The following is a 144,179-nucleotide window of genomic DNA, read 5'->3' as shown; positions in this document are numbered from 1 at the left end:
AACATTCACAGTGCAGGTGGAAAAAGTTGGATTTAATAACTGGTTGAGCCTCCTTTGGCAGCAATAACTTCAACCAAACGTTTCCTGTAGTTGCAGATCAGACGTGCATAACGGTCAGGAGTAATTCTTGACCATTCCTCTTTACAGAACTGTTTCAGTTCAGCAATATTCTTGGGATGTCTGGAGTGAATCGCTTTCTTGAGGTCATGCCACAGCATCTCAATTGGGTTGAGGTCAGGACTGGGCCACTCCAGAAGGCGTATTTTCTTCTGTTTAAGCCATTCTGTTGTTGATTTACTTCTATGCTTTGGGTCGTTGTCCTGTTGCAACACCAATCTTCTGTTGAGCTTCAGCTGGTGGACAGATGGCCTTAAGTTCTCCTGCAAAATGTCTTGATAAACTTGGGAATTCATTTTTCCTTTTATGATTGCAATCCGTCCAGGCCCTGACGCAGCAAAGCAGCCCCAAACCATGATGCCCCCACCACCACACTTCACAGTTGGGATGAGGTTTTGATCTTGGTGTGCTGTGCCTCTTTTTCTCCACACATAGTGTTGTGTGTTTCTTCCAAACAACTCCACTTTGGTTTCATCTGTCCACAAAATATTTTGCCAGTACTGCTGTGGAACATCCAAGTGCTCTTGTGCAAACTGTAAACGTGCAGCAATGTTTTTTTGGACAGCAGTGGCTTCCTCTGTGGTATCCTCCCATGAAATCCATTCTTGTTTAGTGTTTTACGTATCGTAGATTCGCTAACAGGGATGTTAGCATATGCCAGAGACTTTTGTAAGTCTTTAGCTGACACTCTAGGATTCTTCTTCACCTCATTGAGCAGTCTGCGCTGTGCTCTTGCAGTCATCTTTACAGGACGGCCACTCCTAGGAAGAGTAGCAGCAGTGCTGAACTTTCTCCATTTATAGAGAATTTGTCTTACCGTGGACTGATGAACAGCAAGGCTTTTGGAGATACTTTTATAACCCTTTCCAGCTTTATGCAAGTCAACAATTCCTAATGGTAGGTCTTCTGAGAGCTCTTTTGTGCGAGGCATCATTCACATCAGGCAATGCTTCCTGTGAAAAGCAAACCCAGAACTGGTGTGTGTTTTTTATAGGGCAGGGCAGCTGTAACCAACACCTCCAATCTCATCTCATTGATTGGACTCCAGTTGGCTGACACCTCACTCCAATTAGCTCTTGGAGATGTCATTAGTCTAGGGGTTCACATACCTTTTCCACCTGCACTGTGAATGTTTACATAGTGTGTTCAATAAAAACATGGTAACATTTAATTCTTTGTGTGTTATTAGTTTAAGCAGACTGTGATTGTCTATTGTTGTGACTTAGATGAAGATCAGATCACATTTTATGAACAATTTGTGCAGAAATCCATATCATTCCAAAGGGTTCACATACTTTTTCTTGCAACTGTAGGACATGTTCTATCTTTTTGCGGAACGGGCATTTGTATGCGGAAAGCACATGGATCATCCGTGTGCTTTGCAAATCCGTATGTCTATTCCGCAAAAAAGAAAAACTATGCCTGCAAAATGTAAACCTATTTAATGTAAAGTAAAATGCGGACAGCACATGGACCGGATCCGTATTTTGTGGATCCGTGATTTGCGTACAGCAAAACAGATATGTTCCTGTGCATGGGGCCTTACGAAGAGCTAAAAATCCTGCTGCATCTGCATCCAATATGCTTTTTATCACTCTCTTCATGATCATTCGCAATAATTTTTCCAACTGCTGTAGTCCGAAATTGCCCATTTCAGCCAAATCTAATCTCATGTTTGTGGTCGGCTTACATCCAGGCTCGGACTGGCCCACAGGGGTACAGGTGAATCCCCCGTTCATATAAAAAACTTGATAGATTATTAAAGAAACTCCCCAGTTTATTATTATAGATACGATCCGAGCTCAGATGACTTCTAAGTATAGAGGAAAGCTACCAGTGTCCTCTTCTCCCCAGGACCTACCTTCTCAAAGCTGCTTTAGGGACCCCCATATTCAATCATCTGGAAGCATCTTGCTGCTGTGTGAGCAGGTAATATTTGAATGTATCTGTATGTTGGCCCCAAAATAAATTTTACTGGTGGGCCCAAGACATCTGTCCTCCAGCAATTGCTCAAACATGGACACTTGCTTGCAGTGTGATACACAAATTAAAGTAATCAAACCTGCCAGACACTGAACTTTTAATGTCCTCTCAATAACACTTTCCCCAAGTTAAAGCAACTATGCACCCCACACCTACTTCGGCTGCAACCAATGTCACCACAACAAGCAATTTCTACCTTTACAACTAGCACACACAACTTCTGAAGCTCACATATGTGCCTACTAGGGATTTTGTTGCTTATTTTTAACAAATTTCAACTTTCTACACCGCCCCCAAAAAAAAACAAAAAAAAAAAAAACACAATGGATGGAAAGCACTATGTAATACTTACATAATATTTACTTCCCCCCCATGTTATGTTACAGTTGTGTTCAAAATAATAGCAGTCAGACATCACTAACCTGATCAATCACTTTTTTTGGTAGAAATGATATTTCTACATGGCAAATAATTTACTAGCAGGTGTAGTAGAGTAATAGAAATCCAACAGACACAACAGTCATGACATGCATGCTGCTGATTCTCTGTAATTCCATCATTTATTGAAAGGGGCATGTTCAAAATAATAGCAGTGTGGAGTTCAATGAGTGAGGTTATTCATTCTTTGAAAAACAGGTGGCAATTATTGCCCTTATTTAAGGAAGGAAGGCAGCAAATGTTGTACATGCTGGTTACAGTGCCTTTCGCTCTGGAATTCTGAGGAAAATGGTTTGTTCCAGACATTGTTCAGAAGAACAGTGTACCTTGATTAAAAAGTTGATTGGAGAGGGGAAAACATATAAAGAAGTGTAGAAAATTATGGGCTGCTCAGCTAAAATGATCGCAAATGCATTAAAATGGCAACCAAAACCTGAAAGACGTGGAAGAAAGCAAAAAACTACCATTCGAATGGATAGAAGAATAGCCAAAATGGCAAGGACTCAGCCAACAATCAGCTCCAGGAAGATCAAAGAAGGTCTAAAGTTACCTGTGGGAACTGTTACAATTAGAAGACGCCTATGTGAAGCCAAGCTATCTGCAAGAAGCCCCGCAAAGTCCCACTGTTGAAAAAAAGACGCGCTGAAGAGGTTACAATTTGCCACAGAGCACATTGACTGGACTAAAGAGACATTTTGTGGACTGATGAAAGTAAGATTGTTCTTTTTGGGTCTAGTGGCCGGAGACAGTTTGTCAGACGACCCCCAAACACTGAATTCAAGCCACAGTACACTGTGAAGCCAGTGAAGCATGGTGGACAAGCATCATGATATGGGGATGTTTCTCATACTACGGTGTTGGGCCTATTTATCGCATACCAGGGATCATGGATCAGTTTGAATACATCAGAATACTTGAAGAGGTCATGCTGCCTTATGCTGAAGAGGAAATGCCCTTGAAATGGGTGTTTCCACAAGACACCGACCCCAAACACACCAGTAAACGTGAAACATCTTGGTTCCAGACCAACAAGATTGACGTTATGGAGTGGCCAGCCCAATCCCCGGATCTTAATCCAATAGAAAACTTGTGGGTGACATCAAAAATGCAGTTTCTGAGGCAAAACCAAGAAATAGAGAACTGTGGAATGTAGTCCAATCATCCTGGGCTGGAATACCTGTTCACAGGGGCCAGAAGTTGGTTGACTCCATGCAACAGAGATGTACAGCAGTTCACAGATACAGCGGTTATACAACTAAATATTAGTTAAGTGATTCAAAGGAAAGCTAAATCTTCAAACATTTTTCAGTTTATATAGTGAATAGTGTTGAGCGAACTTCTGTTTTAAGTTCTGCGTCTAAAGTTCGGCTTCCGGTTAGCGGAGAATCCCGATATGGATTCCGAATTCCGTTGTGGTCCGTGGTAGCGGAATCAATAATGGCCGATTATTGATTCCACTACCACGGACCACAACGGAATTCGGAATCCATATCGGGATTCTCCGCTAACCGGAAGCCGAACTTTAGACGCCGAACTTAAAACAGAAGTTCGCTCAACACTAATAGTGAATGTTTGAGTTTGTAAAGAAGAATACAAACACTGCTATTCTTTTGAACGGTCTAATATTCACTTTTCTTCAATTTTTTTAGAGGAACAACACAAATTTGATATATTTTTCTTCATGTTTTGATTTGGAATAGAATGTGGTGTTCCCAATGCATTTGTGTGTATGGAAATAAAAGCTATCAGAGGGATTTTGAGCTTTATTCACTTTTTTAAACACACTGCTATTAATTTGAACACAACTGTACCTACATGTCTTCGTGATTGATAAAGTCCAGCAGCAGGGTCCTCTCAGATTTAAGATGTGAGAATGGGCCAAAGTTAGGTAAAACAAGTAGGCACCAGGACCAGATGACTTAGGCCTCATGCACACGACCGTTGTGTGCACCCGTGGCCGTTGTGCCGTTTTCCGTTTTTTTTCGCGGACCCATTGACTTTCAATGGGTCCGTGGAAAAATCGGAAAATGCACCGTTTTGCAGCCGCATCCATGATCCGTGTTTCCTGGCCGTGAAAAAAATATGACCTGTCCTATTTTTTTCACGGCCAACGGTTCACGGACCCATTCAAGTCAATGGGTCCGTGAAAGAACACGGATGCACACAAGATTGGCATCCGTGTCCGTGATCCGTGGCCGTAGGTTAGTTTTTATACAGACGGATCCGAAGATCCGTCTGCATAAAGCTTTTTCAAAGCTGAGTTTTCACTTCGTGAAAACTCAGAACCGACAGTATATTCTAACACAGAAGCGTTCCCATGGTGATGGGGACGCTTCTAGTTAGAATACACTACAAACTGTGTACAAGACTGCCCCCTGCTGCCTGGCAGCACCCGATCTCTTACAGGGGGCCGTGATCAGCACAATTAACCCTTTCAGGTGCCGCACCTGAAGGGGTTAATTGTGCTGATCACGGCCCCCTGTAAGAGATCAGGGCTGCCAGGCAGGGGGCAGACCCTCCCCCCCCTCCCCAGTTTGAATATCATTGGTGGCCAGTGCGGCCCCTCCCCCTCTATTGTAATAATAGGTTGGTGGCCAGTGCGGCCCCCCCTCCCTCTATTGTAATAATTCGTTGGTGGCACAGTGTGCCCCCCCCCTCCCTCCCTCTATTGTAATAATTCGTTGGTGGCACAGTGTGCGCCCCCCATCGGCCCCCCCCTCCCTCTATAGCATTAACAACATTGGTGGCCAGTGTGCGGCCTCCCATCTCCCCCCCCCCATCATTGGTGGCAGCGGAGTTCCGATCGGAGTCCCAGTTTAATCGCTGGGGCTCCGATCGTCCGACAGGTCTGTGCGGCGCATTGCTAAATGATCTGTCACTTACCAGTAGGAGGAGCTCCCGGCCGGACACGAACATCGCAGCTCCCAGGTAAGTATGAATCTTTTACTATTGTACTATTGCTAGTAACCCGCTGCCACTAATGATCGGGGGGGGGGGAGATGGGAGGAAGCACACTGGCCACCAATGTTGTTAATGCTATAGAGGGAGGGGGGGCCGATGGGGGGCGCACACTGTGCCACCAACGATTTATTACAATAGAGGGAGGAAGGGGGGGGGGCGCACACTGTGCCACCAACGATTTATTACAATAGAGGGAGGAAGGGGGGGGGGGCGCACACTGTGCCACCAACGAATTATTACAATAGAGGGAGGAAGGGGGGGCGGGGGGGCGCACACTGTGCCACCAACGAATTATTACAATAGAGGGAGAAAGGGGGGGGGGCCGCACTGGCCACCAATGATATTCAAACTGGGGGGGGGGGGGGTCTGCCCCCTGCTGCCTGGCAGCCCTGATCTCTTACAGGGGGATATGATAGTACAATTAACCCCTTCAGGTGCGGCACCTGAGGGGTTAATTGTGCTGATCACGGCCCCCTGTAAGAGATCGGATGCTGCTAGGCAGCAGGGGGCAGTCATGTACACAGTTTGTAGTATATTCTAACTAGAAGCGTCCCCATCACCATGGGAACGCCTCTGTGTTAGAATATACTGTCGGAAATGAGGTTTCACGATCTAACTCATATCCGACAGTATATTCTAACATAGAGGCGTTCCCATGGTGATGGGGACGCTTCAAGTTAAAATATACCATCGGATTGGAGAAAACTCCGATCTGATGGTATAAAAGGGACTCCAGACTTTACATTGAAAGTCAATGGGGACCGATCCGTTTGAAATGGCACCATATTGTGTCAACGTCAAACGGATCCGTCCCCATTGACTTGCATTGTAATTCAGGACGGATCCGTTTGGCTCCGCACGGCCAGGCGGACACCAAAACGACTTTTTTTTCATGTCCGTGGATCCTCCAAAAATCAAGGAAGACCCACGGACGAAAAAACGGTCACGGATCACGGACCTACGGACCCCGTTTTTGCGGACCGTGAAAAAAAACGTTCGTGTGCATGAGGCCTTAGGCTGAGTTCACATCTGCTATTCTATTTTTCTGTTCCAGTACAGGAATAGTAAAACAGGAACAAAAAGAAAAAGGCAAATGATTATATTGTGGTCTGTCAGTTTCTATTTCAGTTTTCCTCATTCTCCCGAGTATGCACCAGTATTTTTTCCTGATTTTTGCAAAAATTTGAGATGGAGGCACCAACTGGAACCTCCGACACAGATGTGAACTTAGGCTAACACCTCAAGTCCTCAAGGAGCTGTTCAGTTATTTCTGTAACCCTATTTACTTTCTACACTCTCTAAAAGCTAGCATAATCCAAGCACCATTCTAAAGATTTATACATTTTTATATTTGATATAAATTATGAGGCGTTAAAACAAAGTGAAGACCTACTCTTCAAAATGAGTAGAAGTAAACAAGTCCCTAGCTTTGCAATTCTCAGTCTTTCTGTATTGCACTTAGCATCCATCTTGGAACTGCAGGATATAGCCAGCTCCATTCTTTTCCAGAGATTGTTTTGGCTCACGCTTATGTTTTAGATAGCCCCGCAAATGGCTTTTAGCATCCATGACCTTACTCTTCTCCCTAAGTTGGCATCAGATGGAACCACAAGCTGATCCACAGGCACATTCTTTTACGGAGCATAGTATACTGTAACTTTTTTACCTTGGTTTTTAAGCTAAATAGTAAGTCTCCTTGAAGAGGACGTTTGTACAGTCTTTTTAAAGCATTGCACACTGTTGGATAGTCTTACACAATGTAGAAGTGCATTCCAAAAAAGAGGTGAAGCATAGGAGAAGGCTTGGACAGAGATAGGGCAGCATTATTAAGAGCCTATCAGAATGTGCCCAGATGTATTTTTGTATTTTGGTTGCAAAGGTTGTATTTCTACCTTATCACTCTTAGAGAAAGGCAGCTATAAATCCTACAAGATTATAAAACTCTGCTCTTATTTTTTTCTCTTAGAATAAAGGATTTTGCAGCTGATTGCTCATTCACGTAACCTGACAAACCCTGCTGAATTGGTACACTTAGAATTCTCGTTAGGGCACTTAGTTGATAAGTGTCTGATTGACAGGGGTCCGACAGCTGGGCTTGTGTTCCCACTATTTGAATGGAGCAGTGGACATGCGTGCATGCTGCTGCTCCATTCAGCTTTATAGCCAAGCATTTGTAATTGACTATCTTCAGCAGTCCTATAGATTTGAATGGAGCTGCAGACATGTATGTGGGTCTAAAACCTAAACAGGCCTTATCCTTACAAATCAGGGTATGTATATTAACCAGAACATATACAGTGGATATAAAAAGTCTACACACCCCTGTTAAAATGTCAGGTTTCTGTGCTGTAAAAAAAATGAGACAAAAATAAATCATTTCAGAACTTCTTCCACCTTTAATGTGACCTATAAACTGTACAACTCAATTGAAAAACAAACTGAAATCTTTTAGGTAGAGGAAAGAAAAAAAATCAAAAAATCAAATAATATGGTTGCATAAGTGTGCACACCCTTAAACTAATACTTTGTTGAAGCACCTTTTGATTTTATTACAGCACCCAGTCTTTTTGGGTATGAGTCTATCAGCATGGCACATTTTGACTTGACAAGATTTGCCCACTCTTCTTTGCAAAAACACTCCAAATCTGTCAGATTGCGAGGGCATCTCCTGTGCACAGCCCTCTTCAGATCACCCCACAGATTTTTCATCGGATTCAGGTCTGGGCTCTCGCTGGGGCATTCCAAAACTTTAATCTTCTCCTGGTGAAGCCATTCTTTTGTTGATTTGGATGTATGCTTTGGGTCGTTGTCATGCTGAAAGATGAAGTTCCTCTTCATGTTCAGCTTTCTAGCAGAAGCCTGAAGGTTTTGTGCCAATATTGACTGGTATTTGAAACTGTTCATAATTCCCTCTAGCTTAACTAAGGCCCCAGTTCCAGCTGAAGAAAAACAGCCCCTTGGCATGATGCTGCCACCACCATGCTTCACTGTGGGGATGGTGTTCTTTTGGTGATGTGCAGTGTTGTTTTTGCACCAAACATATCTTTTGGAATTATGGCCAAAAAGTTAAACCTTGGTTTCATCAAACCATAACATCTTTTCCCACATGCTTTTGGGAAACTTCAGATGTGTTTTTGCAACATGTAGCCTGGCTTGGATGTTTTTCTTCGTAAGAAAAGGCTTTCATCTTGCCATTCTACCCCATAGCCCAGACATATGAAGAATACGGGAGATTGTTGTCACATGTACCACACAGCCAGTACTTGGCAGATATTCCTGCAGCTCCTTTAATGTCGCTGTAGGCCTCTTGGTAGCCTCCCAGACCAGTTTTCTTCTCGTCTTTTCATCAATTTTGGAGGGATGTCCAGTTCTTGTTAATGTCACTGTTGTGCCATATTTTCTTCACTTGATGATAACTGTCTTCACTGTGTTCCATGTTCTTTTGTACCCTTCTCCTGACTGATACCTTTTAACAATAATATCCCTCTGATGCTTTGGAAGCTCTCTGTGGACCATGGCTTTTGCTGTGGGATGCGACTAAGAAAATTTCAGGAAAGACCAACTAGAGCAGCTGAACTTTATTTGGGGTTAATCAGAGGCACTGTAAATGATGGCAGATGTATGCTGACTCCTATTTAACATGATTTTGAATGTGATTGCTTAATTCTGAACACAGCTACATCCCCAGTTATAAGAGGGTGTGCACACTTATGCAACCACATTATTTTAGTTTTTTTTTGTTTTCTTCCCTCCACCTAAAAGATTTCAGTTTGTTTTTCAATTTGAGTGGTACAATTTATAGGTCACATTAAAGGTGGTCTTTGTCTAATTTTTTTGCAGCACAGAAACCTGACATTTTAACAGGGGTGTGTAGACTTTTTATATCCACTGTACCTATAGTGTTGCTCACTCACAAACAACAAAAACATACCCAATATAGTCAAAAATATATACACTTTATTGCCTAAAAATTCATGCATACAATATATAACAATATAATGGTAATGATAAAAGAAAAACAACAGATAAGGGTGCCAGAATCACCTGACCTATGCTGCTACTACTCCCAAAAAGATCTTCCACATATCAAGTGTCACCGGGTCCAAAGAATATACACTATAACACATAAATATAACACAAAACAGCCTACCTGTTGCTACATGCATGGGTATGTCCCTGACGAAGCAGAGGGGAAACGCGCATCAAGGTATTTTTCACTGACCTGCGCTGCTCTGTTTACTCCCAATCATGTCTTGTGGTATGTATCGCTCAAAATATTATGGCAATTGGTGGCATATTTTGGACACATTGTTATTGGCTTTCCTGACCAGGCTGTGGGTGGTGTTTTTTTGGGGGGTCTTCCTTTCTTTTTTTCTTCCTACATGTCTTTTTCCCCTTTTTTCTGTTTTTCTGCTTTTTCATTTTTCTCTTTTTTTGCTCTTCATATTGTTTTCCTCCATTTTCTCTGTCCCATTGCTTATTTCTGGGCTCATGCTGTACCATTGTTTTGGGCAATATTTATTAAGGAGTGTTATTATACGCGTCCTAAATGTGAACTTGATATAGAGATCTACCCGTACTGAGGGATATACCCATGCATGTAGTAACAGGTAGGCCGTTTTGTGATATTCATGTTTTATAGTGTATATTCTTTGGACATGGTGACACTTTATGTGGAAGATCTTTTTGGGGGTAGTAGCAGCATAGGTCAGGTGATTCTGGCACCCTTATCTGTCGTTTTCCTTTTATCATTACCATTATATTGTTATATATTGTGTACATGAATTTTTATGCAATAAAGTGGATATATTTTTGACTATATTGGGTATGTTTTTGTTGTTTGTGAGTGAGCAACACTATAGGTATATGTATGTGGGTCTGGTGCTCCATTCAAATTGGAGTAAACGGGCCCCAGACACTTATCTCATATTGCATAGATAGAGGATAAGTTATTGTAATGGGAAAACCCTTTCAAGCTTAACATCCATTGTGGGAAAGATGTTTGAGGGCCTTCTACGGGACTACATACAGGATTATGTAATTGTCAATAATATAATAAGTAATAGCCAACATGGTTTTACTAAGACAAACTAACCTGATTTGTTTTTATGAGGAGGTGAGTAGAAGCCTGGACAGAGGGAAAGCTGTCGATATTGTGTTTTTGGACTTTGCAAAGGCGTTTGATACTGTCCCACACAGATGACTAATGGGTAAATTGTGGTCTACTGGTTTAGAAAATATAATTTGTAATTGGATTGAACATTGGCTTCATGATCGTATCCAGAGAGTTGTGGTCAATGATTCCTACTCTGAATGGTCCCCAGTTATAAGTGGTGTACCCCAAGGTTCGGTGCTGGGTCCACTATTATTTAACCTATTCATTAATGACATAGAGGATGGAATTAATTATGCTCTTTCTATTTTTGCAAATGACACTAAACTTTGTGATATGGTAAAGTCTTACAGTTTGGGCCTTCACATGGCAAATAAGGTTCAATATAGATAGATGTAAAGTTATGCACCTAGGAGCTAATAATCTGCATGCAGAATATGTCCTAGGGAAAGTAAAACTGGGAGAGTCACTGGTTGAGAAGCATTTAGGTGTATTAGTAGATAATAGACTAAATAATAGCAAGCAATGCCAGTCAGCTGCCTCTATGGCCAACAAACTTTTGTATTGTATTAAAAGAGGTATGGATTCACAGGACAGGGGTGTAATATTGCCACTATACAAAGCTTCCATAAAAAGGATGCCCTGGAGTTAGAAAAAGTGCAAAGGAGAGCGACTAAACTCATAAAGGGCCTGGAAGATCTCAGCTATGAGCAAAGATTAAAAGAACTGAATTTGTTTAGCCTTGAAAAAGGGGTGGACATGATTAACCTGTACAAATATATAAATGGACCATACAAAAAATATCAAGGGAAGCTATTCTTTGTTAAACCCCCTAAAAAAAACAAAGGGCCACACCTTATGCCTGGAGGAAAAAGGATTCAGTCAAAAGAGGCGACAAGCATTCCTTATAGTAAGGGCTGTGAATCTCTGGAATAGCCTGCCGCAGGAGCTGGTTACAGCAAATACAGGAGATGGCTTCAAAAAGGGTTTAGATGACTTTTTAATTCAAAATAACATTGAGGCTTATGACAATGTATAGAAATCATGTTCTGCACACCCTTTCACTTTGGCCCAACCCCTGTTTAAAAAGAAGATGGACATTGATCCGGGGATTTGTTCCGTGGATCAATATAGCAGGATTACAGGTTGAACTTGATGGACTTTTGTCTTTTTCCAACCTTAACAACTATGTCACTATGTAAGGAGAGTCACCAGACAAATCACCTCCATGTGATGTCTCCTCCATTCAAATACATTGCACCTGCCATCTGCACTTCACTGCTGGGAGTTTAGAGCAGGTGTGATGTGTTTAAATGGAGGAGACTGAGTGAAGTGGCAGGTCACATGACTATCCATCAGCGGCCATCTTATGGACAGGACCTCTATGTGAACAGCACAGATTTGTCTAACAAGGGATCAAGGCTTATGAAAAATAGCAAACACCACAGAATATCAACAAGGTGTATATTGTTAAGTGCCATATAGTCATCTTACATACACAGCAGTCATAAGTAGCCAGAAAGTGGCCAACCCCTTTAATATTATAGTTTCGCTATATGTTTGATGACACTATACATTGCCACAATTTTTACTGTAACTGAATATGTTGGTTAAAGAGAGTCTGTCACATCCAAAAATCAGTTTCAACGTAAGCATACTGCCATGTAGGGTAGATGCACCAAAACATAACCATATCTTTCTTGGAAAAATCTGGTCCTCTAATCCTGAGAACATATTCTTTAGATTTTTATGCAAAGTTTTTGGTGCACTGTGGGTGGGGCCTCATTGTTGCATCGGTTTTCCCAGCACCATGACTATTAGGGCTCATGCACACGACCGTATGCTTGGTTCAAATCTAATCCACATTTTTATGGACCCATTCATTACAAAAAGATTTTGTCTTGTCCATTTTGCAGACATTTTTCTTCAGATCCGTGCGAACATTTCTTGCGGATCTGTGATTTGCGGACTGCAAAACACTTAAAGCCGTGTGCATGTGCTCTTAGCTCTGAAATTTCAAGGACTTTCAATCTGACGATAGGGGGAGTTTTGGTTAAGTTACTGACGAAGCTGCCCCACCAATAGTGCACTGAAAATCTTGCTTGCATGAAAATTCAGAGACATTTGTCAGGATTAAAGGATAAGATTTTCACAAGAAAGGTATGAGTATGTTTCAGGGCACCTAACCTACATGGCAGTATGCTAACTTTGAAAACGATATGGAGGTGACAGACTCCCTTTAAGAAAAATTTTTTTTATACTTGTTATATTTTTCATTTTCTGTTGAGTGGCAAGCGTTCTACAATATTTATGTTTACTTTCTCTTTCTTTCTACCTAGTTTTTTTCTACTTTTTTCCAGCTGGTAGAAACCATGCTCCTGAAAGAAACAAAAATAATAAGGAAGGCTTCATGGTCTTTTTCATGGTCCATATATCAGTGTTTTTACGTGGTTTCTTCGCAAAGATTACTGAAATCTAATGATCCTCTGATCATCTCAAGATAAAAGATGATAAACAACACTTTATTAATACCTAACTAAAGATAGTTTTAATGATATCCAAGACTGCTGAGAGCAGTTATCATATCACTTATTTTCTTGGGTTTATCCATAACTCATCATATTTTTATAGTTGGCTTCAAAGGTGCCTTCTTGTAAGAGATCTGGATTGTGAAATGCTGATAATCAGGGTATGACTGTAATAATGATGATAATCAGTAGTTCCATCAGTACATGGCGTAATACAATATAGTTTATTTTCCAAATGATAAAAATATCCAGGCTCAGGCATTATACTTAGACCCTACCACACTCAATGCCTTCTACTGGTGGATGGAGATCCTACTAACATGGCCACAGAGTTGAGTAAAGTCTTTTCACCACCCTCTTCTCTGGACTCTCTTGTTTGTTAATGTGTCCAAATATTATCCGAACCTGCTGATTTCAGCACAACTGTCCATCCATCCAGCAGTTATTGTGGTGTCCCAACTTTGGATGGCAGATATCAGATGAAAGAAGATCCGAGCAGTGGATTTCAACATACTTGATCCTTATGTTCTCAAGGAAGATTAGCCACCGTCAGATGTGATTGGTCTGGACTACTCCAATCTTCATATCGAGAACACATGAGTGTGTTCATGTGTTTAAGGAATGGAGTTTGGGATGAACACAGTATTCACTACAAGCAAAACCCAAAATACCAAAATATCACATTAGATCTAGAGATGAACAAATCAATTCTAACAGATTTTTGCAAGAGTGTGGGACTGTTCCCACAGGTGAAGAAGTGCCCATCTGCCTGTTGATTGACAGGGCTGGATATGTGGTCGGCCCTGACAATCTGGTGCCTGCACTCTTACTCCAAGTAGTGGTGCAGCGACTCTTTTTCTGTTACTGGAGCAGTGCATGAACAGTTGCTGCTCCCGAAGCTGAAGCAATACCCGGAGCATCTGCGCAGTTGCCAGATTGTCAGGGATGGGCGAGATGTCTAGTCCTGTCAGTCAACAGTCAGGTAGGTGCTTCCTTACCTGTGGGGACAGTCCCTCACAGGTGAAGAACTCTTGCTAATGAGACAATTCGATTCGTTAGAATTGATTTCCGCATCCCTTATATGATCATATTTGGATCTCGTACATTCAATTTTTATGTTGTCTGTGTATCAAATGATCAACTCTGTTCAACAGGGCAACATGGTGACTCCATAGTTAGCATTGTTGTTTTGCGGCGGTGGGGTTCTGGGATCAAATCCAATCAAGGGCATCATGTTGGGTTTACTCTGGTTTTCTCCAACAGCCCAAAGCATACTAATATATGGAATTAAGGGTTCTTTCACACTAGCATTAGATGAATCCAGCAGGCAGTTCCGTTGCCAGAACTGCCTGCCGTATCCGGAAATCCGTATCAGTTAGACTTGTTCATTGAAATACCGGATCCGTCTTTCCGGTATCATCCGGAATAACGGATCCGGTATAAAAAATTTTCAAAGCTAGAAAGAACTGTGCATGTGCAGACTGGAAAGCTGGATCCGGCGAAGCGGCAATTGCCGGAACACTTGGTACCGGATACGGCATTAATACATTTCAATGGAAATTAATGCCGAATCCGGCAAGTGTTACGGGATTTTGGCAGGAAAAAATATCGTACAAGGATACTGATTGCTTTCCATTCAGAATGCATTGGGACAAAATGGAACCCCTTACCGGATTTCAATACCGGAAAAAAATAATGCTAGTGTGAAAGCACCCTTAGACAGGTACTGCTGTGCAGCACTGTGGAAAATGTCAGTGCTATATAAAATAATTATAACTTGTGTACTATATCAATAATTTATACACGTTTTCATAAGCAATAAAGAGGTATTCCCATCTTGTTCATCATGTTTCATTCAATTCTATACCCCCTATTGAGCCTTTCACAAAATATAATGCCTTTTTAAAATCCTATTGTTTTCTTCTAAAATAGAAAAATCACATTCTATTGTTTATATTCGCTGCCCATGGATACAGCCACCGATCGCCGCAGAGCTCACCCATGCTGTTCCTTTCAGGGAGCACGCACGTCGGGCGGCTGTGCATGCGCTGATCAATCTTCCTTCGTGCCGCGGCTCCAACGCAGCACAAAGGAAGATAGTTTAGCGCATGCATGGCCGCCCGAACAGTTCGTGGGAGGACGACACATCCGGACAGCGTTGGAGAGCCAGCGGAGGACGGGACACAACTTCAGAAGGGGTGAGTATTTTGTTTACATGCACCACCAATTCCACCAACGATTGGAGGCTGATGGAGGCACTTGGGGGGGCTGATGGAGGAACTTTGGGGGGCTGATGGAGGCACAATGGGGGCTGATGGAGGCACAATGGGGGCTGATGGGGGCTGATGGAGGCACAATGGGGCTGATTGAGGCACAATGGGGCTGATGGAGGCACAATGGGGGCTGATGGAGGCACAATGGGGGCTGATGGAGGCACAATGGGGCTGATGGAGGCACAATGGGGCTGATGGAGGCACAATGGGGGCAGATGGAGGCACTATGAGGGCTGTTTGAGGCATATGGGGGCTGTTTGAGGCATATGGGGGCTTATGGAGGCATATGGAGCTTATGGAGGCATATGGGGGCTGTTTGAGGCATATGGGGGGGGGGGCGGATGGAGGCATATGGGGGGGCTGATGAATGTAGCAGAGCTGAATATGCTGCTGTTCAGCCATAGTTCTAGTGGGGAAGGGAATAGACAGATGTAGCAGAGCTGTATATGTGGCGGGTCAGCATCAATGCTGGTGGAAGAGAGAAACTGATGTAGCAGAGCTGTATGTGTGGTGGGTCAGCATCAATGCTGGTGGAAGAGAGAAACTGATCTAGCAGAGCTGAATACGCTGCTGTTCAAACACAGTTCTAACCGGGAAAGGAATAGACAGATGTAGCAGAGCTGTATATGTGGCGGGTCAGTATCAATGCTGGTGGAAGAGAGAAACTGATGTAGCAGAGCTGAATATGCTGCTGTTCAGACACATTTCTAATGGGGAAGGGAATAGACAGATGTAGCAGAGCTGTATATTTGGCGGGTCAGCATCAATGCTGTGGCAGAGAGAAACAGATGTAGCAGAGCTGAATATGCGACTGTTCTGACACAGTGCTGGTTGAAGAGATAAACAGACAGATGTAGCAGAGCTGTATATGAAGCTTTTCAGACACAGTGCTAGTGGGAGAGGAATAAAGATGTAGCAGGGCTGTATAGGAAGCCATCCAGCCAAAATGATGTTAGGGGACTGGAGAAGACACATGTAGCTGAGCTGTATATGCATCTATAAAGATACATAGTGTAAGGTTTATACATAACTGGAGTACAGCTGTAATGGAAACAAATCTGCATCAGTGCTGGTGGGTGGGGGTTGGTCAAGCTTTTGAGCTAATGTATAATATGGAATTATAGTTTTTGATGCACAGAATGGGTTTGTAAAAGTAAAACTGCAGAACAGCCACATGTTACTGTACACTGAGCTCACTTCACATGGCTCTCTGATGATTCCCCAGCAGGGGGGAGGGGCCTCACAGACACTGCAGGCTGCCAGACTGATGAGTCATACTCTTCACATGAACTACCACGCAAGGACTGAGTTCTCAGTGTGATGTCAGAAAGAGGTGTGGCCGGCCTTCACTCCAGCTGCCTAAGCCTGCCCAGCCTTAGCAGCAGAAAACCAGGAAGTGAACAGCATAGCTGGCAGCAATTAAGGATGAAGTAGCAAGATGGGAATACCCCTTTAATGTCATTTACTTTTAAGAATTCATCTAAACCTTTTTTGAAACTGTCCACTGTTCCTGCTGTGACCACGTCCTGAGGAGGTCTATTCCACAGATTCACAGTTCTTACAGTAAAGGCTTGACGCTTCTGGAGACTGAACTTTTTCTTCTCCAGTCGGAGGCAGTGCCCCCTTGTCTTTTGAGGGCATTTTACATGGAACAGTTTTTCACCGTATTTTTTGTATGGCCCATTTATATATTTGTATAGGTTAATCATGTACCCCCTTAGACGTCTCTTCTCAAGACTAAATACATTTAATTATTTTATTATTTCTTCATAACTAAGACCCTCCATGCCCCTTATCAGTTTAGTCGCTCTCCTCTGTACTTTTTCCAGCTGCAGTGCGTCCTTTCTATGGACTGGTGCCCAGAACTGAACTGCATATTCCAGATGAGGCCGCACCAACACTTTGTAAAGTGGTAGTATTACATCCCTGCCCCGCGAGTCCATGTCTCGTTTAATGCATGACAATATCCTGGTGGCCTTAGAAGCAGCTGATTGACATTGTATGCTGTTATTTAATCTATGAGCTACAAGGACACCCACATTCTTGCTGATAATCGTGTAGTATTAGTCAATAAAGTTGACGGTAGTTGGCCTCATAGACCTCCAGCACTTTTTTGTTCCTGTTCAGATCACATTTTTACATCATACCCGATGAGGGCTGTGACCCTGTAACCAGGGACATAACTATAGTCATAGCAGCCATAGCATTTGCTATGGGCCCCAGAGGTTGCGGGAAGGGGGGAAGATGAGCACTCAAGTGCAAGAACATTGTACCTTTTTTATGAGAAATAATGATATGGTGGCTTTTTACTATAATAGAGGTTTTCTAATATATGGTGCTATTATACTTTCTTTTAATTATTGTCCTTATACCCTTATGCTGTTTTAATCTTCTTACACTAAGCGGAGCAGGCCTCATCTTATTTTGCTATGGGTCCCTATGAATTATATTTACTCCCCTGCTTGTTATGTACCACACTGTATAGGTATACAATGGGATGCATGGCTCATAAGTCCAAAGGGCACAGCAGCAAGCCTGGGATATGAGGACATGCCAACGTGGGCTGCAGGGAAGTGAGTGTATGCTACACTGCTTCACAGGAGACCTTTGTCCTATTTAGACTGGAGCTGTTCTCTTCCTTGTTCCCCTGAGCCTTCCAAGTGTTTCACTGAAGCAGTTTGATGAAATCATAGTGTGGAAGCAGCTGTTTCCCCTACACAACACCTTATAAATAGCAAAGCTCAGTTATGAAGCATCAAGGTTGAACTCACCAATCCAAGTCTACAGCTGTGAGGACACAGTGGAGAGTATCTGGATGGGAGAATTATAAGAGCCCATTCTTGGATTGTATCTCAGCATAGCACAGAGAAAGCAGGAATACTGTATACTGCCATCTGTATACCCAACTGGTCCTGGCGGTGGAGATAAGCACCAAGTAAGCTGAAATCCCAGCAATCCAGATGTGTTACCAGAACCTAAGGCCTCTACATTTTTGCCCAGTGGTTCAATATCCTCCTCACAGACCCCTTTCAATGATAATTATTTAAAGTGGTTTTCCAAATGTTTTTTACTGATGACCTGTTCTCTGGATAGGTCATTAGTATCTGTTTGGTGGTGACGGACCCCCACTTATCAGATACTGATTGGTGGGGGTCCACCACCCAGGACCCCCACTGATCAGCTGTTTGAGAAGGCAGCATCATTCACACTAGCGCCGTGGCCTTCTCCAGCTTTTCATAGGCTATGTGATGTCACATTTATCGGTCTCATGGCCTAGGTGTAGCTCAGCCCCATTGAATTGAATGGGGCTGAGCTGCGATACCAATCACAGCCACTATACAGTTCGGCATTGTGCTTCGTGAGCAGAGAGAAGACCGTGGAACTACTGCAAGCACTGCTGTCTTTTCAAACAGCTGATCAGCCGGGTCCCAGGTGTCGGACCCCCACCGATCAGATACTGATGACCTATGCAGAGGATGGTGGGCAATTTCTCAGAATGACCATCCTGCTTCTCTCAGTCCAATGATGCATCCCCTCTCAATGTCTTTTAACTGGGAAAAATGTCTTCAAGTGTGTCATAGAGGCATGTCTAGCATTCAACGATCTCTCACCTGTTATGAATCAATAAGTGTGGACCTACTGTGCTAACTAACTGGTTTGGCTTTGGGCTAAACCATAAAGGCATTAAACTGGTGCTTCCCTGATATTCACAATTTAACCTCTGTACAGGTATATGGACTTCGCTGCAGGGGAGCAACCAAACTGCTACCTCTTGGGATATCCCCAGCATAGTTGGAAACTGACCGACTAGGTTCAGAAAATGCACCAAAATCGCAGGTACAGACTGAACAGTCACTTACGGTAAACTGATTATGTGGGTTTTGGCAGAACTTGACTGTAGGAAACATCACTGGAAGACAGAGATGCAGGGAAACTGCACCACGATTGCAGAGGTAGTCAGAACGGTCTCTGGCAGTTTTTTTTATACTTTTGTACAAAATGTTTTTAGAGCATTTACAATAAAGGATTGATTTTTTAAGGAGTGCTGGATAAATAGTTTTTTTCTACATTGGAATCCGACATTAGTGCCTGTCTCTGGTTCCAGAACTCTCCGTGCACCGAGGTCTGGATGTTGAAGTGAATGACAAGAGTGGTGAGTGAATAACCTTTTATTCTGTTATTATTTTATAATAAACTCTAAAACTGGAACTACAGATATTTTCAACACTAAACAGAAGGGACGGGGTACTGACGGATGCAGGAAGAAGGCAGGCAGGAACTAAGACTGAAACAAAGAGAGGGCATACAGACTGGGAGGACTTAAACACGGACTTGAACTGAAAGCTGAACTGTAAACTCAGGAATACACAGGCAGGATGAGAACAACGAAGGAAGATGCAGGTAAATCATAAGAGAAACCCTGAAGCACTAAGTCTTCCAAACACCTTTGCTGGGCACAGGCAACCTTAAAGGGGTTATCCAATTCTAAGAACCCCCCCCCATATGCCGGGCCCCCCCACACTAAGTATACTTACTCCTGGTCCCCCGCACCGCCGCTGCAGCCAATGGCAGACGGGGATGAGCCTCTCTAGCGTCACTCGCGATGCTAGGGAGGCTCGTCCTGCCAATGGATTCCGCCCCCCCCCCCCACGACACCGGATGTCTTCATCTGGGCACGGGGACCAGGATCGGCGCAGGGAGCAGGGACCCGGGTAAGTATACTCAGCATGTGGGGCCTGGCATATGTTTTTTTTTTTTAGGATTGGATAACCCTTTGTAGGAGGGCCCAAGGGTCCGTCATTGACGGAAGGTACGTGTCGCTGAGATTCCTGGTCTCGGTGAGATAAGAACCAGTAATTTCATGTGTCAGCAGCAGCTAGTGCTGGCTGACACTGTTGTTTTACTTAGTGTGGCTGTAAAGCCGATCTGGGCCGGTTCTTATTAGGAGCAGCCAAAGAGCAGGGTGGGTGGAATTGATCCTCCATCTGACAGTGGAGCTCTGTCAGGCTCTGCTTTGGGACCTAAACGTTTGGTACCGTGCTGGAGAACCACAGGCTGGGAATCAGGCGCCCTAAAGCCTGCTGTGGACGGCTGTGGACTGCCGTGGATAAATCAGCCTGCCAGGTGACATCTTTGTTCTGTGGACTTTGTGCTGTGTGAATTAACACCAGGACTCTGCAAAGTGTTTGTTTTATTTTTTCCTTTTGTGTGAATAAACACTGAACTTTTGCTTTACTACCTCTGTTCTTGCCTCTGTACTGCATCCGCTTACCCTGCCTACCAGAGCAAATCCCTACACCCTTTAAAACTCAGGCATCCTCTGCCTAGAAAGGGTGCATTAAATAGCCATTGGCTGGGAAAGGTTTAGTGAGTGCATGTATTAGCACTTTAAAAGGCCAAAAGGGAATATATGCGCAGCCTAAGAGTCCATTCACACGTCCGCAACTGTTACCGCACGGATACCGGCCATGTGCATTCCGCATTTTGCGGATAACACATGGCCGGCACCATGATAGAAATGCCTTTACTTGTCTGTAGCTGCGGACAAGAATTGGACATGTTCGATTTTTTTTTTGCGGGGCCGTGGAACGGTAGTGCAGATGTGGACAGCACACGGTGTGCTGTCCGCTTCTTTTGCGGCCCCATTGAAAATTAATGGGTCCGCACCCGTTCCGCGAAATTGCGGAACGGATGCGGACCCATTTTGCAGATGTGTGAATGGACCCTAAGGGCATACTAATCAAGATGATAAAGAAAGCTGTTGCCGGCAACCAGGACACCAGATGGCATGGTGAGTGGCGCTATGTGCACTTCCACAAGAGACTGCAGGAGGGCGATCTGCACAAACTGCAGACCTAACATCACCAAGAAGTACACTACCCAAAAGTAGCCTATAAGAGCCTTTTATAGGGCAGTGGGGGAAGCAATTTTGTGGCAAAACCCCATTTCTAATCAGACCACACCTGTAAGCATTTACATATCTGCCTCAGACATAACAGCGTGCTGAGTTTTGTAGCAAACTGACATTTCTATCCAGGTGTTTTTTTTTGTTTTGTTTTTTTGTCATTTCGTGTATTAAAAACAAAAAAAAAAGCTAAAGTGTACAAAAAAGCATATTTTTTCATCTTATAAGCCTAAACTTTCTATAGAACAATAATGATACATTTTATATAAAAATACCTATATTATTTATTCCTGAAAAAAAAACACAATATCATGTCGCCCAAAAAATAACAAAAAGTTACAGCTGTTAAACTAATGCGTGTGAAAAGCAGCTAAATTGTGCCTGGTTTTGAATTGGTCAGGTTCCCTAAAATGCTTCATTTTCATCTTTTTCTTTCAGTTTCACTTGTTCTTGAAAACTCTTTTCTCATATGAAATCTGTTGAGAACTAATGTATCGTGAGTTTGAAATGTACTTTAAGAGCATGTTCCTCGTTTCCTGTATTTTGCTGCATTCATTTTATCTCTGTAATCCTTCATCTTTACAACACTTTCACAAAACTGCATACTTTATACAAGAGATGGTCAAAGTGCAATTTTATTTTCATCTCAAAATCTTAAAGGGATTTTCTGGAACTAAAATATATTAATGAGGGAGGCGGAGCTAGCCGATGGCTGAGTGAGATGTGGCTTATGTGAGCTCCCGAAAGACTCCAGCAACTACCCTTCCAGCAGGACTTTATTAACTCTCGGGACCCTATGGGAGGCCGTAGGAGAGGGGCCCCATCGACTCCTGCTCCTGCCCTGAGATCCGCGAGAGCAATCACCCGCTTTTTCACCACTCCTAGCCAGTCGAGTGCTCACGGCGGGAAAAAAGAGGGGCCTAAGATGGCGCAGGCAACGAGACAGGCGGCCCCATGGGAGGCCGTAGGAGAGGGGCCCCATCGACTCCTGCTCCTGCCCTGAGATCCGCGAGAGCAATCACCCGCTTTTTCACCACTCCTAGCCAGTCGAGTGCTCACGGCGGGAAAAAAGAGGGGCCTAAGATGGCGCAGGCAACGAGACAGGCGGCCGCTTCTTCCAGCAGTGCGCTGAACAACCCCGAACAGGACACTATATCTGGTAACGGGAACCCTCCGAGTAGTCACTCACCTACTTCATACGCAGCGGCGGTGAGTCCGCCCTCAGCTCTCTCGTCCTCTCCTGCCCTCTTCAAGATGGTGGACGCATCCCTGAGCTCCTCACCACAGGTCCGCAGCTCGCCAGAATCTTCACCCAGGTCAGTGACCCCACGTGGCCTGCAAAATGATGGGGATGAATGGGACTGGAAAACTCATCTCAAGTCCCTTCCCACTAAACATGAGATGGACGGGCTTTTCATGAGACTTGAGGCGTCTCACAAACAAGACATGGCGGCAATACAGCAAGACATACAACATGTCGGCAACCGGGTGGAGGAAATAGAGTCTGCCCAAGAGCAATTTCAGGAGACCATAGAATCGCACAGGCTGGTCTTGCAAGATCATACTGACCAGATTCAAGATATCCTCTCCCATCTTGAGGACATTGAAAATCGTAACCGGAGGAATAATCTCCGGATTCGGGGCCTCTCTGAGAAAATACTCGCTCAAGACCTGGAAGCCTGGGCCCTGTCCTTCTTCGGATCAATCCTACAAAAAAATCCAGATCAACATACTGAATTGGACAGGATCCACAGGGCGTTGGGCCCCAAGCCAAGTGACCTAACGCGTCCTTGAGACGTTTTATGCAGGGTGCACTTTTACAGGGATAAGGAGGCAATCCTGAAGGCCTACAGGAATATGGAACATGTCCGGTCTGAGGATAAAGAGATCCTTATCTTGCCAGATTTGGCCAGACGTACTTTGCTCCTGAGAAAGGCCCTAAAACCCCTTCTTTCTGAGCTACAGAAGCGTTCCATACCGTATAGGTGGGGTTATCCTTTTCAACTAATCGCCAACAAGGATCGGAAGACGGGGTCATTCAAATCTATATCGGACTTTCCTAAGTTTCTGGAGACCTTCGATCTACCTCATCTGGACTTGCCAGAGTGGCCTAGACCTCGAGAGATCCCAGGGGCCCCACGTCGCGAGCAATGGCAGAGTGTGGCAGCTAAACCAAAGAGACCACCCAGAGGTCCTCCAGCGATTGCCGATTAGTCTTTGTTATTTCACTTAGTACAGAAGCTGCACCATTGTCGCGATTGTACTACTCACCTAGTGTTTCTTTTCCTGTCAATTATACGGGTCTCATTGTGTATTTGATATGTCCTGCACTGTTATAAGTTCACTTTCTTATGTTGCTGGAGTCTAAGGTGGAGTCCACTTAGTTCTGGGCTTCTCCTTCTCCCACCTAGGGGTCTGCGGTACATAGTACTGCCTGTGACCGTAGTCACGACCTAAGTTCTTTCTTTTTGTTTTTCTAGTCCACTTTCCTGCTCCCCCCCCCCCCCCCCTTGAGTTTGTGTCTTGTCTAGTCCTATATTCAAAAAATAGTGGTAGGTTGTGGTGGCTCACTAGCAAGTAGTTAAGGTATGGTGCTGCAAGCTCATATAGAGGGAATCACCCCGCCCTCTCTTAAAGGCAAATGTAGTAATAGAGTAATGAGCGAGCACTCATACACTTGGCAGCCAAATTGACATGTGCAGAAAATATTTATTAAATCCCCATAAAATACAAGTAATAAAATGTATAAGAACAATGTAGCAATAATCTACAACATTACAGTCACATATATTGTGGTAGATATGATCAACACTATATTCATATGACTCAATAGTGTCGATAAATTCAATAATATATATCACACCAAAAAACTTCAAGTATATGCTGTTATTTGGGAAAGAGGGGGTATTATCTTCTAGCGCTCTATCCCAGTTTGGGAAACTGAATGTCACTGAAGATGTTATAGGTGTATTCACTGGGAGCGCAATATGTTCATAAAGTGTCCACAGGAATCCTGATAATGTGAAAAGTCTCTTATAGCATATCCTTTTAAGGTCGATATGAGCTTTGGATTGAAGAAAACTTTAAATCGATATTTGGCTTACCGTCTAGCGTCTGCTGTCTCCCTATTGCTTCAATGGAGCTTTAAATATTTGCCGGCTTATTCAGTCGCTCCATACAGCAAGCTGGTTTAAATTTCGCGGGAGTTCCAAAGATCGCAGGAGTTGCCACTCTGTTCCGCAATTTCCTTTGGTGCAGCTTTCGACGATAAGAATAGTTAATCCTTTACTGTAGAGATTTTCTTCTGTATGGCCATACAGTATTATCGGAGGCTTTTCAATGCAGGTACATCACTTGTTTCACCATACGCGTTACGGGTAGATTCACTCTCCCTTCCTCATTGACCACTGAGGAAGGGAGAGTGAATCTACCCGTAACGCGTATGGTGAAACAAGTGATGTACCTGCATTGAAAAGCCTCCGATAATACTGTATGGCCATACAGAAGAAAATCTCTACAGTAAAGGATTAACTATTCTTATCGTCGAAAGCTGCACCAAAGGAAATTGCGGAACAGAGTGGCAACTCCTGCGATCTTTGGAACTCCCGCGAAATTTAAACCAGCTTGCTTTATGGAGCGACTGAATAAGCCGGCAAATATTTAAAGCTCCATTGAAGCAATAGGGAGACAGCAGACGCTAGACGGTAAGCCAAATATCGATTTAAAGTTTTCTTCAATCCAAAGCTCATATCGACCTTAAAAGGATATGCTATAAGAGACTTTTCACATTATCAGGATTCCTGTGGACACTTTATGAACATATTGCACTCCCAGTGAATACACCTACAACATCTTCAGTGACATTCAGTTTCCCAAACTGGGATAGAGCGCTAGAAGATAATACCCCCTCTTTCCCAAATAACAGCATATACTTGAAGTTTTTTGGTGTGATATATATTATTGAATTTATCGACACTATTGAGTCATATGAATATAGTGTTGATCATATCTACCACAATATATGTGACTGTAATGTTGTAGATTATTGCTACATTGTTCTTATACATTTTATTACTTGTATTTTATGGGGATTTAATAAATATTTTCTGCACATGTCAATTTGGTTGCCAAGTGTATGAGTGCTCGCTCATTACTCTATTACTACATTAGTCCTATATTCAGTGTATTAGTCCCTAGTCCCATTTGTCACATCCCCCTCCTAGTGTTCCTCCCTATCCCTCTTCCCATACAGGTTTCTCTAGAGCTCCAGAGAGATGGCACCTCTTTCTTTCTGTACCTACAATGTTAGGGGTTTCAATGTACCACAAAAAAGGAGTCAGGTCCTGTATAGATTACATAGGAAAAGGGTATTGATTGCTATGTTCCAAGAAACGCACTTTAAAGCTAATGCTATCCCGAAATGTGAATCTAAATATTACCCAACCTGGTTTCATGCTCCCAATCCTGAGAGAAAAGCGGCCGGGGTGTCTATTGCTTTGCATGGACACCTCCGCCACTCAGTATTATCCTCTGAGGTGGATCCTAGGGGCAGATATCTCTTTCTAAAGATCTCGGTTGACCAATCTGTTATTTCAATTGCTAATGTTTATTTCCCCAACCAGGGTCAATCCGCATTCGGGACCAAGGTCTTGAGGAAAGTGGCTAAATTCGCGGATGGTTCCCCGATCATCGTAGGTGGCGACTTTAACTTAGTGATGGACCCGACCCTTGACTCATCCACTGGAAAGTCCTCAGTCTCCTCGGTGTCGGTACATCAGTTCCAAAAGGACTTAGGTGTCCTTGGTCTGGTGGATATGTGGCGGGTCCTGCACCCAGGCATCAGAGATTACACCCATTTTTCCCATAGCCATAATAGCTACGGCAGGCTGGACCATCTTTTCATATCACAGAAACTTCTTGACCTTGATCCCAAATGCTCCATAGACACTATTGTGTGGTCCGACCATGCCCCTGTATATGGTCTTCTGAAGGGTTCCACGCTAGGAAATAGGGCGTCCTCATGGCGGCTAAACGACAATCTGCTGAACGATGGGGTGTGTATGGCTGACGTCAGGAAAGCCGTAGCGGATTTTTCTGTAAACCACGAATCCGACACTACTGCTCAACCGATAAAATGGGAAACCCTCAAATGTGTGTTACGAGGCCTCTTTATCTCACACGGGACGAGGTTGAAAAAAGAGCGTACCTTGAAACTGTCCAATCTTTTCTCTGAGCTTTCTCTGAGTGAGGAGCGGAATAAGCAGTCTCCTGCGGATTCCCTGAGGGCGGACATTTCTTCCCTTCGTCAGCAGATCTTAAAGATATTAGATCAGAAATCCTTATGCGCCAGAGATAGAGTTAGACATGGTTTTTATGAATATGGGGATAAAAGCGGCCGATGGTTAGCACGAGCCCTCCATCCCAAACCCCTAACGACACACGTGCCTGCTATTAATACAAACACAAATGGCTTGGTCCATGCCCCTTCAGCGATCTCCACGAAATTAAAAAATTATTACTCCGCCCTTTACGACTTGCAGGCCTCCCGAGATATATCTTCGGCACTTCCGCCGGAGGACATACGTCATTACATTACCTCCCACGGTCCCAAGCCCTTTGATACGGTGACATCTTCTGACCTGGAGAGCGATTTTTCCATATCAGAAATTAAAGCAGCAATCCAGGACCTGAAAATAGGGAAATGCCCGGGTCCTGATGGGTTCACCCCCCGTTTTTACAAAGTCCTGACAGAGGACTTAGCTCCAGTTCTAACTGTGACCTTTAATTCTATTTCTGCTGTATGCCCCTTTCCATATCAGGCCCTACAGGCACACGTAGTAGTCATCCCTAAACCGGGTAGAGATCCTACGGTTTGTGGAAACTACAGGCCCATTTCGATTCTCAATGTCGACCTGAAAATGTATGCTAAGATTTTAGCCATACGATTGCGCCCACACATCCCTGGCAGTGTTCATAAGGAATAGGTGGGATTTGTCCCCGGCCGAGAGGCCCGTGATAATACTCTGAAGTCCCTGGGGCTCATAGCCAGAGCTAGACAATATAAATCACCTTTATGTCTTCTATCGATTGATGCCGAGAAGGCATTTGACCGGGTGGACTGGAGGTTTCTATCTGAAACCCTAGTCCACCTAGGCCTAGGAGTCAAGATGCTCCAGCGTATCATGGCTCTTTATTCTACACCATCAGCATGTGTGCGGGTCAATGGCACTCTATCCTCACCGTTTCAGATTAGAAACGGTACACGCCAAGGTTGTCCCTTGTCCCCGTTTTATATATACTGACTATGGAGTCCCTGGCCAACGCCCTTAGGGCAAACACAGCAATCAAAGGCTTTCGAATCGGACAAACCGAATATAAGTTATCGTTGTTTGCAGACGACTTGCTTTTATACATTACGTCCCCCAGAATAGGCCTTCCGTCCGTTCTCAAGGAATTTGGTATATTTGGACGCGTCAGTAACTTCAAAGTTAATGTACACAAGTCCGAAATTCTGAATATTAACCTTCCTCATAGGGAAGTGCAATCCCTTGGAGAATCCTTCTCCTTTAAATGGGCAGAAGATTCTATCAAATATTTGGGAGTTCACATACCTGCCAATCCCTCCCACCTATTTAAACTGAATTATACTCCTCTCCTCAAATCCATTACAGAGAGCCTTCAAAAATGGTTGCCCCTACGAATCTCTTGGTTTGGTAAAATTAATACCCTTAAAATGGACATATTACCGCGCCTGCTTTATTTATTTCAAACTATTCCATGTAAAATCCCCCTGATCTACTTTACTCGCCTCCGGCGCTTGGCTTCTTAATTCGTGTGGAATCAATCCAGAGCTCGGCTTGGCCATAGTCTTTTGACTCGCCCTAAATTAAAGGGGGGGACAGGTTTACCTAACTTATTGACTTATTACAGGGCTGCAGTCTTGAACTACGTCTTAGATCTTTTTCACAATAAGAATACTAAGATGTGGGTAGAAATTGAGCATGTTACGAATCCCCACCTTGCAACAGGCATATTTTGGCTGCCCCCTAACTCCCTATGCAACCTCCCGCATGCCCAATCTGATATGCTCCTCCCTACTTTAGCAACCTCATGGATAAAGTTTGCACCTAAACTAAATTTGGCTAAGATCCCAGGTCCCCTCTCAATGCTCACTGACCATCCAGATTTACCTATGGGACTGAGACAGGTGCCCGCCTTCCTAACTAACCACACATCTACTGTCAGACTGAGAGACATCTGTTCTTCTACTGGGATACGCCCTCTCGAGGACCTATCGCACATACTCCCATCATCTCCTGGAAGATGGTTCCTCTATTTTCAACTCAGGGGATTTGTTGGTTCTCTGATGCCTGGTTTGCGGTCCCACACATCTCTAACGGATTTTGAAAAGCTATGTGTTGCTCAGGCGGCCCCTGGCCATGCTATTTCCTTACTTTACATCATGCTGAACACCGAGGTGACTGAGGGCAGCCAAGCTGGAGATTCCTGCCCCAAACTCAAGTTTATGCTTGATTGGGAGACGGAATTGGGTGATACTTTTACTGGGGATCAATGGAAACGTTCTTTGCTTTTTACGCATAAGATCTCTATATCGTGTAATTTACAAGAACTCAATTATAAAATACTTACCAGATGGTATCGGACACCGGAGAAACTGCATCGGTTCTACCGTGGACACTTTATGAACATATTGCACTCCCAGTGAATACACCTACAACATCTTCAGTGACATTCAGTTTCCCAAACTGGGATAGAGCGCTAGAAGATAATACCCCCTCTTTCCCAAATAACAGCATATACTTGAAGTTTTTTGGTGTGATATATATTATTGAATTTATCGACACTATTGAGTCATATGAATATAGTGTTGATCATATCTACCACAATATATGTGACTGTAATGTTGTAGATTATTGCTACATTGTTCTTATACATTTTATTACTTGTATTTTATGGGGATTTAATAAATATTTTCTGCACATGTCAATTTGGTTGCCAAGTGTATGAGTGCTCGCTCATTACTCTATTACTACATTAGTCCTATATTCAGTGTATTAGTCCCTAGTCCCATTTGTCACATCCCCCTCCTAGTGTTCCTCCCTATCCCTCTTCCCATACAGGTTTCTCTAGAGCTCCAGAGAGATGGCACCTCTTTCTTTCTGTACCTACAATGTTAGGGGTTTCAATGTACCACAAAAAAGGAGTCAGGTCCTGTATAGATTACATAGGAAAAGGGTATTGATTGCTATGTTCCAAGAAACGCACTTTAAAGCTAATGCTATCCCGAAATGTGAATCTAAATATTACCCAACCTGGTTTCATGCTCCCAATCCTGAGAGAAAAGCGGCCGGGGTGTCTATTGCTTTGCATGGACACCTCCGCCACTCAGTATTATCCTCTGAGGTGGATCCTAGGGGCAGATATCTCTTTCTAAAGATCTCGGTTGACCAATCTGTTATTTCAATTGCTAATGTTTATTTCCCCAACCAGGGTCAATCCGCATTCGGGACCAAGGTCTTGAGGAAAGTGGCTAAATTCGCGGATGGTTCCCCGATCATCGTAGGTGGCGACTTTAACTTAGTGATGGACCCGACCCTTGACTCATCCACTGGAAAGTCCTCAGTCTCCTCGGTGTCGGTACATCAGTTCCAAAAGGACTTAGGTGTCCTTGGTCTGGTGGATATGTGGCGGGTCCTGCACCCAGGCATCAGAGATTACACCCATTTTTCCCATAGCCATAATAGCTACGGCAGGCTGGACCATCTTTTCATATCACAGAAACTTCTTGACCTTGATCCCAAATGCTCCATAGACACTATTGTGTGGTCCGACCATGCCCCTGTATATGGTCTTCTGAAGGGTTCCACGCTAGGAAATAGGGCGTCCTCATGGCGGCTAAACGACAATCTGCTGAACGATGGGGTGTGTATGGCTGACGTCAGGAAAGCCGTAGCGGATTTTTCTGTAAACCACGAATCCGACACTACTGCTCAACCGATAAAATGGGAAACCCTCAAATGTGTGTTACGAGGCCTCTTTATCTCACACGGGACGAGGTTGAAAAAAGAGCGTACCTTGAAACTGTCCAATCTTTTCTCTGAGCTTTCTCTGAGTGAGGAGCGGAATAAGCAGTCTCCTGCGGATTCCCTGAGGGCGGACATTTCTTCCCTTCGTCAGCAGATCTTAAAGATATTAGATCAGAAATCCTTATGCGCCAGAGATAGAGTTAGACATGGTTTTTATGAATATGGGGATAAAAGCGGCCGATGGTTAGCACGAGCCCTCCATCCCAAACCCCTAACGACACACGTGCCTGCTATTAATACAAACACAAATGGCTTGGTCCATGCCCCTTCAGCGATCTCCACGAAATTAAAAAATTATTACTCCGCCCTTTACGACTTGCAGGCCTCCCGAGATATATCTTCGGCACTTCCGCCGGAGGACATACGTCATTACATTACCTCCCACGGTCCCAAGCCCTTTGATACGGTGACATCTTCTGACCTGGAGAGCGATTTTTCCATATCAGAAATTAAAGCAGCAATCCAGGACCTGAAAATAGGGAAATGCCCGGGTCCTGATGGGTTCACCCCCCGTTTTTACAAAGTCCTGACAGAGGACTTAGCTCCAGTTCTAACTGTGACCTTTAATTCTATTTCTGCTGTATGCCCCTTTCCATATCAGGCCCTACAGGCACACGTAGTAGTCATCCCTAAACCGGGTAGAGATCCTACGGTTTGTGGAAACTACAGGCCCATTTCGATTCTCAATGTCGACCTGAAAATGTATGCTAAGATTTTAGCCATACGATTGCGCCCACACATCCCTGGCAGTGTTCATAAGGAATAGGTGGGATTTGTCCCCGGCCGAGAGGCCCGTGATAATACTCTGAAGTCCCTGGGGCTCATAGCCAGAGCTAGACAATATAAATCACCTTTATGTCTTCTATCGATTGATGCCGAGAAGGCATTTGACCGGGTGGACTGGAGGTTTCTATCTGAAACCCTAGTCCACCTAGGCCTAGGAGTCAAGATGCTCCAGCGTATCATGGCTCTTTATTCTACACCATCAGCATGTGTGCGGGTCAATGGCACTCTATCCTCACCGTTTCAGATTAGAAACGGTACACGCCAAGGTTGTCCCTTGTCCCCGTTTTATATATACTGACTATGGAGTCCCTGGCCAACGCCCTTAGGGCAAACACAGCAATCAAAGGCTTTCGAATCGGACAAACCGAATATAAGTTATCGTTGTTTGCAGACGACTTGCTTTTATACATTACGTCCCCCAGAATAGGCCTTCCGTCCGTTCTCAAGGAATTTGGTATATTTGGACGCGTCAGTAACTTCAAAGTTAATGTACACAAGTCCGAAATTCTGAATATTAACCTTCCTCATAGGGAAGTGCAATCCCTTGGAGAATCCTTCTCCTTTAAATGGGCAGAAGATTCTATCAAATATTTGGGAGTTCACATACCTGCCAATCCCTCCCACCTATTTAAACTGAATTATACTCCTCTCCTCAAATCCATTACAGAGAGCCTTCAAAAATGGTTGCCCCTACGAATCTCTTGGTTTGGTAAAATTAATACCCTTAAAATGGACATATTACCGCGCCTGCTTTATTTATTTCAAACTATTCCATGTAAAATCCCCCTGATCTACTTTACTCGCCTCCGGCGCTTGGCTTCTTAATTCGTGTGGAATCAATCCAGAGCTCGGCTTGGCCATAGTCTTTTGACTCGCCCTAAATTAAAGGGGGGGACAGGTTTACCTAACTTATTGACTTATTACAGGGCTGCAGTCTTGAACTACGTCTTAGATCTTTTTCACAATAAGAATACTAAGATGTGGGTAGAAATTGAGCATGTTACGAATCCCCACCTTGCAACAGGCATATTTTGGCTGCCCCCTAACTCCCTATGCAACCTCCCGCATGCCCAATCTGATATGCTCCTCCCTACTTTAGCAACCTCATGGATAAAGTTTGCACCTAAACTAAATTTGGCTAAGATCCCAGGTCCCCTCTCAATGCTCACTGACCATCCAGATTTACCTATGGGACTGAGACAGGTGCCCGCCTTCCTAACTAACCACACATCTACTGTCAGACTGAGAGACATCTGTTCTTCTACTGGGATACGCCCTCTCGAGGACCTATCGCACATACTCCCATCATCTCCTGGAAGATGGTTCCTCTATTTTCAACTCAGGGGATTTGTTGGTTCTCTGATGCCTGGTTTGCGGTCCCACACATCTCTAACGGATTTTGAAAAGCTATGTGTTGCTCAGGCGGCCCCTGGCCATGCTATTTCCTTACTTTACATCATGCTGAACACCGAGGTGACTGAGGGCAGCCAAGCTGGAGATTCCTGCCCCAAACTCAAGTTTATGCTTGATTGGGAGACGGAATTGGGTGATACTTTTACTGGGGATCAATGGAAACGTTCTTTGCTTTTTACGCATAAGATCTCTATATCGTGTAATTTACAAGAACTCAATTATAAAATACTTACCAGATGGTATCGGACACCGGAGAAACTGCATCGGTTCTACCCCTCGGTTTCTGAACTATGTTGGCGATGCCATGGTGCTAGGGGGACTATGACCCATATATGGTGGGATTGTCCGAGGCTTAACCCATTATGGATAGATGTCTTCAAGCTTTATAATTTTCTATTCCGGGCGTCCATAGCATTTTCCCCTTCCATCGCTCTGCTATCTATTTTCCCGGGGCGGATCTCACATGTTAAGAAAGGTTCATTGCGGCTCTTTATGCTGGCCATGAGGCAAATTATCCCACGCAATTGGAAGTCAACCGAGAGTTTGAAAAGGATCACTTGGGCCTCTGCACTGGATGAGCTGATACACAGGGAAGAGATGTATGCCTCTGATCACAACAAGATTCCTTAAGAGTTGGGAGCCATGGTCCAGGTTTAGATCATCTACGTCATTTTCGGTTTGGTTGGCATCTGGGGTACTCCCTGATTCTCCTCCTTAATAGTACCTAGCTATTCTCTAGTTATGACCTATGATTTCTCCTCCCCCCCTCCCCTCCTCTTGTGTGTCATCCTGTCTTCCCCCCTTTTATGTCAAGTTTGTCTAGAATTATTGGCCTATACATCATTTGTTTGAGGCCTTATTAAGCCCTTTAGGGCCTTTGTTTCCGCTGACTTTTTGTCAGCTGACTGTTTGTTATACAGATACAGATACATGCTTATACCTTGTCCTTTATGCTGTACTGCTGTTCATGATTGCATGTCGCAATGTATCTTTGTATGCGGTATGTATACTGCAATTTGTGATGTTCTCTTATGATTGTAATTGATAATAAGAATAAAATCTTATTGAACCATAAAATATATTAATGACCTTTCCTTAGGATGGGTCATCAAAATCTGATCACTGAGGGTCAACACCACTGATCTGCTGTAAGAAGGGACCCCCACCGATCAAATATTGAGATGTCATATTATATTGCTTCTTTCTAATGAAGCTCTGGATAGTGAAGCACCTGGACAAAAGTTTATGCAACTTTTAACCCAAGTTACAGCTAGAAACTGTAAATATGTAGTTTACTTAATAGCAGAATGCCCTGTGTTTTTTTTATTGAAAATAAGTTTACTGACTTAACGCTCAAGCAGTGTACTGGGATGACAGACAATAAATTCGGCAAAGTGATGTGGATTTAGGAATGTGAAGAAGGGGATGAGAGTGCTGACTGCCAAAAACAGCATAAAAGCTAATAACAAACCAAAGTTAATGGCCACACATAAGCCCCATCTCAACTCTCTATCCTGAGGATAGGTCATCAATATGGGAAACTGGACAACCTCTTCAAATTCCCTCCAGGATGTCAGTCTTCTTGGAGCAGACTAGCTGTCTCCATCTGGTCCACAGTTCACCTGCTCCTTGCTGGATACTGCTAGTGAATCAGACATGGATGGCCCCATGACAATGGAGATACTGCACTCTGCCACTAAATCCTTCGTGTCTGGCAGGATGATGAGACAATCTCTCAGAAGAGCGCCATGGAACCTCATTGGCCTGGATCTATTGGATCTACACTCACCTAAAGAATTATTAGGAACACCTGTTCTATTTCTCATTAATGCAATTATCTAGTCAACCAATCACATGGCAGTTGCTTCAATGCATTTAGGGGGGTGGTCCCGGTCAAGACAATCTCTTGAACTCCAAACTGAATGTCAGAATGGGAAAGAAAGGTGATTTAAGCAATTTTGAGCGTGGCATGGTTGTTGGTGCCAGACGGGCCGGTCTGAGTATTTCACAATCTGCTCAGTTACTGGGATTTTCACGCACAACCATTTCTAGGGTTTACAAAGAATGGTGTGAAAAGGGAAAAACATCCAGTATGCGGGAGTCCTGTGGGCAAAAATGCCTTGTGGATGCTAGAGGTCAGAGGAGAATGGGCCGACTGATTCAAGCTGATAGAAGAGCAACGTTGACTGAAATAACCACTCGTTACAACCGAGGTATGCAGCAAAGCATTTGTGAAGCCACAACACGCACAACCTTGAGGCGGATGGGCTACAACAGCAGAAGACCCCACCGGGTACCACTCATCTCCACTACAAATAGAAAAAAGAGGCTACAATTTGCACGAGCTCACCAAAATTGGACTGTTGAAGACTGGAAAAATGTTGCCTGGTCTGATGAGTCTCGATTTCTGTTGAGACATTCAAATGGTAGAGTCCGAATTTGGCGTAAACAAAATGAGAACATGTATCCATCCTCTGATGGCTACTTCCAGCAGGATAATGCACCATGTCACAAAGCTCGAATCATTTCAAATTGGTTTCTTGAACATGACAATGAGTTCACTGTACTAAAATGGCCCCCACAGTCACCAGATCTCAACCCAATAGAGCATCTTTGGCATGTGGTGGAACGGGAGCTTCGTGCCCTGGATGTGCATCCCTCAAATCTCCATCAACTGCAAGATGCTATCCTATCAATATGGGCCAACATTTCTAAAGAATGCTATCAGCACTCAGTTGAATCAATGCCACGTAGAATTAAGGTAGTTCTGAAGGCAAAAGGGGGTCCAACACCGTATTAGTATGGTGTTCCGAATAATTCTTTAGGTGAGTGTATACAGGAGATGGTGGTGAAAACAGAATGCCTCTATTAAGGGAGGGAAACATCACAAATGACCTTTCTCTTAAACATGAACTAGAAACCTTGCCAAGGTATCTACTTGCCAATTATCTATAGGGTGTTACTGCACAGATCATCCACCCGGACCAGACCTGTGACATTCCTGGTCTTACCCTCATCAGGAACCTTGTGTAATACATAAGACTGCTGGAGAAGCAAAAAGCTGCCATGGATTTAGTCTGCAGATTAAAGGGCCCTTTACACAGGCCAAGAATTGCATAGATTATCGCTAATGAGCATTTATAGTAGCTCTCGTTAGAGATCATCTGGCAGTATAAACACACTGCCGATTACCCGATGAACAAGCTAAACACTCTTTCATCGGGTAATTGGTTTCTTCTTCTTTGAAGAAAAGGATCTTTGGTGATGTTACTGCACTCATCACATGGTCAATCACATGATCAATCACCATGGTGATAGATCATGTGATGAGCGCAGTGACATCACCACAGGTCCTTTTCCTCAAAGATAAAGACAGAAGAGAAGCCGGGCTGTGCGAACAAGTGGATTAAGGTGAGTTAAATTTTATTTTATTTTTTTAACCCCCCAACCCTATTTTACTAAGCATTCTGTAATGAGAATGCTATTATTTTCCCTTATAACCATGTTATAAGGGAAAATAAAAAAGATCGGGTCCCCATCCTGATTGTCTCCTAGCAACCATGCATGAAAATCGCACCGCATCCGCACTTGCTTGTGGATGCTTGCGATTTTCACGCAGCCCCATTCACTTCTATGGGGCCTGCGTTGCGTGAAAAACGCACAATATAGAGCATGCTACGATTTTCACGCAACGCACAAGTGATGCGTGAAAATTAACGCTCATGTGCACAGCCCCATCTAAATGAATAGGTCCAGATTCAGTGCGGGTGCAATGCGTTCACCTCACGCATCGCACCTGCACGGAAATCTCGCCCTTGTGAAAGACGCCTTAGGGTTGTTGTCTTTCTGCATGACCCACATTCTCTTGAGAATCAGCTCATGAACAGATGTCCTGACATTTTCGTTTAGAATTTGCTGGTGTCATTCAGAATTAATTGTTCCATCAATGATGACAAGCTGTCCTGACCCAGATGCAGCAAGACAGGCCCAAACCAAGATACTTCCACCTTGTTTCATCGATGAGGTTTTTATGCTGGAATACAGTGTTTTCCTTTAATTCATTTTATTCTTCCTTGTATCAAAGCAATGCATAATTTTCACCAAATAGTTACGAATAAAAATACTGTACAAATAAACAAAACCAATATAATTGCATAATGTAGCAGAAGAAATATAGAAAAAGAAAGAGGAACCAAAAAGTGATCTTTAGCAAACTGCAGACAGACAGGCTTTCTCCTTGCAATCCTGCAATGCACTCCATTGTTGTTCAGTGTCTTCCTAATAGTGTACTCTACTGATGTGAGAAAGGCCTTTAGTTGCTTAAAGTACCTTTACATGAGGCTTTTATCGTGTAAATTATCATTAAATCGAGCCAAACTGCAAGATTATTGAGCAGTGTAAAAGAAATGAGCGATAGAGCGACAACCAACAATTGGTAGATTTCTTGTTTGTTTGATTGTTCACTAACCACTTGAGAAATACCAAGACTCTAGCAGAATGAACTAAAATCATTTTCTAACCCTGCTGGGCAGAACATGGGAAATTTGAATTTGTTGCTAAAACCAACATGTCAGGAGAGGTGACAGATCGTATTTAACCCCTTCCCAACCAGCGCCGTAATAGTACGGTGCAGCGGCACGTGACTTGCCGCCCAGCACCGTACTATTATGGCCCGCCTGATCAGCTGCAGGTGACCGGCTGTTCCTGTTAGCCGGCCCCCTGCTGTATGCGCCGGCATCGGTGAAAACACTGATGCCGGGGCATTAACCCCTTCTATGCCGCGGTCAGCGCTGACCGCGACATAGAAGGGGTTTGCTGCAGGTGAGGGAGCCCATCGGGTCCCTGCGCTGCTGTGGCAGGGACCCGATGGGTGAGAAGGCAGCCCGATGCCATGCAGAGGCTGCCCAATGCCTTGCATGGCATCGGGGCCTGCCTTCTACGGGTGCCCAGGAGATCCAGCCTCAGGCGGGGTCTTCTAGGCAACCTGTTAGTGTATTACTCTGTGTAATACTAACAGTCAATGCATCACAATACAGATGTTATTGTAATGCATTGCAGAGGGGATCAGACCCCCAAAAATTAGTCAGAAATAAAGTAAAAAAAAGTAAATTAAAGTTTCAAGTACAAAAAAGAAAAAACGCCCACTTCCCCTGATTTTATAATAAAAAATTGAAAAAAAAGAAAAAACACACATATTAGGTATCGCCCCATCCGTAATGACGAGCTCTATAAATATATCACATGATTCACCCCGTCCAATAAACACCATAAAAAAATATATAGAAACTGTGTAAAAAAAAAGCCATTTTTGTCACCTTACATCACAAAAAGTGCAACACCAAGCGATCAAAAAGGCGTACACCCCTCAAAATGGTACCAATCAAACCGTCACCTCATCCCGCAAAAAAGGATACCCTACCTAAGACAATCAGTCAAAAAATAAAAAAGCTATGGCTCTCAGACTATAGATACACTAAAACATAATTTTTTTGGTTTCAAAAATGCTATTATTGTGTAAAACTTAAATAAATAAAACAAAATATACATATTAGGTATTTCCACGTCTGTAACGATCTGCTCTATAAAAATATCAGATGACCTAACCCCTCAGGTGAACGCTGTAAAAATAAATAAATAAAAACTGTGCCAAAATTACAAATTTTTTGGTCAATTTGCCCCATAAAGAGTAATAATGAATGATCAAAAAATCATATGTACCCAAAAATAGTACCAATAAAAACATCAACTCTTCCTGCAAAAAATGAGCCCCTGCACAAGACAAACGGCAGAAAAATAAAAAAAATACGGCGTTCAGAAAATGGAGACACAAAAACATAATTTTTTTTTCAAAAATGCTTTATTATGTAAAACTGAAACAAACAAAGAAAGTATACATATTTGATATCATTGCGTCCGTAACAACCTGCTCTATAAAAATAGCACATAATCTACCCTGTCAGATGAATGTTGTAAAAAATAAAAACGGTGCCAAAATAGCCATTTTTTTCGTTACCTTGCCTCACAAAACACATAATATAGAGCAGTTTAAAATCATATGTACCCCAAAATATTACCAATAAAACTGGCACCTTATCCCCTAGTTTCCAAAATAGGGTAACTTTTTGGGAGTTTCTACTGTAAGGGTGCATCAGGGGGGCTTAAAATGGGACATGGCATCTAAAAATAAGTCCAGCAAAAATCTACCTTCCAAAAACCATATGGCGCTCTTTTTCTTCTGCGCCCTGCCGTGTGCCCTTATATCAGTTTACGACCACATGTGGGGTGTTTCTATAAACCGCAGAATAAGGGTAATAAATATTGAGTTTTCTTCGGCTGTTAACCCTCGATGTGTTAAATAAAAAAATGGATTAAAATGGAAAATCTGCCAAAAATGTCAAATTTTGTAAATTTCATCTCTATTTTTTCCTAAAGGGTTAACAAAGTTTGTAAAATTACTTTTGAGTAGCTTGAGGGGTGTAGTTTCAACAATGGGGTCATTTATGGGGGTTTCCACTATGTAAACCCCACAAAGTGACTTCAGACCTGAACTGTTCCTTAAAAAGTGGGGTTTGGAAATTTTCTTTAAAATTTTAAGAATTACTTCTAAAATTCTAAGCCTTCTAATGTCCCAAAAAAATAAAATGACATTTACAAAATGATGCCAACATAAAGTAGACATATGAGGAATGTTAATAAATATTTTATGAGGTATCACTTTATGAGCAGAGAAATTGCGAATTTCTCAAACTTTTTGGTAAATGTGTGATTTTTTTCATAAATAAAGGTGAAATACGGTATATTAACTCAAATTTATGACTATCATGAAGTACAATGTTTCACGAGAAAACAATATCAGAATGGCTTGGATAAATAAAAGTGTTCCAAAGTTATTACCACATAAAGTGACACATGTCGGATTTGCAAAAAATGGCCTGGGCAGGAAGGTGAAAACTGGCCCGGGGTAGAAAGGGTTAAGGCTGAAGAATGGGGAGATTTGATTGACCTTACACCCAAGTCCAGCCAGCCAAACTGTGGCTTAAAAATTCACTCCTCTGGTGAGAAACAAAATGATCATCATGAAAAATTTAATATAAAGTATAAAAGTAATAAACATTAATTAAAATGAAAAAAGACTAAAAGAAGCAGTTTCATAGCATATATACATATTCATTTCAAGTTTAATGGGCATGTCAGTATTACATTTTAATTGTGTAAAATTGAATATAACTAAAAGCATTAAAACTTATGAAATAATATCAGTGTGTGAACATAAACAAATAATGACACAAAGCACAAAAGCAGTTTTACCATATGCCACTAGCACTCCACCTATAGACTCCAACCTACAGTGTTAGATACATAGCATGCAAATGTAAAATACTTTTTGGGGACAGAAGTAGTTTTTGGGGTGAGAAGGGGACATAAACTTGTGCATTGGAAGTAAAGAATTACATCATTGCATGTTTTTATGCTTTCATCAAAATAATTCCCTCATCGGACAAAAGTGCTTAATGAGTATTAACTATCACAAGTTCAGTACCTGCCATGGATACTACACAGTGGCATACCTCCAATAGAGGCAGACCACGCAGCTGCTATGGGGCCCCTAGGGGAAGGGGGCCCGCAGTGGAGAATGGCCCCGCCCACTAATTACACTTATATAGATACTACCTGGGTACCTGTTAAAAGAGAATGTAAGAATTGAAGAAGGACCTTTGGTGATGTCATCAACGATGTGACCAGTGCAGGAAGCCAAGAAGTCTGAAGGACCTTTGGTGATGTCATTAACCATGTGACCAGTGCAGAGGACTGGTGAAAGACCTGTTGGATGTCGCTTTGAGGGGGCGGAACTTCTGTGTTGTGCCAGGAGGAGAGTTTAGTGATGTCCTGGGATGACCCATATAACATCCTATAAAAGCTGGGAGTTGTAGTTCTGTCCTATTATATCCCTCTCCATGTAATTTCAATGTATGTCCTAGTACAGTCTGTTAATGCTGGGAGTTGTAGTTCTCTCCTCTTATACCCCATCTCTGTAATGCATACTGATGCCATACTGGAAGTTATAGTTATTTCCTTTTAAAGCTCTCACCTAGTACAACTAGATGATGCCCTATAATAATCTGAACATGCTGGGAGTTGTAGTTCTCTCATCTTAGGCTGGGTTCACATCACTGTTTAGTTTTCCGTTTTGCATACAGGACTTTTTTCCGTCTAAAACAGTGGTACTCAACTCCAGTCCTCAGGACCCACCTACCCGTCATGTTTTTAGGATTTCCTTAGTATTGAGCAGGTGATATAATTAGTGTCAGTGCATCAGGACTTACCACAGGTATTCATTCTGTGGGATATTCTCAAATCATGACCGGTAGGTGGGTCCTGAGGACCGGAGTTGAGAACCAATGGTTTAAAATAACGGATCTCAGACTCAAACGGATGCAGAATGTGTAGAACTGATGCTTGAAATACAGGATCAGTTTTTTTCTTTATTTTTCTGTTCTTCTGATGGATCAGAAATACAGAAAACTAAACGGTGATGTGAACCCGGCCTTATACTCTGTGTGTAATATCCACTTGTATCCAATAATAACAGCCTGGTCATGCTGGGAGTTTTAGGTCTCTCCACGTTTACCTCTCCCTTTGTTGCCTCCTAATTTCCAATAACAACAGGCTGGTGATGATGAGACTTGTAGTTCCCTTGTCACTATTATAATTTTCCGCAGCAGCTGAGGTGTGTATTAGGCTTTGTTTACATCTGTGCTGGTGACGTTCGCTGTTCTGCCTGGTCATAGGAGCACAACAATGTAAATCACAGCATTTACGGATCTGGAGCTTCATGTACAACAACACCTGACGGATCCTGCTGACCATGATGAGTTCTGACGGGTTTCCATCTGCCAGGCTATAAAATTGTGTCCAGCATTCATGATCTGCGAATGAGGCCCCAACACAGATGTGATTAAAGCCTTATATGTTCTCTATTAGGAAGTTCTGCAGCAGCTGAGGTGTGTATTATGAGGTTTTGCAGCAGCTGAGGTGTGTATTATGAGGATCTGCAACAGCTGAGGTGTGTATTAGGAGGTTCTGCAGCAGCTGAGCTGTGTATTATAAGGTTCTGCAGCAGCTGAGGTGTGTATTAGGAGGTCCTGCAGCAGCTGAGGTATTATGAGGTTCTGCAGCAGCTGAGGTATTATGAGGTTTCGCAACAGATGAGATGTGTGTTATGATGTTCTGCAGCAGCTTAGGTGTGTATTAGGAGGTTCCGCGGCAGCTGAGGTGTGTATTATGAGCTTCTGCAGGAGCTCATAATACACACCTCAGCTGTGTGTATTAGGAGGTTCTGCAGCAGTCAGAGAAACATCAGTTGTGACTGGATTAAATACTTTAGTTTTCAGTGTCTGGACTTTGTAAAATGTCCCTGTCCTGCTCCTCTGCCAGCACGCGTCGCACTGTGACCTGACTGACCAGTCCGAACCTGACCTGATCCAGCAGTGTCACCAGTCCAGGATCCAGTCTATCTCCTTGAGGGTCTGCCCCAGGACCTGACTGCGCTCTGCCAGCAGCACAAATAGTAAGTCAGCATCGGGGAGGAGGTGAAGCAGGAGCAGGCACAGTCCATGGGGGAGGATGATACACTATATAAAAAGTAGCAGCAGCGGGCACAGTTTATCCGGTAATCCTAGATAATCACCTGTGATTAGATTTTGGTATTCTGTTCCAGCATAGCAGAATACCAGAATCGCCAGATCCAGCATATGCCAAACACTGCTGGCACCTGCTGGATGCCATTCACAATAATGGAGTCATTCAAGATCCCGCATGCAGCATTATTTGCCCTTTGTTTTTGCCAGAATCTGCAACGGAGGCTTCTGCCGGAACCTCTGCGGCAGATGTGCACGTACCCTAAGGGGTCATTCACAAGGGGGCCCAATTCAGATTCTTGCCATAGGGCCTAGTGATTTCTATGTACGCCCCTGATACTACATGATGAACATACTGTGATTATGAGGGTAACCATCTTGCTGCACATTAGTTGCAAAGATTTGCTTTAAAGCGGGCACCTTGACTAAAGAAAAGACTTCACTGGGAGAAAGAAAGAGCATGCTCTGTGACCTAGAGAGAGCATGCTCTGTGACCTAGAGAGAGCATGCTCTGTGACCTAGAGTGAGCATGCTCTGTGACCTAGAGTGAGCATGCTCTGTGACCTAGAGAGAGCATGCTCTGTGACCTAGAGAGAGCATGCTCTGTGACCTAGAGTGAGCATGCTCTGTGACCTAGAGTGAGCATGCTCTGTGACCTAGAGTGAGCATGCTCTGTGACCTAGAGAGAGCATGCTCTGTGACCTAGAGAGAGCATGCTCTGTGACCTAGAGAGAGCATGCTCTGTGACCTAGAGAGAGCATGCTCTGTGACCTAGAGAGAGCATGCTCTGTGACCTAGAGTGAGCATGCTCTGTGACCTAGAGAGAGCATGCTCTGTGACCTAGAGAGAGCATGCTCTGTGACCTAGAGTGAGCATGCTCTGTGACCTAGAGTGAGCATGCTCTGTGACCTAGAGTGAGCATGCTCTGTGACCTAGAGAGAGCATGCTCTGTGACCTAGAGAGAGCATGCTCTGTGACCTAGAGAGAGCATGCTCTGTGACCTAGAGTGAGCATGCTCTGTGACCTAGAGTGAGCATGCTCTGTGACCTAGAGTGAGCATGCTCTGTGACCTAGAGAGAGCATGCTCTGTGACCTAGAGAGAGCATGCTCTGTGACCTAGAGAGAGCATGCTCTGTGACCTAGAGAGAGCATGCTCTGTGACCTAGAGACAGCATGCTCTGTGACCTAGAGACAGCATGCTCTGTGACCTAGAGTGAGCATGCTCTGTGACCTAGAGTGAGCATGCTCTGTGACCTAGAGTGAGCATGCTCTGTGACCTAGAGTGAGCATGCTCTGTGACCTAGAGTGAGCATGCTCTGTGACCTAGAGTGAGCATGCTCTGTGACCTAGAGAGAGCATGCTCTGTGACCTAGAGTGAGCATGCTCTGTGACCTAGAGAGAGCATGCTCTGTGACCTAGAGAGAGCATGCTCTGTGACCTAGAGAGAGCATGCTCTGTGACCTAGAGAGAGCATGCTCTGTGACCTAGAGAGAGCATGCTCTGTGACAGAGAGAGCATGCTCTGTGACCTAGAGAGAGCATGCTCTGTGACCTAGAGAGAGCATGCTCTGTGACATAGATTGTTAGGGCTCATGTTCACAATCATATTATGGCTCTAAGTATCAACCGTATTTTTGTAGTTAAAGGGGTATTCTCATCCGAACATTTACGGCAAATTCACAAGATATGCCATAAATGTCAGGTAGGTGCGGGTTCTAGCTCTGCAAGCAGCACTTATTGAGACAATGGGGTCCTATCTCACCACCGTAAATTTGATGTCATAGAGACACATCAAAGGATGTGATATGGGGGGATCTGAGTGCTGAGACTCCCACAGATCGTTAGAACAAGAAGAGATAAGCTCTTGCATATCATGCGTTCCATACTACTGAATAGGAGGCAGTATTGTAGTAGTTATATTCTTGTACATAGGAGCAGTATTATAGTAGTTATATTCTTGTACATAGGAGCAGTATTATAGTAGTTATATTCTTGTACAAAGGAGCAGTATTATAGTAGTTTTTTTCTTACACATACAGTAGGAGCAGTATTATACAGTAGCAGTTATATTATTGTACATAGGAGCAGTATTATAGTAGTAATATTCTTTTACATAGGAGCAGTATTATATTAGCTATATTCTTGTACATAGGGGCAGTACTATAGTAGTTATATTCTTGTATATAGGAGCAGTGTTATAGTAGTTACAGTATATTCTTGTACATAAGGGCAGTACTCTAGTAGTTATATTCTTGTATATAGGGGCAGTACCATAGTAGTTATATTCTTGTACACAGGGCAGTACTATAGTAGTTATATTCTTGTACATAGGAGCAGTATTATAGTAGTTATATTCTTGTATATAGGGGCAGTACTATAGTAGTTATATTCTTGTACATAGGAGCAGTATTATAGTAGTTATATTCTTGTACATAGGGGCAGTATTATACAGTAGTAGTTATATTCTTGTACATAGGAGCAGTATTATACAGTAGTAGTTATATTCTTGTATATAGGAGGCAGTATTATAGTAGTTATATTCTTGTATATAGGAGGCAGTATTATAGGGGACAGAATTGAGACAAGCCCGTAGGCTTTCGGTTGAGTCCACCTCTTGCAGTGAGGAGAGAGAACATGATATGTAACCACTTTTCTATCCATGTTCTAGCGATCATGGGGGTCCCAGCACCTTTGATATGTCTCTCTAATATATCAAAAATGTTATGAAAACTCAGTGACCCTTTAAGGTAAACTGTGCTATGCATTTTTTTTATGACAGTACAAAATAAAACTGAAATTGTAGTTGTCCTCCACAATCAGCTTATTTATTCAGCTCGGTAAAATAAACACATGGATATTAGGATAATTGTCAGTCTAGATTGAATATAAGTCTTAAAATAGCAGTAGCCAATTTGCAATGAAAGTACAGGGTGAGGCAAAATCTGGACACACCCTTTTAACTGGTGTAATACTGTATGTGTAAAATGAACTTCCACCGTGTGAAAGTATTAATTTGGAGGCAGGCTGCATTATTTAGTTTTCGCCCACCATTTTAAAATCTTCCATGTTGAATTCAGGTTTTTCCATACATCAGTCTTGGCTAGAATTTACTCAGAAACACACAAAGTGACCTATTTTTACCTGTTTAGGAGTTAAACGACATGTTCTATGTGTCCACCATTTTGCTGGATGCACATGGTTAAAAATGGCATCCAATCTTCATGAACACTCTTCACAGCACTGTAGGATGCGCCATTTCAGATGAGCCATACGCTCACCTGAAAAACCTGATCTGAATTCAATATGCCGGATTTCAAAATGGCAACCGAAAACATTTCCTATCATCACATAATGCAGCCTCCCTCCTAATTAAAATCCAGACTTTTGCTACACCCTGTAGATCCAGCACCAAGAAGTTGTTCCATAGCTGCAGACACCTCTTCAAGCTTAAGACCATTTGATTTCAAACTTTTTTCCAATTGGTAGAGCAAGCTTCTCAATATTCAGAAGCTGAAAATAGACAAGCAAAGATAACATTTTACATGAATACATAATATTAGCACTGGATTAACACTTTACAGACAGACATTTGACATCTAATTTAACATACAGATGTAGCAATTCTAAACTTAAATGTAATTTCACGTCATGTGGAGATATCATGTAACAAAAACCAATGAAACAAGCCCTTTGAAAAAGTCATTAAAAATATCTTGCCATTGTTTTGCTTAACTCGTCAAAATTCCTGATGACGATTGCTATATGGGATGGTTCACCAGATGTACACACTGGCTTTAAAAGTGTTTTCCAGCTTTTACCCAGTGTTAATGGGGGTTCTGCAGTTTTTTCTTTCTGATGATCTATCCTCTGGATAGATCATCAGTATCTGATCAGCGGGGGTCCAACACTCGGGAACCTCGCAAATCAGCCGTTTGAGAAGGCAGCAGCGCTCCAGCCTTCTCGCTGTTTACCGTAGGCCTGGTGCCCTCACGACTAGTATCACTGGCCTGGGCATGGGTAAGCCCTGTTTACCGGGTGTCGAATCCCCACCGAGGTGGATGATCCAGAGGAGAGATCATCAGAAAGTAAAACTGAAGAACCCCTTTAAATGTAGCCAGGACTGTGCTATACCTTAAGAAAAAAAACACGCACCTGCTTCCTACTGCTCTGTTCCAGCGTTGAGTGTCCCTAGTCCCCAGCGTGTAAACCTCCATATGGGGTCACGTGCACCACTGCAGCTAGTCACAGGTCTTAGTGGTAATGTGTCCCCAAGCGGTATGTCACTGCTGGGTCATGTGCTTCTTGGGGACACATCTCCTATGGAGGACAGTGATTGGCTGCAGTGACACACTTGACCCTGTTCAGAAGTTGACAGAACCAGAAGGTGCCAGACTCTTGGTAACAGAACGGTGAGGAGCACGTGTGTGTATTTTTCTTTAGGTACAGCACAATCCAAGCTATATTAAACATTGTGGTAAAAGCTGAAAACCCCCCTTAAGGGTATATACACACGATTGTATTATGGTATAACCTCCAAGTTGTTTAGAGTACAGAGTTGTAATATGGCACCCATAGCCTTATATCCAGGGCCGCATTAACTATCAGAAGCATTATTACTGTTCAGATGCAGTGGGGGGGGGGGCACTATTACTTTCTGCAGGGCACTAAGGGGGTACTTTTCTGTGTGAGGGCACTAGTAAGCACTACAACTGTAATGCGAGCACTATACTGTGCGTGGACTCCTGTGGGAAGCCACAGGATTGTACTGTAAAAAAGGTGGAAGGTTGGGAAGCTTGTGTAGGATAGAAAATAGAAGGAGATGTACTGGAAAAGCTAGAAGGCAAAGACATCTGTATGGCAAACTCTGCAAAGATGAGTCGAGGCTGGAAGATGTCTTCATGGTGGTCTGGGTCAAACAGAGGAGAAAATGGAAAGCAAATGTCTCCACTCAAATGTCACCTGTATGTCAAAACCTTTCCCATTAATGTGTCTAAAACACTGCTCTTAAATAATGTTTGACTTTGGATATATCTTAAGATAATGAACAACAGTGTTCTCAGGAGGTGGGGTTTGGACTAGGCCAGCGAATGTGTTAAAATGGCCCTGCTTAAGTGCTTATATGGGACACTACTGTACCGTTATAAGCCTATGATTTCAAATGGAGACATGTGGAATTTTTTGGTTCCATTCTGTATGAATTTCTGAAAAAAACATTGTGGCATCCATCAAACATCATGTTTCTGAGCTATTCTCACCTAGAACCAACTCATCTAGGGGAGAATATGGCGTCATACAAAGCACCATACAGTAGCATGTTGAGCTTCTATAGCTGCAACATATGCATGAAGCTTTCTTGTAATGGACAAAAGCAGAATCAATGAAAAGTTATAAAAATGAAAGTGGTTCTCCGGGTTTTCTAGATATTGAGCAGAGGTCGTCAACATAAGATGAGTGGAGGATCCAACATTAAGCATTTCCACCAATCAGCTGTTTTTGGCAGATGTTGTAGAGGACATAGCCAGAAGCAGAATGGTCCATCCTCTGTGTAGTGGGAGCTGAGCTGCAGTACAGTGGATGCAGCCTTCTGTTTCCAGCTTTGTTTTTTTCTGTCTGATCGTAGGGGTGCTGGGTGTTGGACCTCCACCAATCTTAAATTGATGACCTATGCTGAGGAGCAGTGATGGTCAGTTCGCAGTGTTCGCCAGCGAACACATGGGGGCTGCCATCTTTAGTAAGGTAGACTCACCCGTCCGGCGATGCACAGGTAAGCCCTTACCTGTGCCTGTGCCGCGAGCCGGTCAGAAATCAAATGCGGTCACCGGAAGCAGGTAGTTCCGAGAACAGCCCGATGAAGGCCCCCGGCGGCTGTTCTCGGAACTGCCTGCTCCCGGTGACCACATTTGATTTCAGACCGGCTCGCGGCACAGGCACAGGTAAGGGCTTACCTGTGCATCGCCAGACGGGTGAGTCTACCTTACTAAAGATTGCAGCCCGCATGTGTTCGCTGGCGAACACTGCGAACAGACCATCACTGCTGAGGAGAGCAAATGATGAACCCTTTCATTTCCTAAGATACACAGGATACCTGACTACCTGCATGGAACTTGCTTCTTTAGCAATTATATGTTTTTTTTATCAAATAAATACCTTGGTTTCTGGCAAGTACTTGAAATTCTCACTGACAACACCGTTAACCAGAACTTTTGAAGGGGTAGCCTTTACACCAAACACTTGTACAAAATCTAGCTTCAGATTTGCAGCTTCAGGTTTTATTTGCATCACCTCATTCTGAAGAACATTCTGAGAAATAGAAAAGATTAACAAAAAAAATAAGTTGACATTTGAAAGTCTGAAGTACCAATTTAGTCATTATGACAATAGATGACTTACATTATGTGCCTTGAAGAGAATCATGCTATAATCTCCCTTCTGATATGTGTCTAAACTGTCTCCGTCATCCCAGTATAGGTCCCCTTTGGAAAATCCACTTGCTGTAAGTGCTACTAGGAGGTATAGACTGTTCTTTCGTGATTCTTTTGTGGTCATTCCAGGCTCCTGTGGATCAGATGCATACAACAAGAAAAATTATTTTGGGACAATCATTTTGGGACTAAAGGGAATGTGTCACCAGATAGTGATGGGCAATCTGATTCCAGCACTGCTTCTTATGTCTACAGTAGAACATGGTTTTCAAGGACATTAAAAATGTTTTTCTAGCTCTTTTTACTGATGACTTATCCTCTAGATAGCTCATCAGTATCTGTTAGATAAGGGTCTGACACCCGGGACCCCGGCCAATCAGCGGTTTGAAAAGGGATCGGAGCTCTCAGTAGCACAGTGGCTTGCTCCCTGTTCACCAAGCACATCACCATACACTGTACAGTGGCTGTGCTTGGTATCACTTCAATGGAGCTGAGCTACACCTAGGCCGTGTGACCAATGAATGTGACATCACTTTACCTAGGCAAAGCTGCAAGATGGAGGCATCGCTACTGTGAGCACCAGTGTCTTCTCAAACAGCTGATCGGGAGGGGGGGGGGGGGGGCCTGGGTAAAAAGATCTCTAAAAACCCCTTTAATCACGACTTTTCTCCAAGAAAAATTGGTGGAAAACTTTTTGAGACGCAAGGGGAGATTTATCAACCCCCATACACTAGAAAACTGGTGTAAAAAGATAAAAAACAGCAGGTCTATTTACTCAAAAATCTTTGGTGTGACTGTGGAGTGGGTAGGGCAATCGGCTTCGGCAGATTTATCACGGTTTATGCCAGTTTTATGACATAAACCATTACTGAAATCTACACCAACTACAAGCTGGAGTGGATATTATTCTTGGGTCACAGACTGCCGGACGATGCGCTTATATTAATGACTAGGCATGCACCACATCGTAAATTAAGCACATCTTCTGCTGGCGCAGGGGATATGAAGATCAATGTAGGCAACGCTGGTCTTGATTTAATTCTCCCCAACAGAGTGGATCTTGAAAAATCACTTCCCCATTTTTGGGTAAAAATAAATAGGTCATAAATTGGGGGATGACTTATGCCTCTGAGTAAGAATAAGGTTTTAAAGTATCGGTGTATAATGAAACGAAAAATTTATCAGATTACAACCATTTCAAGAATTCTTTCAACCAGGAATAAGACGAATACAAAGTTTTTACTACTACTAGTGCATTTGGATGCGTATGTCCACATGCACCTACAGGCATCAAGTTTTCTCCTTAAATGGGAAGATAAGTAAATAAAAACTCTGTTCTCTACCATTAAACCCCTGAAATCCCATGGTTAGACCTGTGGTTTCCTCAGTGACTGAACAGTAGGCAGCAGCCTAGGGCAACACTGAGAGGGAGGACACAATCTCTGCCTAAAAAAAAAATAATCTAAATACATATTTAAATATTCATTTAAATAAATATATCTTTGTTCATTTAAATGGAGTGGATGAAGATCCCGTAAGTGAGAATATGTCACATGTTATCGAGCTGTGGTAAGATGGCCCAATTTTGCTAAAAAATATGTGCAAAAGGGCGGAGCGTGTTTTGTGTGAGCCTATACTTCTTACCTGTGCCGGTATAATGTAGCCACCTCTAATGTGCAAATTTATAGTGTCTAGAGGTGCTGGAAGAGTAAACCATTCTCCTTTACTTTCAAATCCAGCACCCTGTCAAAGGAAGAGAAATAATAAGTTCATTGACAGTGGGAAAAAATATCATATTATTGAACTTAACAGGGTTGCCCAGTATTTTGTTTTTTAATTTACCTCCCTCCGCCAGCAATATCTGTGAAGAGATCTATACTTATTTGATTCCCGTCACTCCGTTTTGGGTCCATGGTTCCCTGGCTGTCTTTACTGCACTTCTGGTCCCCTTCTGTCTACTTCCACAGAAAATGAGGTTCACTGAATGTAGACATGAGCTTTAAAGGGGTATTCCAGCTTCTACTCCTATGTTAACTGTACCTAAAACAAAATACACACTTGCCTGCTCCCTGCCTCTCCGTTCCAGTGCCGAGGGGCTGGTCACTGGCTTGCAACCCTCCAGGCGGGGTCACGTACACCACTGCAGCCAACGACTGGCCTCAGCAGCACGTCACTGCTGAAGCAGGTTATTAGATGCAGCAGCGGACGTGAACCAATTTGTCTAGAAATTAACAGGTGGGGAACTGGAAGGCCGGTGAAGACCGCCCCAGAGACGGGAAGTATAGATCTCTTCACAGGAAATGTTAAAAATCCTTTGAGTTCAAAAATATTGAAAATCATGTCAATAATTATGTAAATCTAATAGAATTTCTGTATTTTTTTTTGACAATTCCTTAGACAAGTCCCATCTGGATGACAGAGACCGCCTCACCTTGCAAAACAGGGGCAAGAGATATCCATTCTTCATACGGCGGAGGTCCCAGCACTTTGCAATGTCACCAATGCTATTTTATCAATTCTTTCACATATTATATTAGAGAGGAAATACACCACACACTTTTCTTTTTAAGGGTGGGTTCACACTAGCGTTAGGGATTCTGTTATGGCTTTCCGTTATAACGGAAAATAACGGAATCCATAAGACGGAAGGACGGATCCGTTCTTCTGCCCATAGACTTGTATTATGGAAGAATGCAAAATGGAAGCCTTTAAAAGGTATTCTGTTTTGATCCGTCTTAATAGAAGTCTATGGGAATTATAACGGATCCGTCTGGTTTCCGCTATGCAGAACGGAGAAAAAAGTCCTGTGGACAGGACTTTGTTTGCCGTCTTGCATAACGGGACCCAGACGGATCCGTCATAATTCCCATAGACTTCTATTAAGACGGATCAAAACGGAATGCCTTTTAAAGGCTTCCGTTTTGCATTCCGTCATAATACAAGTCTATGGGCAGAAGAACGGATCCGTCCTTCCGTCTTATGGATTCCGTTATTTTCCACTATAACCATGTCATAACGGAATCCAGAACGCAGATGTGAACGCACCATCATTTAGAACCCTAGATTTATATTAGTATTGAAATAAGCATTCTTTTTCTATCATTTCTATTTATGACGTTTTATCCAATGTATAAAATGTAAGTTACATAATGAAACATACCGAAACCAGATCATACCACACCCCAGCAGGAAAATATCCGTTTACTTCAGTTTTCCCCTCTTCCAAGACAGGAGTGATATATAAAGCTTCTCCCCAAAGAAATTGGCGATCAATTGTCCAGGTATTTCTGTCAGATGGAAACCTATCGAAGGAAATGTGGACCTTTAATATTTAATACTCGTCAATAATATGGAAAAAGGAGTTCCAATCTGATAAATTTAAAGGGCATCTGTCAACAGATTTGTACCTATGACACTGGCTGACCTGTTACATGTGCGCTGGGCAGCTGAAGGCATCTGTGTTGGTCCCATGTTCATATGTGTCCGCATTGCTGAGAAAAATTGTGTTTTTATATATGCAAATGAGCCTCTAGGAGCAATGGGGGCGTTGCCATTACTCCTAGAGGCTCACTTTTACGAATAAGACTTTTCGAAACGCGTCAAAAACAGCTTGTACCAAGAGAGATCTTGAGCCCTGTATTATCCGTGTGTAAACTTGAATAAATGGAGAACTTGATACTTCGAAAAAAAGTGAGTGCTGGAGTCTAATTTTACTCATTTTCTATGTACCTGAACAAGGAGGTTGAAAAACCAGGACACCGAGCACGCGGATACATTCCTACCGCAGATATAGTGAGCTGGTATCCCACAGTATACAGTCATAGGGACAAATCTGCTGACAGATGGCATTTAAAGAAGTAGTCCAGAATTAGACACATATAGGCTTTCTTTTCTGTCTAAGGGTTTGTCTGGTATGGCAGCTCGACTTCACTGAAGTGAATGGGAATGAGCTGCAATACCAAACATAACCTGTGGACAGGTGTGGCACTGTTTTTGGAAGAAACCAGCCATGTTATTCTAACCGTGTAAGCCCCCTGTAAATGTACTTACTCTACAAAAAGTGCTCTTGCCACAGTATCTCCTGAAATGTGAGCCTTGTGGAACAAAGTGTACAGATAGGGAAGCATCATGTAACGCTTTAACACAGCCGCTCTGATGGCGTTTACAGATTCTTTACAAAAGGCAAATGGCTCGTGTGCCTGAAAATGCACAAACAAGGTGACGGTTACTGTACGTATGATGGCAATGCACACATGTAGCAAGAACTATAAACGTGCACATCAAATGCACTGCACATTCATGGTCTCATTTATGGTTGGAGATATGCATACAATTCTGCAGACACAGAGTTGAATAGATTGCAGCCCATGTACAGATTTGCAGCCCCTTAGAAGCACGTTTGCACATTGTCTTTTTACTACAGCTCATGTGCAGACATATGTGTCTCTATAATAATAGACTACAAACAAACCCCCATGTAGTCTGATCCTACAGCCATACTGGTTTTCATCTGCTCCCTCTTGTGCACATAGCTTAAAGAGGCAGGCCATCTTTAGGGGTAGGTTTGGCAAACACCCCTTCTGGCCAGACCTGCAAAACAAAAGGATACTTACCTGCTCGCTGCCGCTGGGTCCCAGCACCTGCATTCCATGGGCTCAGCTGACTTGCTCAGATTGTCTGCCATCAACATCTTTGATGCCTCTGTAGCCAATGACTGATCTTAGTGATGACCTGCTCCCCTTTAGTCATATCACTTGGTCAAGTGATGAAAGGGAGGCATCCTCCCACATAAAAACAACAGGGTCATGTCTGTTCCTCAGTTCTCTGGAGGTAACACTTTGCACTCCTAGCTTTTGTGGATGCAGGTGCTCCAACTTCCCATGTTCCTTCCAAGAGTCCTCTTCCCAGTTCCCATCCGCATGTCTCATACTGCCACAAAATGACCATGTTCACTGTGTGTAAGTGCACTCATCTTATGTTCTAGAGGTCCGATGTGGATAACTACAGTATCCAATGTAGCACAGCTGATTGTGCCTATGAGACATTGGCAGCTCATTAAGGAATGCTCAGAACTTTTGAAGAGGTGACCCGATTTGTTGCCAGATTGTGTGTGGATAACCACTTTTTCACCCTTATTCCACACCACCTTTTTGTTGGTGGCCTACTAGGAGATTAGGAAAAGAGAGTGACAATCATATGTTGGTTGACCACAAGGAAAAAGGGGGCAAAACCCCTGATGCAGTGTCTGGCACTGCTTGTGGAGATACTAGCTAGGATTCGGAGGAGGAAGATGACTAAGAATATGGAGGCACACAAAGAAGCTACTGTCACTCAGCATTTTGTCAATATTGACCAGTTGTCTGCTTGCCAAGCTATAAAAGGTCATGAGAGACGTAGATAGACATATCTGGACTCTAAAGACAAAATAGTATAATTGTCTTCTTGGTTTCCAGGTCAGGCTTGCTAATTTTTAGCCAGCTCTCTGCTCCACAGTAGCAGATGCATTAATGACCAGAGAGGGCATCTGAACAACAGAAGGATTAATCTAAGGATGATTTCCCCTTACATTGGTACACAAGACCAACCATGGCAGTTGCAGTAGCACCAGTACCATCATCAACCACTGTAGCATTATTGACATAAGGAATACATCCCATTTTTGGGGGATCTGACCATCAGTGGCAAAACTTAACCATGATGACAGGCTGGAAGAAACTAAGATCCTACAAAGACTGCTCCCTGTCATCAGAAGACCTACAAAGTCTGGTTATCATGGACTTTTGGAACCAGGGCATATATTTTAGGTTTGTTTTGTCCATACGTATTAAGGTGTACGGTATCTTTTTATTCCTTTATTTTGAGAGGGTTGTATGCAGCCTTGTTTCATTTGTTTACTAACACTATACTATACTATCCTGCTGTGCTGACTTTATTTTTTATAAAGATTTGTATGAGTTTTCTTTCCTATGAACTAGTATGGCATTTCAATTAAGACACATAAAGATATGGATACACCACATTTCAGAAATACATTGAGTGAGAGCTGATCTGAAGGTCTTCTGCGTTCGTCCAGTCAGCAAGCTCAAAACAAGATCAAAAGGGCCTCTTTGCCCATGATGACCAATGATTCCCAAAACACTGACATACCATAACAGTTGATTTGCATAAAACAAGTAATTCTAATACAGAAATAGGCATATGTCCTTATTAAATGTATGGTATCATAAAAAGCATGAGGGAACACATTTTCTTACCGTTGCATAAAGTGTGTTGTGGTTCCTCATAAATGGATAAAATGCACCGACCTGACTCCAGCGCACACAAAGTTCTTCTGTTACATTACCCACAAATCCACAAAGATCTGCTCCAACTAAAGGAACCCCATACATATTAAACAGTAGTATAGCTGCAAAGGAAGGAAAGAAGCCTTATTAGAATTGTTATTTGGTTAAAAGGATAGTACAACCATACTCTCTAGCCCAAACTCACATCGGGCAGCCACTCAATGCCAAGCATCATGGACAGGTCCTATTCTGAATAGTAGGATCTACAGCAATGCCTAATAGACCCTAATAGACCCAACAGCAAAATCCTAGAAGGCAATGATATTGTGTCTAAAGTATAACTTTTATTTGGTTATCTTAGAAACTCATAGGTAGCAAGCAATAAATGTAAAAGTAACTCGCGAATGAAGGAGTAATAATTTTGGGATTAGGACTCTATCAAGCCCTATGATAATGTGTCTGGGTGTTAATGCACTGTATTCTTGTAAATTTAAGTTTATTTAAAAGAATTTTTTCCAAAAAAGAACAATGTTTTTATAACATAATAATGGAAAAGCATGACATTCAAAATAAATGTTTACAACATAGTTTTCAATGTGTTATTCATTACTACTATTAAACTGCATAGCAGATTATAAAGCAAAATAATCATTTAGCATATCATTAAGGTATTTGAGATTTGGGAGCTTATACTTAAATCTTCATATTTCCTTCTTTTCCTATTGCAAGAAAGTGTGTTGTATGCTAATCCAAGGTAAGAAGGGAGAGGGAGGGAGAGGAAAGGGGAGGGGAAGATCAAAATAACAAACAAAAAACACAAACAGAAAACGTAAAAACCAAAAGGTAATGTCACATGTCACGTAAATTCTGAAATCAGGATTTCTTTATTAGTAAAAACCTATCAATCCAGAAATATATTGATTTTCTCCGAGGAGATGAAGCTATTCCACTTCGACCAGATTTCTAAGTATTTTTTATAGTTCCCTAGAGATGACCACTTAATTCTTTCGAAGCTATTTATCAGATTGATCTCTGAAAGCCACTCTTTTATTGTCGGTATGTCTGTACTCATCCAATATTTCGGGATAAGGGCTTTAAAAGAGGTGATTAGGAAGGGGAAGAGTCTATCCCTCATTATGCGGTTATCTTGTTTAACTAAGCCTAGTAAAATCAATTCTCTGTCTAGTTTAACTGGATAGCTGTAGTATTCAGACAAGATGAGGTTAAATTTCTCCCATAATGGTGCAATTTTGTCACAGTGAACCCAGATATGGGATAGGGAGCCCTCCTGGTCCTCACATCTCCAGCATTTTGATGGTATGTTGCTATTGATCCTGTTTAAGAGTACCGGTGTTCTGTACCATCTAGATAGCAACTTGTAGTGTGATTCTTGTAACCCCACTGAGGTAACCTTAGGAATGCATGAAGTTAAAATCAGATCCTTTTCCCTTTCGTTTAGGGGTTTGCCTAATTCTTTTACCCAGCTATCAATATATGGTGGTGTGGGACTTCCTTCAATGAGTATTGAATAAATGATGGAAATAGAGTGGGGGCAAGGACTTTTTGTCAATATCATCTTGGTTATACCTTTGAAGTGGGAAAGTTGGTTGACTTTGGTATTTAATGTTGAAATATGTTTATATAGTTTAGAGTGTTCTTTTTCTGTTAGTTTAGGAATTATATTTGAGTTTTTGCATAAATCCCAGCTCATAAGATTTTCCCCGTTTAGTACTTCTTTCAAAGTGGTATCACGCCCTGGCTTCCAATTGAGCAGTTTATTTATAATGGATCTAAGTTTTTTAGGTATTAGTGTGAGGAGTGGGAGATTACCGGGGTCGGGGGTAATAATTTTGGTCTTTTTTTGTTTTCTCTGCCAGATTTTTATTGTATTGTTCGTGTAGGGAGACCTTTTGGTTTCTCTGTATAGGTCGCTATTATAAGCTGTTTTCCATGTAACCTGGTTGAGCGGGCACCACACACAACTCTCCTCCAGGTCTACCCATGGTTTCCTAATTGGTCTAGTATTCCATTCTAGTATTCTAGATATGGTAATGCACTGTATTCTATGCCATCACATTATTGAGAAACTCTTGGGGTAATTTGCTCACAGGCCATGCAGCTTTCCACGGTGAAATGTTCCTAGTGGTCTCCTACCGAGACACGTCTGAATTCGATGGTGTGGTAAAATGACTCTTCAGAGATTAGCCCATCTGAATTAAATCCAGGCCTGTGTATGTATATAATAGATGATACTCTCATCAGAGTGTAACGATATCTGTAATGCATCGCTGTAATGCAATGCTGGTAGATGCGTTATGTAGGTGTCCATGGTAAATGAACACTTTATCCACAGGAGACAGGACAGGACCAGTTCAATCACATATAATGACAGTAGGGGTATGAAAAACCTATTTACTGTGATTGGCTGTTGAGGACGTCGACAACTTGCTACTGACGTTTTTTGTTCTTGACCCCATGCTCCCTTTTACTCCCTGATGAGCCAGGTGATAACACTTGAGAAATGCATAGGAGAATAGGGTCGAGCATGTACGCAGGTTAGGGATTAGGTTCTAGTTCCGGTCTGGGGTTGCACTTTTCAGGGTGGGGTTCTCCACTTTGCCGATGTGAGGGTATACAATAGAGTGGATTCCCACCCAGCCAGATTATCATAGGGCTTGATAAAGACCCCAGTAATCTGGTGTGAGCACAGTAACTAATCCCAAAAGTATTACTCCAACGAGCATACACTCATGAGCATGCTGAAAGATCTAGACTGCCCAATGAATGAGCTTGTTTATCGGGCAATCAATGCCAGTCTGCCAGATGATTCCTAATGAGCGTTCATAGGAATGCTCGTTAGCGATTATCGGGCACAGAATCTGGCAGTCTAATATACCCTTTACTTTTGTATATATTAGTTGCTACCGATAAGTTTTTAAGAAAACCAAATAAAAGTTCAATACCACTCCCTTTTTGTCAATGGGATCTATGCACAATAAACTGGATATTGACGGCTGCTCAGTGTGCAGTTGAATCTCTCCATGTCCGATGTAAGATCAGGCAGGAGACTATGCCTGGATCATCTCTTTAAAGGAACACTGGAGATAAAATGAAACACCTCTTACCAGGTATAGAGTAATACAGCTGTTCCCAGGTGCTCTCTACATCCCCTGTCCAATGACCTGCATATCGACCATGACTGGCGAACGTGGATCGAGAAATCACAAAGGGACGTTTTCCTCTAATTCTTATCAGAGCACTGACAAAATAGATGAAAAATGAAAAAATCTATGAATTAAACATCGTGTGGGTTTTGCTGCAGATCTGCAGGCTACTTCTGGCATTTTTTTCGACTGTCATGACGTTTCTGCTGACTGCCAGAAGGAGGCAGCAACCAGTGACTGATGTCTTCCCACAGTTTGTCTTGGTATATGTCTTGGGCTTATCAGTATCTTTTTCAGCAAAAGGAGATAAAAGTGTCTGCCTCAAAGGTCTATCATACATCGCCTTTTCAGAGGCAGACAAAGACACCAATAAAGACGTGCTGCAATAGTTCCTGCAGAGTGCAGCACTTATCATGGATGACCTCCCTCACAGGTTTCTAGGAAATAATTCACAAGTTTACCAGCCTTAGGCATCATGCACGTGACCGTTGTTTTATTCCGTGTCCGTTGCTGCATTTTTCGTGATTTTCTGCGTTGAAAACTCGGCTAATGCACCGTTTGCCATCCGCGTCCGTGATCCGTGGTTCCAGTCCGTCAAAAAAATATAACCTATTTTCGCAGAAAACGGTTCGCGGACCCATTCAAGTCAATGGGACCGCTAAAAAACGCGGAGGCACCCAAGATTGTCATCCGCGCGTCCGCGTCTGTTTTTTTCCAATCATTTGCATGGCAAAGCTCTCTTAGACTTTTTTTTTTACTTTCCTTTATGTTTGGTGGTCCTCCAAAAATAAAGGAAGACACACGGAAACAAAAACGGAAACGGATCACGGAACAACGGAACCCCATTTTGCGGAACGGAACACAACAACAGTCGTGTGCATGAGGCCTTACAGTAATTGTAAGCCATATGAAACTTTAGTGTTCAGCATAGTCTCTTCCATCACTGAGCAAGGGTTATTTATCAAAAATATAACCTTTATTAATGATGCTCTAAAGTTGAGAAACCCCAGCAGATAGGAGTAGGACAACTCCCTCAATGGTAATAATGTGTCCCTGCCACAATTGCTCCCTTTTAGGCTAGGGCTACACAACGACAGTCGCGCGACACATAGGGCACAACTACACTGCAGCATGTGTCGCGCGACATTGATGTCACACCAATGTTGCGCGACAATTTTTATAATGATAGTCTATGGTGTCGCACTGCGACATGTGACTGCCACGCGACAGTCACAGGAAAATCCATCTTGGATGGATTTTTTGCTACTGTCGTGTCGCAGTCGCAGCATGTTGTCGAGCAACATTGGTGCAACACATGTCGTCGCCTTATCAACCAACCTTGACCCAGTCCTACCAGCAGAGCACATTATGAAGATTTTCCAGGAAAACTGCACTGATGACAGCTACTGAAGTAACCATATTAATGATATAACCTATGCAAAATCCTTAAAACGCAACCTTCTAGGGTTTCTGACTGCATTCAGAAACAAAACTCTGAGTTCGACTTTCTTATTTTCCCCAAATGGTGTAAATATAGCTGATTCCAAGATATTGGCTTGATGTCATTGGAATGGAACATTCACATTTACGTTTAAAGATGTAAAATGGCTGTGATCATGTCAAACCACCATGTGAGCATATAAAATTACCCAAAAAAGCCTCCATGTCAAACGAAAACTATCAAAAGTAATGAGCTCACCATCTAGTTTCACGTCAATGGGAACAGAGCTGCAGTAACCAACCCCATTCACTACATAATGGATTGAGCTGTGTAATTCCATCACAAATTTCTTGGACAGGGGCTACTCTGGAACAGCTGATAAGCAGAGGTTTCAGATAGGCAATCAATATAAAAAATACTGGACAACAGCTCTAACACGTTAGTGAGCGCTAGTTGCCTTTTTTTAGGCTTGGTTAACATAAAAAGGCAGCGGTCTAGCCTAAGGCCCATAAGTGACCCTTGCCTTTTTAAGGTGACCAAGCCTAAGCACTGCATGGGTCTCCTGTGCAGTGCAGAGCAGAATTGTGGCTCTCACATAAAAGCTGGGCTCCTGCTTTAACAGCCCGTACTGGCAGAAGTGCCGATCAGGGGAGTTTAACCTCTTAGATGCAGCATCCGCTAGCGCCCGTGGCATCTAAGCGTTTTAGAGGGAGTGAGCTTCCTCTGTCAAGCATCATCATCTCTCTTTCTTATGCCTTATTTGGTCAGTGATTTCCATCAGTAATTGTGAGCCAAAACAGGATTGGAGCCTCCACAGACATAAGGGAAACATACAGACATATAAGGGAAATATATACACCTGTTTTGTGTAGGCTCCAGTCCTGGTTTTGGCTCAAAATCAGTGATGGAAATCACTGACTGAACACTGACTGACTATGTGAATAAAGCCTTAGCATGGCAACTGCAGGCCTAATGAAGGCCTAGGGCTGCCTGCAGTGTATGGCTATCAGGCTGTGCCAGACAGGTGCCTGTATGGATAAGGGTCCATTCACACGTCCGTAGAATGGGTCCGCCTCCGTTCCGCAATTATCCCATTCATTCTCTATGGGGCAGGAATGGATGCGGACAGCACACAGTGTTCTGTCCGCATCCGCATTTCCAGAGCGCAGCCCCGAACTTCCGGTCCGCGGATCCGAAAAAAAATAGAACATGTCCTATTCTTGTCCGCAATTGCGGATAAGAATAGGCAGTTATATGGGGGTGCAGGCCGGGTGTATTGCGGATCCGCAATTTGTGGATCTGCAATACACTACGGACATGTGAATGGATCCTAACACTGATAGTGTATTATAGAAGCGATCAACTGATTGCCTGCTAAAGTTCCATTGTGGGACTCGTAAATGGTTAAAAAAAAGTTAAAGTTTTATTAAAATAAAAAGAATCTCCAAGTTAAAAAATACACATTTTTCATTGAAAAAATTATTTGAATTAAACACATTTTTTAATACTAATTGTTTAAATACTAATTCTAATTGAACCAGGAAATTTATTGGACGATTCATGGATCAAACACCTGTTGTGAATTTTGCCATTAAGCTCCTTGTTAGAGAACAGCAAGTTGTGCAAAAAGTATGTAAACATTGAACAGTTGGACATGTGCATTCAAAAGTTTAGAGAAGGTCACATTAAGTTCAACTGTAAAGGTTAGAGTGCATTTGGGTTTATCATAAAATTTCACCCACAAGCCAAATATCCCTAACTTTTTGTGAGTAGTGTATTTGGTATTGCCGCATCCTTAACGACCTGCACTACAATTATCTCAAACTTTATCCCCCAAGGTGAGCACTGTAAAAATACTGAAAAATTCCAGCTACATCGACGGACAAATAAAAAAGTCACAGCTCTTGGAACATGACAATGAAAAAAATAAAAACATTGCTTGGTCACTAAGGCCCAAAACAGAAACTTGTGTACAGTCGTGGCCAAAAGTTTTGAGAATTACATAAATATTGGAAATTGGAAAAGTTGCTGCTTAAGTTTTTATAATAGCAATTTGCATATACTCCAGAATGTTATGAAGAGTGATCAGATGAATTGCATAGTCCTTCTTTGCCATGGAAATTAACTTAATCCCCAAAAAAACTGAGATCATTTCAGTAATCGTTTTGTTAACTCAGGTGAGAATGTTGATGAGCACAAGGCTGGTGATCATTATGTCAGGCTGATTGGGTTAAAATGGCAGACTTGACATGTTAAAAGGAGGGTGATGCTTGAAATCATTGTTCTTCCATTGTTAACCATGGTGACCTGCAAAGAAACGCGTGCAGCCATCATTGCGTTGCATAAAAATGGCTTCACAGGCAAGGATATTGTGGCTACTAAGATTGCACCTCAATCAACAATTTATAGGATCATCAAGAACTTCAAGGAAAAAGGTTCAATTCTTGTTAAGAAGGCTTCAGGGCATCCAAGAAAGTCCAGCAAGCGCCAGGATCGTCTTCTAAAGAGGATTCAGCTGCGGGATCGGAGTGCCACCAGTGCAGAGCTTGCTCAGGAATGGCAGCAGGCAGGTGTGAGCGCATCTGAGCGCACAGTGAGGCGAAGACTTTTGGAAGATGGCCTGGTGTCAAGAAGGGCAGCAAAGAAGCCACTTCTCTCCAAAAAAAACATCAGGGACAGATTGATCTTCTGCAGAAAGTATGGTGAATGGACTGCTAAGGACTGGGGCAAAGTCATGTTCTCCGATGAAGCCTATTTCCGATTTTTTGTGGCATCTGGAAAAAGGCTTGTCCACAGAAGAAAAGGTGAGCGCTACCATCAGTCCTATGTCATGCCAACAGCAAAGCATCCTGAGACCATTCATGTGTGGGGTTGCTTCTCATCTAAGGGAGTGGGCTCACTCACAATTTTGCCCAAAAACACAGCCATGAATAAAGAATGGTACCAAAACACCCTCCAACAGCAACTTCTTCCAACAATCCAACAACAGTTTGGTGAAGAACAATGCATTTTCCAGCACGATGGAGCACCGTGCCATAAGGCAAAAGTGATAACTAAGTGGCTCGGCGACCAAAACGTTGACATTTTGGGTCCATGGCCTGGAAACTCCCTAGATCTTAATCCCATTGAGAACTTGTGGTCAATCCTCAAGAGGCGGGTGGATAAACAAAAACCCACTAATTCTGACAAACTCCAAGAAGTGATTATGAAAGAATGGGTTGCTATCAGTCAGGAATTGGCCCAGAAGTTGATTGAGAGCATGCCCAGTCGAATTGCAGAGGTCCTGAAAAAGAAGGGCCAACACTGCAAATACTGAATCTTTGCATAAATGTCATGTAATTGTCAATAAAAGCCTTTGAAACGTATGAAGTGCGTGTAATTATATTTCACTACATCACAGAAACAACTGAAACAAAGATCTAAAAGCAGTTTAGCAGCAAACTTTGTGAAAACTAATATTTGTGTCATTCTCAAAACTTTTGGCCATGACTGTAAGTGCATTTCTCATAGCATAATTCTGGAGAATCATTTTTTATAGCTCGGTGTTGTGCCATTCCTATATTATTCCTCCCATAATTTTAGAAATATCACCATTTCCAAATATTTTATGTTTTATGTTTAAACAAGATCATAACCCACTATGCATTTTCATTGAAGGAATTGAAAATGTGAAAACCTGCAGGCAAATGACACATGGTATTGTTATAGCCATCATTTCTGTGTAGTGGAGCTTCTCCTCAAACCAATTTCACTTACTCATGAGATGCTATGGCTTCAAAGAACCCATACATATTATGAAGGTTGTAGTGTGATGAGAGATGTTGATGGCTGGAGGCACAGATTGTAGTATCTCGAAGTACACCTCCTACCACCTCTGTAAGTAAAGCAAAAAGAGAAAATCAGTTTAATAAAAGCTGGGTAAAACATTTTAAAAATCTATATTTTTTTTATTCTTTATGTGTGGTTTGTATCAGAGCAAAAGGCAAACAAAACATTTTAATAAAAACATTTTAATATTTCAATTTATTTTATATGTAATAAATTCTGATAGGCTTTTCTCCAAAGTATTTTAGTTTCCCTAAGTGGTTTCCCCATCAGAATTAGAAACTAGACTGTTGTTTTTTTTTTTTGTTTGTTTTTTAACGTCGCTTAACTTAAATGGTCATGGGTGATACAGAAAATTCTTGGGCCTTAAGTGTATGATTTCTATTTTCAGATTTCCAAGCAGTTCTGTACTGTTGGGGTGGATATTTGAATCAATTTAATGGTATATGTTTTATGCCAGAGATATGCATGCTCGGCTCAGCCAAGCATGTGTATGTAGTGAGAGGGGAGAGGGAAGAAAGTTATTGCCAGACACCTCCCTGAGAACAAAAGTGGACAGTTGAAATCCAATATGCCATTAAGGGGAAGTCAGGAGGACACCATATATGTTAGATGCTCAGATGGACCCTAATGTGTATGACCTATAGGCCATCCAGCTGTTGTATCCTCAGCATTTATCTTTATTAAAAATTTTATAAAAGTTTTAAGATTACACAAAAAGGAGTTTGATTGACACAGGATCATGTGGTATCATATACAGTAAACACGTAAAATGGGAAATACAATAAAACAAACAAAAGGAAAAACTAATTATTTTGCAGGATCCAGTTAGTTTACACATTACCCTAAGTATAATGAAACAAGTTATGCATACAAATAGGCCATGAAGTATCGCCTATAGGGTAGAACAGCATATTGGTATAGGCGCACAGATTCCCAAATGAAAAGATAGGACATCCCCTTAAACAAATGCCTAGCTCTATTCTTATTATATCGTACCCACAATTCACAGTTCTGCGAGAAACTCATCGAAGTGTGAGTATGAATAGCAAAGAAATGTTTCCATATCATAAGAAACCTGGACAGCATTAAGGAGTTCCTTAATAGTCAGAGGGGTACTAGATTTTTAGAATTTGGCTATCATTAATTTAGCAGCCAAAATAATATGCCCCACTATCGTACTGAAGCATTTAGGGAGGTCAGGCAATCCCAGAAAACATAGCACTAAAGCAGGGGAAAAGATACATTAAGACCCATCAGCCTGCAGAGGAGATTGAACACCACTTTCCAAAATATGAAAACAAGAGGACAATCCCACCAGGCATGCATATACTGTATGGCCCAAAATTTTGAACCACTGTCTTTGTGCTGCCTTGAGTAGTACAGGGAAACGGGGAAAGGAGTTTCTCTAGTAGCAGGATCTCGAATTTCTCTCATTATAGCTCGATTGGTTTCTTACTGATAAGAATGTGGCTTAAATGATTGTTTATGACCTTTTAATACTTTAGAGGTTTATTAGATGACCGCCACAAAGTGAAAGTAAAAAAGTAGCATTCACACAGCTAGACAAACAGTTAACCCTTTGTGACAGAATGGCTGAATATTTTAATAAAGACCAACAAAAAAAAGCCCAAAATCAGTACAATGCAATCATAAAAAAATTGCTCCCAATGGTGTACACAGCCTTTATATTAATCTTAGTGATGTGGGCAGGAGTGAGTTACCAGCATATGTAACGCCCTAAAGTGGCATTACCACTCCTACGCGCTTCTATCTGTGTATGCTGGTTTGGTGTCATCATGTGTATTTATTGCCAGGTCCTGCATAATGTGAATCTGTATTTCTGATTTTGTAACTGTTTAACATTTTGCCTAGAGTGGAATGTGCTTTCCATTCTAGCCCCCTCTCTAGAGAGGGAGGAGTTCAGCTAGTTAGAGGTTAGTTTTAGAGTACCCCCTACAAGGGGATGGGTGTGTGCAAGCCAGCATAGGACTCCTTCGGCTCTTCTGGGCCTAGCAGCTCAAGCTGCAATCCTTACAAGCCAGGACTAAAGTTCCCTAGATAAAGATAAAGACAGACCAGACTACAGCAAAGTTCAGCAGAAAGGAAAAGTTTCTATTTAATCCAGTTAGCACAGCAAAGCTAAATAGGTTCAGATGTAAAGAGTCGAATGTGTTTGCCTGCCAAAACTTATGCCAAAGCTGAAAGATTGATCTCTGATGCAAGTCTGGACTTAATCATTTCTACAAATCTCTCCACTATTCCCCCCTGTTTGCACTGCTTGGAACGACATTGCCTGGGGTTCCAGGATATCCATGTAGGAGCATTGTGACATGTGCACAGCCACACCTAAAGGGACATTATAGGCTACTCTTGCCCCACTCTGACATTCCTACACCTGGGTACCACCAACACCATCTACTTAGGGGGACTCCGTCCCTCATTGCTGAAATGCAACTGGCGTCACGGCAAAACTCTCATAACACCTTAAAGGGACCCCTGGTAATACCCCGTCCATTGCACCTAGCAGTATTTTAAAGGAAGTTTCCCAGTGGCTAGCTCCTTTAGATATCTGTTTCACCACCACAAAGCCTTATACCAATAGCTGAGATGAAAGAGTATCTTTCATCATGATCAACCCAGGCATACTCCCAGGTAGGGATGATCATGGTGAATAAAATGCTGCAAACAGATGTACTGTAATATCATAATTATTATATTTTTATACAAATAAGGTGATCTGACAGAGCACCAATGGGGTGGTTTAGCCCCTCAGAGTACCTCCTCCTCTCTTCTGTCACCACTCACCCTCATAATCTGATTGACAGGGACTGGCATCCTCACTATTTGAATGCCCGGCCCTAAAACCTCATGCTTGTGCTAGTGAGACTTCATCGGGACATGTACATTAGATCTCATGAAGCTGTCTCTGCTGAGACCCGCACTGCGCAAGCACCAATGACGTCAGTTCCAGTAAACAGTGAGGTTACCTGACCATGTCAATCAGGCATTGAGTGGGAGGTGAAGTGGTACTCAGAGGGGCTAGTGAGAATTGACTAGATGGATCCTCAAAAGAAGAGAGTTGAGAGTATTTAAACATTTTGTAATCTTTCGAATACCAGTAGTTTCCCAAGTCCCATGATTTAGATCAGGTATTAAAATATCTGGATAATAGAGGTAGAGGTTGTCAAGCTCCACAAGGTTTAAATATAGAGGTATGTTTAGAGAACAACTGCCATGTTTTAATAGAAGCTACAATGCTAAAAAGAGCCGTAGATTTGTGGCGGTAATGGATACAGGAAATCTTCAGTGAAGATATAACAGGTTTCCCAAATAATGTACCTTCAATTTCAGACCACTTCCTTCTATGACCTATGCTCCATCAGCCTTTAATTTGATCCAAATTGAGGACATATAATATTTTTTAAAGGGGATATCCAACCACCAAATTCAACTAAATGAATAGACCTGTTGTTCCCATCCGAATCTTGGCTAACCATTGCAAACCCTACCTGATCTTGGTTGCTTCGTTGTAGGAGAATGTTTAGGAGACGAAAGGAGAGAACTTTTGCATACAGTTCATCTTGCAAGATAAAAAGCTGAACTGGATGGAGAGATGTCTTTTTTTCAGCCTTACAAACTATGTTACTGTATTACTATCTGTGTTAAGGAAAGAAATGGTCAGAAAATTTTGCTTGGGAAGTATTGCTCTTACTAGGTTTCGAAAAGCAACTATATTGGTTCTTGACATCTCAGGAGGGAAACTACCCTCTCGCGCCACCTTGTTGAAAATGTCTAAAACTGAGAAGTGTTTATAGTAGAAGTTTGTAAAGTCATAAGGGTCCAGAGCTTTATGAGGCTTAGGCCTCCTGCACACGACCGTTGTGTGCACCCGTGGCCATTGTGCCGTTTTCTGGAAAATGCACCGTTTTGCAGCCGCATCCGTGATCCGTGTTTCCTGTCCATCAAAAAAATATGACCTGTCCTATTTTTTTGACGGACAACGGTTCACGGACCCATTCAAGTCAATGGGTCCGTGAAAGAACATGGATGCACACAAGATTGGCATCCGCGTCCGTGATCCGTGGCGGTAGGTTACTTTCATACAGACAGATCCGAAGATCCGTCTGGATAAAAGCTTTTTCAGAGCTGAGTTTTCACTTCGTGAAAACTCAGAACCGACAGTATATTCTAACACAGAGGCGTTCCCATAGTGATGGGGACGCTTCTAGTTAGAATATACTACGAACTGTGTACATGACTGCCCCCTGTTGCCTTGCAGCACCCGATCTCTTACAGGGGGCTGTGATCCGCACAATTAACCCCTCAGGTGCTGCACCTGAGGGGTTAATTGTGCATATCATGGCCCCCTATAAGAGATCAGGGGGTGCCAGGCAGGAGGGGGCAGACCCCCCTCCCTCCCTCCCCAGTTTTGATTTCATTGGTGGCCAGTGCGGCCCCCCTCCCTCCCTCTATTGTATTATTTTCATTGCTGGCACAGTGTGCGGCCCCCCCCAGCCCCCCCTCCCTCCCTCTATTGTATTATTTTCATTGGTGGCCAGTGTGCGGCCCCCCCGGCCCCCCTTTCCTCCCTCTATTGTAATATCATTGGTGGCACAGTGTGCAGCCTCCCCTCCCTCCCTCTATTGTATTATCATTGGTGGCCAGTGTGCGCCCCCCCCCTCTATTGTATTAATATCATTGGTGGCCAGTGAGCAGCCTCCCCTCCCCCCCCCCGATCATTGGTGGCAGCGGAGAGTTCCGATCGGAGTCCCAGTTTAATCGCTGGGGCTCCGATCGGTAACCATGGCAACCAGGACCCTACTGCAGGCCTGGTTTCCATGGTTACTTAGCAATATTACAATATTAGAAGCATCATACTTACCTGCTGCGCTGTCTGTGACCGGCCGGGAGCTCCTCCTACTGGTAAGTGACAGATCATTAAGCAATGCGCCGCACAGACCTGTCGTGTGCAGGAGGCCTTAAAAGAAGTAAAAGCCTTCCACAATTCGGAAGCAGTTATGGGTGGAGACAGGGTCTGTAGTTGCAAAGGGTAAAACTAGGGAGATGGACAGCCTGCAAGAATAAATGTATTTCTTCTTGCGAGGGGCAAGGATTCGAAGGATTGTCTTTTGAATTATAAAGGGAGATGAAGTATTGTTTAAATTGGTCACCTATGAGTCTTCGATCTATTATTTTGCTCCTGTTTCAGTGTAATAAAAATACAATGCAGGCAGAGGCCAAAGACTCATGTCGTTCAACAAACAAGGACTGCAATTTTAATCTAAGAACACGTAAGGTGGCTAAGCATGAGACAAAGACAGAGGCCTCTAATAGAAGCCTCTAATAGAGGCCATAACTTTCTGAATCTCTTTGTTATGTTTTTCCTTCAACTAAACTCAAGATTGAATGAGAATCCCATCCAAGTCAGTGGTCGCCGGATCCAGTTTTTATTTGTTAGTGAAAAAGCACCTGACTTACATTGATTTTGATGCCAGATCAGGTTTGTTCGATTCCGCAGACCGTACACAAAACTGCAGCTTGAAAATGGTGAAAAATCTGGAGTGAGACTAATTATCACAGCTAACCACCCCTATTCCCCTACCCACAAACTGGAGTGCATTGGGTAAAAATGGAAACAAATTTGCAACATTTTTGCGTGAATAACCCCAAAAAGTCACAGAAGCCCTATTTTTTCAACTTTTTGAAGCCAGAAGTGTGGGGCGTCATAAATTCTCTCATAGAGTGTAAAATGGTTCTCTATGTGTGTACAATATTAATTGATAAATGAATGCATTATTTGTGTCGTTCCGCAGTATGCAGGATATTGAAATCAATGTTTTCCTGAATCTCACTTGTAGAAACTTACTAGGGACATATGGAGGATTTTCTAGTGTATCATCCGGACAGCCATCTACAGATCCATGTACATTGTTCGCTGGTTCGTTCATATCCTGTGACAAAAAAAGTGCAAGTTTGATGCAATTAAGAAATCAGATCCTGTGATAATTAAAGTCTTTATAGTGTTTTATGGTGTTCTTTATTTTTAACACATTTTGATCTCGGATGCCAGCGATGCTCCTTGTGGAAATCTTCTACTGGAGGTGAAAACATGGTCAGGATTCTACCTTCTAAAGCAGTGGTTCTCAACTCCAGTCCTCAGGACCCACCTGCCGGTCATGTTTTCAGGATTTCCTTAGTATTGAGCAGGTGATATGATTGGTGTCAGTGCATCAGGACTTACCACAGGTGTTCAATCTGTGGGATATTCTCAAATCATGACCGGTAGGTGGGTCCTGAGGACTGGAGTTGAGAACCACTGTTCTAAAGGAACAACTTTTAGCAAATGAGGCAGTGGAAAAATGGCCCAAAGGTCATTGAAAAGGATTTAGGCAGAAACCCTTCTGTCCTGTGTGATCCTTGATCCTTGCTATGGGGCCCTTACTTCTCTATGTATGACACTGGCTGGTAGTAAAGTTTTAGGACAATATTTCCTCAGAAAATAAATATGCAAAATAGAACTCTCCTCCGGATGAGCTTCCTGCCAGCTTGATCTCTGGAAGAAGAATCAGTCTCTTCTAGGAGACATACTGTACATATGGCAACTCACACATCCAACCAGAAGCCTACTCCACATTAATAAGGAACAATACCTCCAAAACAGCCCTTTGTAGAGATCCATGTCTCTGGTTTGGCTGATGATATGTTATAAGGCTTCATAAATGTGTTGTCTATAAAGGGGAGCCACCAAAAGGTACTACCAGAGAGACAGCTAGAATTTTTTGGCAGTATTCAAGGCTACTTCTTTAGCAATAATTTTATGGTTGTCATGTGCCTGTCTCGTTAAGATTTCCCTTGGGACATGTGTACCCTTATGGAGAGGCCAGCAGTTGTGGTAAGACAAGGAGAGGGATATTATATCTGTAGATACAACAACCTGCATCCAATTATATAGGTCAGGAAGACTCTGATCATATTGCATCTGGTGTATATGACCGGAAAAAAAAACAGCACATACATCAGAGCTCATCTGACAGCTCGGCCTCCCTCCTCTCCTGAACAATAATCTAAACGGATTTATGACCAAATCAAAGCTGCAAATCAGCCAATCTGATGATCTGACAAATGCTCATCTATTTTGCTCTTCCAAGCCAGGAAATTTAACTAATATTTTTCCCTCCTGTCTAGCTGAAGCTCTATAGCGCTTGGTCCAAACTAAGAGATAAAGGGGGAAATGTATTATTTCCCCTATGCCTAATTCTGGCATAGAAAACTTTCAATACCATTGCAACTTTTCTACTCACAATTGGAATTTTATGCCACCTTCCTCAATTTTCCAAAACGGAGCTTGGCGAGGGCATAGTTTAGACGGGGCCATTGGCCCAGCTCTTTCATCATTATTTATACCAGAAACTGGCGTAAATAATGACTGAAATCTATGGACTGCCAGACGAGCCAGATAATTTATGAAGAGGCCTGTGCCTAATCATAAATTACATGGCTCCTCAGGTAGTGTAGGCCCCATAAAGACTGGTGTAGCAGACACTGGTATTGATGAGTCAGGGCCAGTGTTTTTTTTTTAATTTCAGGGCTTAATAAGTCAACCTCCCATTGGAAAGTTTAATACAAAAACGAAATGCATTACTACTTGCAGTGACCCAATGATTACTGCAAAGGGGTTAACATGTGCATTTGTGCAGCATAATGTGTATTTCCAACTAAAGGCTCCACATGTGGAGAAATAGGGTTATAGTGATAGTTGCAAGGTTGGGCTGTTCCACCCTGAGCCAGAGAGTTAGTTAATTGGCCTAAGAGAAGCAAACAGACAGCAAGCAGTATTGGGTTAGCAGGAGCAGTCAGCACAAGGGACAAGAGGAGACAGTGTCAAACACCAGCCTTTGAGACAAAAAAAATATGAAGATAAGATGAAAGATGAAATTAAGGCACTTTGAAGACTTTTTGGCTTCACAAGATTTTTCTCTGCTAGAGGCTTTCAGCTCTCAGGCGTACCCTAGAGACAGACTGCTGGTCTGTTAAAGGACTATACCCCGCAGCTTGGTATTGTAGAACCTCATATTAAGAGAAAGAGAGAGAGCTGCGCACCTTGGCTGGATTAGAGAGAAAGCACAGATATTCTGGAAGTGGCTCAGAGAGTGAGGAACTGTGAAAAACTGTTGGAGCAATGTTTAGTCTCGTGCCTAATTCTAATAGTACATGCATTTGCACTTTTTCTCCTACCCTCACTAAATAACTGTTTATTTGTTACCATAAAACCGTTTTCATCCTTGAAGCCACCTTTCTATTATGTTTCTCAAGGTATCCCTGCCTTGCACACCACAACACCACCAACACCAAGGGCACCCCCACCACCATCAGGCAGAAGACCCACAAACCAGGGTGTGCCTCAAGGGAAAGAAAGGGTACACCCCTCCATTGTATGCCCGGCCCAGGGAGTGCTGGAGCAGGATCGCCACTCCTACCCTTCTCCACCTTGCGCCTCCCCTGTGGGACTTTGTATACTTACAATCCACATTCCATCAAACGGCACCTTATCATGAAACTCCTTCAGCATATCATACCACCATTTATGTGCTTCTGGGTTTGTGAAGTCAACAAACACTGTTGGTCCCGGCCAAACCTACAAAGAATAAATGAATAATAAAAACATTTTTTGTCACACATTATTAAAAAAAATTGTTGTTTTTTTCTTATTCAGCACCGTATCACTGCAAATGAATGATAAATAACATGTTTAGGTCAACATTTTAGCCTTAGCATTCAATGGGTTTTCTGGTGCTTAGATATTAATGACTTATTCTCAGGATAGATCTTCAGTATCAGATCTATGGAAGTCCATCGACAAAAAAACTGCAAATCAACCATAATTATTTTTTTCTGTTACGTGATTCACCGTACAGTATAAATACATTTATAGTTTAATATTCCGGGCATCTGGAACATGGCAATGTTGATGATATGTATTTTTTGTTAATTTTTAAAATGGGGGTTAATTTGAATTTTTATATCTTTTAAATTTGTTATATTTTAAAAACTCTTTTTACTTTTTTATACACTTATTTTAAGTTCCCTCCGGGAACTTTAACATGCTGTCGTCTGGTTGCTTCTCCCATAGACTGCAATGATTTACTATTATAGCCTATGCTAGAATCACTATATTAGGAACTTCAGAAAGCCCAAGGCTGACATAGGAACCGAACAGCTCCAGCCTCCCGTGATCTCAGTGTGGGGGGGACTTTCAGTCTTCAGTAGACCCATCACTCACAGGAAAAGCCATTTAGATGCTGTGGTCAGGCTACTCTGTTTGGTGCACAATCACTCCACTATTACACCGTTCAGTGCTTCCACCCCTTGCTTGATTGAAAGTCAATTAAAGTTAATTAAAGCAAACATTTTATATTTTTCATAGTGATTTTTTCAGTAAATGAAATATCATGTCAAACAGTGCTTACCCAGTAACATAATATCAGATATGAAGCTGTAAAACATAAATTATATTATACCTTGCCTACAAGTGGCTTGCCATCTGCATTAGTGACATAAACTCCTCTCTTCAGTCCATCTTCATAAGGTTGATAACTTCCTTTGGGGCTAGTAAGGCCAATAGCTGGTTCCTAATACAAATAAATATATATAAAGGTGTTCACAAAGGAAAAATCATATAATAAACATAAGGATATTTCCCTATAGTTATCTTTAATCCAAAGCCCCACGCCCTCTGCATTTTTTAAATAAATCTTATATCACTCCCCCTTTTCCCCCTGAAAGCCACCAGAAAGTTATCTCATCCAGTACCCTGCTCAGTACTAACAAGGGGCAAAACTGCTGTCTACAGATGGACAGCTCTTCCTTTTGGTGGAGATTCTGCTTTGGCCGATATCCCAAGTCATGTTTCAAGACTCTTTAAAGGAGTTGTCTCATCTGAGACATTGGTGGCATATCACTAAGATATGCTATCAATGTCAGATAGGTGCGAGTCCCACCTCTCTACAGAATGGGACCCCTGAAGTGAGTGGGGAGCTGTACATGCCCTCTCTTTTACTTTTTGGTGCCGGTTCTGGAGATAGGTGCAGGTCCCACATTATAGCAAAAAGACACTATATGGTTATTCCCCTCAAAAAAGTATGATGTTCTTGCACCTGGTTGGGTTTGCCCCACCTCTGGGCCCCATAGCAAGTGCTATGGCTGCTATAGGTATAGTTCTGTCCATAATATCTACCATTGGTTGATGACATTAGAGATACGGTTTCTTCCTTCTACAGAAGAACTAATTTTTGTATACCTTTTCCCAGGGAGCATTGCCTCTCACACCAAGTGGCGTCTCCACAAGGAGAAAGCCCCCAAGAGTTTCATGGTACAGTACCCTGCTTAGACAGCTCTTCTTAGGAAACTCTGGGCAATTTCTTACCTGCAAGACTCAGCGTCCACCTCTCTGAGACAGTGTCCCCATAAAGAACCTTCTGAGTGGGCGAATTTACAGTAAAACCTAAGATTTTATTTTATTTTTATTTCTCATAGCATGCTGTCCTTACCACAATTAAGATGTACTTCATTCCATCTTGATGGAACTCATTCACCATTTCTGGCATATCTCCAAAGCGGTCTGGGTCATAAGTGAAATCTAGGTATGCGTGCATATAATCAATGTCATTCCATTGCACCTCCTAGGAAATATTGAACAGATACCTGCATATTAAGTACAGAACAGACCTGATTGCAGAATGATGATATACTGGTTCACTAGTAAAAACAATATCCTACATTCCTCCTGCTCTTTGTAGCAGAAGGATTACCATATTTACCTTCATCTGAACAGACCCCATAGCTAATGTTGGGATTCGCTCTGGTAGTTAGGATAAGCAGGCACAGTACAGAGGCAAAATACAAGTTCGTAATTCAAACTTCAGTGTTTATTCACACATGATGCCAAAAACAAAACATCACTTTTGCAGTGTTGGTGTTACAACACACCCAATGGCAAGTTAACATAACAAAAGTCACCTTGGTGGCAGTTCTGCCTCAGTGCCTCAGAAAGTTCAAACACAGGCTTTAGACGGCCTGTTCCCCTGACCCACGGGTCTCTGCTCACCAGCCCAGCACAGGCCTCAGATCCCAGCACACAGACCTCCTGAGCTCCACTGTCAGATGGAGGTAATCCTCTCCACCTGGCAGTGCTGGCTGGTTTTATACCTGTCAAAACCCGGCCTGGAACATGGGGAGTAGTCACCCACCCAGTACTTTGACTACTCCCAGTAGGAGCCATTCCAGGTCAGCTATTACAGCCATGGTGACCAAGGTGTCAAACAGCAACTGCTGCTGACACATAAAAAACATCTCTAACTCCACCAAGGCCAGGAACCTTGGTGACACGTACCTATCATCAACGATGATTCCTTGTACCTTCTTACACTAAGTACAGATCCCCCTTGAATTAGATTCCTGTCTCAGCATGATCCTTGATCTAAAGCATGGGTCATGGTTACTGGTCCTGTAATTAGTTTCTGATATAGTTACGTTCAAGTCCTAATGATCCCTAGTTTTGACTTTGCATGTGTTTCCTTCTTGAACAAATTTTTTATATGGTGCTCATCTTGTCACCTTCTTGTTACTGAACATCTGGATCCTGCTCACAGGATCCCTAACTCTATGCCTTCAATATCATGGGCAACATGGGCTGCACAGGAACAAGGCTCCTACCATTTGTAGCGTTAAAAATCTAGGGCCATCCTCAGAAAACTCCTACTAACATTCTATAGTGCTACGTAGAAAGGTGATCGGTATTAAAGGGAACCTGAAAGTATCAGCATGTCCTTATGTATCTGGGGTTTGGCTTTCCAAAAATGCTACAACCGTCAGTTTCGGCATTATGCAATAAAATAACTTATCTACTGTTACCCAAGATGAGCTTGGCTATCGGGCTCGTGCATATTGCCCAGATAATGCCAAGGACTGGCCAGGTTTGTAAGATGTGGGATACGTGTGTAATATGGAGTTGCTATTAAAAAACAGAATGTTCTATTTTGTTACCAGAGGAATTTTAGCTTCCTTCATTTTTTTTACGGCTTCTCGGGTCATGTCGGAAGTGGCGTACCCCCAGCGGCAGAGGTGAAATCCAAGGCCCCAAAATGGAGGCATAAATGGAAGCCCTAAAATAAAAATAAAAAAAATAAAAAATAGAACATAGATTATTTTATTTATTCCCCACTATATATAATGCATATTTTGCAGCACTGTTTAGCCTATGTACTACTACTGCCTCTAGCATGTGGAGCTCAGTAACCTTTCTGGAATTTGTGAAGAAACCCATGGAGAGTAGAAGTCCTCTCTCAACACAATAGGTTCCTCTATTTAGCAAAGTGCCAACTACTCACTGTGCTTCAGTAGTCTGAGACTTTTCCCTCAGCCTCTGCCGTGGATGATCATCTAAGACTATGGAAGCACACTATGCATTTTAGGTGAAAGCAGATGGGAGCAAGGAATAGGAAGCACTGGCTCTTTAACCTTGCACTCCCCATTTATATCCTCCAGAACCAGAGGGTCACTTTAAGTTGTGGAATGCCTTACCCAAGAGGTAGTAATTTTAGGTGAGGCAACCCTGACAACAGTTCTAAATGCCAGGCAGGACACAGAGATTGGTTATTAACATGGTGCTGGGTTTCAAAGTAGGGGCCTTTGGGTACGCCCAACGGTCAGATTTGTGCATGCAAATTTGGAAGCCAAAATCAGAAGTGGATCATAAAAGGAGATCAAGTAAAAAGGACAGATACAACTTCTCTTTTTAGAATTTTCTCCTGGTTTTGACTTCCAAAACGGCAACAAAAAAACCTGACCATGTGGCTGTACACCTTGAGTAAAAAGAGTGTAGGCTAAAAATTGCAGAATTAAAACAGATACCACAACTTTTAATTTCATTTACAGTATACATGTTCTTACCAACCACCTCCTGGTATTGCTTGAGAACTGTTTGAGGCTCAGGACCCAAAAAGACATAAAAATCCAAAATCCCTCCTGTAGTTCTCCATGTCAAGGCAGGAGCAGGCTGCAGTATGATATCTAGAGGTATATTAATAAGTATTATTTTACGTATCATATACCGAATTTTAAAAAGTGAATATACTGTATATATAGAATTTCATTAGAATAGTTGATCATCAAATATTTTTCTTCACACATTACACACTTACCCATGGCATTGCTGTTGAGCAGAAACACACCATGAGCTAACCCATCATTTTCCATTGCAACATAGAAAGGATGAGTGCCATAGAGGTTCGCATCTTTCTAGAAGGGTGAGAACCGGAGACATTGTCAATCATATACAAAAATGTTAAATATAAATACAACTAAGACTGAGTTCACATTTCAGTTATTTGACTAGTTATTTCCATCAGTTATTGTGAACCAAAACCAGTAGTAAAGCCTGCTCAGAAATAAGGTATAATGGAAAGATCTGCACCTGTTCTATGTTTTTGACCAGCACCTGGTTTTGGCTCACAGTAACTGATGGAAATAACAAACCAAATAACTGAATTGTGAACTCAGCCTAAGGGCTCATGCACACCGCCGTTAATCGGCCGTTCCGTGCTTTGAGGACCATAATTTGCAGAGCCCAATGCACGGGCAACATCCATGCGAATTCCGTAGACGGATCCAGACCGATTCAATTTGAATGGGCCCGTGATCCGTCCACACCGCAAAAAAAAAATATAGAAATTTTTTTTTGCAGTGAGGAGCCATGGAGAGAAACCCCATGGAAGCACTCCGTAGTGCTTCCGCGGGGTTCCGTACCTCAGCTTCTGGATTGAGGATCAGTCAAGTGAATGGGTCCGGGCAATGGCCGCGTGCATAAGCCCTAAGTCCAACACCTCTATTTTAGGAGACACATGGCCTGTGACCTCACAAGCTTCCACATAGCCATGGTTTCCATATGTGACACCGATGATGGCTTCTTATTGTAAGGGATCGCTCTCTCAAGCAGGGCGGCGATGACAGATTCTTTCTCAGACAACGGGGTTCAAGTCCAAATGGTGCTTTATTCTGGCACTTCAGCACCAGCACAAACATAAGCCAAAATAAACACCTGCCCGTCTGAGCTCTACCTAATACATGTGTCGTCGATATCTCACCTATAAAGCACAGTTCACAAACAGGGTATCAGGTTCTGACACAGTCCCACACAGGGGGAGAGATCCGGCTTCACACAGCCTCCTGGCTGAGACCACACAGAGCCTCTGCAGGCTTCTCCCTCTCTAGGGTCATCTCCTCTTCCCTGGACTCCTACACTGAGGGTTGGCTTATCCCTCAGTGATTACAGCCAGCTGGCCTCAGCTGTGGTGGAATAGGGGTGTGGACTTAAATATCCACCCCCTCTACACCTCTATCATGTACAGTATGAGGCTTGTAACTGCCTCACAGTATGAACCAGAATGTTGAAAGTTTCTTATAAGGCTCTATTTGTGTTATAAACCAACATTTGTGGCTGCAAAGGATTGGGGTACTAGAGTTTAGGCTGTGTTGCTGTGACACCAGATACATATTTTTTTTTATCTTGTACTATTTTTGTATAGCTTTGTGAAATTAGATCAAAAGTATTCATGGCAAAAAATCTCAGAGGGAATGTATCTCAGAGGGAAGGAGAAAACTTTCACTTTTTATTGTATGCAAACAACTTTGCATAAATCAGTAATACAAGTGAATATAAGAAACTTTATCATATATCTGACTTCTGTGATAACTTGTCTTTTTAAAACAAAGACCGGCTGCCAGCTCACTAGAGGATCAGATAGAACCATATGGAGGAGGGGACAGTAGTCTGAGAAAGAGACCAACTGATACAGACATGATTCAGCAGTAGTGATGAGGGGCAATCACCCCGATGCTGGCTTGAGGGGGTTGTCCCATGAAAAATATTCTTCCTTTTTTTAAACCAGCACCTGGATCTGAATACTTTTCAGTTAATTATAAATTTAGCATAGCCACTGAGTTATTCAATAAAATGTCTCTATAGCGCAACCTGCGGTTTGTTTTCTTTCTTATTTATTTGTCCTGCTCACTGAGATGGCCGCACATGCTCAGTTTCAACCTTAAACTGCCTCCTGAGCTGTGATAGGGAGAGCTGAGATACGCCCTCTTAGCAGTAACAGAATGGATACTCCCCTTGATATAAATGTAGCAGAGCAATAAATGGGGAGATCTCTGGATCTATGTGAGGTACAGGGCTGGTCCTAGCTTTGTTAGAAAGTAGATCTTTGAAAAGTAGAGCTCTAACTGCTACTAAAGGTGTTGTTCACCCTTTTGTTTTTTACAGATGGCTAGACTTTCACAGATGGCCGAGTTCAGGCTCCATCGCTGCCCCACTGATCCCAGGTCTTCCTGTGTTATCAAACGTTATGACACGGGTAATGTGACTGCTGCAGCCAATCACTGTCTACAGTAGTGACATGTCATCTGTGCGGCATGCCACTTGATCACGTGCCACACAGGTGACATGTCCCTCTCGACATGGACATGTGATGCTGTAGCTAATCACTGACCATAGTGGCACACCGCTGTGGCTAGCGATTGACTAAGCCCCAGTGCCGGATTACAATAGGGACGTTCGGGTCGGCATCCCCGGGCCCAGCACCGCTGGGGGGCCCAACGCCGACCCGAACGCCCACATACTGCGTCGGGGCACGGAAGCGCATAGCTACCTGTCCCGTCGCCTATCACCGCCATAGGCTTAAGGCCTAGTAGGCCTGAGGCCTATGCGGTAGTGAAATCCCGGCACAGGCGACTAGGGACTACTATGTGGGGGCAAATTACTATGTGGGGCAAATTATTATGGGAGGGACTACTATGTGGGGGCAAATTACTATATGGGACAGTGTGGGGGCAAATTACTGTATGGGGCAGTGTGGGGGCAAATTATTATGGGAGGGACTACTATGTGGGGGCAAATTACTATATGGAGCTGTGTGGGGCCAAATTATTATGGGAGGGACTGCTATGTGGGGGAAAATTACTATATGGGGGCAGTGTGGTGGAAACTATTGTGTGGGAGCAGTGTGGGGTAATTGCTATGTGCGGACAGTGTGGGGTTATTTCTATGTGGGTAAATTGCTATGTTGGGACAAATTACTATGTGGGGGAAACTATTGTGTGGGGGCAGTGTCGGGAAATTGCTATGTGGGGGCAGTGTGGTGGAAATTACTAGGTGGGGGCAGTGTGGGGGCAAATTACTATGTGGGGGCAAATTACTATGTGGGGCAAATTACTATGTGGGGCAAATTGCTATGTGGGGCAGTGTGGAGTAATTTCTATGTGGGGACAGTGTGGGGGTAATTTCTATGTGGTGGAAATTACTATGTGGGGGCAGTGTGGGGGAAATTACTATGTAGAGGCAGTGTGGGGCAAATTACTATGTAGGGGCAGTGTGGGGAAAATTACAATGTAGGGGCAGTGTGGGGAAATTACTATGTGGGGGCAGTGTTGGGGAAATTACTATGTGGGGGCAGTGTTGGGGAAATTACTATGTGGGGGCAGTGTGGGGGAAATTACTATGTAGGGGCAGTGTGGGGCAAATTACTATGTAGGGGAAATTACTGTGTGGGGGCAAACTACTATATGGGGGCAGTTTGGGGGAAATTACTGTGTGGTGGCAAATTACTATGGGGGGGATTACTATGTGGGGGCAGTGTGGTGGAAATTACTATATGGGGGTGTTGCTATTAGGGAGGCACTGTAGGGGTAATTCTATTATTTTTGGGGACACTATACAGGGATTATTGCCTGGAGCACAATAGAGGGTGGTATTATTACTCGGGGCACTCTAGGGGACATTATAGCTGCTGTGGACACTATAGGAACATTTGGGGTAATTTATCAAACTGGTGTAAAGTAGAACTGGTTTAGTTGCCCATTATTGCCCAAGTTGGTTAGACAGCCCCGGGTGTCACGGGTGTATGTGAGCAACAATAGTAATACACAGTACAGAGCTACTGACTGGACCCAGAACTAGGGAGGATAAAGGGTGACCCCTGTCCGACCCTCAACGCTCTCCCTATTCTGCTAAAGCACATGCCCGGATCCAAATGGCGGAACGAGGCATGCCCACGTGCCTAAGACTAATGACCCCTGTAACCCCTACAATAGTGGAAGGGGCACGGCCACCAGTGCCCTACTCAGTATATGGAGGGAACCGTGGCCACCTCAGATCCAGTCAGAAAATAAATAGGAACACAACAATGTCTGCACACTTAGCTGAAGATGTTGCAGCCGCAGAGAAGACGGATCCAAGGACAGGCTGGCAATATCCGGAGTGCTAGCTGCAGCAGAACACAGGTCCAGTGAACTGATAGCTACAAGTGAAGAAACTAAAGCCAGAGCTACAACTGAAGTGAGAACTATAATCCACATCCTATCATAGGAGGAGGGGTGATATAAAGAGAGGGAAATCAAACACATGAAGGACAGCTGTGGTGAAAGAAACCAAAAGTAAACAGAGTAGTGAGAACTCCTCCCAGCTCTAGTAGTGACATCATCACAGGGGTGGAGAAACAGAGCTGTGAGAACGTCCCAAAGCTCTGGTAGTGACAGTACCCCCCCCTCTACGGGTGGTCTCCGGACACCCAGGACCCACCTTCTCAGGATGAGCCCTATGAAATGCCCTGATGAGGCGAGTGGCTTTAATTTCCGAGACCGGAACCCACATCCTCTCCTCAGGACCATAACCCTTCCAATGAACGAGGTACTGAAGAGAACCGCGGACCATGCGAGAGTCCACAATTCTGGAAACCTCAAACTCCAGATTGCCATCAACCAAAATCGGAGGAGGAGGCAAAGAGGAGGGCACCGTGGGCTGGACATATGGTTTTAAGAGAGATCTGTGAAATACATTATGTATCTTCCAAACCCGTGGAAGATCAAGACGGAAGGCAACAGGATTGATGACTGACAAGATTTTATAAGGCCCAATAAACTTGGGACCCAATTTCCAGGAGGGAACCTTCAACTTAATGTTTCTAGTAGACAACCACACCAGATCACCCACATTCAGGTCCGGACCAGGCACACGTCTCTTATCAGCCACACGCTTATACCTCTCACTCATCTTTTTAAGATTACTCTGAATCTTTTGCCAAATGGTAGACAAAGACGAGGAAAATCTCTCCTCCTCAGGTAAACCAGAAAGAGCCCCTCCCGAGAATGTCCCAAACTGCGGATGGAACCCATATGCACTAAAGAATGGTGACTTATCAGAAGATTCCTGACGACGGTTGTTCAGAGCAAACTCAGCAAGAGGGAGAAATGAACACCAATCCTCCTGGTTCTCTGCCACAAAACAGCGCAAATATGTCTCCAGATTCTGATTGAGGCGCTCAGTCTGACCATTCGACTGCGGATGAAAAGCAGAAGAGAAGGACAGCCGAACCCCCAGGCGAGAACAGAAAGCCTTCCAGAACCTGGACACAAACTGCGTGCCTCTATCGGAAACAATATCAGAGGGAATGCCGTGCAATTTAACAATATGGTCGACAAAAGCTTGCGCCAACGTTTTAGCATTGGGTAAACCAGGGAAAGGTACGAAATGAGCCATCTTGCTAAAACGGTCCACCACCACCAGGATCACCGACTTCCCCGAGGAACGAGGAAGATCCGTGATAAAGTCCATGGACAGGTGTGTCCAAGGACGGGAAGGAATGGGTAACGGGAGAAGGGAACCTGAAGGCCGTGAACGAGGGACCTTAGTGCGAGCGCACGTCTCACAAGCAGCCACAAAACCCTCCACCGACTTACGAAGAGCCGGCCACCAAAATCTCCGAGCAATGAGATCCACCGTGGCTCTACTCCCGGGGTGACCAGCAAGAACCGTATCATGATGCTCCTTAAAGAGTTTGTGACGTAGCTCAGGAGGCACGAACAACTTCCCAGAAGGACAACGGGCAGGTGTCTCAGTCTGGGCAGCCTGGACCTCGGCCTCCAAATCGGAATATAGAGCAGAAACAACTACCCCCTCCGCCAAAATGGGACCCGGGTCCTCGGAGTTTCCTCCTCCCGGAAAACAGCGAGAGAGAGCATCAGCCTTCACATTTTTTATCCCAGGTCGGAATGTAACAACAAAATTGAATCTGGAGAAGAACAGAGACCATCTGGCCTGTCTCGGATTCATACGCCTGGCCGACTCCAAATATGCCAGATTCTTATGGTCGGTAAAAACAGTGATAGGGTGCCTGGCCCCCTCCAACCAATGGCGCCATTCCTCGAAAGCCAACTTGATGGCCAACAACTCCCTATCTCCCACATCATAGTTTCTCTCTGCCGGGGAGAGTTTTTTAGAGAAAAAGGCACAGGGTCGCCACTTGGCAGGGGAAGGGCCCTGGGACAAAACCGCACCCACACCCACCTCGGAAGCATCCACCTCAACAATAAAGGGTAAGGAAACATCGGGATGCACCAAGACGGGAGCAGACGCAAAATTCTCTTTAATCTTAGAAAAGGCTGCAAGCGCCTCCTCCGACCAAGAGGAAAAATCCGCCCCCTTTTTTGTCATGTCAGTGAGGGGTTTGACAACAGAGGAATAATTCAAAATGAACTTTCTGTAATAGTTCGCAAAACCCAGAAAGCGCATCAATGCCTTCTGATTCTCAGGAAGCTCCCACTCAAGTACAGCACGGACCTTCTCGGGATCCATGCGAAAACCAGAAGCAGAGAGGAGAAAACCCAGAAATTGAATCTCCGATACCATAAAAAGACATTTCTCCAGCTTGGCGTACAATTTATTTTCCCGCAGAATCTGCAGAACCTGAAAAAGATGATCCTGATGGGTCTGAACATCAGGGGAAAAAATCAAAATATCATCAAGATACACCAATACAAATTTCCCCATTAAATGATAGAAAATACTATTAACAAAATGCTGAAAGACGGCCGGAGCATTCATCAGGCCGAAAGGCATAACGAGATTCTCGAAATGCCCGTCAGGGGTATTAAAGGCCGTTTTCCATTCATCCCCCTCTCTGACCCTGACCAGGTTGTACGCGCCTCTCAAATCCAATTTGGAAAACACCTTGGCCCCAACAATTTGATTGAAGAGGTCCGGGATCAGAGGAAGGGGATAGGGATCGCGAATCGTGATACGGTTCAGCTCCCTAAAATCTACGCAAGGTCTCAGAGAGCCATCTTTCTTTTTAACAAAAAAAAAACCCGCGGCCACAGGTGACTTTGAGGGACGAATATGCCCCTTTTCGAGACTCTCGGAGATGTAAGTTCGCATAGCGATTCTTTCCGGTTGTGAGAGATGGCACCGTTTTAGTAGACACCTCTGCAAAAGTCGCTGTGAGACAATTCTCTCTACAAAAATCACTCCACTCATTTATTTGCCTTCCTTGCCAATCAATAGTGGGGTTATGTCTAGTGAGCCAGGGTAACCCCAAAACTAGAGGAGACGGCAATCCGTTAAGGACAAAACAAGATATATCCTCCACATGAGTGTCCCCTACAGCTAGCCGGATATTGTGAACAATGCCCTTCAGAGATCTCTGTGAGAGTGGAGCAGAGTCAATAGCAAAAACAGGTATATCTTTATCTAATGTGCAAACCTGAAAACCATGCATGGCTACAAATTGAGTGTCAATAAGATTGACGGCCGCTCCACTATCGACAAAAATCTCACAAGAAATGACTTTGCTCTCTAGCGCCACCCTGGCAGACAGGAGAAAACGGGAACTGCAGGTCAGAGGAAAAGCATCAAATCCTACATCAACTTTGCCCAAAGTAGCAGATGAAGCAGAACTTGATGATTTACCTTTTGAGATTTTTCTCTTATTATCGCTCTTAGTACGGTTCAAGAATCTCCTAGACGGACAAACATTTGCCAAATGACCTATGCCCCCACAACAAAAACAGACCATACTCTGAGGACTAAATCCTCTTTTATCAGGGGCAAGTCGAGCTAGCTGCATGGGCTCCTCCTCAGAGGGGAGCGAGACAGGATGAGGCCCCTGCACACTGAATGAGTCCGCACCACTGCCCCTAGACTGACAATGGCTGGACAGAGAGGTCTCGTTTCTTTCTCTTAGACGCCTGTCAAGGCGTACCGCCAATGACATGGCAGACTCTAAGGACGTTGGTCTCTCATGGAAAGCAAACGCATCTTTTAATCTCTCCGAGAGACCATGACAGAACTGACTCCGGAGTGCAGCATCATTCCAACCCGAATCAGCTGCCCATCTCCGAAATTCAGAACAATAAAGCTCCGCAGACCGTTTGTTCTGGCATAAAACACGTAGGTTAGATTCGGCCAGAGCAACACGATCCGGGTCATCATAAATCTGCCCCAGGGCCACAAAAAATCCCTCCACGGATCGAAGGGAGGGATCCCCTGATGGCAGCGAAAAAGCCCAAGTCTGAGCATTACCCCTGAGCAGGGAGATGACAATCCTCACCCTCTGCTCTTGATTACCAGAAGAGTGAGGACACAAGCAAAAATGGAGTTTGCATGCCTCTCTGAAACAAACAAAATTCTCACTGCCCCTGGAGAACGTCTCCGGAAGTGAGACCTTGGGCTCGCAACAGACTCCATGAGCCGGAGCAGGGCCCAATGCTTGAAGCTGGGTCATAGATTGACGGAGATCCGCTACTTCCAAAGAAAGACCCTGCATGCGGTCAACCAGGTCAGAAAGCGGATCCATGTCAAAAAAGGACGGTTTTGGTGGATTATAATGTCACGGGTGTATGTGAGCAACAATAGTAATACACAGTACAGAGCTACTGACTGGACCCAGAACTAGGGAGGATAAAGGGTGACCCCTGTCCGACCCTCAACGCTCTCCCTATTCTGCTAAAGCACATGCCCGGATCCAAATGGCGGAACGAGGCATGCCCACGTGCCTAAGACTAATGACCCCTGTAACCCCTACAATAGTGGAAGGGGTACGGCCACCAGTGCCCTACTCAGTATATGGAGGGAACCGTGGCCACCTCAGATCCAGTCAGAAAATAAATAGGAACACAACAATGTCTGCACACTTAGCTGAAGATGTTGCAGCCGCAGAGAAGACGGATCCAAGGACAGGCTGGCAATATCCGGAGTGCTAGCTGCAGCAGAACACAGGTCCAGTGAACTGATAGCTACAAGTGAAGAAACTAAAGCCAGAGCTACAACTGAAGTGAGAACTATAATCCACATCCTATCATAGGAGGAGGGGTGATATAAAGAGAGGGAAATCAAACACATGAAGGACAGCTGTGGTGAAAGAAACCAAAAGTAAACAGAGTAGTGAGAACTCCTCCCAGCTCTAGTAGTGACATCATCACAGGGGTGGAGAAACAGAGCTGTGAGAACGTCCCAAAGCTCTGGTAGTGACACCGGGCCTATCATGCACTTAATCCGCCCCTGCTAAGCCCTCACATTTACATGTACAGTCGTGGCCAAAAGTTTTGAGAATTACATAAATATTGGAAATTGGAAAAGTTGCTGCTTAAGTTTTTATAATAGCAATTTGCATATACTCCAGAATGTTATGAAGAGTGATCAGATGAATTGCATAGTCCTTCTTTGCCATGAAAATTAACTTAATCCCCAAAAAACCTTTCCACTGCATTTCATTGCTGTCATTAAAGGACCTGCTGAGATCATTTCAGTAATCGTCTTGTTAACTCAGGTGAGAATGTTGACGAGCACAAGGCTGGAGATCATTATGTCAGGCTGATTGGGTTAAAATGGCAGACTTGACATGTTAAAAGGAGGGTGATGCTTGAAATCATTGTTCTTCCATTGTTAACCATGGTGACCTGCAAAGAAACGCGTGCAGCCATCATTGCGTTGCATAAAAATGGCTTCACAGGCAAGGATATTGTGGCTACTAAGATTGCACCTCAATCAACAATTTATAGGATCATCAAGAACTTCAAGAAAAGAGGTTCAATTCTTGTTAAGAAGGCTTCAGGGCGTCCAAGAAAGTCCAGCAAGAGCCAGGATCGTCTCCTAAAGAGGATTCAGCTGCGGGATCGGAGTGCCACCAGTGCAGAGCTTGCTCAGGAATGGCAGCAGGCAGGTGTGAGCGCATCTGCACGCACAGTGAGGCGAAGACTTTTGGAAGATGGCCTGGTGTCAAGAAGGGCAGCAAAGAAGCCACTTCTCTCCAAAAAAAACATCAGGGACAGATTGATCTTGTGCAGAAAGTATGGTGAATGGACTGCTGAGGACTGGGGCAAAGTCGTATTCTCCGATGAAGCCTCTTTCCGATTGTTTGGGGCATCTGGAAAGAGGCTTGTCCGGAGAAGAAAAGGTGAGCGCTACCATCAGTCCTGTGTCATGCCAACAGTAAAGCATTCTGAGATCATTCATGTGTGGGGTTGCTTCTCATCCAAGGGAGTGGGCTCACTCACAATTTTGCCCAAAAACACAGCCATGAATAAAGAATGGTACCAAAACACCCTCCAACAGCAACTTCTTCCAACAATCCAACAACAGTTTGGTGAAGAACAATGCATTTTCCAGCACGATGGAGCACGGTGCCATAAGGCAAAAGTGATAACTAAGTGGCTCGGGGACCAAAACGTTGACATTTTGGGTCCATGGCCTGGAAACTCCCCAGATCTTAATCCCATTGAGAACTTGTGGTCAATCCTCAAGAGGCGGGTGGACAAACAAAAACCAACTAATTCTGACAAACTCCAAGAAGTGATTATGAAAGAATGGGTTGCTATCAGTCAGGAATTGGCCCAGAAGTTGATTGAGAGCATGCCCAGTCGAATTGCAGAGGTCCTGAAAAAGAAGGGCCAACACTGCAAATACTGACTCTTTGCATAAATGTCATGTAATTGTCGATAAAAGCCTTTGAAACGTATAAAGTGTGTGTAATTATATTTCACTACATCACAGAAACAACTGAAACAAAGATCTAAAAGCAGTTTAGCAGCCAATTTTGTGAAAACTAATATTTGTGTCATTCTCAAAACTTTTGGCCACGACTGTACTGTATATGTCAAGATGAACCAAGAAGTAGAGACCAGCGGGTAACCCAGTAGGCACTGTAATGGAAGTGGTGTGAGATCTGTCCTTATATTCTGTTGAGGAAGGGTTGAGACATATGCATATATATATATATATATATATGCATGCAAACACGTGCATGCATGCATAATATATACGCATACATAGATAGGCACATTATAGGATGATGTGCGCAGATGTGCCCAACATCTGCGCACATCTGTCCTTAAGATTCCACAGGGGCTCATTGTGGCACCTGTGGGGAATACTTGTGCCCCCTTATACTTGTGCCCCCTTATACATGTGCCCCCTTATACATCCACCCCCTTATACATGTGCCCCCTTATAAATTAGAGTCCCCTTATAGTCCATAGGCCCCATGTGATATCCCCTGATTCACCTGAAACCAGAGGTATCAGTGTGAATGTGCCCCAAGCATTCACACTGATGCCATCTGGTTAATTGCATCAGAATGACCGGAAAAGAGTCCGGTCATCCTGCATGCTTCAAAGAACTCCGATTCAATAGAATCGGAGTCCTTTGTAGTAATTATCTCCAGCGCTGCCCCTCCTTCTATTATGTGCATTCCGGCAGCGCGATTACTATCGCACTGCCCGGAATGCAAAGTGTTACAGGCGGGAGATCAAAGGCTTCTCCCGCCTGTCAGGAAGTGGCGCGGCCCTGAAGCGCTCGTGCAGGGACACGTGGGCTGGCGCAGTGATGTCATCTCACTGCGCCGGCCCACGTGTCCCTGATGGTGGCGCGCTCCCGCACTGGGGGAAGAGAGATCCCTGACACCTGAACCCCTGCTCGGTCCTACCATTAACCCCTATTATCCCTCTGCTATATACTCCTATCCACTGCTACTGTTGTATTTAACCCTTCATTGTCCTTTAGGGATAGTTTTTAGTCCAGGTTGGGTGGGCTGCTAATGTGTGTGTGTAAGTGTATGGTATAGATAGTTTGGTGGGTGGAACCTGGGATTGAATAGTGTATTTAGTGCTGTATTTATGGTACTGTATTGTGTGTATTGTGTACTGTAGGTTGATAATAAATATCTTGTATTATTTGTATTATACCTACTGTGTAACGTGCTGTTATTAGCCGTAGCTAGCTCAGTTAGGCGCTTGCAGCTAGTTTAGCGGGTAGTGTGAAGCAAAGGAATAGTGTGTTATTATTATATAAGTATAAATAGGCCTAGTCATCGGTAGACGACTCCTCCTATTTATAAATATTAATTATTGATATTTGCATAAATATTGGTAATCAATTCCTATAAAACATATTCCTTTTTTTCTTTAAAGCATTCTTAGCTCTTTAAAAAATGTTTTACTGGCTGGACAATCATTTCCTTATAGAAAATGATACAGGTGGAGTAGCACAGTACCTGGGAACCTCACAGGTAGGTAGCTGTAAATTGTTCCAGGAGCTTCAAGGTACCCAAACGTTCAAAAATACTGGAGCCATTTTAAAGCTCCATTTTTCAAGGTTCAAAATGGCTCCATGGTGGAGCTGAAATATTAGCCCGATGACGTGGCTGAATAAGTCTGAGATGCCCCTTCTTCCCTCATATTTATGCATTTATTGTATACATATTATAGCACACATGAACTATATAAACCATTATTTGGGCATAATATATGTAACCACAACCTGTTAAAAATATAAAAACATTTTTCACTGAAATACATATTAGGCTCATTTTTCTATATATCATGGCACATTAAACAGTTACACAAGAAGTTATCTTGACTTTTAGTGTCTTTTGTTGTGTTAAATGATTGATGGCCTAGGTATAGAACCACCCTCCTTACCCGAGGTATCAAGTCTCTGTTCCAATATGTTAAGGTTTTCCAGTTAAGATCCAGGTTGATTGATGTAAGATGTTCACCCAGTCCATATATATATTTTGAAGAAAGATGGGTGGACATCTGAATAAACTGGTCTGCAAACAGTAATGGAGCCACAGTAGTATCTAACCTAAAGTTAGGAAATTAAATGAATTTGTTATATTAAAATTTTGTTAGAGAATACATACTCAAGTGTGACTAATCAATTCTTAGGCCATGAATATAAGGCAAATACACCATGGCCGTGAATTTATGCTGCAAACTGACCAGAACATCTGCATGCTTATAATCCTCACTGCAATTTCATGGAACTTATCCATGGCGTTTCCATTTTTTCATTATTCTATGTGATTGTTTTCTGGAGCATGGGACGGGGGTATAAAATATGCACAATAAATGAAGCAGTGGACTGACATGCATACTACCTCTCCACTCAAAGAGAACACTCAAGGATCCCTCTTTTTCAGGATCACTGACGTCCATTTGTTCAGACCCCTTCCAATACAATACTTATCACCATTGAGGTGAGGATTGCGAGCTTGTATGTTTTGGCAAAATCTGCATTAACACATGTATGCTTTGCCTTTGATTTGCAGCCAGATGTGCAGCAATTATTAACATAGTGTATCTTTAGGCAACCAGATGGAGTTCGGGTTGGCCAGCTATAGTAGCGTAAGGACGTGCATCCCTGATCTGCGGACATTCTACTCACCCAAAATGAAGAAAACAAGTAAAAAATGCTAAGACCCCCGCACTTCCTGCATCACCCCAAGGAGAAATTGACTGCTTTTTCGCCCATCAGTCACTCTCTCTGGATGCAGCCTTGTATGCTGGCATGGCAAGGTCCTAAGTTAGGCACCTGGCTTCCCCTCCATCAGCACTATCATTGAGACCGCCAATGGTTCCTATGCCCCATGCACATAGACAAAGGAACAGTCTATGTGCAATTGCCACCTGCTTCAGTACTAGAGCTGGTGGCTGAATCCTTCCACAAGTCCTCATCCCCTCCCGTGGGTCCCCTGCTGACGGATAAGGTAGGTCCAGTGATGAGATCACTCCCCTGCTTTGGCTCCATGTGTTGCGCTGTGTAAAGAGGCACCAACCACATCATCTCAGCAGCAGCTCTCCCTGCTTCTTGCTGTGGGAAATTGGTTCCTTCGAGATGCCTCCTTACTGAACTGCCCGGTTCCTGCTTCAGGCACATGCTCTCAGATTTCCCCACAAGAAGACCCACAGCTACCTCACAACATATTGTTGCAACAGAGGGCTCACATAATACAGTTGTGCTCTACCCGTGATGATGGGTCTTGCTTGCTTTGCCCAAAATATTTTGAAGGACTGGAGTAAAGTTATCTTCACTTACAGGCAGGGTAGATGGCTTGGAGCAAGCTCGGAATGCCACCGCAGAAAATATTGCCACCGTACAAGATACTGTACAACACATTCTGCTCAGGTATTCCCTGTTCATCTAAATCTGGGTGATATTGAGAATTAAAATTGGCACAACAATCTCCATGTACAAGGACAGCCAGAATCAATGGCTCCTTCCTCAATGGCTCAAAGTTATATCCCATTAATTTCTATCACGTATTATTCACAGGATCACTGAAATCTCTATCCTATGTACTTCCTGACCAAATTCTCATTGTTCATAATCACTTTGAGTACACCCAATTCCAAAATTTCCAGACTTCTAGTAAATGATAGACTGATTTGATGGGCTTATTGACATCCTTTAAAAAAAGGTGTCATCTCCTCCATTATTCCACATGGTGTGTCTGCAATATATAAACTTTTGACCGGCCCCACACTTTTGTTAGGCTTGGGGGTCTGAATTGGGAAATTATATTCCTCACCCCAATGGCTCAAGCGCTTTTATCATTCTCATAAAGTTTTAATAGCAACGAAGGCCCAAGAAATGAGCCGTAAGATGCTATCCCATTGGTATCACGTTCTGACTCTCCTCCGCAAATGGTACCTTTCCATATCTTATATGTGCTGGCAATGAGGCACCTTATCCCACATATGGTGGAGTTGCTCCTCTCCAATTATTTTAGTCCTTAAAGGGTTATTCCGGTTACAGAAAGTTATCCCCTATCCACAGGATATCCCCTATCCATATATTGGTGGGGGTTCTACCACTGGGACCCTCCCAATCATGAGAACGGGGCCCTGTATCCCATGGAGCCACCCTGAAATGGATGGAGAGGCCGGTTGTAAAAGTGCGCCACCGCTCCATTCATTTCTATGGTAGCGCCAGAGATAGCCGTGTACAGTGCTGCCATAGAAATGAATGGAGCGGCAGTGCACTTTTCTGACCATCTGCCCTGTCCATTTCAGGTGGGGCACACAGGGTACGGGGCTCCCATTCTCGTGACAGGGGTCCTAGCAGTAGGACCCCCATCGATCTGATAGTTATCCTCTATCTTTCTATAACCAGAATACCACTTTAAATGCTATGGACACATTCGGGGCAATTTGTTTATGATTGCATTTTGCTCATTTTGTGCTAAAAATCTTTTTTCAAGTGGTCTTTTTAAAATATGTTCAGGCGTTTTGGAGATACAGGGGTTACAAATCAGTTTGTTTGCAGAGTATCAATTCTTAGTCCCATCAGCTGACGGCTCATGTGAAGCCTTATCGATGATCTCCTGACCTTATAAACACTCATTTCGGCCATATTCTTATCCGTTTGGTAAGAGTTTATCTATAATCAGTGCTTATGTGGTCAGGAGATAAGGCTGATGAGACTGAGAAGTTAAAATCTGCAAACAGACTGATTTTAACCCCTGTATCTCAAAAGCTGGGTGACAATACTATTCAGCTGCATTGGTAACAGCAAATTATATTGCCAGGAAATATTGTGTGTATTTTATATAACCAATATTCCCCCATCACTGCCCCACAGAGGTTGTTACCCAGCTTTTCCAGACTGCAGAATGCCAGATCAGCCTGTTTATGAATTGGTAAAAATCCCCAGTATTGTAGAGTACCTAGCTGGATTTGCTAGCCAGCAGTCTGGAAATCCTGAGTAAGAATCCCAGTGACAAATTATCCATACTGTAGCATAGCTAGACAGATTTGACATTCAGGGTCTTGGGAAAACTGGGTGACAAATTAATGATGATAATGGCTGTAAAGTGTTGTGGAATATGTTGCCGCTATTCAAGTAAAATAAATAAATTATAGGGACCTATAGTTAGGACTGCTAAATAATAAGTCTACCTAAATGAATGCTTCTCTTTAATCCCAAATAATGCCATAGCTAGGCAGATTTAGCCTTTCAGGTTCTAGGGAAGGCTGTAATAGAGTCTGCAGAATATGTAATCTCTCAAGATAAATCCACCTCCAAACTCCTCAATAATGCCATAGCTAGGCAGATTTGCCTTTCAGGGTCCTGGGAGAGCCAGGTTGTCACCATGTGCAGCTGTAATAGACTGCAGAATACAAAATCTAGCAAGATAAACCTCCATCCTCACTCCTAAATAGTGCCATAGCTGGGCAGATTTGCCTTTCAGGGTCTTAGGAAAGCTGGGTTGTCACCATGTGGGTCTGTAATAGACTGCAGAATACAAAATCTAGTAAGATAAAGCCCTGTCCTCACTCCTAAATAGTGCCACAGCGGGGAAGATTTACCTTTCAGGTTCCTGGAAAAGCTGGGTTGTCACCATGTGGGGCTGTAATAGACTGCAGAATACTAAATCTAGCAAGATAAAGCCCTGTCCTCACTCCTAAATAGTGCCATAGCTGGGCAGATTTACCTTTCAGGGTCCTGGGAAAGCCGGGTTGTCACCATGTGCGGTTGCAATTGACTGCAGAATACTAAATCTAGCAAGATAAAGCCACGTCCCCATTCCTAATTAGTGCCATAGCTGGGCAGATTTGCCTTTCAGGGTCTTAGGAAAGCTGGGTTGTCACCATGTGGGTCTGTAATAGACTGCAGAATACAAAATCTAGTAAGATAAAGCCCTGTCCTCACTCCTAAATAGTGCCATAGCTGGGCAGATTTGCCTTTCAGGGTCCTAGGAAAGATGGGTTGTCACCATGTGGGGCTGTAATAGACTGCAGAATAGTAAAGCTAGTAAGATAAAGCCCTGTCCTCAGTCCTAAATAGTGCCATAGCTGGGCAGATTAACCTGGACTTCACATAAGGATAGTGTATATGCAACCCATATGACTAGTATCTAGAACATTTTGAGCAGAGAAGATTAGAAGAACTGGCCTGCCTCATGAAGGTCCTCTAGGTGGTCTTCAAGGTGGTGGAGACCAAGAGGCACATGCCTTGTATCTGGCCCAAGCTAAAAGCTGTTATGAGAATCATAGACACTTATTTTAATTATACATAATGAAAGCCAGTTAGTCAGACATAATTTGAACCACAGATGCCTGAGTCAGCATGCAGTCCACCATGGCTGTAGCAGAGTTCTCTGGTCCTTGAGGATAATATAATTATAATCTAATTATAATCAACAAATGCGTACTTTTTAATTATTACTTCCTAGTTAATTGCATCTGCCCAATAATTAACTTCTGCATAAGTTTTGCATACCTAAGTAAAGAAGACAATTAATATGGTTTAGATGCTCCACCCAGACGACCTAATCTCTTTATGCACTTTAGACTAATGATAGTTTTGATCATTTTTATCCTTCATTTTATAGCATCAACATATTTTGTAGTAGTGTGCATCATATAAAATGGATAGAAACTACAAACATACATTCAGTGCACATGCTGGCCTAGCTGGAAGGAGTGTATTAGGTCTGTGATATATCACGTATGGTATGAAAAGTTGGATCCCCGCTGATCTGATATTGATTACCTATCCTGCAGATAGGTCATCAATATAATATAAATAAAGCGGACAACCCCTTTAAATTATCAGACCCCGGACCCCTCAATTATCTGATCCCTAAGTTATCAGACCCCCTAAATTATAACTCCAAACCACTTTATTATTAGATCACAAACTTAAATTATCAGACCCTTGACTCCTACATTATCACACCCCCAACCAGACTTCTAAATTATTAGAGCCCACACCCCTTAAAGGGCTTCTGTCAGCCCACTAAACCGTTTTTTTTTTTTTGTTTAATAATAACCCCTACACTGCGATCTCTGCATACATAAGTAAAATAATAATTTTCGTTCAGTAGAATTTGATAAAACGCTATTTTTATAATATGTAAATTACCTTGCTACCAGCAAGTAGGGCGGCTACTTGCTGGTAGCAGCCGCATCCTCCGACCCTAATGACGCCCCCTCCGTATTGTGATTGACAGGGCCAGGGAACGGAATCGTTCTCTGCTGGCCCTGCCTGTTTTCATTCAATATCTGGCGCCTGCTCCGCGGCCGTACGTATCTTCAATCTGCGCAGGCGCACTGAGAGGCGGCCACTCACTCAACCGCTCCATCCTCAATGCGACTGCGCCGATGACGTCACATCTACACCCGGCGCAGGCGCATTGAGGAGCAAGCGGCCGAGTGAGTGGCCGCCTCTCAGTACGCCTGCGCAGATTGAAGATACGTACGGCCGCGGAGCAGGCGCCAGATATTGAATGAAAACAGGCAGGGCCAGCAGAGAACGATTCCGTTCCCTGGCCCTGTCAATCACAATGCGGAGGGGGTATCATTAGGATCGGAGGATGCGGCTGCTACCAGCAAGTAGCCGCTCTACTTGCTGGTAGCAAGGTAATTTACATATTATAAAAATAGCGTTTTATCAAATTCTACTGAACGAAAATTATTATTTTACTTATGTATGCAGAGATCGCAGTGTAGGGATTATTATTAAACAAAAAAACGGTTTAGTTCGCTGACAGAAGCCCTTTAACTATCAGAACCGAGAACAACCCCTAAATTATTGACCCCCCAACCCCTTAATTATCAGATCCCATACCAGATCCATGAATTATCAGACCACAGACCAGGCCCTTAACACGTAGACCAATCAAGACCTTCCTGGGGTTAACTAGTGTAGATGTCTTGTCATTTCTGTATAGATTGTTTTGCTGAAGTTGTAGACTATGGGTATAATGTGCATATTTATATATGTTGTAGGACCAGTGGCTTTACACATGATGGTCATATACGCGGTGAAATCCACATGAAATTATGTCATGTGAACACAGCCTTACACTAGGTCCACCTAGATATCAGTACTAATTATTAATACTAAAGTAGAATGCTTACTCACTGCCATACATTTAAGGGGTTGTGCCAAGTTTTGAAATTATTCCCTATAGGAGATAGCTAAATGATTGGTGAAGGGTCCGACCGCTGGGATCCTCCACAATCCTGAGAACTGTATTGTACTCAACTATCTTCAGCTGAGAATGAGAATAGAGAATTAATTGAGCAGCAGGGCACATGCTGGACCTGATCACATTGGGGGGGACAAGACCCCCATTCTCAGGATCAGTGGGGGTCCAAGCGGTCAAACCCCCTCCGATCTGTTATCCCCTATTCCGTGGATAAGGGATAAATTCAAAACTTGCCACAACCCCTTTAAAATATAAATTTTAACATGTTGCTATCTGTAGTTAATGGTAAAACCTGTGAGGACAATGCTTGCCCTCTGTCTTAGGAAAAACTGTCCGTCATAAATTAACAAATATGATCACAGGGCTCGGGTACAACGTCTAGACACTCATAAAACATTTCCTTCGTTTTAAGAGAGCTCTTTGGACAGAGTTTGCACTCTGAAATGAATTGGTGCCAGCAATAATTTGTTGTTCCACGTCTTCCTGGTCATTTATAGAAAAAGTTTCTAGAGAATATGAAACTAAAAGAATTGCAGACCATAGGATTTATTGACAAGTTGCGGTCGAGATAGTGAAGGTTGTGAAGTCATCACAGTCTCCTGACCACAATATCATTTACCTACATTAATGTGGCAACAAGAGGAGAGAGGCGCTCATAGGGTAAATATGTAAAATCAAAAGGGCCCTCTGAGAGGGAATTATAGTCTACTCACCTATTCGTGTTGCACCCAACTGGGCGCAACACCAGTGAAGGCAAAGGAGAAAATATTGCTGGTTGGTGCAGACGGACTTATCCGAGATCCTTAGGCGGGAGCCAAACCGCCAGTTGGATAGACTGTAGCCAGGGCAGGCGCCACCCATAAGCAGAGTATGCCACCGCATAGAGCGCCACTCTTGCTGGGGGCGTCGACGCTCTGGAGTCTGGCCGCCAGTGGCGTTGCGAGGTGGGTGCGGCGGGTGACACCAGTCTGATGGGGTGTCACCCGCCGGACCCAAGTTTCCAACACCACTAGCACCTGCTTCCTTGTACTTGTGTCGCTGATCTGATCCTGTACTTGCCGGCTGCGCGGGCATGAGTTCAGTCACTTCAGTGCGCAATCCTGCGAGACCCGTGACCTCCCGAGGTCAGTACAGACTGTACAGGATCAGCGACACAAGTACAAGGGGGGGGCAAACTACATAATGGAGGGCAGCCTGGGGGCAAAATTAACTTGTGTGGGGGCAAAATTAACTTGTGTGGGGGCAAAATTACTTAGTGGGGGGCAAATTACATAATGGAGGGCAGTGTGGAGGGCAAATTAATGTGAGGCAGTGTGGGGGGCAAATTACATAATGTGGGGCAGTGTGGGGGCAAATTACATAATGTGGGGCAGTGTCGGGGCAAATTACATAATGTGAGGCAGTGTGGGGGCAAATTACTTAATGTGGGGCAGTGTAGGGGCAAATCACATAATGTGGGGCAGTGTGGAGGCAAATTACATAATGTGAGGCAGTGTGGGGGGCAAATTACATAATGTGAGGCAGTGTGGGGGCAAATTACTTAATGTGGGGCAGTGTAGGGGGCATATTACTTAATGTGGGGCAGTGTAGGGGGCAGTATTACTAATGAGGGCATTCTAGAAGGGAATTACTATTGGTGGGACTATGAGGAGCACTATTACTATGGGGGCACTATTATTTCTTCAGGATAGTATTTGTGGTATTGGGGCTGGGGCACAGTGAGCAGCAGGATAACACTGTGGGGACTCCAGGTTGGGGGATGATGATAGAAAAGTGAGTGAAGCTAAGATGTCTTTGTGTCACACTCTGCAGAGACGAGGCGGCTGAGAGAAGTGTCCGGACTGAATGGAGAAGATGATGACAGAGAAGATCTACATTGGAGGAGACGTCAGCTGGAGGCACTGGATGTAAGAGGTACATGCTGCTGTATATGTGCAATGCTGCTATTTTATGTTTTGCATATGAGAAAATGTTTACAATTAAAATGTTTTAATTAAATGTTCTATTTTACAATTTTTATTATTTGGTCGAAAGGCTGATTGGGGGGGGGGGGATTGTAACAGGACTGCTGTAGAATATCTAAAATTAGCTGGTCAAGTAAAATGTTGCATGCAACAATCATTAAATAGGTGCCCAACAAAAAAGGGGCGGGTCAAAGGGAGTGGTCAGTGGGCGGAGTCAAGGGGCGGCAAAATTAGCTTTTGCCTAGGGTGGCAAAAATCCTTGCACCAGCCCTGACTGTAGCACTAGGAGGCAGCCAGACCGTGGTATAGTAAAACTATATTTGATGCCTGGTTGTGTTCTGCGCCTTGTGTTATCCACTACAAGCTCGACTACCACGGTCCAGCTGCCTCCTAGATTTACCTAGGGAGAGTTCAAACATGTACACGTAGATCAAGCAAGACAACTAAAGAATTAAAAAAAACTTTTGGCCAAGGGGAACGGTCAGCTTTGCCACATGAGAAAATTAAAGACCTCATTCACTATCACAAAAAAGTACAAGCCTAATAAGTAAAGATGGCTGGCACTCTGGAATATGATGGATGCACTGTGGTAGGGTAAGTATTTCCATGAAAACCAAGGTACTCGCAAGTAGCTCAAATGAAGACATTCTTTATTGGTTAGCCAGCAGGAAGAAAATAAGGTCAATCCTTCCATAACCCACAACAAGCTGTGACCAAGGACAGAAACGTTGGACATTATTACTGCATGCATTGTCCTTATTTTCTTCCTGCTGGATGACCAATAAAGAACATATTTATTTGAGCTACAAGCAGAAGGACCCGGCTTCGCACGGGTATATTTCATCTATTTCATTTAATGTTTTTGTGTGTCGTTAAAAGATATTGACAGTATCCACTATAACAGTGACATCTACAGTACCCCGCCCCTTTAACAGTGACCTCCACAGCGGCCTGCCTCCTTAACAGTAACATCCACAGCACCCTCCCCTTTAACAGTGACCTCCACAGCAGCCGCCCCTTTATTAGTGACCTTCACAGTACCCCATTATGTTAACAGTGATTTCCACAATAACCCACCCCCTTAACAGTGACCTCCACAGAGTTCCGTTCCCTTAAAATGTAACCTCCATAACACCCCGCCCCCCTAAACAGTGACCTCAACAGCACCCTGCCCCTTAACACTGACCTCCATAGCGGACTGTCCCCTTAACTGTGAACTCCACCGTTCGCTGCCCCCTTAACAGAGACCTCCACAGCAGCCCGCCCCTTTAACAGTGACATCTACAGTACCCTGCCCCTTTAACAGTGACCTCCACAGCGGCCGCCCCTTTATTAGTGACCTCCACAGTACCCCATCTCCTTAGCAGTGATTTCCACAACACCCCGTCCCCTTAACAGTGCCCTCTACAGCAATTTGCCCCTTAATACTGACCTCCATAGTGGACCGTCCCCTTAACTGTGACCTCCACAGCAGCCTGCCCCTAGGGTGGCCAGAGGTCCGGTTTTAGGCCACACAGTCCAGCTTTCAATCTCCCTGTCCTCTGTCCGGCACTGTGCTGTCTGAGCATGAGCTCCCACCTCTGCAGCTGACAGAAGTAGATTTTTACCTTCATTTTTTCAATCCACGTCAGCTGAGGAGTGGGAGTGGGCGTGGCTTAGTGGGACCTAGGGGCAGGGTTTTTAAGTCCGTCTTTTGAGGGTGCCCTGAATTCCCACCCTACCTGCCTCCTCAACTGTGACCTCCACAGCACTCTGCTCCCTTAACAGTGTCATCCATAGCACCCTGCCCCTCTAAAGCTGACCTACAGCAGTGAAGAAAATGGCTGGGTTGTTATGGAAACCTGGTGTAAAACTGTGTGTGTGTGGAGACTAGTTTAGTTTCACTAAGTCATTTGACTTTAGAACGTCTAATTTCACATGCCCTAGTAACTAATACAAAACTTTTATTTTTAAATTGTTTTAAAACTAACTAAACTCATAAAGTGAGACTGTTCAAAAATCTCAGCAATTGGCAGACTTTTGCCCCATATTTCAACCAATAACTGAAAGGTTAATTCAGCTGCTATTTGTTGCTCTCTAGCAGCTTATTAGATGAGAAACCATGTAGCCAGTCAGTTGTGCACCTTCACTGGCTACATACTACCTTGTTTCCTACTCTTTCCCTATATAATTAGATCTTGACGCTGGCTGTCTGTACCTAAACTCTTCAGGGGATCGGGCAGATATGTTTGTGGGGGCGGGGACCACCTTATATTACGTTGGTAAGTGATGTCAGAATACAAGGATCCAATGTACAAGACTCACTCATTTGTGGCAGGTTTAAGGTTGGCAATAATTGGTTAACCCTCCCCGATACGTCATTCGTTTAGCCGCTCCTATTAGCATCGGCACGGCCGCCTCGTCTCAAGTGGGATTTTGCGCATGCGCGCCGCAATGTGTCTGCACTGCTCGGCGGACTTTGCTTCTTTCCTCCGCTTTGAGCAATTAATTAAAGGATACTGACAGCTACAGATTTATATATATATATATAGTTCTCATCTCCACAATTGCTTCCTTTTATTCATTGGTATATAGTTATTAAGATCATGGTCATACACCTCATCATTTTAAATTATTCATAATTATAACTGATCTTTAATTTCTATAAGTTAATAACAGATAGTATATCATAATCATGATTGTAAATTATATACTGTAACTATAATCATAGTTAATCATTATTTCCATGATTGATTTACATTTATACTCATAACTAGAAAAAATCTAACTCTGCATGAGGAGACTAACGGCCTGCGAGCTTCTATTGGCTGATAAGCATCATGTGACCAGGCTTCTATTAGCTAATGCATTTTGGGAATATCTTAGGAACGGTACGTGCTAGAGAGCTGAGACCCGTTCTAAAACCTTTCCGGACACCTGATGTACCTGTGTGCCAAATTTTGTGATTGTAAATGTGATGCAGTGCGGATTCCTTGTATCCTTCAGGAGATAAAAATTCTATGTTGCGCCATTCCTCTGGGTGTTATGTTACCATTCTACTTGTCAATGGGGTGTGCCATTTTATTGGCAGCACTGACTTTTCTTGCCACTTTTTTGAAGCTCAAAAAGTTGCAAATTTTGGCTCAAATATATAAATTAATATGCACCACAATTTACAACTTTTTAATGCCAAAGTAATGGAGTAAAAGCCTCCATGGTATCTAAAATTTCTGCATTCTCTCAAATTATTAGTTATTGTATTATACATTTCTGCTTTTTAAAAGCAGTTTTTCAACAGCGGTGAATTTATAGATTTTCTATACTCTTGTTTTTTGTTGGCTTGTTATATGTCTTGTAGAGAATATTCACAACAGCCAATAGGTCAGTAAAGCAAAGACAACTCACAAGATTTGCCCATTACTCTTCCGACTGATGCTCAAGCCAAAAGGATCAGCGATGACTTTGACATCATACTGCATATTAGTAGGTAGACTTTTAGCCTGCGACCCCAGTCTTTCAATAGGAACTTCATAGCGTTTTTTAGCAGGATCCTTAATCTAAAGACACAAAAAAACGAAAAAGGTAAAGTTAAAATGTACGATGAGCATACAAATATTGGTTTGATGTCTTAAAAATGTTTCTATAGTTAGACTGTGAATACTCTGGAGACAGTTTAGGTTTACGGACCATTACCAATCTGAGTATTCACAATGTACCTTTAGGAAATCTGGATTTTGGCATCCCAAACAGTGATGGCCAGTTCGCAGTGTTCACCCGCGAACACATGCGGGCTGCCATCTTGACTCACAAGTCCAGCGATGCACAGGTAAGCCCTTACCTGTGCCTGTGCCGCGAGCCGGTCTGATACAAATGCGGCCACCAGGAGCAGGCAGTTCAGAGAACAGCCCGATGAAGGCCCCCGGCGGCTGTTCTCGGTACTGCCTGCTCCCGGTGACCGCATTTGATTTCAGACCGGCTCGCGGCACAGGTAAGGGCTTACCTGTGCATCGCCGGACTTGTGAGTCAAGATGGCAGCCCGCATGTGTTCGTGGGCGAACACTGCGAACTGGCCATCACTGATCCCAAACCCAATCCAATAAATCACACAGTTACTCTCTTAATTATCAAAGGGTCTATGTGTTTTTAAGGGTCTATGTGAATAAGGCCTTGTGCACATGGCAAAGCCAAATGCACAAGACTGTATAGCAACTCAAGGAGCATGGGCTACCATTTGGCACTCCAGATGGTGCTACATTTTACCTTCTAAATGCAGTCCTTCTGGAGGAGAGTTACATTTGCAGGAAGGAGTAGTCCAGAATTCCTTCTCAACATTGTGCAAATCTCAGCTACAGGAAGGTGATTGCTTCTAAATGGGTGAGCTATAGTTTCCGCAATTAAAGGGTCCACTTACTTTTTTCCTTGTTTAATCAATTTGCTCAGTAAAGGATATAAATGGTAGAATAGTTTGTATGCTACTAGTTTACTGTATTTTTGGACTATAAGATAGACAGGACTATAAAACCCACCTAGGATTTGGAAAAGGAAAATAAGAAATGAATAAAGCTTTAAAGGGGTTTTACAACATTTAGATATTCATGACCTATCCTTAGGATAGTTCCTCAGGATCACATAAGTGGGGGCCCAAATCCCGGCACCTTCGCGGTCAGAACTAACATAGCTCAGTACACTGTGTAGTGGCAGGAAAATATGCTGCAAGCTGAGTCCCATTCACTTAGGATAGGTCATCAATATTGGAAGACTTTAAGGCTACTTTCACACTCGCGTTTGGTGCGGATCCGTCATGGATCTGCACAAACGCTTCCGTTCAGATAATACAACCGCATGCATCCATTCAGAACGGATCAGTTTGTATTATCTGTAACATAGCCAAAACGGATCAGTCTTGAACACCATTGAAAGTCAATGGGGGATGGATCAGTTTTCTATTGTATCAGATTGTGTCAGAGAAAACGTTTTGGTGTCCGCCTCCACAGCGGAATGAAGGCGGAACGGAGGCAAACTGATGCATTCTGAGTGGATCCTTTTCCATTCAGAATGCATTAGGGCAAAACTGATCCGTTTAGGACCGCGTGTGAGAGCCCTTAAACAGATTTCACAAACGGAAACCAAAACGCCAGTGTGAAAGTAGCCTTATAGGGCCCCAATATCACATCAGTGGGGGTCCAACTGCCGACACTTCAGCATTCAGTTGATAGGAGAAGCCATAGCGCACCAGAACTAGCACAGCTCTGTACACTGTAGTGGCAGGGAAATGTACTGCAAGCTGAGTCCCATTCACTTAGGATAGGTCATTGATATTGGAAGACCCCTTAACCCCTTGGATACCAGAGTTTTTTTATTTATTTTTGCATTTTCATTTTTCTTCCCTATCTTCCTTGAGCCATAACCTTTTTATTTTTTGCAGTTGTACTTTCTAATGCCACTATTTAATATGGCATACAATGTAGTGGGAAGCAGGAAAAAAAAATCCAAATGGGGTGGAATTGGAAAAAAACCACAATTCCTCCATCGTTTTACGGGTTTTGTACCTACGGCATTCCTTTTGTGGCAAAACTGACCCATGCCTTAATTCTCTGGGTCAGTATGATTACAACTATACCACTTATGTATAGGTTTTTTATGTCTAAATAGTGTAAAAATAAATTAAAACTTACATCACCATATTCTGACCCCCATAACTTTTTTATAGTTATATCTACTGAGCTGTGTAGGGGCTCATTTTTTGTGGGACGATCTATAGTTTTTATTTATACCATTTTGATCACATTTTATTACAATTCTTTGGGTAAGAGAAGCAATGAAAAAATGGTGAAGTGGCCATTTCGACCATTTTTTTCCGTTACGTCATTCGCCATATTGGAAAAATATTTTTATATTTTAATAGTACAGGCATTTTTGGACACTGTGATGCCCATGATGTTTATATTTTTTGTTATTTATGTATTTATTTTTTTATTCTACAGAAAGGGGATGATCTCTTTTTTATATATTTTTTGCAAATTTTTTACTTCTTTTTATTGTTTTGTAGCTCGTGTTCGAGGCTAAAAGACTCACGATTTTTTTTATTTATTCTGTACTATTATTTTTCATAAAGATCCATACTGGTACTAGAATTGCTCTTTTCTTATGTTGGTCTGCCACCTGCTGGCCAAAATAAGAATTGCAGCTCCAATACCCTGGGCCTCTTCAGAGAGACCCAGCGTATTGAAACCAATTACCGGCATCCTCATTGGCCGCAGGGGATGCTGCTAAGAAGCCAGAAGCGTGAGCTTCTGGGTTTTTAGCTTTTAGATGATGTGATCACACTTGATCACAGAGTCTAAAGGCTTTATTTACCGCAATAGCAGAGATTCACCAGCCATGGTACCCGCTGCCCATGCGAGCGGGCACCATGTTTACCCATCACTCCAGAGCCGTACATGTACGGCGCTGGTAGCGAAAGGGTTTATTATCATCATGATGTCATAAAATATTGTTTCAATACAGAGCTTGATTTGTTTGTGTCTCAATGATAATTCCAAACATCTACCGTATGTCACCTTGTACTCATAAATACTTACAGTGAAATGCATTCTGTCATCTGTCTCGAAGAAAACATCAAGCTGCAGAAGCATTAAATCGTTGGGCATGAAAGTTTTGGTAGTGCGTACAAGTGATAAAGAATATCCATTTGCGGTGTGGGTAAAGTTGACTGCTTTGTAGCTTGGGTAGTTGACAGGGAAAAAACATGAGGGTTGTTCATGTTCTGGTTCTTTAATATAACAGCACCCACGCGCTTCACATTCATCTTGGTTTAAAGTCTTTTCTGGAGCACAGTCAAATCGGTTTGGAGGTTCTAGACGACATTTTATAAGGTCAGGGTCTTCTCCAAAACATACTGTACAAAGTAGTAGAAGCAAATATAGCCTCCACGTTGTGTTCTTACAAACAAACTTCTTTCTTCCTTCAGAAAAATCCAGCATTCTTTCTGAAAGTCAGCACATACATTTTACATAATGAAAATACCAGAATTTATGAAAATTCATAACATGACTAAGAACTGTTTAACCCCTTATGGACAGGGCTCATTTTCACCTTATGGACCAGGCCATTTTTTGCAAATCTGACCAGTGTCACTTTATGTGTGAATAACTTTAAAATGTTTTTACTTATCCAGGCCATTCTGAGATTTTTTTTTCGTCACATATTGTACTTCATGACACTGGTAAAATTGAGTCCAAAAAATTAATTTTTATTTATAAAAAAATACCAAATTTTGCAAAAATTTGGAAAAAGTTGCCAATTTCCAAGTTTCAATTTCTCTACTTCTATAATACATAGTAATACCTCAAAAAATAGTTATTACTTTATATTCCCCATATGTCTACTTCATGTTTGGATCATTTTGGGAATGCCATTTTATTTTTTGGGGATGTTACAAGGCTTAGAAGTTTAGAAGCAAATCTTGACATTTTTCAGAAATTTGCAAAAACCCACTTTTTAGGGACCAGTTCAGGTCTGAAGTCACTTTGTGAGGCTTACATAATAGAAACCACCCAAAAATTACCCCATTCTAGAAACTACACCCCTCAAGGTATTCAAAAATGATTTTACAAACGTCGTTAACCCTTTAGGTGTTCCACAAGAGTTATTGGCAAATGTAGATGAAATGTAAGAATTTCAATTTTTTGGGCAAATTTTCCATTTTAATCCATTTTTTCCAGTTACAAATCAAGGGTTAACAGCCAAACAAAACTCAATATTTATTGCCCTGATTCTGTAGTTTGCATAAACACCCCATATGTGGTCGTAAACTACTGTACGGGCACACGGTAGGGCGTAGAGGGAAAGGAGCGCCGCGTGGTTTTTGGAAGGCAGATTTGAACTGGTTTATTTACACCATGTCTCATTTGAAGGCCCCCTGATGCACCCCTTGATTGGTACTATTTCAGGGTGCATATGAATTTTTGATCACTTGGTATTACACTTTTTGTGATGTAAGGTGACAAAAAATTGGTTTTTTAACACACTTTTTTTTTTTTTACCGTGTTCACCTGAGGGCTTAGATCATGTGATATTTTTATAAAGCAGGTTGATACGGACACGAAGATACCTAATATGCCTACTTTTTTTTTTTTTTTTACATTTAACACAATAAAAGCATTTTTTAGTGTCCCCATAGTCTGAGAGCCATAGTTTTTTTTTTGTGGGTGATTGTCTTAGGTAGGGGCTCATTTTTTGCGGTATGAGGTGAAGGTTAGATTGGTACTATTTTGGGGGCCATACACCTTTTTTATCGCTTGGTGTTGCACTTTTAGTGATGTAAAATGACCAAAAATTTTTTTTTTAGCACAGTTTTTATTTTTATTTTTTTATGGTGTTCACCTGAGGGGTTAGGTCATGTGATGTATTTATAGAGCTGGTCGATACGGACGCGGCGATACCTAATATGTCTACTTTTCTTTTTTTTCCCTATTTTTTTATTTTTTTATTACTTTATTTTGGGAAAAGGACGCTTTGACTTAACAGGTTAATGCGCCGGCATCAGTGTTTTCACTGATGCCGGTGCATACAGCAGGGTTCCGGCTATCAGTGACTGCCGGACCCCTGCAGCTGATCTGGCTCCTGCACCAATCAGCCCACCGTAATAGTACGACGCTGGGCGGCAAGTCACGTCCCGCTGCGCCGTACTATTACAGTGCTGGTTTTAGCTCTGTTGTTATGTCTGTAAACTTTTTTTTTTGTCTGGAAAACCTGCTGTGTCATTGCCATTGAGTATCATTGAAGCTCTAATGTAAGTCTATACCAGACGGGAGCTGAAACAATGTATCTGTTTGTGCTGAGCTTCTCCACTCCACCCCTCCCACTAGAAGGTTCTAGTTTAGCAAAAACTGTATATAAGGAGAGCAGTCAGAGCCCCTAGTTTGCTGCAGTTAGGGACCAGTGCTTGAAAGAGGAGACTCTGCCAGACTACTGAGTGACCAGAAGAAGACGCTGAGACGGGGATACGCTGCCACAGACCCTGGATCACCAGCCTTGGACCAGGATACCAGCATTCTGAAGAGAGAGAGGGACAGCTAGCTCAGGCCTTTCCTCAGCATCAAACCCTTCTTCTGCCAGGGAGGAGACTGGAGAAGACAGCCCAATGCCTCGCCTGTATTGTTTTGTACCTAAATTCCTCCAGTAAAGAAGCACAATGGTTTACTGCAGACCCTGACTCTCTGGACTTATTTCCTATTGGGGTGCACCACGCCTTACCATCCCTTCCGGAGAGCAGCAACAATAGGGGACACCTCGACGGTGTCTGGGGGACCCAGCGTTGGGGCCACCCCAAACCCGGCCACTGCACAGGCATTTCCCAATTCAAAATCAAGGCTACAATAACAGAGCCGCTGTTTAGCCCATTGACTGGGAGTTTAAGTGCACAGCTATCTCCGGCAGCAAAATAGAATTGAGCAATAGTGCACGTGCGTGTCCACCTCTCCTCTCCGTTATTGTGGTCAGCAGGGGCCCCAGCGATCAGACCCCAAATCCTGTGAATAGTGGATAAGTACTTTTAACAGGAAAAGCCCCTTTGGTTGCATTCACATCTCCATTTTGGTGATCTGGCTGCCTGATCCAGCACAGATCGTGGCTGTTGGCCGGACAAAAAAAACATTGGTTTATGACCGGCTGAAGCCCGGCATTTAGGCCGGAAATCAAGCAGATCACCGCCGAACCTCATTGCAATCAATGGGGATCCAGCAGTGAACTAGAGGATACAGCAGGCTGCTCTGTGCTGGAACAGCCTGACAGATCTCCAAACGGAGGCCTTAGGCTGCACAACCAAAGAACGCTATGTTGCAGTGCAGCGATTGAATTGAATGAGGTCTCAGTGCGACTCACAAGTTGCTGCAACCTTGACCCTAAAATGATAGAAAATTCCAACACTGCTGGATTTTTGCAATTCCTGGGTCAAGGTTGTGGGCATTTATGAGTTGTACTGCAATCTGATTCAGTTCATTCAATGGCTGCACTGCTACGCAGCGTTCTTCAGTTGTGCAGCAGGTGTCGCGCCTAAGGTCGCCATGTAGCCAAAGCTTTAATCAAGAGTAGAGTTGAGCGAACCCGAACTGTAAAGTTCGGGTTCATACCGATCTTTAGCTTTTTTTGGACCCGGACCCGAACATTTACATAAAAGTTCGGGTTCGTGTTCGGTGTTCGGCGATTTTTATGGCGCTTTTTGAAAGGCTGCAAAGCAGCCAATCAACAAGCGTTTAACTGTGTGCCCTTAGAAGCCATCACAGCCATGCCTACTATTAGCATGGCTGTGATTGGCTAACTGCAGCATGTGACCCAGCCTCTATATAAGGCTGAGTCACGTAGCGCTGCACGTCACTCTGCTATTCTTAGTGTAGGGAGAGGATGCTGCTGCTGTCAGGGACAGATCAGGGATAAATACTAAGAAGAACTGCCTTATAACTCAGCAATCTCAATCCAATATGTTTTGTGGGTGCAGTGCACAGTTTTTTTAAGCCTGCACTGAGCCAACTTCTGTTGAAAACGCATTTTTTTTTTACTTCAGTTTGTCACTATGAATACCTAATCGGCAGCCATTTTATGCAGACATGCTAGTACAGCACTATCTATCTGCATGTCTGCTAGTCCAGAAATACAGCTTTTTTGCTGACTGTGCTTAAAAAAAAAAATATGAAAAACACTAGTCCCTTTTAAAATGAGCCCACTCAAAGAGCCGTATTTAACTATGTAGGCTAGTTAGATATGACCAACTGATCAGGCTCGCGGTTGCGAGAGATGCACATTATAATGCCTTGATCTTTGCATAATTTTCTGCCTTTTTTCTTTCTTTCTTTCTTTCTTTCTTTCTGTTGTCGTTTTCGTTTTTGTTTCTTGTCATTTTTATGTTTTTCTACTTTACCAGATATTTACAATTCAGCTGTATTAAAGTTGTACTAAGCAGCTCTATACAATGTAATAACCTGGAATACACTGTAGTGCCTTGCCTCTGCATACTCAGGTTTAACATTTTTGTATGCTAAAGTAATGTATTATGACAGATATGTACTTTCGCACTGATCTTTGTATACTGATCATTCTGGTTAAATGAAAATATTCAATAAAAACTTATTGAACGATAAAAAAAAAATAATAATTATATAGTGCACCAGCACTATCTGCATGTCTGCTAGTCCAGAAATACAGCTTTTTTGCTGACTGTGCTTAAAAAATATTTTGTTTCATATACTGGTCATCTTTGATTACACGTGCATAAGTGACTGTCACATTTAGGCCACAAATACGGCCATTAGGTTACTGCGTTTAAAAAAATAATAATTTTGTTTCATATACTGGTCATCTTTGATTACACGTGCATAGGTGACAGTCACATTTAGGCCACAAATACGGCCATTCGTTTACTGCAGTTGAAATAAACCGTGTGTTCATATACTGCTCATTTTGAATTTAACGTACATAGAATACAGTCACATTTAGGCCACAAATACGGCCATTTATTTACTGCGGTTGAAATAAACCGTGTGTTTATATACTGGTCATCTTTGATTACACGTGCATAGGTGACAGTCACATTTAGGCCACAAATACGGCCATTCGTTTACTGCGGTTGAAATAAACCGTGTGTTCATATACTGCTCATTTTGAATTTAACGTACGTAGAATACAGTCACATTTAGGCCACAAATACGGCCATTCGTTTACTGCGGTTTAAATAAACCGTGTGTTCATATACTGCTCATTTTGAATTTAACGTACATAGAATACAGTCACATTTAGGCCACAAATACGGACATTCGTTTACTGCGGTTGAAATAAACCGTGTGTTCATATACTGGTCATCTTTAATTACACATGCATAGGTGACAGTCACATTTAGGCCACAAATACAGCCATTCGTTTACTGCGGTTGAAATAAACCGTGTGTTCATATACTGATCATTTTAGATTTAACGTACATCGAATACAGTCACATTTAGGCCACAAATACCGCTGTCATATAGAGTTAAAAAATTAATAAATAATTATTTTTAACATACTTAACCAATTTTTACTTTGCTTTGTAAATGCTAACTATGAGGCAAACATCTAATAAGGGATGCGGTCATGGTCGCGGTGGTGGTGTTGGTGCAGCCTCTGGTGCAGGGAGAGGACGTGGCCGTTCTGCCACAGCTACACGTCCTACTGAACCTACTACCTCAGGTCCCAGTAGCCGCCAGAATCTACAGCAATATTTGGTCGGGCCTAATGCCGTTCTAAGGATGGTAAGGCCTGAGCAAGTACAGGCGCTAGTCAATTGGGTGGCCGACAGTGGATCCAGCACGTTCACATTATCTCCCACCCAGTCTTCTGCAGAAAATGCACAGGTGGCGCCTGAAACCCATGCCCATCAGTCTGTCACATCACCCCCGTGCATATCGGGGAACCTGTCTGAGCCTCAAGTCATGCAGCAGTCTCTTATGCTGTTTGAAGACTCTGCTGGCAGGGTTTCCCAAGGGCATCCACCTAGCCCTTCCCCAGGGGTGGAAGACATAGAATGCACTGACGCACAACCACTTATGTTTCCTGATGAGGACATGGGAATACCACCTCAGCACGTCTCTGATGATGATGAAACACAGGTGCCAACTGAGTCGTCTTTCTGCAGTGTACAGACCGAAAAGGAGGTGGAAGACGATGCAGGGGACGATGAGGTCCTAGACCCTACATGGAATGAAGGTCGTGCCACTGGTTTTCAGAGTTCGGAGGAAGAGGCAGTGGTGAGACCGAGCCAACAGCATAGCAAAAGCGGGAGCAGGGTGCAAAAGCAGAGCAGCCGTCGCCGAAACAGTTCGCCTGCTACTGGCCACCGCCACCAGGGACCGAGCACACCAAAGGCAGCATCAAGGAGTTCCCTGGCATGGCACTTCTTTACACAATGTGCTGACGACAAGACCTGAGTGGTTTGCACGCTGTGCCATCAGTGCCTGAACCGAGGCATTAACGTTCTGAACCTTAGCACAACCTGCATGACCAGGCATCTACATGCGAGACATGGGCTGCAGTGGAGTAAGCACCTTCAAAACCAAGAAAGGGCTCAGGCCCCTCCTGCTCCCTCTTCTGCTGCTGCCTCGGCCTCTTCCTCTGCCTCTGGAGGAACGTTGGCATCTGCCGCCCAGCAAACAGAGGATGTGCCACCAACAACACCACCTCCGTCACCAAGCATCTCCACTATGTCACACGGAAGCGTTCAGCTCTCCATCTCACAAACCTTTGAGAGAAAGCGTAAATTCCCACCTAGCCACCCTCGATCCCTGGCCCTGAATGCCAGCATTTCTAAACTACTGGCCTTTGAAATGCTGTCATTCAGGCTGGTGGAGACGGACAGCTTCAAACAGCTCATGTCGCTTGCAGTACCACAGTACGTCGTTCCCAGCCGCCACTACTTCTCCAGGAGAGCCGTGCCCTCCCTGCACAACCAAGTATCGGATAAAATCAAGTGTGCACTGCGCAACGCCATCTGTGGCAAGGTCCTCCTAACCACAGATACGTGGACCAGTAAGCACGTCCAGGGACGCTATATCTCCCTAACTGCACACTGGGTAAATGTAGTGGCGGCTGGGCCCCAGGCGGAGAGCTGTTTGGTGCACGTCTTTCCGCCGCCAAGGATCACAGGGCATCATTCTTTGCCTCCTCTTCCTACTCGGCTTCCTCCTCCTCTTCTACTACCTCCTCATCCGGTCAGCGACAGACCTTCACCACCAACTTCAGCACAGCCAGGGGTAAACGTCAGCAGGCCGTTCTGAAACGGATGTGCTTGGGGGACAGGCCCCACACCGCGCAGGAGTTGTGGTGGGGTATAGAACAACAGACAGACGAGTGGTTGCTGCCAGTGAGCCTCAAGCCCGGCCTGTTGGTGTGCGATAATGGGCAAAATCTCGTTGCAGCTCTGGGACTAGCCGGTTTGACGCACATCTCTTGCCTGGCGCATGTGCTGAATTTGGTGGTGCAGAAATTCATTCACAACTACCCCGACATGTCAGAGCTGCTGCGTAAAGTGCGGGCCGTCTGTGTGCGCTTCCGGCGTTCTCATCCTGCCGCCGCTCGGCTGTCTGCTCTACAGCGTAACTTCAGCCTTCCCGCTCACCGCCTCATATGCAACGTGCCCACCAGGTGGAACTCCACCTTGCACATGTTGGAGAGACTGTGCGAGCAGCAGCAGGCCATAGTAGAGTTTCAGCTGCAGCACGCACGGGTGAGTCGCACTGCGGAACAGCACCACTTCACCACCAATGACTGGGCCTCCATGCGAGACCTGTGTGCCCTGTTGCGTTGTTTCGAGTACTCCACCAACATGGCCAGTGGCGATGACGCTGTTATCAGCCTTAGGCCCCTTTCACACGGGCGAGTATTCCGCGCGGATGCGATGCGTGAGGTGAACGCATTGCACCCGCACGGAATACCGACCCATTCATTTCTATGGGGCGGTTCACATGAGCGGTGATTTTCACGCATCACTTATGCGTTGCGTGAAAATCGCAGCATGCTCTATATTCTGCGTTTTTCATGCAACGCAGGCCCCATAGAAGTGAATGGGGTTGCGTGAAAATCGCAAGCATCCGCATGCAAGTGCGGATGCGGTGCGATTTTCACGCATGGTTGCTAGGTGACAGTCTATTCACTGTATTATTTTCCCTTATAACATGGTTATAAGGGAAAATAATAGCATTCTGAATACAGAATGCTTAGTAGGTGATCAATTGAGGGTTAAAAAAAAAAAAAAATAATTAACTCACCTTCTCCTCTTGTTCGCGTAGTTCCCGGTCTCTTCTTTACTTCTCAAAAGATGAACTATCGGCTAGGACCTGTGGTGACGTCAGATCACATGCTCCAATTACATGGTTCATCACCACGGTGATGTACCATGTGATTGGAGCATGTGATCTGACGTCACCAAAGGTCTTTTAGCCCACAGCTCATCATTAAAGAAGTAAATAAGAGACCGGGAACTACGCGAACAAGAGGAGAAGGTGAGTTAATTTTTTTATTTTTTTTTAACCCTCAATTGATCACCTACTAAGCATTCTGTATTCAGAATGCTATTATTTTCCCTTATAACCATGTTATAAGGGAAAATAATAAAATCTACAGAACACCTAACCCAAGCCCGAACTTCTGTGAAGAAGTTCAGGTTTGGGTACCAAACATGCGTGATTTTTCTCACGCGAGTGCAAAACGCATTACAATGTTTTGCACTCGCGCAGAAAAATTGCGGGTGTTCCCGCAACGCACCCGCACGTTTTCCCGCAACGCCCGTGTGAAAGAGGCCTTACAATACCATTTCTATGTCTCCTTGAGAAAACACTTAGGGCGATGATGGAAGAGGATGTGGACCAGGACGAGGAGGAGGAAGAGGGGTCATCTCTAACACTTTCAGGCCAGTCTTTTAGAAGTGGCTCAGAAAGAGGATTTTTGCAACAGCAGAGACCAGGTACAAATTTGGCCAGCCAGGGCCCACTACTGGAGGACGAGGAGGAGGAGGATGAGGAGGAGGATGGGGATGAAGCATGTTCACAGCGGGGTGGCATCCAAAGCAGCTCGGGCCCATCACTGGTGCGTGGCTGGAGGGATAGGGAGGACGCATACGATACGCCTCCCACAGAGGACAGCTTGTCCTTACCTCTGGGCAGCCTGGCACACATGAGCGACTACATGCTGCAGTGCCTGCGCAATGACTGCAGAGTTGCCCACATTTTAACGTGTGCTGACTACTGGGTGGCCACCCTGCTGGATCCCCATTACAAAGACAATGTGCCGTCCTTAATTCCCTCACTGGAGCGTGATCGGAAGATGCACGACTACAGGCGCACGCTGGTAGACGTGCTCCTGAGAGCATTCCTGACTGACCCCGGGGGACAAGTGGAAGCACAAGGCGAAGGCAGGGGAGGAGAAAGAGGTCGCCAACGCAGCTGTGTCAGCGCCAGCACCTCAGAAGGCAGGGTTAGCATGGCCGACATGTGGAAAAGCTTTGTCACCTCGCCGCAACAACCGGCCCCAACTGCTGATATGGAGCGTGTTAGCAGGAGGCAGCATTTGAACAACATGGTGGAACAGTACCTGTGCACACGACTACACGTACTGACTGATGGTTCTGCCCCATTCAACTTCTGGGTCTCCAAATTGTCCACATGGCCAGAGCTTGCCCTGTATGCCTTGGAGGTGCTGGCCTGCCCTGCAGCCAGTGAACTCTCTGAACGTGTATTTAGCACGGCAGGAGGCGTCATTACAGACAAGCGCAGCCGCCTGTCCACAGCCAACGTGGACAAGCTCACGTTCATTAAAATGAACCAGGCTTGGATCCCACAAGACTTGTCTGTACCTTGTGCAGAATAGACATTTATACCACCATCAAACATACATTCTTGTACTCAAGTCAAGTGGAATGATTCTTTTTTTTTTTTTTGTCCCAATATTTTGGGGGCTACCTACCCCAATAAAAAAAAAAAAAAAAAACATTGTTGGCTGCCTCCTCCTCATCTATTGCTGCCTCCACCTACAACACCACATTCACCGCCTCCTCAACCTCCGACTCCATATCCACCTCCTTCTCTGAGTTGCAGGTTAATAATTTGTAATTTTTAGTTATTTTATTTTAAGTTATTTCCCTATCCACATTTGTTTGCAGAGCAGTTGCCATGCTCTTAAGCACATTTTACTGCCTTTTACATCCCTCTAGCCTTTTCAAGGACTATTTTAGAGCCATTTTAATGCAAAAAAGTGCCAATTTTAGTGCCCTAATTTGAAAAAATTCTTATTTTCAATTGTCGTGTGACATTTTACCATTTTTGGCGTATACAAACCCCTGCTGTGCCTGGGTGACAGGGGCCTAAAACTCTCAAAATCCCCTGTTCTATTGCTGGGTGACATGAACCCCTTTTTGCCGTGAATGAACCCCTGCTCTGCATTGCTGACAGGGAACTAAATTTAGTGAAAACATCTGTTACTGATCGGAAGATGCGCGACTACAAGCGCACGCTGATGATAGCATTCCCACCTGACAGCAGGGGCACAGTGGAAGCAGAAGGCGAAGGCAGAGGAGGAGGAAGAGGTCGCCAATGCAGCTGGGGCACCGCCAGCACCTGAGAAGGCAGGGTTAGCATGGCCAAAATGTGGAAAAGCTTTTTCAGCCTTGGAGGTGCTGACCTGCCCTGCAGCCAGTGTATAGTGTGAACGTGTATTTAGCACGGCAGAGGGCATGATCACAGGCCGCAGCCAATGTGGACAAGCTTACGTTTATTAAAATGAACCAGGCATGGATCCCACAGGACTTGTCCGTACCTTGTGCAGAATAGACATTTATACCAGCCTCAACCATCCATTCTTGTACTCAGGTGCACTTATTCTTTGTTTTATTTTGTTATATGTCCCAATATTTTGGGGGATACCCCAATTTAAAAATAAAAAACAACACAAATCAGTGTTGGCTACCTATTCCTCCTTCACCGCCGCTTCAACCTACACCGCCACATTAACCTACATCGCCACATCCACCCATCCACCGCCTCCTCAACCTCCTACTCATAGATCCAGATTTTTATTTTTTATTTTTCTGTATTTTATGTTATTTTAAGTCATTTCCCTATCCACATTTGTTTGCAGAACAGTTGTCATGCTCTTAAGCACATTTTGATGCCTTTTGCAGCCCTCTAGCCCTTTCCAGGACTATTTTAGAGCCATTTTAGTGGCCAAAAGTTTGGGTCCCCCTTGACTTCAATGTGGTTCGGGTTCGGCGTCAAGTTCGGGTCAAGTTCGGGGTCCGAACCCGAATTTTTTTTTCAAGTTTGGCCAAACCTGTCGAACCCAAACATCCAGGTGTCCGCTCAACTCTAATCAAGAGCTGAAATATTTGCAAAAGTCACTTAGTTATTTTTGTGAACTAAAAGTGACACTTTGGGCCAATCTACTAAATTAAAAATTAAAAATCATGCCAGTGCACCTATATTTTTGCTTAGTTTTATTTTTCTCTCGTCATTCCCCTTTTGATACCATTTCACCAGGATCTGACAGTAGAAAATGATGGTGCCCAAGCATACATGAAGCACGTGATGTGCTCATGCACAGGGGCCCTGGAAGCACCCGTCCTTTTATTTTATACAAAGTCGTCCTAAGGTGTGTTTTAATTGTCATAAGATATCTTTATAGTGGTCAGAGATCAGTTTTCCAATAGAGAGCTCCAAATCCCCAGCTTCCTGTGACATATAGGGCATTCAGGTCAATCTCATTCACTTTAATAGAGCTGAGCTGAAATATTAGACACAAACCATAGCCTAACGTGTATTTTAGTGACTGAATGCATGTTTTCATATAACTCCATGTTGTGCCATTCCTTTATTATTCCTACTATAAGTTTATGAAGGAATTTCCAGCAATCTGCATTAAAGGTCTAACTAGGTACTACCAGTTGGGGGGGGGGGGGGCTGACACTGGCAGCACTGATTAAATAGTGTCAGACTGTGTAGGGGGACCCCCCCCCAACTGGTAGCACCCAGCTGGACCTTTATTGCAGAATGCTGGCAATTCACTCATAAACTTCAAGTAGGAATAATAGAGGAATGGACAACATAGAGGTATACACACAAAATTATTTCGCAAAGTAAGCCAAGCTAACCATAGGTGATATAGAGGTCAGACACCGACTTTATCAACCCAGCCTAAGCGAGTGTGACAGATTTGGTGGATCTTAAAGGGGTTTTCCACAAATTTAATATTGATGACCTATCCTCAATATATCGGCGGGGGTCAGATAACTAGCACCCCCGCTGATCAGCTGCTAGTAATCGACAGTGCAGTAGTGACCAGGTGTAACTACAAGCCTTACCATTCTTTTCAATGGGCAGCTTGGTCCTATTCAAGTGTATCCCATAGAAGTGAATGGGACAGCTGAGATGTAATTACACCTGCTCACCACTGCACTGTCTATGGCGAGCATGGAGCGCAGCCTTCCCCTCAACCAACTGATCGCGGGGGTGCTGAGTGTCGGATCCCCGCCGATCTGATATTGATGACCTAACCTGAGGATAGGTCATCAATATCAGATTGCAATTTTATTGTCTATGTATTTCATGGCAATTATTTTGTAATTTTAAAACCAATAAAGAAATAACAAAACATAAAATAACTACAAAATACAGTTTTCTTCAATTTTGGTTTGCTTTTTGGGTTAGTGGTCTCGGTATGGTGTTTTGTTTTTTTCCCTTTTCTCATCGTCGGGATAGGTCATCAATATCATATTAATGGAGGTTCGACAGACGGGACCCCCGTCGATCAGCTGTTAGAAGAGGGCGACGCTCTGTAAGTGCTGTAACCTCTTCTATGCTAGGTGACGTCACCGTGCATCGGTCACATGGCTTATTTGTAGCTCAGCCCCATAGAAGTGAATGGTGCTGAGCTGCAATATCAAGCACAGCCGCTATACAATGTATGGCGCTTTGCTTGGAGAAATACCAGGAGCCAGCTGCGCTCACCAGAACTCCAGTGAACGCGGTGGCTCCTTGTATCAGCTGATTAGCGAGAGTGCCGGGACTAGGACCCCTGCCAATCTGATAATGATAAACTATCCAGAGGACAGGTCATCATTGTCCATTCCTGGATAACCCCATTAATATTGTTTTTTATTTTGTTGACTCTAACTGAGGCTGACATAATAGACCCAGTTATAGGGAAAACAGCCTCACTACAGAGCTAATCAGGGTGTGCTTTGACTCAGAAGCCTGTGCAGTTACTAGGCACCTTAAGATGACAAAACCCTGAGACAGGAGAAGGAGGAAGCGTTATTTCTGCTGCCTGATCTGTACGCAAAGCAGGTGGAGACTAGCTGCTATTATATCTCCCATACTCTGCATATGGAAAAAACAGGAGACTCTGCTCCCTAACTCTCACCCACTCACTTAGAAGAAGCAGCAGTACCTTGTAGGAAGCAGTAAGGATGAGAAAACTCAGATTTTCTCTAACTTGGATCCTCTTCTTCTCCCCTTTTTCCTCCATAAATTTCTATAAGCAGCATATAATCTGAATCCTCTGTGTGCTGACAGTCCATTTTGGGAGACCAAGACAAGTTTAGCAGAGCATTCAGAGTGAAAACTTTAGTAGGGGGAAGGTGGGGCTGATATGTGGACAAAGAGGAATTTTACTCTTATAAGATTTATGCAAGGTTTGTTCAGAGTTTAGTGTCTATTTAGTTGTATTTACAGGTATGTTCAAAATAATAGCAGTCAGAGATCACTAACTTGATCAATCACTGTTTTTAGTAGGAATGATATTTCTACATGGCAAATAATTTACTAGTAGGTGTAGTAGAGTAATAGACCCTCAGTCATGACATGCATGCTGATGATTCTGTGTAATTCAGTCACTTATTGAAAGGGGAATGTTCAAAATAATAGCAGTGTGGAGTTCAATTAGTGAGGTCATTTATTCTTTGAAAAACAGGTGGCAATTATTGCCCTTATTTAAGGAAGGAAGGCAGCAAACGTTGTATATGCTGGTTACAGTGCATTTGTCTCTGAAATTCTGAGGAAAATGGGTCATTCCAGACATTGTTCAGAAGAACAGCGTACTTTGATTAAAAAGTTGATTGGAGAGGGGAAAACATATAGAGAAGTACAGAAAATGATAGGCTGCTCAGCTAAAATGATCGCAAATGCTTTAAAATGGCAACCAAAACCTGAAAGACTTGGAAGAAAAACTACCATTCAAATGGATAGAAGAATAGCCAAAATGGCAAGGACTCAGCCAACAATCAGCTCCAGGAAGATCAAAGAAGGTCTAAAGTTACCTGTGAAATTAGAAGACGCCTATGTGAAGCCAAGCTATCTGCAAGAAGCCCCCGCAAAGTCCCACTGTTAAAAAAAAGACACGTGCTGAAGAGGTTACAATTTGCCACAGAGCACATTGACTGGCCTAAAGAGACATTTTGTGGACTGATGAAAGTAAGATTGTTCTTTTTGGGTCTAGTGGCCAGAGACAGTTTGTCAGACGACCCCCAAACACTGAATTCAAGCCACAGTACACTGTGAAGACAGTGAAGCATGGTGGCGCAAGCATCATGATATGGGGATGTTTCTCATACTACGGTGTTGGGCATATTTATCGCATACCAGGGATCATGGATCAGTTTGAATACATCAGAATACTTGAAGAGGTCATGCTGCCTTATGCTGAAGAGGAAATTCCTTGAAATGGGTGTTCCAACAAGACAACGACCCCAAACACATCAGTAAACGTGAAACATCTTGGTTCCAGACCAACAAGATTGACTTTATGGAGTGGTCAGCCCAATCCCTGGATCTTAATCCAATAGAAAACTTGTGGGGTGACATCAAAAATGCAGTTTCTGAGGCAAAACCAAGAAATAGAGAAGAACTGTGGAATGTAGTCCAATCATCCTGGGCTGGAATACCTGCTCACAGGGGCCAGAAGTTGGTTGACTCCATGCAACACAGATGTACAGCAGTTCTCAGAAACAGCGGTTATACAACTATTAGTTAAGTGATTCAAAGGAAAGCTAAATCTTCAAACATTTTTCAGTTTATATAGTGAATGTTTGAGTTTGTAAAGAAGAATACAAACATTGCTATTTTATTGAACAGCCTAATCACTTTTCTTCAATTTTTTTTAGAGGAATAACACAAATTTGATATATTTTTCTTCATGATTTGATTTGGAATAGAATGTGTAGTGTTCCCAATGCATTTGAGTGTATGGAAATAAAAGCTATTAGAAGGATTTTGAGCTTTATTCACTTTTTTAAACACACTGCTATTATTTTGAACACAACTGTATCTACAGTTACCTACTATTTGGAAAACGTTGTAACAATCTTAACTACATGATCAGTGATTTTAGTTATAAAACCAAAACAACCTCACAAAAAGTAAAGGTTCTGTCAATTTTCAACTTATCCTGCTGTTCATTTATATTAATAAATAATCACTTGTGTGAACAATGCTTTTACTTGGCTTACATATTAGTCTTTATAGTACAGAGGTCAATAGATTAATTATTGATGAGTGCAAAAATGACCCTGCACACTTACTTTTCATAAACGTACCAAAAGCAATCACTGAAGATATTGCTATCAGCTTTCACGAGACATTGTAAAAATAAATATTGTATACTGTTTAACAGTTATTAAAAAACACATCAGAACAGAACCCATTCCGCACTTATACAGCAGTATAATATTATTTTGGATGAACATACCGTTCCAAGCTTCACCTGTTCTGACCTGTTCTCTTCACCTGTTCTGACACCTGCTTACTGTTACAGAAGTTCCTTTAATAGTAGAAGATCATGTGACAACCCAGGAGGGAAGTCTTGGAGAGGTTAAACTGCGTGAAAGCTAAAGCATAGGGAACAAATCTGTAATGATAAACAGATAATATAAACATATCTATATCTATTCTGACCAGATAACCTGCGCCTGTCTCAAAAACTCCCCATTTTCTATTGAAATACCATAGATCGCTGAGTACAAGTGCTTGGCAAGCTCAAGCAGCCACATAGAGCTGAATGGCTGGAAGCATACATATGTGACTGCCACTCCATTCACACTGGGGAGCACAGGCTCCTATTCTCATGATTGGCAGTTGGACCCCGATGATCAGACACTTATCCACTATGTGTCACGGCTGTATGTGAGCAACAAGAGTATACACAGTAAAAAGAATTACTGACCGGACCCAAACTAGGGAGGATAAAGGGTGACCCCTGTCAGACCCTCAAAGCTCTCCCTATGCTGCTAAAGCACATGCCCGGATCCAAATGGCGGAACGAGGCATGCCCACGTACCTAAGACTGATGACCACTGTAACCCCTACAATAGTGGAAGGGGCACGGCCACCGGTGCCCTGCTCAGTATATGGAGGGAACCGTGGCCACCTCAGATCCAGTCAGAAAATAAGCAGGTACACAACAATGTCTGCACACTTAGCTGAAGGTGCTGCAGCCGCAGAGAAGACGGATCCAAGGACAGCTGGCAATATCCGGAGTGCTTGCTGCAGCAAAACACAGGTCCAGTGAACTGATAGCTACAAGTGAAGATACTCAAGCAAGAGCTACAACTGAAATGAGAAATATAATCCACGCCCTACAATAGGAGGAGGGGTGATTTAAAGGCAGGGAAATCAACCGCAGGAGGAACAGCTGGGAGGAAGGAAACAGAAAGTAAAGACTTCATCACAGGGGCGGAGAAACAGAGCAGTGAGAACTCCTCCAAACTCTAGTAGTGACATCATCACAGGGGTGGAGAAACAGAGCTGTGAGAACGTCTCAAAGCTCTGGTAGTGACACTATGAAGCCACGGTGGGTATCTACACACAGACTAGCCCTATGGAATGGGGTTAATTTGCAGTTGAATCTGCTGCATGAGAAACTACAGATCCAGAAATCTGAGGGTCACGCTATGTGTATTCATTTGCAGATTTTGTGGCCAGTACACATGTATTTTGTTGTGTGAACATTGCTGTAACCAGGGCCGGTGCAAGGATTTTTGCCAACACAAGCGAAGCTACATTTTTCACTATTTTTTTTTTAACAAAATCAGTCAGTGCTAAGGCTACATTCACATCTGCATAGTAGGCTCAGTTCAGGGCTTTCGTTGTAGGGTTCGTCAAAAATAGCGGAGAGAAAACTCCTGCATGCAGAACTTTTTTCTCCGCTAAAAAATGTCCTCCCGAGCAGAAACTGAATGGATTCCATTATAGTCAATGAGATCTGTTAAGCTTCGTTCCTGTGTAAGGGATCGCTCTCTCTCAGGGGGTAGCAATCACAGACTTCTTCGCAGACAGTCCAAACTGGTGCTTTATTGTGCCACTTCAGCACAAGCATCAAAATAAACACCTGCCCATCTGTTGTTTCCCTGACTCACCTCTAAGCACAGCTTATAGACCGGGTCTTAAGTTCCAGCCCTTAGCAGATTCGCTCATGGAACACAAGTCCAGATAGGGAAGAGATCCAGCTACACGTAGCCTCATGGCCCCTCAGACCTCCTGGCTGAGACCACCCAGAGCCTCTGTTTCCAAAAGGGTTGGTTTTATCTCTCCTTGATTACAGCAGGCCTCACCTGTGATGACCTCAGGTAAAAGACAACACCCATACTGGATGGGTGTGGACTGGCAAATCCCGCTACCAAACCTATCCACCAGTCCAAATGAAATCCAGCCCAGAACAAAATGTAAACAAAACTGTCTCCGCAAACTACGCTTTGCTGAAACCCCTGCAGCTTTATGGATTTTATTTATCTCACCCAGCTGATGTATCTGGGTGGGATGTACACGCCTTCCAGCACTCATACTGTACACATCACCACACCTGTTAGGCTATTTTCACACTCGCATTTGGTGCGAATCCGTCATGGATCTGCACAGATGGATCCGCACCAATAATACAACCACCTGCATCCGTTCAGAACGGTTCCGTTTGTATTATCTTTAACATTGCCAAAACGGATCTGTCTTGAACACCATTGAAAGTCAATGGAGGACGGATCCGTTTTCTATTGTGCCAGATTGTGTCAGTGAAAACGGATCCGTCCCCATTGACTTACATTGTGTGCCAGCGTTTTGGTGTCTGCCTCCAGAGCGGAATGGAGGCGCAACGGAGGCAAACTGATGTATTCTGAGGGGATCCTTATCCATTCAGAATGCATTAGGGCAAAACTGATTAGTTTTGGACCGCTTGTGAGAGCCCTGAACGGATCTCACAAACGGAAACCAAAACGCCAGTGTGAAAGTAGCCTTAGTTACAGGCACTTCCATTACAGGTGAAACTCAAAAAATTAGAATACCGTGAAAAAGTTCATTTATTTCAATCAATTATTGGAAGCCAAAACCAGGAAGCCTCTACTTCTGGTTTTGTCTCAAAAAACTGATGAAAATAACTGACCAAATAACTCATGTGTGAACTGGGCCTTAGCTGTAAGCCATAATCATTATATATACAAACTGAAAAGACTAGCGTGGTATTAGCAGGAGGTGCTCAAACCCACATGCAGTCGTGCATATATATAGGGGAGCAAATCCTGCACTTGTGGCCCGTTGCTAATGGCAATCCCCAGCAAAATGCATACGGTGGAGGATGCCCGCGGCGAACCACAAGTACCACAATAGACATCCTACACAAGGTAACAAGTGCGGATGTGATAATTAATATAACAATATAACAAAATAATAGCAAAGACAGGTGCACGCTGCAATCTTACTAAACCGCCTTTTTTTTTCTCCTCTTTAAAATGGCAGACTTGGTTCAGTGCAGGAATTGTTGTGCATTTATTTCATGTTCCACTCTTTGGAGATTCGGATGCTGTCAGATCTGTAGACAGTTCTCCTTACTGCAGCAGGAAATTGCATTTTTGAAATCTGAAATATTTAAATTATCTGTTAAACAAACTCCAGCTAGGACTTCTGCAATGCCACTGCCACAGAGGACCCCCAGAAATGGCAGATGGGTTAATGTAGGTTCTGGAAGACTTAGAGTGGTGGATAGAAGACATGTCCCACAGTCGGTGGTTCTCCATAATTCATTTGCAGCACTCTCAGAATGTAAGGACAACATGGATATGGACTCAAGCACAGAGGGTGAGAAACCATCGACTCCTATGTCTAATGTATGCAACAAAAAAGATAAAGTGAAGTCTCAAAGGAAGCAGCTGTTGCTGGGTGATTCAATCATAAGAAGTGTGGAGCTTAAAGAAAATGGTTTTGTGAGATATCTCCCTGGGGCTACTGCTAGAAGAGATAGAAGACGTATTATTAATATTGTTAAGCAAGCAAGGCAGGAAGGGGACTTGGATGTTCTTGTCCATCTAGGGACAAATGACCTGGCTTGCAATGAAGTGTCAGAGGTGAAAAAATCTTTTATCACACTTGGTAATGACGTACAGGATTTTGCATCCACCATTTCATTTTCTGAAGTTCTGCCTGTGCATAATGTTCAGAATGATAGGCAGAGGCGCATAAAGGAGTTCAACATATGGCTTGGTAAATGGTGTCAAGAGCAAGGATTTGGCTTTGTTTCTCATGATAGCTCTACTTGGAATAGAAAGGAACTGTACAAAAAAGATGGTTTGCATCTTTCTCTCAAAGGAACAAATGTACTTAGTGAACAACTCCAAGAATTTGCGAAAGAGTATTTAAACTAGGAAGGGGGGGCAAAAGAGTGAAAATAAAAGAGTCCAATTGCCCCCCGAAACAATGCCAGAACAGGTCAGAAGCACAGAGGTTAAGAAATGATAAGCTCAGAGTCCTGTCTACAAATGCTCGCAGTTTAGGTAAAAAAATCAATGAACTTGGGTCAATAATGGCATCTGAGAATGTAGATTTAGTGGCTGTTACGGAGACATGGTTTAATGAAAGAAATGACTGGGACATAACCATACCAGGGTACTCTTTATACAGAAGAGACAGAGAAGGCAAGAAAGGAGGAGGAGTGGCCCTGTATGTGAAAGATAGCATTAAATCTAACCTAATACAAGTTGGTGAGGCCAACATAGAGTCAGTTTGGGTTACGTTGCAGTTTGCTAACCATGCAGTAACTCGTGTAGGTGTGATATATAGACCACCTGGTCAAGTTAAAGAACTAGATGATCTACTAGTTGAAGAAATAGCTAAAATGACAATGAAAGGAGAAGTTATCATTATGGGAGATTTCAATCTTCCAGATATAAACTGGAAAACCAAAATAGCAAGTTCTACCAGGAGTACAGATATTCTAAATTCCCTACTGGGGTTATCTCTACAACAAGTGGTTGAGGAGCCAACCCGGAGGGAGGCCATTTTGGATTTGGTATTCACAAATGGGGATTCGATATATGATGTCATTGTAGGCGAAACCTTGGGATCTAGTGATCACCAGTCAGTGTGGTTTAATATAAGAACTGTGAAAGAGTCCCACCACACAAAAACAAAAGTTTTAGATTTTAGAAAAACAGACTTTTCAAAAATGAAATTAGTCATAAATGAGTCCTTATCAGACTGGAACGGATTACATGGAGTCCAGGAGAAATGGGACTACTTAAAAGGTGCATTATTGAAGACAACAGAAAATTGCATTAGACTTGTCAGTAAAAGCAAAAAAAGGAAGAGACCACTGTGGTACTCAGCAGAAGTGGCCCAAATCATTAAAAATAAAAAGCTAGCATTTTGTAATTATAAAAAAAACCAGAGCAATGAAGATAAGGAAATCTACAAGATTAGGCAGAGAGAGGCCAAGCAAGTTATAAGAACTTCTAAAGCGCAGGCAGAAGAAAAACTAGCTCAGTCTATGAAAAAAGGGGATAAGACATTCTTCAGATATATAAATGAAAAAAGGAAATTAAAACAAGGAATAACTAAATTAAAAACAAAGGACGGAAGGTATGTAGAAGAGAATAAAGGGCTAGCCGACTGCCTTAATGAATACTTCTGCTCAGTTTTTACAAAAGAAAAAGGAGAAGGACCTCCACTAGAAAGGATGACTAATAAATCATTTGATGCATGTATCTTTACAGAGGAAGATGTTCTAAGTTTGCTGTCTAAGGTGAAGACAAATAAGTCACAGGGGCCTGATGAGATACACCCAAAATTATTAAAAGAGCTTAGTGGTGAGCTGGCAAAACCGCTAACAGATTTATTTAACCAATCATTAGTAACAGGAGTCGTCCCGGAAGATTGGAAATTGGCAAATGTCGTGCCCATTCACAAGAAAGGTAGTAGGGAGGAATCGAGCAACTATAGACCAGTGAGTCTGACATCAATAGTAGGCAAATTAATAGAAACCCTATTAAAGGATAGGATTGTGGAACATCTAAAATCCCATGGATTGCAAGATGAAAAACAACATGGGTTTACTTCAGGGAGATCATGTCAAACAAATCTTATAGATTTTTTTGACTGGGTGACTAAAATAATAGACGGTGGAGGTGCAGTAGACATCGCATATCTAGATTTTAGTAAGGCTTTTGACACTGTCCCACATAGAAGTCTTATCAATAAACTGCAGTCATTGAGCATGGACTCCCATATTGTTGAGTGGATTAGGCAGTGGCTGAGTGACAGACAGCAGAGGGTTGTAGTCAATGGAGAACATTCAAAACAAGGTCATGTTACCAGTGGGGTTCCACAGGGATCTGTACTGGGACCAATTTTGTTTAATATCTTCATAAGTGATATTGCAAAAGGCCTCGATGGTAAGGTTTGTCTTTTTGCTGATGACACAAAGATATGTAACAGGGTTGATGTTCCTGGAGGGAAACGCCAAATGGAAAAGGATTTAGGAAAACTAGAAGAATGGTCAGAACTCTGGCAACTGAAATTTAAAGGGACACTGACAGGGCCAAAAAGCATATTAAGGTATATATATGACCGTACAGGTCTTATAAAGTGTATAAGAATCATGTAAGTATCCCCCCTGTCCACCTTATAACTACAGTAATGTGAAGTTTTATAACCTGCTGGAATCGGGTTCAATCTGCCCAAGGGGCGGTGTTTCACCTCAGCTTGCGCGCCCAGCCAGTCTCGCCACAACTGCCGTTTGAAGCGCCGCCCAGCTCATCAATATTCACTTCGCTGGGCGGCTACTAGTGTCCCCGGCCATCTTCAGCGCATGCGCCCGGCACCCTCACTGGCCGGGATCGCATCGCGCCTGCGCACAGTCTCATTCTCAGAGGCTGCCTCTGAAAATGAGACTGTGCGCAGGCGCGATGCGATCCTGGCCAGTGAGGGTGCCGGGCGCATGCGCTGAAGATGGCCGGGGACACTAGTAGCCACCCAGCGAAGTGAATATTGATGAGCTGGGCGGCGCTTCAAACGGCAGTTGTGGCGAGGCTGGCTGGGCGCAAGCTGAGGTGAAACACCGCCCCTTGGGCAGATTGAACCCGATTCCAGCAGGTTATAAAACTTCACATTACTGTAGTTATAAGGTGGACAGGGGGGATACTTACATGATTCTTATACACTTTATAAGACCTGTACGGTCATATATATACCTTAATATGCTTTTTGGCCCTGTCGGTGTCCCTTTAATGTGGATAAGTGCAAGATAATGCACCTGGGGCGTAAAAACCCAAGGGCAGAATATAGAATATTTGACACAGTCCTGACCTCAGTATCTGAAGAAAGGGATTTAGGAGTAATTATTTCAGAAGACTTAAAGGTGGGAAGACAATGTAATAGAGCAGCACGAAATGCCAGCAGAATGCTTGGATGTATAGGGAGAGGTATAAGCAGTAGAAAGAGTGAAGTGCTTATGCCGCTGTACAGAACACTGGTGAGACCTCACTTGGAGTATTGTGCGCAGTACTGGAGGCCATATCTCCAGAAGGATATAGATACTCTAGAGAGAGTTCAGAGAAGAGCTACTAAACTAGTACATGGATTGCAGGATAAAACTTACCAGGAAAGGTTAAAGGACCTTAACATGTATAGCTTGGAAGAAAGAAGAGACAGAGGGGATATGATAGAAACTTTTAAATACATAAAGGGAATCAACTCGGTAAAGGAGGAGAGCATATTTAAAAGAAGAAAAACTACCACAAGAGGACACAGTTTTAAATTAGAGGGGCAAAGGTTTAAAAGTAATATAAGGAAGTATTACTTTACTGAGAGAGTAGTGGATGCATGGAATAGCCTTCCTGCAGAAGTGGTAGCTGCAAATACAGTGAAGGGGTTTAAGCATGCATGGGATAGGCATAAGGCTATCCTTCATATAAGATAGGGCCAGGGACTATTCATAGGATTCAGATATATTGGGCAGACTAGATGGGCCAAATGGTTCTTATCTGCCGACACATTCTATGTTTCTATGTTTCTATGAACGTTTAAAAATAAAAAACAAAACCTTTATTAGAGTCTGTTTAAAATTGAGGTAGGGAAAACCCATATGTCACAGTCTGTGACCATTAGGCAACTAGTCTTCACATAACATACAGAGGGGGAGAATAAATAACACCTCTGTATGTTTAGAAAGACCAGGCTAAGACCTGACTAGCTAACTAGAATTGCTAGGATGTGCAAGTCAGGGAAACGGACACCAGTATCAGTGTGAACGGATGCAGAGTGTGTGTATACCCGTGAACTTGTGGACTGTATCTGAGGACAATTCCGGGTGAATACCCACTGGTATATACAGTGGAGGAAATAATTATTTGACCCCTCACTGATTTTGTAAGTTTGTCCAATGACAAAGAAATGAAAAGTCTCAGAACAGTATCATTTCAATGGTAGGTTTATTGTAACAGTGGCAGATAGCACATCAAAAGGAAAATCGAAAAAATAACTTTAAATAAAAGATAGCAACTGATTTGCATTTCATTGAGTGAAATAAGTATTTGAACCCCTACCAACCATTAAGAGTTCTGGCTCCCACAGAGTGGTTAGACACTTCTACTCAATTAGTCACCCTCATTAAGGACACCTGTCTTAACTAGTCACCTGTATAAAAGACACCTGTCCACAGAATCAATCAATCAAGCAGACTCCAAACTCTCCAACATGGGAAAGACCAAAGAGCTGTCCAAGGATGTCAGAGACAAAATTGTAGACCTGCACAAGGCTGGAATGGGCTACAAAACCATTAGCAAGAAGCTGGGAGAGAAGGTGACAACTGTTGGTGCGATTGTTCGAAAATGGAAGGAGCACAAAATGACCATCAATCGACCTCGCTCTGGGGCTCCACGCAAGATCTCACCTCGTGGGGTGTCAATGGTTCTGAGAAAGGTGAAAAAGCATCCTAGAACTACACGGGAGGAGTTAGTTAATGACCTCAAATTAGCAGGGACCACAGTCACCAAGAAAACCATTGGAAACACATTACACCGCAATGGATTAAAATCCTGCAGGGCTCGCAAGGTCCCCCTGCTCAGGAAGGCACATGTGCAGGCCCGTCTGAAGTTTGCCAATGAACACCTGAATGATTCAGAGAGTGACTGGGAGAAGGTGCTGTGGTCTGCTGAGACCAAAATAGAGCTCTTTGGCATTAACTCAACTCGCTGTGTTTGGAGGAAGAAAAATGCTGCCTATGACCCCCAAAACACCGTCCCCACCGTCAAGCATGGGGGTGGAAACATTTTGCTTTGGGGGTGTTTTTCTGCTAAGGGCACAGGACAACTTATTCGCATAAACGGGAAAATGGACGGAGCCATGTATCGTGAAATCCTGAGCGACAACCTCCTTCCCTCTGCCAGGAAACTGAAAATGGGTCGTGGATGGGTGTTCCAGCACGACAATGACCCAAAAAATACAGCAAAGGCAACAAAGGAGTGGCTCAAGAAGAAGCACATTAAGGTCATGGAGTGGCCTAGTCAGTCTCCGGACCTTAATCCAATCGAAAACCTATGGAGGGAGCTCAAGCTCAGAGTTGCACAGAGACAGCCTCGAAACCTTAGGGATTTAGAGATGATCTGCAAAGAGGAGTGGACCAACATTCCTCCTAAAATGTGCGCAAACTTGGTCATCAATTACAAGAAACGTTTGACCTCTGTGCTTGCAAACAAGGGTTTTTCCACCAAGTATTAAGTCTTTTTTTGTTAGAGGGTTCAAATACTTATTTCACTCAATGAAATGCAAATCAGTTGCTATCTTTTATTTAAAGTTATTTTTTCGATTTTCCTTTTGATGTGCTATCTGCCACTGTTACAATAAACCTACCATTGAAATGATACTGTTCTGAGACTTTTCATTTCTTTGTCATTGGACAAACTTACAAAATCAGTGAGGGGTCAAATAATTATTTCCTCCACTGTAAATCTCAATACACTAAGTCTCGCTACCTCTATCAAAATAGAAGTGTAATTGGATTTGAGACCACTAGATATAGAGTTTAGATATATATGGCCTATGGTCAGGACCTAACGTCGCAACTCTTTGTCCACAGCCAATATTGGCATACAGTCACTCAGAGCTAGTATATTATAGCTCCATACACACAACAACAGCCAGTATATTTTGGCTCATCCATACGTCACATGTGTACTCTCAGGCTGACTAATAAGTTTGCATCTAGTGCAGTCCTGCCTAGAGAGCTGTGTCCTAGTTCATTTACAGCAGCTCTACGCGTTTCCACGTGATCTACACCTTATCACGCTTCTTCAGGAGCTTGTTTTAGATGTGTATGGCAAGACAGTTGGAGCCGCACTGTAGTGTGCTATGGCTCATGGCGCTGTAATGGCCGCATGCGGCCGATAGAACGCCGAGTTCATATGGCCGAAGCCCCGCCCATCGAAGAAGGTGTGCAGGTAACATTTCCAATCAGAAGTGTGGGCGGGCACAATGGCTCCGCCCTCCGACCGGCCGATGCCGAAAATGATACTGACACCTTCTAGCGCATGTAGCGCTTGTTACAGTAACAGGGGGAATGAAAGTCGCGGCCCGCACAATGCCATTAGATCCAGAGCAGATCCACTGGACGGGGTACCATAAGGATACATTAACCGAACCATCAGGTACCGCTCACCATCCATGTCATATGACATCCATAGGGAGGGGTTCTATCAATCAAAACATTACCAGACTTAGAAATATATACTATATTGCTTACTGCACATCACAGCACAAATGCAGTATACAGATTATGTCCACATCATGCATAGATCTAAATCAACATATATGCTGGATGCAGCAAATAGAAAAATGGAAAAAGAATCAATTGCATTTCCATGTTTGTAGTGAAAGGCGGCATGAAGAACAGAGATATGTGCACCACTATAACACTAGCCTTGCTGTTCTGATATAAAATAACACATGCCCTTCCGTATATATAAAAGGCCGTGTTTAGATGAAGCTGGCAAAGTATATGGACTCATTAAGCCCAAGTGGTTGAACTGTCTGCAGTTTAAATGTCCACATCGCTTCTTTCCGTAGTAGGGGTATATCAATATCCCCTCCACGGATTGACATTTTCACTTGGTCAATCCCCTGTACCTTTAACACATCAGGGTTGCCGTCATGCATATCGCATACATGACGTGCCACTGATGTGTCACGCTTATTGCGGATGTCAGATAAATGCTCCCCAAATCTGTGTCTCAATTCACGTCTTGTTTTTCCGACGTATTGTGACCCACAACGGCAGCTGATTAAGTATACAATACCCACAGAGGTACATATGATAAATGACCGTATCATGTACCTCTTGCCCGTTGTATGGCTAGTAAAAAATTCCCCTCTCAGGATGTTTCCCCTCTCAGGATGTTTCCTCGCGTCCTCCTCACAAGTTTGGATGTTGAGGCCTTGTACAGCTCTATACCCCATAAATCTGGGTGTAGAGCTGTCGAGGCCTTCATCCAACAGAGAGGTGAACAATGTCGCCGGCATAACATCTTCCTGTTACAGTTATTGGATTTTGTCCTCACCCACAACGTCTTCCTGTTTGACCAACACTTCTACCACCAGCTCAGGGGCGTCGCGATGGGCAGTCCCTGTGCCCCGACGTTTGCCAACTTGTACCTGGGCTGGTGGGAGAAGGAGGTTGTGTTCAGTGATGAGATGGAGCAGCACACGTCGAATGTACAATTATGGATTAGGTACATCGACGATGTGCTGATATTGTGGAAGGGGACGAAAGAACAATTTGCGTCATTTGTGGCGGCATTGAATATAAATCAGATGGGGCTATTTTTTACCTCTGAAGTACAAGAGCAACAGATAGCGTTTTTTGATTTGATGATCACCATAGGTACTGACAGAAAAATCACCACCAACCTGTTTAGGAAAAAGACCTCGACTAACAATTTGCTGCATTGGCAAAGTGGTCATCCCCTGGCCCTGAAAAGAGGTATCCCGAAGGGACAGTACCTCAGGGCCAGGAGGAATTGTTCAGGCCTAGGTGACTTCAGAGCTGCAGCATCTGACCTTAGAGACCGATTTTTTAATCGGGGATACCCAGAATATACTTTGAAACAAGCGTTCCATCACTCTATGAGTACAGATCGCACGCAGCTGTTGATTCCGAAACCCAGAAGCACTGCGGATTCCACGCCCAGAATTGTCGCAACCTTTGATAAGGCTCATAAAAATGTTCGCAACATTTTACTTAATCACTGGTCCATCTTGAAATCTGACCCAGATATTGGGGAGCTTATTCCGGATACTCCCTCAATCACGTACCGACGCAGTCTGAATTTACGTGACCACCTGGTGCATAGTCTATATACACAACCCAAATCTGAGACCTGGTTGAGAAACACCCTTAAAGGTACCTTTCCTTGTGGCTCATGCATTATCTGCAGAAACATCCTGAGAGGGGAATTTTTTACTAGCCATACAACGGGCAAGAGGTACATGATACGGTCATTTATCAGATGTACCTCTGTGGGTATTGTATACTTAATCAGCTGCCGTTGTGGGTCACAATACGTCGGAAAAACAAGACGTGAATTGAGACGCAGATTTGGGGAGCATTTATCTGACATGCAATAAGCGTGACACATCAGTGGCACGTCATGTATGCGATATGCATGACGGCAACCCTGATGTGTTAAAGGTACAGGGGATTGACCAAGTGAAAATGTCAATCCGTGGAGGGGATATTGATATACCCCTACTACGGAAAGAAGCGATGTGGACATTTAAAATGCAGACAGTTCAACCACTTGGGCTTAATGAGTCCATATCCTTTGCCAGCTTCATCTAAACACGGCCTTTTATATATACGGAAGGGCATGTGTTATTTTATATCAGAACAGCAAGGCTAGTGTTATAGTGGTGCACATATCTCTGTTCTTCATGCCGCCTTTCACTACAAACATGGAAATGCAATTGATTCTTTTTCCATTTTTCTATTTGCTGCATCCAGCATATATGTTGATTTAGATCTATGCATGATGTGGACATAATCTGTATACTGCATTTGTGCTGTGATGTGCAGTAAGCAATATAGTATATATTTCTAAGTCTGGTAATGTTTTGATTGATAGAACCCCTCCCTATGGATGTCATATGACATGGATGGTGAGCGGTACCTGATGGTTCGGTTTATGTATCCTTATGGTACCCCGTCCAGTGGATCTGCTCTGGATCTAATGGCATTGTGCGGGCCGCGACTTTCATTCCCCCTGTTACTGTAACAAGCGCTACATGCGCTAGAAGGTGTCAGTATCATTTTCGGCATCGGCCGGTCGGAGGGCGGAGCCATTGTGCCCGCCCACACTTCTGATTGGAGATGTTACCTGCACACCTTCTTCGATGGGCGGGGCTTCGGCCATATGAACTCGGCGTTCTATCGGCCGCATGCGGCCATTACAGCGCCATGAGCCATAGCACACTACAGTGCGGCTCCAACTGTCTTGCCATACACATCTAAAACAAGCTCCTGAAGAAGCGTGATAAGGTGTAGATCACGTGGAAACGCGTAGAGCTGCTGTAAATGAACTAGGACACAGCTCTCTAGGCAGGACTGCACTAGATGCAAACTTATTAGTCAGCCTGAGAGTACACATGTGACGTATGGATGAGCCAAAATATACTGGCTGTTGTTGTGTGTATGGAGCTATAATATACTAGCTCTGAGTGACTGTATGCCAATATTGGCTGTGGGCAAAGAGTTGCGACGTTAGGTCCTGACCATAGGCCATATATATCTAAATTCTATATCTAGTGGTCTCAAATCCAATTACACTTCTATTTTGATAGAGGTAGCGAGACTTAGTGTATTGAGATTTATATACCAGTGGGTATTCACCCGGAATTGTCCTCAGATACAGTCCACAAGTTCACGGGTATACACACACTCTGCATCCGTTCACACTGATACTGGTGTCCGTTTCCCTGACTTGCACATCCTAGCAATTCTAGTTAGCTAGTCAGGTCTTAGCCTGGTCTTTCTAAACATACAGAGGTGTTATTTATTCTCCCCCTCTGTATGTTATGTGAAGACTAGTTGCCTGATGGTCACAAACTGTGACATATGGGTTTTCCCTACCGCAATTTTAAACAGACTCTAATAAAGGTTTTGTTTTTTATTTTTAAACGTTCATCAGGCTGTTATCTTTCAAATATTATAGGAACGTCTACCGATTTAATTCTCCCAAGTGTGTATTTCATTTAATCTTACTAAACCCTCAAACTGATTTTAAAATTGAGAGATTAGTCAACATATCCTACGGTGTAGGACATGTCTAAGCCCGGGCACCACGCCAAGGTTTCTCAAGTAGCCCGGGACCTAACACTCTCCTAACTGAGCCGTATGGGCAATACCAGGAGCCAGTGGGCAAATTACAGGAGCATGAGGCCGACTCACGCTAGTCTTTTCAGTTTGTATATATAGAGATTCCTGGAGGTGTATAAACTCCAATTTAAATGTGCCTGTTTTCCATCTACAGGTCACATTTAGGTGCACCTGTGAAGCCTGGGCTATATCAGCCAGTCTTGAGTGGGACTCGCAGACTCCTCCCTCCTCCCACTGCAAGCATGGTTACATGCTGGAGGTAACTGGTGAGCTGTTTGTGAGTCGGCCTCATGCTCCTGTAATTTGCCCACTGGCTCCTGGTAATGCCCATACGGCTCAGGTAGGAGAGTGTTAGGTCCCGGGCTACTTGAGAAACCTTGGCGTGGTGCCCGGGCTTAGACATGTCCTACACCGTAGGATATGTTGACTAATCTCTTAATTTTAAAATCAGTTTGAGGGTTTAGTAAGATTGCAGCGTGCACCTGTTTTTGCTATTATTTTGTTATATTGTTATATTAATTATCACATCCGCACTTGTTACCTTGTGTAGGATGTCTATTGTGGTACTTGTGGTTCGCCGCGGGCATCCTCCACCGTATGCATTTTGCTGGGGATTGCCATTAGCAACGGGCCACAAGTGCAGGATTTGCTCCCCTATATATATGCACGACTGCATGTGGGTTTGAGCACCTCCTGCTAATACCACGCTAGTCTTTTCAGTTTGTATATATAGAGATTCCTGGAGGTGTATAAACTCCAATTTAAATGTGCCTGTTTTCCATCTACACTGCGTGCAGAATTATTAGGCAAATGAGTATTTTGACCACATCATCCTCTTTTTGCATGTTGTCTTACTCCAAGCTGTATAGGCTCGAAAGCCTACTACCAATTAAGCATATTAGGTGATGTGCATCTCTGTAATGAGAAGGGGTGTGGTCTAAAGACATCAACACCCTATATTAGGTGTGCATAATTATTAGGCAACTTCCTTTCCTTTGGCAAAATGGGTCAAAAGAAGGACTTGACAGGCTCAGAAAAGTCAAAAATAGTGAGATATCTTGCAGAGGGATGCAGCACTCTTAAAATTGCAAAGCTTCTGAAGCGTGATCATCGAACAATCAAGCGTTTCATTCAAAATAGTCAACAGGGTCGCAAGAAGCGTGTGGAAAAACCAAGGCGCAAAATAACTGCCCATGAACTGAGAAAAGTCAAGCGTGCAGCTGCCAAGATGCCACTTGCCACCAGTTTGGCCATATTTCAGAGCTGCAACATCACTGGAGTGCCCAAAAGCACAAGGTGTGCAATACTCAGAGACATGGCCAAGGTAAGAAAGGTTGAAAGACGACCACCACTGAACAAGACACACAAGCTGAAACGTCAAGACTGATTTTTCTAAGGTTTTATGGATTGATGAAATGAGAGTGAGTCTTGGTGGGCCAGATGGATGGGCCCATGGCTGGATTGGTAAAGGGCAGAGAGCTCCAGTCCGACTCAGATGCCAGCAAGGTGGAGGTGGAGTACTGGTTTGGGCTGGTATCATCAAAGATGAGCTTGTGGGGCCTTTTCGGGTTGAGGATGGAGTCAAGCTCAACTCCCAGTCCTACTGCCAGTTTCTGGAAGACACCTTCTTCAAGCAGTGGTACAGGAAGAAGTCTGCATCCTTCAAGAAAAACATGATTTTCATGCAGGACAATGCTCCATCACACGCGTCCAAGTACTCCACAGTGTGGCTGGCAAGAAAGGGTATAAAAGAAGAAAATCTAATGACATGGCCTCCTTGTTCACCTGATCTGAACCCCATTGAGAACCTGTGGTCCATCATCAAATGTGAGATTTACAAGGAGGGAAAACCGTACACCTCTCTGAACAGTGTCTGGGAGGCTGTGGTTGCTGCTGCACGCAATGTTGATGGTGAACAGATCAAAACACTGACAGAATCCATGGATGGCAGGCTTTTGAGTGTCCTTGCAAAGAAAGGTGGCTATATTGGTCACTGATTTGTTTTTGTTTTGTTTTTGAATGTCAGAAATGTATATTTGTGAATGTTGAGATGTTATATTGGTTTCACTGGTAAAAATAAATAATTGAAATGGGTATATATTTGTTTTTTGTTAAGTTGCCTAATAATTATGCACAGTAATAGTCACCTGCACACACAGATATCCCCCTAAAATAGCTAAAACTAAAAACAAACTAAAAACTACTTCCAAAAATATTCAGCTTTGATATTAATGAGTTTTTTGGGTTCATTGAGAACATGGTTGTTGTTCAATAATAAAATTAATCCTCAAAAATACAACTTGCCTAATAATTCTGCACTCCCTGTACAGGTCACATTTAGGTGCACCTGTGAAGCCTGGGCTATATCAGCCAGTCTTGAGTGGGACTCGCAGACTCCTCCCTCCTCCCACTGCAAGCATGGTTTTATGCTGGAGGTAACTGGTGAGCTGTTTGTGAGTCGGCCTCATGCTCCTGTAATTTGCCCACTGGCTCCTGGTATTGCCCATACGGCTCAGTTAGGAGAGTGTTAGGTCCCGGGCTACTTGAGAAACCTTGGCGTGGTGCCCGGGCTTAGACATGTCCTACACCGTAGGATATGTTGACTAATCTCTCAATTTTAAAATCAGTTTGAGGGTTTAGTAAGATTGCAGCGTGCACCTGTCTTTGCTATTATTTTGTTATATTGGAAGCCATAATCATCCAAATTATCACAAATAAAGGCTTGAAATATCTCGCTTTGCATGTAATGAGTCTATCTCATGTGTTAGTTTCACCTTTTAAGTTGCATTACTGAAATAAATGAACTTTGCACGATATTCAAATTTTTCGAGTTTCACCTGTATTCTCATTCTTCTGCTCCTACAATGTATTCTGGTCCTACATTTTCAGGATCATATGTATCTTTTTTTTTACTGAAACTTATTCCAAGCAACTAAACTAAACCTTTGTAAAAATAGAAAATAAAAAAAGGAACATAAGCTGTCTGAGCACTCCATACGCTGATCCGAGGCAATGAAAGCTGAAGGGGCTTAGAGTTCAGAACAGCATTTTTGGCCATTCGTTTTCTACAGAGGTTTAGGGTAGGCCCGCTGTGGTTCTATTTGCTCTGGGAAATTTCCACATCAAATCTAAAAAAATCTGTAGGGAAAATTCCCCTTTTAACACTAATACACCAAAGTCTGGCAGTAGAGAAATGCTGGAGCCCAAACCAAGGACACACATCATGTATGAAGCGTGTGATGTGTTCATGCGCAGGTGCCCTGTAAGCAGCTGTCCTATTACATTATTCAATCTACTTAGTCCAAAGGTGTGTTTTGATTTAATCTCATGCGATATTTTTATAGGGGTCAGAGGTCAGTTTTCGATAAAGAGCTCTAAATGACACATGTGGTCATTACAGGTCAGTCCCGATCACTTGAAGCCGAGGTGTAAGATTAGATGCAAACCATAGTCAGGTGTGGAGTTACTTTTGATGGAAGCAGACACATAAGTTTGAATTCAGTGGAAACTTTCTACATATAGGATGAGAGTTCCCATTTAGGCCTGCGTCACACATATCAGTTGATATATATATATATACACTCACCTAAAGAATTATTAGGAACACCTGTTCTATTTCTCATTAATGCAATTATCTAGTCAACCAATCACACGGCAGTTGCTTCAATGCATTTAGGGGGGTGGTCCTGGTCAAGACAATCTCCTGAACTCCAAACTGAATATCAGAATGGGAAAGAAAGGTGATTTAAGCAATTTTGAGCGTGGCATGGTTGTTGGTGCCAGACGGGCCGGTCTGAGTATTTCACAATCTGCTCAGTTACTGGGATTTTCACGCACAACCATTTCTAGGGTTTACAAAGAATGGTGTGAAAAGGGAAAAACATCCAGTATGCGGCAGTCCTGTGGGCAAAAATGCCTTGTGGATGCTAGAGGTCAGAGGAGAATGGGCCGACTGATTCAAGCTGATAGAAGAGCAACGTTGACTGAAATAACCACTCGTTACAACCGAGGTATGCAGCAAAGCATTTGTGAAGCCACAACGCGCACAACTATGAGGCGGATGGGCTACAACAGCAGAAGACCCACCGGGTACCACTCATCTCCACTACAAATAGGAAAAAGAGGCTACAATTTGCTCACCAAAATTGGACTGTTGAAGACTGGAAAAATGTTGCCTGGTCTGATGAGTCTCGATTTCTGTTGAGACATTCAAATGGTAGAGTCCGAATTTGGCGTAAACAGAATGAGAACATGTATCCATCCTCTGATGGCTACTTCCAGCAGGATAATGCACCATGTCACAAAGCTCGAATCATTTCAAATTGGTTTCTTGAACATGACAATGAGTTCACTGTACTAAAATGGCCCCCACAGTCACCAGATCTCAACCCAATAGAGCATCTTTGGGATGTGGTGGAACGGGAGCTTTGTGCCCTGGATGTGCATCCCTCAAATCTCCATCAACTGCAAGATGCTATCCTATCAATATGGGCCAACATTTCTAAAGAATGCTATCAGCACCTTGTTGAATCAATGCCACGTAGAATTAAGGCAGTTCTGAAGGCAAAAGGGGGTCCAACACCGTATTAGTATGGTGTTCCTAATAATTCTTTAGGTGAGTGTATGTACTGTATGTCAGAGCACAGATCAGATGTCCACACACTGCTAGACCCAGAGAGAAAAGCTAAGCATGCATAATTTTTCTGTCTGCCGCTATTTGACATTCTACATCACATTTGATGCACTGGATGTATGAGAATGATCCCATAAAAATGATGAGATCAGTCCTGGCTTCAGTTCCCTTTTGCCATTTTTTGCTTCACGTTGTTGGGGAACTAAGCCAGATTGTTGGACATATGTGAAGGGGCACAAAGCATCCATAACCAGCACAGTCAGTTTCATTATTCTGCCTCTGTATGCCAAATTGGAATCCGTGTTGAGAAAACTTCCCCTTAGTATTTTTAACTATTCTTATATTTTCTGAAATACATATTTTTTATGTTTGACTACTACCAGAGCATATACAGACTTACACAGGAGTACATATTTTCTTTTAACAGCTAACCTTTCAGCTTAGGGTACTTTCACACTTGCGGCAGAGGAATCCTACAGGCAGTTCCGTCGCCGGAACTGCCTGCCGGATCCGTCAAAACGTATGCCAACTGATGGCATTTGTGAAAACTGATCAGGATACTGATCCGTCTTACAAATGCATTAAATGCCGGATCCGTCTTCCTGGTATCATCCAGAAAAACGGATCAGGCATTTATTTATTTTCAAAAAAATTCGGTCTGCGCATGCGCAGACAGTTATGACGGTTCCGGCATTCCGGTATTTTGAATGCCGGATCCAGCACTAATACATTCCTATGTAAAAAAAAATGCCAGATCCAGCATTCAGGCAAGTGTTCAGTTTTTTGGGCAGGAGATAAAACCGTAGCATGCTGCGTCCTGATCAGTCAACAACACTGAACTGAAGACATCCCGATGCATCCTGAATGGATTGCTCTCCATTCAGAATGCATGGGGATAAAACTTTTCCGGTATAGAGCCCATAGGACGGAACTCTATGCCGGAAAAGAAAACCTCTAGAGTGAAAGTACCCTTAAGAGAATAGCTGTTATGATGTCTCCCATACACAACACATGGGAAAAATAGGAGATTATGTTCTTTAATGCTCTCTCTCAGAGGTAACAGCATATAGGATTGTTACAGATCAGTGAGTGTGGACATGTGCCAACTAACCAGTCTGGTGTAAGGCTAACCCTAAGGGCTTTATTAACCCCTGTACATGGATATGGACTTCACTGGGGGTTAAAAACCAGACCGCTACCCCATGGAATAGACCAGCTGATCCACTGGGGTCATAAAGTCTAGTGCAAGCACCAGGAGCTCAGAACAACAAATATGCACCAAAAATGCAGGTACAGTCTGAAAAGTCACTGAGGCTTGAATGATGGTTGTGAGATCCAAGAATAACCCCCGCTCCCCTGACGAAGCTGCACTAGCAGCGAAACATGTTGGGAGGGGTTGCATTTAGGTTTTAATTTTTAGCTGGCAGCATAGGGAAAAATGCTGCAGATGAGATCAGCGAGCGTGAATGAAATACAAGAAAAGCCCTAGCAGTCAGACAGGAAGAAGTGGACGTGTGTGTGTAAAAGGTGGTTGACACGATGTATCTATCTTAGAATGATACTCTTGTAGCTATTCCAAGCAAGGATTATTTACAAATGTCGTCTTGAGACTAATTATCTAAATAGCAAAGACCACAAAGGAGAGAGAGATCGTTAGTAAGGTTACTTTCACATTAGCGTTTTTTGCGGATCCATCATGGATCTGCAAAAACGCTTCCGTTACAATAATACAACCGCATGCATCCGTCATTAACAAATCTGGTTGTTTTATGTCTTCTATAGCCATGACGGATCCGTCCTGAACATCATTGAAAGTCAATGGGGGAAGGATCCGTTTTCTATTGTGTCAGAGAAAACGGATCTGTCCCCATTGACTTACATTGTGTGCCAGGACGGATCTGTCTTGCTGTGCACCACATCGTGGACAGAAAAACGCTGCTTGCAGCGTTATTTTGTCCGCGATGGGAGAGCAACCAAACGGAACGAAATGCATTCTGGTGCATTCCGTCTCGTTCAGTTCAGTTTTGTCCCCATTGACAATGAATGGAGACAAAACTGAAGCATTTTCTTCCGCTATTGAGATCCTATGACGGATCTCAATAGCGGAATTGAAAACGCTGGTGTGAAAGTAGCCTAACTCTATAATATATAAAGGTGGTACCCATAGCTGGCCAACTGTTAATTTTTATAATTCTCCTTTTTGTTTTGGGCACTTTATTTTTGAGTTTAAATAAAAGCTAAGTTTTAAAACATTTATGAAAAAGGTGGGCCCCTAGTGGGATCTATTTGGTCATGTGACCATTGTGTTTGTTGTGTATTTACATCCCTAGGACCCAACTGAGGGAATAATTCCGTTTTTGGAGATCCAAGAATCACACTGGATTTGTAGATGTATGTAGACACAGGAAAGACTAACGGGCTGGGTAGCAGTGCAGACTCCTTAAAAAAAGGGAACGGTTCTGCCAATTTTTTATCTCATCCTGCTAATCATTTTCATAGACACAGAATGGAGTAGCAGGGCACATGTATAACCACTGCTCAATTCAAAATCCTCCAGAACATGGGGCTCAAGACTAACAGAGAAGAAGAGCGTTACATGGAGAGTTAAAGAGCATGTGCAGAAGTCAAGAAAAGTAAGAGTGGTCAGCTAACTAGGTCAGAACCAGAGAAGAACAAGAAGAACAAAAGGACAAAATGGAGCCAAATCCAATAAACAGTCCAAGAGTCAGGTTAACAGCAGAAAAAGTTAGTGCAAGGTTAATACAGAGGATTGGAGGAAAATTAACTCTTACTTAGTAGCAGCAGCTCGATGTGGTAGCAGAGTCCAGATGGCAAGGGAGGGACAGTGGAGTTAAACAGGCCACTAACATCAACTAAAAATATAACTTTGCAACTGTTGCACACATCTGCCAACCACCCTCCCACTAGCATCACCGAGAAAACCAGAATGGTGGCAATCAACAGAAGAGTAGAGTGCTGGTATGTGGTGCACTAGGTTCATGACAATCACCCCTCTAAACTGTGATCTAGATCCCTTGCCATCACCCGAACAGAGATTGAGTCTCTGCTACAGGGTATTCTGCAGGTTGCAGTTCTCAGTTCAGTTTCCTATAATAACATTTGACTAAACATCTGCTAGGAGCAGAATTGCTAGTTGTACCCAATACAGACATAGTACTTTTTCGGCAAGTGTCTCAGACATTATTTTCTTAAAGCCATTTGGCATACCTGGGAGGAAACTACTGTTCACAAACTGCTTTAGTTTATCTTTAGCTATTTTTTGTATGAGGATGATTTTATTTGCAGGGTAGGGTCCAACCATGGGTTCAATGTGACCCCCCACTTATGCAGAACGTTTAATGTCTTTTCCTAAACCTACTGATAGAAAAAGTATTCTGCATTACAACTGCGGTCATCCTGTTAAGGATTTTTGTGGAACTACTGTGCCTCAAAATGGAAAACACTGCAAGGATGGAATCCAGATTGTAGGCAGCTGACCTACAGGGCAGGACATACAGAGACATTGACTTGGAACTTGGAACGGTCGCGTACACACACACACAGGGGGGAGGGAAGTGACCACTGTGCTCCACCCTTACCCCTGGCCCTGCCTACTTGCCTCGCGAGTCCTAATGACAGGGGACAACTGGACGGCAATCCCTAACTTGGAATAATTGCAGGGATAACAGACAGACAAACAACAGAACGTGAACGGACCGAGTCAATACCAGGAAAGCTACAAAGTACAAATGGAGCAAGCAGAGAATTGTCAGGAGAAGCCGGGGTCATAAATACCAGGAGAGACGTGAAGTACCAAAGGAGTCAGCAGAGGATTGTCAGGAGGAGGCCGGGGTCAAATACCAGGAGAGCAGCAAAGTACACAAGGAGCAGGCAGAGGATCGTCAGGAATTCAGCAGGAGGTAAGTACGCCAGGAAAGACCAAATCACAGGTGGAACCTAAATTAACAGGCAACCTGTGGCCAGCAGGCTGCCTGTATTTATAGTGGGGAGTGAGGGTCATGTGACGTGGCCAGCGTCACATGACCGACAGACCAACCAGTCGAGCACAGAGTGATCAGCTCGGCGCTCAAGGCAGACTAGGAGCAGGGAGCCACCCAGCTAGTAAAGCCGCCCTGGGAATGAGGTCAAACACAGATCCTCATTCCCAAAGCTAAGCAACAGTTCTGCGGGCAATGGGGGACTGAGTGCACCTTTGGAACCCCGTTACAGAACTTGTTCAGACTTAGATCAAGACTTCTGGAACCGAGACATGAAGACATAGACTTGGAACTTATTCAGACCTGGATCAAGAATTCAAGAACCTGGACATACAGAGACGCTCAGTCCAAACAGTAACAACTGCAGGGACCAGTGCACACATGACAGTAACTTCTGGAACCAGAAATAGCACGCAAACATGGCGATGACTTCTGGAACCCAGACACACTGGTAAGGATAGGCAGGTACAAGACAAGGCATTAGGAACAGGCTTGAGACTTCAGAAGCAAATGCTGTTGCACAGCCAATGCACAAACTTTAGACAGAACTTCTCCACAAACAGACAGAACTCAGGAACTAAATAGTAGGACTAGAGAGAACATGGATAAACAGGTGCAAATTCAGACAAACTGGGGAATTAAAGGGGATGCCCTATCTTGAACATTGGGGGTATATCACTAGGATATGCCCCCAATGTCTTATAGGTGCGGATCCCATAATCCCCATAGAACTGAATGGAGCAGTGGTCACGTTTGCTTCCCATTAATTTCAATAGGACTTCCGAAAATAGCCAAGTTCACTTCTTTTTCAGTAGTCCCATAGAAACGAAAGGAGGGCAGCCATGCCCTTTGTAGGCTCTGTTCTAAGGATAGGTGTGGGTCCTAGAAGAAGGCCCCCCCCCTATCAGATATTGGGGGCATATCCTAGCAATACACTGCGTGCAGAATTATTAGGCAAATGAGTATTTTGACCACATCATCCTCTTTATGCATGTTGTCTTACTCCAAGCTGTATAGGCTCAAAAGCCTACAACCAATTAAGCATATTAGGTGATGTGCATCTCTGTAATGAGAAGGGGTGTGGTCTAATGACATCAACACCCTATATTAGGTGTGCATAATTATTAGGAAACTTCCTTTCCTTTGGCAAAATGGGTCAAAAGAAGGACTTGACAGGCTCAGAAAAGTCAAAAATAGTGAGATATCTTGCAGAGGGATGCAGCACTCTTAAAATTGCAAAGCTTCTGAAGCGCGATCATCGAACAATCAAGCGTTTCATTCAAAATAGTCAACAGGGTCGCAAGAAGCGTGTGGAAAAACCAAGGCGCTAAATAACTGCCCATGAACTGAGAAAAGTCAAGCGTGCAGCTGCCAAGATGCCACTTGCCACCAGTTTGGCCATATTTCAGAGCTGCAACATCACTGGAGTGCCCAAAAGCACAAGGTGTGCAATACTCAGAGACATGGCCAAGGTAAGAAAGGCTGAAAGACGACCACCACTGAACAAGACACACAAGCTGAAACGTCAAGACTGGGCCAAGAAATATCTCAAGACTGATTTTTCTAAGGTTTTATGGACTGATGAAATGAGAGTGAGTCTTGATGGGCCAGATGGATGGGCCCGTGGCTGGATTGGTAAAGGGCAGAGAGCTCCAGTCCGACTCAGACGCCAGCAAGGTGGAGGGGGAGTACTGGTTTCGGCTGGTATCATCAAAGATGAGCTTGTGGGGCCTTTTCGGGTTGAGGATGGAGTCAAGCTCAACTCCCATTCCTACTGCCAGTTTCTGGAAGACACCTTCTTCAAGCAGTGGTACAGGAAGAAGTCTGCATCCTTCAAGAAAAACATGATTTTCATGCAGGACAATGCTCCATCACACGCGTCCAAGTACTCCACTGCGTAGCTGGCAAGAA

General features: G+C 43.3%; 1 protein-coding gene across 1 annotated transcript; it reads right to left on the bottom strand.

Moving 5' to 3' along the window:
- Positions 1–45,449: 45,449 nt before the first annotated feature.
- Positions 45,450–119,760, bottom strand: LOC121003350 (lysosomal alpha-glucosidase-like). The gene is made up of 20 exons (XM_040435119.1): positions 119,703–119,760; positions 104,030–104,436; positions 100,854–101,005; positions 89,207–89,372; positions 76,600–76,696; positions 76,349–76,468; positions 75,443–75,561; positions 73,948–74,079; positions 72,919–73,029; positions 71,922–72,035; positions 69,267–69,351; positions 63,329–63,446; positions 58,093–58,226; positions 54,938–55,089; positions 52,734–52,882; positions 51,844–51,985; positions 50,328–50,426; positions 48,652–48,816; positions 48,409–48,561; positions 45,450–45,771 (listed from the first exon to the last, which is right to left on the bottom strand). The coding sequence occupies exons 2-20, from the start codon at positions 104,429–104,431 to the stop codon at positions 45,709–45,711; spliced, it is 2,673 nt and encodes an 890-aa protein (XP_040291053.1). The 5' UTR covers positions 104,432–104,436; positions 119,703–119,760; the 3' UTR covers positions 45,450–45,708.
- Between the last annotated feature and the right edge of the window lie 24,419 nt (positions 119,761–144,179).

Source organism: Bufo bufo, chromosome 6 (genome assembly GCF_905171765.1).
Source record: "Bufo bufo chromosome 6, aBufBuf1.1, whole genome shotgun sequence".
Taxonomy (NCBI): domain Eukaryota; kingdom Metazoa; phylum Chordata; class Amphibia; order Anura; family Bufonidae; genus Bufo; species Bufo bufo.
The sequence above is the reverse complement of the archived record's forward strand: the minus strand, read 5'-3'. Positions and strand labels throughout refer to the sequence as shown.

Excerpts from the sequence above, each read along its gene's own strand:
- LOC121003350 (XM_040435119.1), bottom strand. The coding sequence starts at position 104,431 with ATGCTGGATTTTTCTGAAGGAAGAAAGAAGTTTGTTTGTAAGAACACA. Across the intron at positions 63,447-69,266 it reads AAATCCTCCATATGTCCCTA|AGGTGGTAGGAGGTGTACTT; the intron begins GTAAGTTTCTAC and ends CTTTACTTACAG. Across the intron at positions 45,772-48,408 it reads AGTACTTGCCAGAAACCAAG|CTTCTGAATATTGAGAAGCT; the intron begins GTATTTATTTGA and ends GTCTATTTTCAG.